Below are 144179 nucleotides of genomic sequence, written 5' to 3'. Positions count from 1 at the left end.
AACTAACACAACATTGTAGAGCAATTATACTCCAATTTAAAAAATACATAAAGAAAAAAAATAGTGTTGGTCGATCCTAAAACCTTGACTTTTCCAGTGTTCTTCACCATAACTCATATTTTAAAAAATTATACCATAATCCAGATGGAGACACAATGAAACAATACATTTATATACCTATTGTACCCAAAGCATTCTGATATTTCTCTTCTTTTCTATGTCATTTTTTTAAAAAGTATCAGTTACAAAAAAAAATTGCTGAGGATGGAGGGAGCAGTGGACAGGAGTGAGGGGCCATGGGTTGGAGGAATGGCTCTCCCACAGTGACCCCAGAAACCCGGATCAGGCGCTCTGCAGAAGTCTGTATTAGGGCAACAGTGACGCCTGCAAGGGTGGGGTGCAGGCTGCAGGGAACAGCACTAACCAGGTCAGGACCAGCATCTCTGTTGCCTTGGTTCAACTACACTCTGACACGTTGTAGCTGCGTGACTGCAGACAAGTCGCTTCATCTTTCTGTGCCTCTGTCACCTCTTCTGCAACCTCGTGGGTGGTCGTGTCCAACCTGGGAAGAAGGGATTTTAGGAAACTATCCAAACAGCTTACCCTGTATCCTGTGGAGGGTGTGGGGTCTGGGACTGGCCTGAGCGGTCCTGTCTGCGTGTTGGGCAGGGGGAGGGGGCAGGGGAAGTAACTGCACCCCCACTGCTGGGGAGGCAGGATGTGTACTTTGCTGAGAGCCTCGGGGCCCCCCAGAGGACCCGGAACCCTCTGGAAGGATGCTCAGTAATGGCATAGGCTTCCCGGCAAGGAGACATGGCCGGAAGAGGCCATGGGTCATCCCTAGAGTGGGAACACGACGAAGGGGGCACCAGCAACGAGCCTGCATGGACTTCCTGCGTCTGGGGACTCTGCGGGGTCCCTGAAGAGCCAGAGAACCCTCAGATGTACCCTCGAAGAAAGAGTTCTGGATGGAAGCAAACGCCAGAGAACTGAGTCTTATTCATATTAGTTTCCCGTTGCTGCTGTAATGAATTACCACAAATTCAGAGGCTTACAATCCTTTCCAGTTCTGCAGGTCGGAAGCCAAAATGGGTCTCACTGGGCTAAGATCAAGCTGAGTTCCCTTCCAGAGATTCCCAGAGAGAACCTGTCTCCTTGCCACTCCAGCTCATTGGTAAAGAACCCTTATGCCAACGCAACAGACGCAGCAGACTTGGGTTCGATCCCTGGGTTGGAAAGATCCCCTGGAGGAGGAAATGGCAACCCACTCCAGTATCCTTGCCTGGGAAATTCCATGGACAGAGGACCCTGGTGAGCTCCGGGAGTTGTGGATGGACAGGGAGGCCTGGTGTGCTGCAGTCCATGGGGTCACAAAGAGTCCAGCATGACTCAATGACCAAGCAAATAGCTGATTAACAGCGTTGTGATAGTTTCAGGTGGACAGGTAAGGGACTCAGCCATATGTATACATATATGCAATATATACATGTATTCATTGTCCCCCAAACTCCTCTCCTATCCAGGTTGCCACATATCATTGAGAAGAGTTCCCTGTGCTCTACAGTGTGTCTTTCCTTCTTCAGTTCATTTCAGTTCAATCTCTCAGTCATGTCTGACTCTTTGTGACCCCATAGACTGCAGCACGCCAGGCCTCCCTGTCCATCCACAACTCCCTGAGTTTGCTCAAACTCATGTCCATTGAGTTGGTGATGCCATCCAGCCATCTCACCCTCTGTCATCAAGATGCCTAAAACAGCACCTATGGAAGGTGTTCCAGTGTCATCTGAATGCCCCTTGCTTCACCAGCCCAGGCATATACAGTCATGGTGAAATCTGTGATACAAGTGTCTCTGGGGAGCTGCCCCATGTCTTCATTTGGAACCTTCAGTTTCCCCAACAAAATCCACCAACACCAGCCCTCAATCTGGGAGTCCCCAAAGGCTCTGATGTACCATTCCTGGGTCTTCGACAGCCTCTGACTTAAGGAATGTCACTGTCCTCTGTGAAGCACTTTTATTTTTCTTTTTTAAAATGAACTGTGGTTTTTAACTTTTGTGCATGTTCAGTCGCTCAGTTGTGTCCGACTCTTTGCAACTCCATGGACTGTAGCCCACCAGGCTCCTCTGTCCATGGGATTTCCCAGGCAAGAATACTGGAGGGGGTTGCCATTTCCTCCTTCAGATGATCTTCCTGACCCAGGGATCAAACCCGGGTCTCTTGCATCTCCTGCTTTGCAGGCAGATTCTTTACCACCAGAGCCTCCTGGTAAGTCTCTTTTAACTTTTATTGGAGTATAATGGATTTACAATGTTGTGTTAATTTCAGGTGTATGACACAGTGAATCAGTTATACACACACATACAGCCACTTTTATTTCAGATTCTTTTCTCATTTAGGTCATTAAAGAGCACCAAATGGAGTTCCCTGTGCTCTGCAGAGTTCTTAGCCATCACACCACACGTAGTGGTGTGTGTATGTCAACCCCAGTCTTCTAATCTATCTTCCACTCCTTGTCCCCTGGGAACCACAAGTTTGTTTTCTACATCTGTGACTGTTTCTGTTTTGTAAATACTTTCATCTGTACCATTTTTTTAGATGCCACATATAAGTGACCTCACACGATACTTTTGTGCAGCACTTCACCACAGAGCCAGTGTCCTCTAGGGAAAGGCCAGTGTCCTTGCGACTGGACTGTCAACACTGCCTGCTCTGATGGACCAGGGGGGCCCTGCAGGAAGGAGAGGGACGCTGTCCCCTTCTGCTCAGTGCTTCCCTGGATCAATGAAGCCCAGAGAAGCTCTGCTGAGCCCCCGTCACACAAAAGTGCAAGAAAACAGCTCACTCGACTTCTGACTGTGCCCTTAAACTCCTGAGCCATAAATTATTCCAAGCAACAGGCCAGGAGACAACTGGACCGGGTCTCCCCATCTCTCATCCTCCTTGTGTTTCTCCTGTCTTTAGGAAGGCTCTAGATCACTTTTCTCTTCTTCTGAAGCCAAAACGTAAAGTAAGCTAACAGAAATCCTGCATGACTATCAACTATTTCCCATTTAGACTGAGCAGGAGGGTCCCTGCTCTCAGCTTTTGCAGGCCCTGCATATCACGCACATAAGCAAGATGTCAGTAAACAGTCAGTGTCACCCAGGTGAATCTTGTCCTCAGGATCTGGTGCTCAGACCAACACCTCACCCCTCACCCTGGACATCCGCTCTCACAAGTGACACTGTTCCGGCCCTGGCAAGTGCTTCCCTGCCTTGCTAGCCCTGGTCCTTAATTCAAAAGTCAGCTGCCACAGACGCAAAGAGCAAACATATGGACACCAAGCCAGGAAACAACCAGTGGGATGAATTTGGAGACTGGCATTGACATATACATGCACTGTGTGTGTGCATGATAAGTTATTTCAGTCGTGTCTGACTTTTTGCAACCTTATGGACTGTAGTCTGCCAAGCTTCTCTGTCCATGAGATTCTCCAGGCAAGAATACTGGAGTGGGTTGACATACCCTCCTCCAGGGTATCTTCCTGACCCAGAGACTGGCTTGTGCCCTTATACACCTGAACCCAGAGATTGAACCCACGTCTCTTGTTTTCTGCATTGGCAGGTGGGTTCTTACCACTACCACAACGTGGGAAGCCTCTATATACACTCTGCTGTGCTGTGCTAAGTTGCTTCAATCATGTCCAACTCTTTGCAACCCATGAACTGTAGCCCACCAGGTTCCTCTGTCGATGGAATTCTCCAGGCAAGAATACTGGAGATGGTTGCCATTTCCTTCTCCAGGGGATCTTCCTGACACAGGGATTGAACCCTGGGTTAAATGCAGGGTCAAAGCAGGTTCTCCAGCATTGCTGGAGATTCTTTACCACCTGAACCACCTGGGAAGCCCGATATACGTATATGTAAAGCTGATTCAGTTTGCTGTACAGCAGAAACTAACACAACATTGTGAAGCAACTGTAGCCAATAAAATTTTTAATTTATATATATATATCTATGAGTTATGTCTATCTTTATTACTCAATCCTCAAACACTGCTAGCTCATGGAGAGAACTTCTAAACAACCACAATAATAATATTTCATCATCTTTAATCATTTTCCAACTCGGTCATCTGTAACCTGAATTTTTGCTTTTTTATTACTGAATATTAATTTAATATTTGCTTGTAGTTATTGCTCTTACAGTATATAAGTCAAGGTGGCAGGATTAGTTTTAGTTATTAGCTTGATTTCTATGCATTCAATATTGAGACATCTAGTGGGTGGATCTCCATTTGAACTCTTCGCCTGAATCCACAAGTGTTAGCAAGTCTGAACATAACCACACAGTGGAAGTGTGGGCCAAGCTTGCCATCTGAAGAATTCTGCTTCACTGGGACCTGAGTAAATCTCTGGGAGACAGTGAGGGACAGGGAAGCCTGGTATGCTGCAGTCCACGGGGTTTCAAAGAGTTGGACATGACTGAACAACAACAAAACCTCCAAAGACTGCATACAATTTTTTAGCCCTTACTGCCTCATTGGCACCTTTGTCTTGTAGCTGACCAGGGACACTGGGTCTTTTAACTCCTGAATAGGAGGCACCATGAACTTCAGGGCAACCAGACAGTGAAGAACACAAGGGTTGAGCTGGGAAATCTAGTGATCCAGAGGGCAGGTGGAAGCCCCCAGGCAGAGCTGAGAAGTCACAGCAAAGGCCGTGTGCCCCCAAATCCAAAATATTAACTATCTGACCCTTTCAGAAAATATTTGCCAGATCCTGGCATAGATCTTGGAGGATTTCACAAGCCAAGTTAAAAGATTAAGCTTTATCACAAAGACATTTGTGATATTGAGCTCTGGGATGATTTAAACAGAACTGACATAGCTTTACAACTTTAAAACCATCCCTCTGACTACAAGGTAAAGGATGGAATAAGGAGGGAGAGGATGAAGCAATGTTGTTGCTCAGTCACTCAATCTTGTCCTATTCATTGCCACCCCATGGACTACATACAGCACACCCGGCTTCCCTGTCTTTCTCCTTCTCCCAGAGCTTGCTCAAACTCTTGTCCATTGATTCAGTGATGCCATCTAACCATCTCATTCTCTGTCTCCTTCTCCTCCTGCCTTCAATCTTTCCCAGCATCAGTGTCGTATCCAGTAAATTGGCTCTTTACATCAGGTACCAAAGTATTGGACCTGTAGCTTTAGCATCAGTCCTTTCGACGAATATTCAGGACTGATTTGCTTAATGATGGACTAGTTGAATCTCCTTGCAGTCCAAGGGACTCTCAAGAGTCTTCTCCAACACCACAGTTCAAAAACATCAGTTCTTCAGTGCTCAGCATTAGTTATAGTCCAGCTCTCACATCCATACTTGATTACTGGAAAAACCATAGCTTTGACTATACAGACCTTTTTCAGCAAAGTAATCCCTCTGCTTTTAAATATGCCATCTAGGTTTGTCACAGGTTTTCTTTCAAGGAGCGTCTTTTAATTTCACAGCTGCAGTCACATCTACAGTGATTTTGAAGCCCAAGAAAATAAAGTTTGTCACTGTTCCCATTGTTTCCCATATATCTGTGGACTCTTTGATGACTTTGTATAGTTTCAATGCTGCCCAGCCCAGAACTGGAGTGAAAGTATGAAAGTATTGAAGGTTATTGATTATAATGGGGACAACTATGGAGAAATAGAAGCAGCTGTGATGTAACAGAAAGAACCGTTTACATGGAGTCAGAATTCCTGAGCTCTGTGAGTTCTGTTTGCTGTGAAGACTTTGAGTGAGTCATTAACCCTCTCCTCTATGAAGACCTCCAAGACCTTTTAGAACTAACACCCAAAAAAGATGTCCTTTTCATTATAGGGGACTGGAATGCAAAAGTAGGAAGTCAAGAAACACCTGGAGTAACAGGCAAATTTGGCCTTGGAGCACGGAATGAAGCAGGGCAAAGGCTAATAGAGTTTTGCCAAGAGAACGCACTGGTCATAGCAAACACCCTCTTCCAACAACACAAGAGAAGACTCTACACATGGACATCACCAGATGGTCAACACCGAAATCAGATTGATTATATTCTTTGCAACCAAAGATGGAGAAGCTGTATACAGTTAGCGAAAACAAGACTAGGAGCTGACTGTGGCTCAGATCATGAACTCCTTATTGCCAAATTCAGACTTAAATTGAAGAAAGTAGGGAAAACCACTAGACCATTCAGATATGACCTCAATCAAATCCCTTATGATTATACAGTGGAAGTGAGAAATAGATTTAAGGGACTAGATCTGATTGATAGAGTGCCTGATGTACTCTGGACGGAGGTTCGTGACATTGTACAGGAGACAGGGACCAAGACCATCCCCATGGAAAAGAAATGCAGAAGAGCAAAATGGCTGTCTGAGGAGGCCTTACAAATAGCTGTGAAAAGAAGAGGGGCGAAAAGCAAAGGAGAAAAGGAAAGATATAAGCATCTGAATGCAGAGTTCCAAAGAATAGCAAGGAGAGATAAGAAAGACTTCCTCAGTGATCAATGCAAAGAAATAGAGGAAAACAACAGAATAGGAAAAACAAGAGACCTCTTCAAGAAAATTAGAGATTCCAAGGGAACATTTCATGCAAAGATGGGTTCGATAAAGGACAGAAATGGTATGGACCTAACAGAAGCAGAAGATATTAAGAAGAGGTGGCAAGAATACACAGAAGAACTCTACAAAAAAGATCTTCAGGACCAAGATAATCACGATGGTGTGATCACTCACCTAGAGCCAGACATCTTGGAAGGTGAAGTCAAGTGGGCCTTAGAAAGCATCACTACAAACAAAGCTAGTGGAGGTGATGGAATTCCAATTGAGCTATTTCAAATCCTGAAAGATGATGCTGTGAAAGTGCTGCACTCAATATACCAGCAAATTTGGAAAATCAGCAGTGGCCACAGGACTGGAAAAGGTCAATCTTCATTCCAATCCCAAAGAAAGGCAATGCCAATGAATGCTCAAACTACCACACAATTGCACTCTCACACACTAGTAAAGTCATGCTCAAAATTCTCCAAGTCAGGCTTCAGCAATACGTGAACCGTGAACTTCCAGATGTTCAAGCATGTTTTAGAAAAGGCAGAGGAACCAGAGATCAAATTGCCAACATCCACTGGATCATGGAAAAAGCAAGAGAGTTACAGAAAAACATCTATTTCTGCTTTATTGACTATGCCAAAGCCTTTGACTGTGTGGATCACAAGAAACTGTGGAAAATTCTGAAAGAGATGGGAATCCCAGACCACCTGACCTGCCTCTTGAGAAACCTGTATGCAGGTCAGGAAGCAACAGTTAGAACTGGACATGGAACAACAGACTGGTTCTAAATAGGAAAAGGAGTACGTCAAGGCTGTATATTGTCACCCTGCTTATTTAACTTCTATGCAGAGTACATCATGAGGAACGCTGGGCTGGAAGAAGCACAAGCTGGAATCAAGATTGCTGGGAGAAATATCAATAACCTCAGATATGCAGATGACACCACCCTTACGGTAGAAAGTGAAGAGGAACTCAAAAGTCTCTTGATGAAAGTGAAAGAGGAGAAGGAAAAAGTTGGCTTGAAGCTCAACATTCAGAAAACGAAGATCAAGGCATCTGGTCCCATCACTTCATGGGAAATAGGTGGGGAAACAGTGGAAACAGTGTCAGACTTTATTTTTTGGGGCTCCAAAATCACTGCGGATGCTGATTGCAGCCATGAAATTAAAAGATGCTTTCTCTTTTGAAGGGAAGTTATGACCAACCTAGATAGCATATTAAAAAGCAGAGACATTACTTTGCCCACCAAGGTCCGTCTAGTCAAGGCTATGGTTTTTCCCGTGGTCATGTATGGATGTGAGAGTTGGACAGTGAAGAAAGCTGATCGCAGAAGAATTGATGCTTTTGAACTGTGGTGCTGGAGAAGACTCTTGAGAGTCCCTTGGACTGCAAGGAGATACAACCAGTCCATTCTAAAGGAGATCTGTCCTGGGAGTTCATTGGAAGGACTGATGCTAAAGCTGAAACTGCAATACTTTGGCCACCTCATGCGAAGAGTTGACTCACTGGTAAAGACTCTAATGCTGGGAGGGATTGGGGGCAGGAGGAGAAGGGGACGACAGAGAATGAGGTGGCTGGATGGCATCACCGACTGATGGACATGAGTTTGAGTGAACTCCGGGATTTGGTGATGGACAGGGAGGCCTGGTGTGCTGTGATTTATGGGGTCACAAATAGTCGGACACGACTGAGTGACTGAACTGAACTGAACTGACTGATGTCTTTAGTTTAAGTTTATTCCTAGATAGTTTTTTTTCTTAAATTGTGACTGGGATTGTTTTCTTATTCTTTTTGATAGTTTGTTATTCATGTATAGAAAGAAAATTGATTTGTGTGTATTCCATTTTTTTTGTGCCGAATTTATCTTTTCAGTTCATGTGTGCATGGGAGATACTTATATATATATATATATATATATATATATATATATATATATGAAGTGAAGTGTCCGACTCTTTGCGACCTCATGGACTGCGTGTGTGTATATATATAAACACACACACACCACAGCCCCCCACACACGTCTTTATCCATTCATCAATTGTTGGACAGGTAGCTTGATTTCACATCTTTGCTGTTGTGAATAGTGCTGCTGTGAACATAGTGGTGAATGTATCTTTTCAAATTATAGCTTTGCCTGGATATATTCCCAGGAGTGGGATTGCTAATTCCTATGGCAACTTTTTAGTTTTTTGAGGATCCTCCCTACTGTTTTCCACAGTGGCTGCATCAGTTCCCACCCACAGTGTGGGAGATTTCGTTTTCTCCACCCCCTCACCAGCATTTGTTATTTGTAGACATTTTATTGATGCCATTCTGACAACTATGAGACGATACCTCAATGTGGGTTTGATTGGCATTGCTTTAATGATTAGCAGTGTGAAGTGTCTTTTTATGTACCTGTTGATCATCTATATGTCTTCTTTGGAGAAATGCCTATTTAGACCTGCCCATTAAAAAAAATTTTTTTTGAGATGTATGTGTTGTCTGTGTATTTTGGAAATCAGACCTTTTTGGTGGCATCATTTGCAAATATTTTCCCCAACAATTAGTACAGGTGCTGGGACAACCAGATCCCACATGCAAAAGAACAAAGTTGGACCCCTACTTCCCTCGCTATACAAAATCAACTCAAAATGGCTCAAAGGCCTAGATGTAAGAACCAAAATTATACACCCCATGGAAGAAAACATGCGAGGAAAACTGCATGACTTTGGATTTGACCGTGATTTCTTAGATCTGCTACCAAAACCACAAAAAACAGAAGACAACAGAGATGAATCAGACTTCTTCACAACAAAAGTTGTTGTGCACAAAAGGAGTCAGGAAAAAGATCCGCCATCCAAAATGGCACAAGATGTTTGCAGATATCGTACCTGATAAAGGTCTGTAGCCTACAAGCCGAGACCTCGCTGGCTCAGTGGGGTGCCCGTGGGACCCCTCCCGTCCCAGGTGAAAAGGGGGTTTCAGGCCCCACAGCACCCTTGGGCTGGACACTGGTCATCCTCAGCACCCTCAAGGAGTGAGTGCTGGATGGTTTTGAGCCCCGCTCCTTCTCATCACTGCCCTCAAAGACTGGAGGCTTCAACATGTCTCCAGAAGAACACAGAATCTTTGCAAGTTTTTGAGAACCAAGGAATCATCCTTCACTTCCTTGAAAAGTGTAGCTTACTTCATAGCCGTGACCTTTTCCAGTGTGGCCCCCGTCGTGTTCTCCCACCTTCTTCCTCTCTCTGAAAGTGGCCAGGGCAGGTCGAGGGTCTCCAGTCCCCACACCAGGTGACGAGGCCAGTGGGGCCAGGTCCCGGTGGTCCTTGCTTTCACTGGATACTGACTCAGACTCACAGGTTGACTTTGAACGTGGACGCCCCTGCTTATCCATCAAGAAGTCTCATCTCCTCACCCTTCTTTTCCTCTTGCTTTTCAGTCTCAGAGTTACCTGACATCGCCACTCACAGTTCCTGAAGAGCCCAGAGATTTCTCCTGAAGGTCAGGTTCTGAAAGATTCATAGGGATAAATAGAGAATGCAGATGATTCCTACCTCGTGCTGATGCCTCGAGGGTGACAAGAGTGAGTGTTTTCTCATGAGAACTGTAAAACCCTCCAAGTAATAGATCACTGGGGGCATCCTATGTCATCCTGCTCATTCTAATAATGTTGTTCCTGAATTTTAATTCAATAAAATTTATCTTATATACTAACGCATATATATGGAATTTAGAAAGATGCAAATGAGAACCCTGTATACGAGACAGCAAGAGACACGGATGTATAGAACAGTCTTTGGGACTCTGTGGGAGAGGGTGAGGGTGGGATGGTTTGGGAGAATGGCACTGAAACATGCATATTATCATATGTGAAACGAATTGCCAGTTCAGGGTCGATGCATGTTACAGGATGCTCAGGGCTGCTATGCGGGGATGACCCAGAGGGAGGATAAGGGGAAGAGGGACGTGGGAGGGGGGTTCGGGAGGGGGAACTCATGTACACCCAGGGCGGATTCATGTCAATGTATGGCAAAACCAACCAATATAATATTGTAAAATAATTAGCCTCCAATAAAAAAAAGATATGAGAAAAGAGGAGAAAAAAAATATCTTATAAATATGCCAGGGGGGAGATCCATTAAAAAATGTTACTGAAGTAACTCCAAGTGTTTTACAACAAATAGGGACACAGAACCTGAGGTCAGACACTGTCTGAGAGATTCCCACCCTGAGCCACTGTCTCTTGGACGGTGGAATGGCCATGACCGTCCTCCGGTAGGTAAGCCTCCTCAGGAACTTCCTGTGTGGGACCACTGCATCACAGAATCTTAGATTGGACAATGGCAGGCAGCTGGTGAGAGATGAGGGAAACAGAAAGCTGTCCAGCAGCCTGGGAAAACTCCTGGGCAAGGACTTCGTAAGGGTCAGCGTCAGGCTATTAGTCAGAGCCAGCATCAGGGCCTTAGCACCAGAGATAGTGTCAGGATCTCAGAGATAACTTGATGGCCTTAGCAAGAGTCTGTTAAGGCTGTTCATTAGGGACACTTTGGAGACTTTTTTAGAGACATATTCAGGGCCTTGGTTATGGACAGAATCAGAGGGATATTTAGTGACAGCATGGACTATAAGGGACAAAGACCTAAGCTGGGGACAGCGTCAAGGCTTCAGATAAGGTTGTTCCTTAGGGATATCTCAGGGCTTTCAAAAGGACCAGTATCACGGCTGCAGTTAGAACCAGTGTCAGGGCATTCAGTTCAGTTCAGTCACTCAGTCGTGTCCCACTCTCCGCGACCCCATGAATCACAGCACACCAGGCCTCCTTGTCCATCACCAGCTCCCGGAGTTCACTCAAACTCATGTCCAGAGAGTCGGTGATGCCATCAAGCCATCTCATTCTCTGTCGTCCCCTTCTCTTCCCACCCCCAACCTTTCCCAGCATCAGAGTCTTTAGTGACAAAATGAGGGTATTACTTAGGGGAAAAGTCAGGCCATTATTATTGACAGTGTCAGGGCCTTTGTGAGGAGGAGGTTCTTGACCTTACGAAGGAATAGGATCAGAGAAATAGGACCATTCTCAGGTCATGAGTTAGGGCCACAATTAGGGTGTTATATAGGGAAAGAATTAGGTTGTTAATGACAGTGTCTGGGCCTTAGGTAGAGTCATCATCAAGACCTTAGTTAGGAAGAGCTTCAGTTCAGTTCAGTCGCTCAGTCGTGTCCACCACTTTGAGACCCCATGGACTGCAGCAGGCCAGGCTTCCCTGTCCATCACCCACTCCCAGAGCTTGCTCAAACTCATGTCCATCGAGTCAATGATGCCATCCAACCATCTCATCCTCTATCATCCCCTTCTCATCCTGCCTTCAATCTTTCCCAGCATCAGGGTCTTTTCAAATGAGTCAGTTCTTTGCAACAGGTGCCCAAAGTATTAGAGTTTCAGCTTCAGCATCAGTCCTTCCAGTGACTATTCAGGACTAATTTCCTTTAGGATGGACTGGTTGGATCTCCTTGCAATCCAAGGGACTCTCAAGAGTCTTCTCCAACACCACAGCTCAAAAGCATCAATTTTTCAGTGCTCAGTTTTCTTTATAGTCCAATTCTCACATCCATACATGACTACTGGAAAAGCCATAGCTTTGACTAGATGGTCCTTGGTCAGCAAAGTAATGTCTCTGCTTTTTAATATTCTGTCTAGTTTGGTCATAGCTTTTCTTCCAAGGAGCAAGTGTCCTTGAATTTCATGGCTGCAGTCACCATGTGCAGTGATTTTGGAGCCCAAGAAAATAAAGTCTCTCACTATTTCCATTGTTTCCCTATCTATTTGCCATGAAGTGATGGTACCAGATGCCATGATCTTATTTTTCTGAATGTTGAGTTTTAAGCCAACTTTTTCACACTCCTCTTTCACATTCATCAAGAGGCTCTTTAGTTCTTCTTTGCTTTCTGCCATAAGGCTTCTGTCGTTGTGTATCCAAGGTTGTTGTCATTTCTCCCAGCAATCTTGATTCCAGCTTATATTTCATTCAGCGTGGCATTTTGCATGATATACTCTGCATAGAAGTTAAATAAGCCGGGTGACGATATACAACCTTGACATACTCCTTTCCTGATTTGGAACCAGATGTTGTTCCATGTCCAGTTCTAACTGTTGATTCTTGACCTGCATACAGATTTCTCAGGAGGCAGGTCAGGTGGTCTGGTATTCCCATCTGTTAAGAATTTTCCACAGTTTGTTGTGATCCACACAGTCAAAGGCTTTGGTATAGTCAGTAAAGCAGAATTAGATATTTTTCTGGAACTCTCTTTTTTGATGATCCAACAGATGTTGGCAATTTGATCTCTGGTTCCTCTGCTGCTACTGCTGCTGCTGCTGCTAAGTCACTTCAGTCGTGTCCGACTCTGTGTGACCCCATAGACGGAAGCCCACCAGGCTCCCCCATCCCTGGGATTCGCCAGGCAAGAACACTGGAGTGGGTTGCCATTTCCTTCTCCAATGTGTGAAAGTGAAAAGTGAAAGTGAAGTCGCTCAGTCGTGTCCGACCCTTAGCGACCCCACGGACTGCAGCCTACCAGGCTCCTCCATCCATGGGATTTTCTAGGCAAGAGTACTGGAGTGGCTTGCCATTGCCTTCTCCGCTGGTTCCTCTACCTTTTCCAAATTCAGCTTGAACATCTAGACATGCATGGTTCACGTACTGTTGAAGCCTGGTTTAGAGAATTTTGAGCATTACTTTGCTAGCATGTGAGATGAGTGCAATTGTGATGGAATTCCAGCTGAGCTATTTCAAATCCTAAAAGATGATACTGTGAAAGTGCTGCACTCAGTTTGTCAGCAAATTTGGAAAATTCAGCAGTGGCCGCAGACTGGAAAAGGTCAGTTTTCATTCCAGTCCCAAAGAAAGGCAATGCCAAAGAATGCTCCAACTACCACAAATAGTCGGACACGACTGACCAACTGAACTGAATTGAACTTGAACATTCTTTGGCATTTGCCACCTCTTCTTAATATCGTCTGCTTCTGATAGGTCCATACCATTTCTGCCCTTTATTGTGCCCATCTTTGCATGAAATATTCCTTTGGTATCTCTAATTTTCTTGAAGAGATCTCTAGTCTTTCCCATTCTTTTGTTTTCCTCTATTTCTTTGCATTCATCACCAAGGAAGTCTTTCTTATCACTTCTTGCTATTCTTTGCATTTAAATGGGTATATCTTTCCTTTTCTCCTTTGCCTTTAGTTTCTCTTCTTTTCTCAGCTTTTTGTAAGGCCTCCTCAGACAACCATTTTGCCTTTTTGCATTTCTTTTTCCTGGGAATGGTCTTGATCACTGCCTTCTGTGTAACGTCATGAACCCCCGGCCATAGTTCTTCAGGCACTCTATCAGATCTAATCCCTTGAATCTATTTCTCATTTCCACTGGATAATCATAAGGGATTTGATGTAGGTCATACCTGAATGGTCTAGAGGTTTCCCCTACTTTCTTAAATTTAAGTCTGAATTTGGCAATAAGGAGTTTGTGATCTGAGCCACAGTCAGCTCCCATTCTTGCTTTTGCTGTCTGTATAGAGCTTCTCCATCTTTGGCTGCAAAGGATATAATCAATCTGATTTCGGTGTTGACCATCTGGTCATGTCCCTATGTAGAGTCTTCTCTTGTGTTGTTGGAAGAGAATGTTTGCTATGACCAGTGTGTTCTCTTCGCAAAACTCTGTTGCAGGGCAAAGGATAACAGGAAGAGCATCAGGGACTCAGATTCAGCAGCAGGACACTGGTTAGGGCCAACAGCAGGGCCTTAATTAGGGACAGTGTTAGGACCTCAGAGATAACTTCATGGCCTGAGTAAGAGATTGTTCAGGCTGTTAGATGCACTTCAGTGACTTTCTGAGGGACATAATCAGGGCCTTAGTAATAGGATCAGGGTGTTATTTTGTGACAGCTTAGGCTATAAGGGGCAGTATCATGGCCTCAATTAGGGGCAGTGTCAGATTTAGGGACAGGCTTAGGGCCTTCCTGAACTATAGTTCAGGCCTTAGCTAGGGACAGTGTCTGGGGCTTAGCTAAAGACAGTTTCAAGGCTTCAGTTAGAGATAGCTTGAGGGCCTTAAAGAAGTTCAGGCTGTTACTTAGCAGCATCTCAGGACCTTAATAGGGCTAGCGTCGGGTTCATAGTTGTGACCAGTGTCAGGGTGTCAGTTAGGGACAGCATCAGAGACCTACTTCAGGACATATTCAGGGCCTTAGTTATGGATAGGATCATGGCAAAAGTAAGGCTATTGAGGGCTATTAGGGACACCATCAGGGCATTAGGATGAGTCTCAGGGTGTTGTTTAGAGGCATAATGAAGATGTTAGGGAAGAGTCAGAAAATTGGTTACAGACAGTATCAGCCCCTCAGGTAGAGACTTCTTCAAGGCCTTAGTGCCTTGAAGTGAGGGAGTGCATCAGGTCGTCACTTAAATACAGAGTTAAGGGCTTAATTAGGGAGAGTGTCAGGGCCTCAGAGAAAACTTGAAGACCTGAGTGAAAGACACTTTAGACCATTTGTCCCAGGGGTATTTTCAGGGTGTTCGTTACAACCAGCATCAGGGCCTTAGTTAGGGAGAGAGTTAAGAGGACAGTTTTGGAAAGCTCAGGCCATCATGGGCAGCTCAGGGCCATAGTTAGTGTAGGGTCAGGGCCTGGTAGTGAAATTGAACAGGACCCTGTGAGGCTCCTGGGCCCAGAAGCCTTTCCCATGTCCCTTGTTTCTTTTTTGGGAATAGACTCCCGGCTCCATGACCTACCCTGAGCTCCAAAGGGCAGATTGGAAGAGGTGCTAATCAGGGAAGGGAGGGGATGCAGAGAGAAGGAAAGAACACTCAAGAAAGAGTATTTTGTTTTGGGTCAGGGTCCTGTTTCTGTCCAAAGGGATACACATAAAAATATCTCTAAACTTTTTGCCCAACTAAACATCCGCTCCAGCAAAATGGAAAATTGTAGCATTCTTCATTCCAGAGAAGCTCACCAAGAGACCACCTGAGGTCAGGTGAAGGGAGGTCAGTCCCTGTACACACCCGAATCCTTACAACAACTCTGCCCTTTAACCACTGCTATAAAGTGAAAGTCGCTCAGTCTGACTCTTTGTGATCCCATGGAATTCTCCAGACCAGAATACTGGAGTGGGTGGCCATTCCCTTCTCCAGGGGATCTTCCTAACCCAGAGATCAAACCCAGATCTCCCGCATTGCAGGTGGATTCTGTACCAGCTGAGCCGCCATGGAAGCCCAAGAATACTAAAGTGGGTAGCCTATCCCTTCTCCCGGGAGTCTTCCCAACCCAAGAGTTGAACCAGGGTCTCCTGCATTACATGCAGATTATTTACCAGCTGAGCTACCAGGGAAGCCCATACAAATCCTCCTGCTTTGGGGCAGTTTTTGAGGGCACAGGTTTTCTGTGTCCGTCTTTGCTAGCAAAGCAGTAAAGCTATTCTTTTCTACTTCACCTGAAACTCTATCTCTGAAATTCGGTTTAGCACAGGTGTACAGAGGTGGTGTTTTGGGATCGGATTTTGTGCTCAGTGTGGGGCCGACTTGGGGATGGTCCCTGTGGGTCCTCTGACTTGATCAGATGCTCCCAGATTTTCTCCATGCCAGCCTTTTTCAAGAGAGTGGAGGGTTGGAGAATGCCATGAGAGGGCAGATCACCTGGCACTCTTGCCTGGAAAGGCTGAGACCGAGTCATACCCCATCTGGCAATTGGAACTCCAGGGCAGGAGCAGACAGCAAAGAGGGACTGGCCTAGCCGTTGCCAAGGCCAACTCTGCCTTGAGGAAGATCCTCTCTTTATCCTGCCTGGACTGTTCCAAATGTCCTACTCCAAGGAATTAATCTGGGAAACCAGGAAAGTAGCATGTGGGGTGTTGCAAGAACTCACTGTGTGATAACTCACTGGCATGCACTCTGTGGTTCTATTCAGTTGCTCAGTCGTGTCTGCTTCTTTGCGACACCATGAATCACAGCACGCCGGACCTCCCTGTCCACCAACAACTCCCGGAGTTCACTCAAACTCATGTCCATCGAGTCGGTGATGCCATCCAGCCATCTCATTCTCTGTCGTCCCCGTCTCCTCCCGCCCCAATCCCTCCCAGCATCAGACTCTTTTCCAGTGAATCAACTCTTCGCATGAGGTGGCCAAAGTATTGCAGTTTCAGCTTTAGCGTCAGTCCTTCCAATGAACACCCAGGATTGATCTCCTTTAGAACGGACTGGTTGGATCTCCTTGCAGTCCAAGGGACTCTCAAGAGTCTTCTCCAGCACCACAGTTCAAAAGCATCAATCCTTTGGCGCTCAGCTTTCTTCACAGTCCAACTCTCACATCCATACATGACCACGGGAAAATCCATAGCCTTGACTAGACAGACCTTTGTTGGCAAAGTAATGTCTCTGCTTTTTAATATGCTATCTAGGTTGGTCATAACTTTCCTTCCAAGGAGTAAGAGTCTTTTAATTTCATGGCTGCAATCAGCATCCGCAGTGATTTTGGAGCCCAAAAAACCAAAGTCTGACACTGTTTACACTGTTTCCCCATCTATTTCCCGTGAAGTGATGGGACCAGATTCCATGATATTCGTTTTCTGAATGTTGAGCTTCGAGTCAACCTTTTCCCTCTCCTCTTTCACTTTCATCAAGAGGCTTTTGAGTTCTTCTTCACTTTCTGCCATAAAGGTGGTGTCATCTGCATATCTGAGGTTATTGATATTTCTCCCAGCAATCTTGATTCCAGCTTGTACTTCCTCCAACCCAGCATTCCTCATGATGTACTCTGCATATAAGTATGTGCTTTGCTGGAGCAGCTGTGAAGAGATATCCCACGACCAAGGTAAGAGAAACCCAAATAAGACGGTAGGTATTGCGAGGGGGCATCAGAGGGCAGACACACTGTGGTTCTATAGACTTAGGGTAATCTTGGTTCCCATTTTGGTGGTTCTTCATTCCAGGAAATCTCATCTGGAAGGTGCTTCTGAATTGCTTTGAAGTGATCTGTATTTGTGTTTGAAATAACTTCACTCTGTCTGTGTAGGATTGTATTGCATATTTTAACAGTTGTTTTAGAGTCAGGCCCGAGTGAGGACCAGAGACAGGGTTGACTGAGGATCAGAGTCACGTCCAAGTGAGGCCGAGTCAGGGCCGCAGTTCAGTTCAGTTCAGTCACTCAGTCGTGTCCGACTCTCCACGACCCCATGAATCACAGCACACCAGGCCTCCCTGTCCATCACCAACTCCCGGAGTTCACTCAAACTCATGTCCACAGAGTCGGTGATGCCATCCAGCCATCTCATTCTCCGTCGTCCCCTTCTCCTCCCGCCCCCAACCTTTCCCAGCATCAGAATCTTTTCCAGTGAGTCAACTCGTCGCATGAGGTGGCTAAAGTATTGCAGCTTCAGCTTTAGCATCAGTCCTTCCAATGAACTCCCGGGCTCGATCTCCCTTAGAATGGACTGGTTGGATCTCCTTTCAGTACAAGGGACTCTCAAGAGTCTTCTCCAACACCACAGTTCAAAAGCATCAATTCTTCGGCGATCAGCTTTCTTCACAGTCCAACTCTCACATCCATACATGACCACGGGAAGAACCATAGCCTTGACTTGATGGACCTTTGTTGAAAAAGTAATGTCTCTGCTTTTTAATATATTATCAAGGTTGGTCATAACTTTCCTTCCAAGGAGTAAGCGTCTTTTAATTTCATGGCTGCAATCAGCATCTGCAGTGATTTTGGAGCCCAAAAAAAGAAAGTCAGGGGCGCATTGGGGCCCAAATCTAGATGGAGAGTAAAGTAAGTCAGGATATAGTGAGACCAGTGTCAGCACAAAGTGAGAAGCAGTGTCAGGAATTGCATGGAAAAGTGTCAGGACATAGAACCAGGATTGAAGTGTGGTCAGGTCCAGAGTAAGGGCACAGCGAGGACCAGAGTCAGGTGGTAGTGAGGTCCAGAGACGTGCCACAGTGAGGACCGACGTCAGGGAGTAGTGAACCAGGGTCAGGATGTAGTGAGGAGCAGCGGCGGGCCGATGAGAGGACCTGGGGACCCCATCTGGCCGATGAGAGGACAGGGAGGGGGGAACCACGGAGAGAACCTGGCGGGAGGGTGGGAGTCCGCGGAGAGGACCCCGAGGGGAGCGGTCAAGCGGACCTGGGGTGGGAAGTCACAAGTGGATGAGTGGCAGCGCACGGGGTCTGTGGAGAGGACCTGAAGGGGGCCGTCTCAGGGCACAGAGCGAGGAAAGAGGTCAGGACCGACCACAGGCAGCGTCAGGTCCTAGAGAGGAAAGAAGTCAGGGAGCGGTGAGAGGCTGCGTCACGTCCGAGAGTGAAAGACGTTAGGGAGCATCGAGAGGCGGCCTCAGGTTCTAGAGAGGAAGATCTCCGGGAGCAGCGAGAGGTGGCGTCAGGTCCTAGAGAGGACGATCTCAGGGAGCAGCGAGAGGCGGCGTCAGGTCCTAGAGAGGAAGGACGTCAGGGAGCGGCGAGAGGCGGCGTCACGTCCTAGAGAGGCTGGACGTCAGGGAGCGGCGAGAGGCGGCGTCACGTCCTAGAGAGGAAGGACGTCAGGGAGCGGCGAGAGGCGGCCTCAGGTCCTAGAGAGGAAGGACGTCAGGGAGCGGCGAGAGAGGAAGGACGTCAGGGAGCGGCGAGAGGCGGCCTCAGGTCCTAGAGAGGAAGGACGTCAGGGGGCGGCGAGAGGCGGCCTCAGGTCCTAGAGAGGAAGGACGTCAGGGAGCGGCGAGAGGCGGTGTCACGTCCTAGAATGGACGACCTCAGGGAGCAGTGAGAGGCGGTGTCACGTCCTAGAGAGGAAGACCTCAGGGAGCAGCGAGAGGCGGCGTCACGTCCTAGAATGGACGACCTCAGGGAGCAGCGAGAGCCGGTGTCACGTCCTAGAGAGGAAAGACGTCAGGGAGCAGCGAGAGGCGGTGTCACGTCCTAGAGAGGAAAGACAGCCGGGAGCCGTGTTAGGGTTAGGGGTTTAGGGTTAGTTAGGTTTGGGGTTAGGGTTACGGATAGGGTCAGATGGGTTAGAGTTCCCGACATGGCACCCGGCCCCCTCAGACACATTCCCGCAGCCGCCTCACCCATGGGCAGGACTGCGCTGACCTAAGAATGTGTTTGTAAGGCTCGCAGAGTGCAGGCCGACATCCAGCCCTGACTCGGGAAATGAGTTCCTTGGAACAGGCCTCGCCGGTCTGGTGCTTGAGGAGCCACACACTAGGACGATAGCGGCCCCAGCCTCCTGGGGGCTGAGAGTCACCTCAGGCTTTGAGCGCTGGCTGGGAAGTTATTTTGCAGTGGCAATGGCCCCTAGGGCCCCGTGCCCAGGCAGGGCCTCCGCACTCCCAGTGAATGTCCAGGCAACCTCCACACGGCTGATCCATCACGTTTGCTCTGCAGGAGAGAGCTCGCGAGCCTAGGCCTGTCTGCATGGTGCTCGGCTCCTGACTAACAGGCTCCAGTTTCATCCACCTCATTAGGAGTGACTCAAATGTATTCTTTTTAATGGCTGAGTAATATTCCATTGTGTATATGTACCACAACTCTCTTATCCATTTGTCTGCTGAAGGACATCTAGGTTGTCTCAATGTCCTAGCTACTCTGAACAGGGCTGCGATGACCACTGGGCTATGGGTGTCTCTTTCAGTTCTGGCTTCCTCGGTGTGTATGCCTAACAGTGGGATTGCTGGGTTCTATGGCAGTTCTATTTCCAGTTTTTTAAGGACTCTCCACAATATTCTCCATAGTGGCTTACTAATTTGCATGCTCACCAACAGTGTAAGAGGGTACCCCTTTCTCCACACCATCTCCAGCATTTATTTATTGTTTGTAGACTTTTTGATGGCAGCCATTCAGACTAGTGTGGGATGGTACCTGATTGTGGTTTTGATTTGCATTTCTCTGATAATGATTGATATTGAGCATCTTTTCATGTGTTTGTTAGCCATCTGTCTGTCTTCTTTGGAGAAATGTCTGTTTAGTTCTTTGGCCCAGTTTTTGATTGGGTCATTTATTTCTGGTATTGAGGTTCATGAGCTGCTTGTGTATTTTTGAGATTAATTCTTTGTCAGTTGTTTCATTTGATATTATTTTCACCCATTCTTAAGGCTGTCTTTTCACCTTGCTTATACTTTCCTTCCTTGTGCAAAAGATTTTAATTTTAATTAGGTCCCATTTGTTTGTTTTTGCTTTTATTTCCATTACTCTGGGAGATGGGTCATAGAGGATCTTTCTGTGATTTATGTCAGAGAGTGTTCTGCCTATGTTTTCCTCTAGGAGTTTTATAGTTTCTGGTGTTAAACTTAGATCTTTAATCCATTTTGAGTTTACTTTTGTGTATGGTGTTATAAAGTGTTCCAGTTTCATTCTTTTACAGGTAGTTGAACAGTTTTCCCAATACCACTTTTTAAAGAGATTGTCTTTTCTCCATTGTATATTTTTGCCTCCTTTATCAAAGATAAGGTGTCCATAGGTGTGTGGATTCATCTCTGGGCTTTCTGTTTTGTCCCATTGATCTATATTTCTGTCTTTGTGCCAGTACCATACTATCTTGATGACTGTAGCTTTATAGTATAGTCTGATTGACTTCCTACTTTTGCATTCCAGTACCCTATGATGACCACGGAAAAAACCATAGCCTTGACTAGACGGACCTTGGTTGGCAAAGTAATGTCTCTGCTTTTTAATATGCTATCTAGGTTGGTGATAACTTTAAGGAGTAAGCGTCTTTTAATTTCATGGCTTCAATCAGCATCTGCAGTAGCCCCAAAAAATAAAGTCTGACACTTTTTCCACTGTTTCTCCATCTATTTCCCATGAAGTGATGGGACCAGATGCCTTGATTTTCGTTTTCTGAATGTTGAGCTTCAAGCCAACCTTTTCACTCTCCTCTTTCACTTTCATCAAGAGACTTTTGAGTTCCTCTTCACTTTCTGCCGTAAGAGTGGTGTCATCTGCATATCTGAGGTTATTGATATTTCTCCCAGCAATCTTGATTCCAGCTTGTGCTTCTTCCAGCCCAGCGTTCCTCATGATGTACTCTGCATATAAGTTAAATAAGTAGGGGGAAAATATGGATGTGAGAGCTGGACTGTGAAGAAAGCTGATCACCGAAGAATTGATGCTTTTGAAGTGTGGTGCTGGAGAAGACTCTTGAGAGTCCCTTGGACTGCAAGGAGATCCAACCAGTCCATTCTAAAGGAGATCGATCCTGGGTGTTCATTGGAAGGACTGATGCTAAAGCTGAAACTCCAATACTTTGGCCACCTCATGCAACAAGTTGACTCACTGGAAAAGAGTCTGATGCTAGGAGGGATTGGGGGCGGGAGGAGAAGGGGACGACAGAGAATGAGATGGCTGGATGGCATCACCGACTCAATGGATATGAGTTTGAGTGAACTCCGGGAGTTGGTGATGGATAGGGAGGCCTGGCGTGCTGTGATTCATGGGGTCGCAAAGAGTCGAACACGACTGAGCGACTGAAGTGAAGTGAACTGAACTGAACCCTATGATGAAAAGGACAACTTTTTTTTTTTTTATTAGTTCTAGAATGTCTTGTAGGTCCTCATAGATTCAGTCAACATCAGGTACTTTGGAATTAATGGTTGGGGCATAGACTTGGATTACTGTGATATTGAATGGTTTGCCTTGGAGATGAACAGAGAACATTGTGTCATTTTTGAGATTGCAACCAAGTACTGCATTTTGGACTCTTGTTAACTGTGATGGGGTTCTCAAGGCAAGTATATTGAAGTGGTTTCCCATTCAAATGATAGGATACTGAATGAAGAATTCCCCAGGTCAGTAAGTACCCAGTATGCTACTGGAGGTCAGTGGAGAAATAACTCCAGAAAGAATGAAGGGATGGAGCCAAAGCAAAAACAATACCCAGTTGTGGATGTGACTGGTGATTAAGCAAGGTCTGATGCTATAAATAGCAATATTGCATAGGAACCTGGAATGTTAGGTCCATGAATCAAGGCAAATTGGAAGTGGTCAAACAGGAGATGGCAAGAGTGAACGTTGACATTCTAGGAATCAGTGAATTAAAATGGACTGGAATGGCTGAATTTAACTCAGATGACCATTATATCTACTACTGTGGGCAGGAATCCCTTAGAAGAAATGGAGTAGCCATCATGGTCAACAAAAGAGTCTGAAATGCAGTACTTGGATGCAATCTCAAAAACGACAGAATGATTTCTGTTCGTTTCCAAGGGAAACCATTCAATATTACAGTAATCCAAGTCTATGACCCAACCAGTAACGCTGAAAAAGCTGAAGTTGAATGGTTCTATGAAGACCTACAAGACCTTTTAGAACTAACACCCAAAAAAAGATGTCCTTTTCATTATAGGGGACTGGAATGCAAAAGTAGGAAGTCAAGAAACACCTGGAATAACAGGCAAATCCACACGGTCAAAGGCTTTGGCATAGTCAATGAAGCAGAAATAGATGTTTTTCTGAAACTCTCTTGCTTTCTCCATGATCCAGTGGATGTTGGCAATTTGATCTCTGGTGCCTCTGCCTTTTCTAAAACCTGCTTGAAACCTGGGAGTTCACGGTTTACATACTGCTGAAGCCTGGCTTGGAGAATTTTGAGCATGACTTTACTAGCGTGTGAGATGAGTGCAATTGTGCGGTAGTTTGAGCATTCTTTGGCATTGCCTTTCTTTGGAATTGGAATGAAGACAGACCTCTTCCAGTCCTGTGGCCACTGCTGAGTTTTCCAAATCTGCTGGCATATTGAGTGCAGCACTTTCACAGCATCATCTTTCAAGACTTGAAATAGCTCAACTGGAATTCCATCACCACCACTAGCTTTGTTTGTAGTGATGCTTTCTAAGGCCCACTTGACTTCACATTCCAAGATGTCTGGCTCTAGGTCAGTGATCACGTTATCGTGATTATCTTCGTCGTGAAGATCTTTTTTGTACAGTTCTTCTGTGTATTCCTGCCACCTCTTCTTAATATCTTCTGCTTCTGTTAGGTCCATACCATTTCTGTCCTTTATCGAGCCCATCTTTGCATAAAATGTTCCCTTGGAATCTCTAATCTTCTTGAAGAGGTCTCTTGTTTTTCCTACTCTGTTGTTTTCCTCTATTTCTTTGCAGTGATCACTGAGGAAGTCTTTCTTATCTCTCCTTGCTATTCTTTGGAACTCTGCATTCAGATGCTTATATCTTTCCTTTTCTCCTTTGCTTTTCGCCCCTCTTCTTTTCACAGCTATTTGTAAGGCCTCCTCAGACAGCCATTTCGCTCTTTTGCATTTCTTTTCCATGGGGATGGTCTTGGTCCCTGTCTCCTGTACAATGTCACGAACCTCTGTCCAGAGTTCACCAGGAACTCTATCAATCAGATCTAGTCCCTTAAATCTATTTCTCACTTCCACTGTATAATCATAAGGGATTTGATTGAGGTCATATCTGAATGGTCTAGTGGTTTTCCCTACTTTCTTCAATTTCAGTCTGAATTTGGCAATAAGGAGTTCATGATCTGAACCACAGTCAGCTCCTAGTCTTGTTTTCACTAACTGTATACAGCTTCTCCATCTTTGGTTGCAAAGAATATAATCAATCTGATTTCGGTGTTGACCATCTGGTGATGTCCATGTGTAGAGTCTTCTCTTGTGTTGTTGAAAGTGGGTGTTTGCTATGACCAGTGCATTCTCTTGACAGAACTCTATTAGCCTTTGCCCTGCTTCATTCCGTGCTCCAAGGCCAAATTTGCCTGTTACTCCAGGTGTTTCTTGACTTCCTACTTTTGCATTCCAGTCTCCTAAAATGAAAAGGACATCTTGTTTGGGTGTTAGTTCTAAAAGGTCTTGGAGGTCTTCATAGAACCGATTAACTTCGGCTTCTTCAGCATTACTGGTTGGGGCATAGACTTGCATTACTGTGATATTGAATGGTTTGCCTTGGAAACGAACAGAAATCATTCTGTCATTTTTAAGATTGCATCCAAGTACTGCATTTTGGACTCTTTTGTTGACCATGATGGCTACTCCATTTCTTCTAAGGGATTCCTGCCCACAGTAGTAGATATAATGGTCATCCCAGTTAAATTCACCCATTCCAGTCCATTTTAATTCACTGATTCCTAGAATGTCTATGTTCACTCTTGCCATCTCCTGTTTGACCACTTCCAATTTGCCTTGATTCATGGACCTAGCATTCCAGGTTCCTATGCAATATTGCTCTTTACAGCACCAGACCTTGCTTCTATCACTGGTCACATCCACAACTGAGTATTCGTTTTGCTTTTGCTCCATCCCTTTATTCCTTCTATAGTAATTTCTTCACTGAGCTCCAGTAGCATACTGGGCACCTACCGACATGGGGAATTCCTCATTCAGTATCCTATCATTTTGCCCTTTGTTACTGTTCATGGGGTTCTCAAGGCAAGTATACTGAAGTGATTTGCCATTCCCTTCTCCAGTGGACCACATTCGGCTGTGGTCCATGTGATCAGATCGGCTAGTTTCCTGTGATTATGATTTCAGTGTGTCTGCCCTCTGATGCCCCCTCACAATAAATACCGTCTTATTTGGGTTTCTCTTACCTTGGTCGTGGAAAATCTCTTCACAGCCACTCCAGCAAAGTGCAGCCGCTGTACCTTACCCTGGACGAGGGGTATCTCCTCAAGGCCGCCCCTCCTGACCTTGAACGTGGAGTAGCTCCTCTTGGCCCTCCTGCGCCCATGCAGCCACCGCCTGTTGGACGTGGGGTAGCTCCTCTTGGCCGCCGGCCCTGGCCTCAGGCGTGGGGTAGCTCCTCACAGCGCCACCTCTTTGCGTGGTTCATTGCGCCGGGGCCGTCGTCTCTCGCGTCACGTCTGCGCCGCCGGGGCCGGCGTCTCTCGTGTTGCAACAGTTAGAACTGGACATGGAACAACAGACTGGTTCCAAATAGGAAAACGTGTACGTCAAGGTTGTATATTGTCACCTTGCTTATTTAACTTATATGCAGAGTACATCATGAGGAACGCTGGGCTGGAAGAAGCACAAGCTGGAATCAAGATTGTCGGGAGAAATATCAATAACCTCAGATATGCAGATGACACTACCCTTATGGCAGAAAGTGAAGAGGAACTCAAAAGCCTCTTGATGAAAGTGAAAGAGGAGAGTGAAAAGGTTGGCTTGAAGCTCAACATTCAGAAAACGAAGATCATGGCATCTGGTCCCATCACTTCATGGGAAATAGATGGAAAAACAGTGGAAACAGTGTCAGACTTTATTTTTTTGGGCTCCAAAATCACTGCAGATGGTGATTGCAGCCATGAAATTAAAAGACGCTTGCTCCTTGAAAGGAAAGTTATGACCAATCTTGATAGTATATTAAAAAGCAGAGACATTACTTTGCCAACCAAGGTCCGTCTAGTCAAGGCAATGGTATTTCCCGTGGTCATGTATGGATGTGAGAGTTGGACTGTGAAGAAAGCTGATCGCTGAAGAATCGATGCTTTTGAACTGTGGTGTTGGAGAAGACTCTTGAGAGTCCCTTATACTGCAAGGAGATCCAACCAGTCCATTCTAAAGGAGATCAATCCTGGATGTTCATTGGAAGGACTGATGCTAAAGCTGAAGCTGCAATACTTTGGCCACCTCATGCGATGAGTTGACTCACTGGAAAAGACTCAGATGCTGGAAAAGGTTGGGGGCGGGAGGAGAAGGGGACGACGGAGAATGAGATGGCTGGATGGCATCACCGACTCTGTGGACATGAGTTTGAGTGTACTCCAGTTGGTGATGGACAGGGAGGCCTGGCGTGCAGTGATTCATGGGGTCGCGGAGAGTCGGACACGACTGAGCGACTGAACTGAACTGAACTGAACAGGCAAATTTGGCCTTGGAGCACGGAATGAAGCAGGGCAAAGGCTAATAGAGTTTTGCCAAGAAAATGCACTGATGATAACAAACACCCACTTTTAACAACACAAGAAAAGACTCTACACATGGACATCACCAGATGGTAAACACCGAAATCAGATTGACTATATTCTTTGCAGCCAAAATAGAGAAACTCTATACAGTTAGCAAAAACAAGACCAGGAGCTGACTGTGGCTCAGATCATGAACTCCTTATTACCAAATTCAGACATAAATTTAAGAAAGTAGGGAAAACCACCAGACCATTCAGGTATGACCTATATCAAATCCCTTATGATTATACAGTGGAAGAAATAGACTTAAGGGACTAGATCTGGTAGAATGTCTGATGAACTCTGGACAGAGGTTCATGACATTGTACAGGAGACAGGAACCAAGACCATCCCCATGGAAAAGAAATGCAAGAAAACAACATGGGTGTCTGAGGAAGCCTTACAAATAGCTGTGAAAAGAAGAGAAGCGAAAAGCAAAGGAGAAAAGGAAAGATATAAGTATCTGAGCGCAGAGCTCCAAAGAATAGCAAAGAGAGATAAGAAAACCTTTCTCAGCGATCAATGCAAAGAAATAGAGGAAAACAACAGAATAGGAAAAACAAGAGATCTCTTCAAGAAAATTAGAGATACCAAGGGAATATTTCATGCAAAGATGGGCTCGATAAAGGACAGAAATGGTATGGACTTAACAGAAGCAGAAGATATTAAGAAGAGGTGGCAAGAATACACAGAAGAACTCTACAAAAAAGATCTTCAGGACCAAGATAATCACGATGGTGTGATCACTCACCTAGAGCCAGACATCTTGGAAGGTGAAGTCAAGTGGGCCTTAGAAAGCATCACTACAAACAAAGCTAGTGGAGGTGATGGAATTCCAATTGAGCTATTTCAAATCCTGAAAGATGATGCTGTGAAAGTGCTGCACTCAATATACCAGCAAATTTGGAAAATCAGCAGTGGCCACAGGACTGGAAAAGGTCAATCTTCATTCCAATCCCAAAGAAAGGCAATGCCAATGAATGCTCAAACTACCACACAATTGCACTCTCACACACTAGTAAAGTCATGCTCAAAATTCTCCAAGTCAGGCTTCAGCAATACGTGAACCGTGAACTTCCAGATGTTCAAGCATGTTTTAGAAAAGGCAGAGGAACCAGAGATCAAATTGCCAACATCCACTGGATCATGGAAAAAGCAAGAGAGTTACAGAAAAACATCTATTTCTGCTTTATTGACTATGCCAAAGCCTTTGACTGTGTGGATCACAAGAAACTGTGGAAAATTCTGAAAGAGATGGGAATCCCAGACCACCTGACCTGCCTCTTGAGAAACCTGTATGCAGGTCAGGAAGCAACAGTTAGAACTGGACATGGAACAACAGACTGGTTCTAAATAGGAAAAGGAGTACGTCAAGGCTGTATATTGTCACCCTGCTTATTTAACTTCTATGCAGAGTACATCATGAGGAACGCTGGGCTGGAAGAAGCACAAGCTGGAATCAAGATTGCTGGGAGAAATATCAATAACCTCAGATATGCAGATGACACCACCCTTACGGTAGAAAGTGAAGAGGAACTCAAAAGTCTCTTGATGAAAGTGAAAGAGGAGAAGGAAAAAGTTGGCTTGAAGCTCAACATTCAGAAAACGAAGATCAAGGCATCTGGTCCCATCACTTCATGGGAAATAGATGGGGAAACAGTGGAAACAGTGTCAGACTTTATTTGTTTGGGCTCCAAAATCACTGCGGATGCTGATTGTAGCCATGAAATTAAAAGATGCTTGCTCCTTGGAAGGAAAGTTATGACCAAACTTGATAGCATATTAAAAAGCAGAGACATTACTTTGCCCACAAAAGTCCATCTAGTCAAGGCTATGGTTTTTCCAGTGATCATGTATGGATGTGAGAGTTGAACTGTGAAGAAAGCTGATCGCTGAAGAATTGATGCTTTTGAACTGTGGTGCTGGAGAAGACTCTTGAGAGTCCCTTGGACTGCAAGGAGATCCAGCCAGTCCATTCTAAAGGAGATCAATCCTGGGTGTTCATTGGAAGGACTGATGCTAAAGCTGAAACTCCAATACTTTGGCCACCTCATGCGAAGAGTTTACTCACTGGAAAAGATTCTGATGCTGGGGGCTATTGAGGGCAGAAGGAGAAACAGACTACTGTTGAGCTCAGCAGAGTTGCTTCTGAAAGAAGGGACACGGACTGCCTTCTGGAGACTGACAATTTGCTTTATTCTTCAGGCATTATTATATAGTTTTACAAGGAAGTAGGACTTCAAGAAAGACGCCGGCTCCGGCGGCACAGACGCGGGAGACGCCGGCTCCGGCTCAACCGACCACGTGCAGAATTGTGGCCCAGAGGAGCTACCCCACATCCAAGAGGCGGTGGCTGCTTGGGCACAGGAGGGCCGAGAGGAGCTACTCCACATTCAAGGTCAGGAGGGTCGGCCTTGAGGAGATACCCCTCGTCCAACGTAAGGTACAGCAGCTGCACTTTGCTGGAGCAGCTGTGAAGAGATACTCCACGACCAAGTAAGAGAAACCCAAATAAGAGGGTAGGTATTGGGAGGGGGCATTAGAGGGCAGATACATTGAAATCATAATCACAAAAAACTAGTTGATCTGATCATATGGACCACGGCCCTGTCTAACTCAATGAAGCTAAGCCATGCCGTGTGGGGCCACCCAAGATGGACGGGTCAAGGTGGAGAGGTCTGAGAGAATGTGGTCCACTGGAGAAGGGAATGGCAAACCACTTCAGTATACTTGCCTTGAGAACCCCATGAACAGTATCAAAAGGCAAAATGATAGGATAGTGAATGAGGAATTCCCTAGGTTGGTAGGTGCCCAGTATGCTACTGGAGATCAGTAGAAAAATAACTCCAGAAAGAATGAAGGGATGGAGCCAAAGCAAAACAAATACCCAGTTGTGGATGTGACTGATGATAGAAGCAAGGTCCGATGCTGTAAAGAGCAATATTGCCTAGGAACCTGAAATGTTAGGTCCATGAATCAAGGCAAATTGGAAGTGGTCAAACAGGAGATGTCAAGAGTGAAAGTCAACATTCTAGGAATCAGTGAACTAAAATGGACTGGAATGGGTGAATTTAACTCAGATGACCATTATATCTACTACTGTGGGCAGGAATCCCTTAGAAGAAATGGAGTAGCCATCATGGTTAAAAAGAGTCCGAAATGCAGTACTTGGATGCAATCTTAAAAATGACAGAATGATTTCTGTTCGTTTCCAAGGCAAACCATTCAATATCACAGTAATGCAAGTCTATGCCCCAACCAGTAATGCTGAAGAAGCCAAAGTTGAACAGTTCTATGAAGACCTACATGACCTTTTAGAACTAACACCCAAAAAAGATGTCCTTGTCATTATAGGGGACTGGAATGCAAAAGTAGGAAGTCAAGAAACACCTGGAGTAACAGGCAAATTTGGCCTTGGAGCACGGAATGAATCAGGGCAAAGGCTAATAGAGTTTTGCCAAGAGAACGCACTGGTCATAGCAAACACCCTCTTTCAACAACACAAGAGAAGACTCTACACATGGACATCACCAGATGGTCAACACCGAAATCAGATTGATTATTCTTTGCAACCAAAGATGGAGAAGCTGTATACAATTAGCAAAAACAAGACCAGGAGCTGACTGTGGCTCAGATCATGAACTCCTTATTGCCAAATTCAGACTGAAATTGAAGAAAATAGGGAAAACCACTAGACCATTCAGATATGACCTCAATCAAATCCCTTATGATTATACAGTGGAAGTAAGAAATAGACTTAAGGGTCTAGATCTGATAGATAGAGTTCCTGATGAACTCTGGACGGAGGTTCGTGACATTGTACAGGAGACAGGGACCAAGACCATCCCCATGGAATAGAAATGCAAAAAAGCAACATGGCTGTCTGAGGAGGCCTTACAAATAGCTGTGAAAAGAAGAGAAGCGAAAAGTAAAGGAGGAAAGGAAAGATATAAGCATCTGAATGCAGAGTTCCAAAGAATAGCAAGGAGAGATAAGAAAGCTTTCCTCAGCGATCAATGCAAAGAAATAGATGAAAACAACAGAATAGGAAAAACAGATCTTTTCAAGAAAATTAAAGATACCAAGGGAACATTTCATGCAAAGATGGGCTCGATAAAGGACAGAAATGGTATGGACCTAACAGAAGGAGACGATATTAAGAAGAGGTGGCAAGAATACATAGAAGAACTGTACAAAAAAGATCTTCACGACGAAGATAATCACGATGGCGTGATCACTTACCTGGAACCAGACATCTTGTAATGTGACGTCAAGTGGGCCTTAGAGAGCATCACGACGAACAAAGCTAGTGGAGGTGATGGAATTCCAATTGAGCTATTTCAAATCCTGAAAGATGATGCTGTGAAAGTGCTGCACACAATATGCCAGCAAATTTGGAAAACTCAGCAGTGGCCACAGGACTGGAAAAGGTCAGTCTTCATCCCAATCCCAAAGAAAGGCAATGCCAATGAATGCTCAAACTACTGCACAATTTCACTCATTTCACACGCTAGTAAAGTCATGCTCAAAATTATCCAAGCTAGGCTTTAGCAATATGTGAATCGTGAACTTCCAGATGTCCAAGCAGATTTTAGAAAAGGCAGAGGAACCAGAGATCAAATCGCCAACATCTGCTGGATTATGGAGAAAGCAAGAGAGTTCCAGAAAAACATCTATTTCTGCTTCATTGACTATGCCAAGGCCTTTGACTGTGTGGATCACAAGAAACTGTGGAAAATTCTGAAAGAGATGGGAATCCCAGACCACCTGACCTGCCTCTTGAGAAACCTGTATGCAGGTCAGGAAGCAACAGTCAGAACTGGACATGGAACAACAGACTGGTTCCAAATAGGAAAAGGAGTACGTCAAGGTTGTATATTGTCACCTTGCTTATTTAACTTCTATGCAGAGTACATCATGAGGAACGCTGGGCTGGAAGAAGCACAAGCTGGAATCAAGATTGCTGGGAGAAATATCAATAACCTCAGATATGCAGATGACACCACCCTTATGACAGAAAGTGAAGAGGAACTCAAAGGCCTCTTAATGAAAGTGAAAGAGGAGAGTGAAAAGGTTGGCTTGAAGCTCAACATTCAGAAAACGAAGATCAAGGCATCTGGTCCCATCACTTCATGGGAAATAGATGGGGAAACAGTGGAAACAGTGTCAGACTTTATTTGTTTGGGCTCCAAAATCACTGCAGATGCTGATTGAAGCCATGAAATTAAAAGCGCTTACTCCTTGGAAGGAAAGTTATGACCGGCCTAGATAGCATATAAAAAAGCAGAGACATTACTTTGCCAACAAAGGTCCATCTAGTCAAGGCTATGGTGTTTCCCCTGGTCAGGTATGGATGTGAGAGTTGGACTGTGAAGAAAGCTGATCGCCGAAGAATTGATGCTTTTGAACTGTGGTGTTGGAGAAGACTCTTGAGAGTCCCTTATACTGCAAGGAGATTCAACCAGTCCATTCTAAAGGAGATCAATCCTGGATGTTCATTGGAAGGACTTATGCTGAAGCTGAAACTCCAATACTTTGGCCACCTCATGTGACGAGTTGACTCACTGGAAAAGACTCTGATGCTGGGAGCGATTGGGGGTAGGAGGAGACAGGGACGACAGAGAATGAGGTGGCTGGATGTCCACCGACTCGATGGACATGAGTTTGAGTGAACTCCGGGAGTTGGTGATGGACAGGGAGGTCTGGCGTGCTGTAGTTCATGGTGTTGCTAAGAGTCGGACACGACTGAGTGGCTGAACTGAACTGAACTGAGGACTTCAAAAACCATAGCAACATGACATCTCCGGAATGTTGATAACATCAGGTTTACTAAACATGCTGTCTCCACCTCTAAGCTAATCAGTTTCCCAAGCGCCCCAGTTAGCTATTAATCATGGCTCATGGCATAGTGTTTTGATTATCTCAAGGACTACAGGCACAGGGAATGTTCCTTAGGCTAAATGGAAAGAGCAGGGCGTCTTCCTTAGGCTAAATGGAAAGAGCAAGGAGTTTTCCTTAAGCTAAATGCCAAGAACTGTTAAGGGCTGAGTGAAACAGCTTCAAAGAACAAGATGTTTATGAGAACGTTGGAGTTGTGCTGAGTGAGGCCGGCCCTTCTCCATTGCCTGTGGTGAGGACCTTCTCCTCTGGCAACCTCTTCCTCAGTTTCTCAACAGACGACAGAGAATGAGATGGCTGGATGGCATCACCGACTCGATGGACATGAGGCTGAGTGAACTCTGGGAGTTGGTGATGGACAAGGAGGCCTGGCGTGCTGTGATTCATGGGGTCACGGAGAGTCGGACACGACTGAGCAACTGAACTGAGCTGAACTGAACTGTTGACTATGATGGCTACTTCATTTCTTCTAAGGGATTCTTGCCCACACTAGTAGATGTAATAATCATATGAATTAAATTTACCCATTCCAGGCCATTTTAGTTCACTGATTCCCAAAATGTCAGTGTTCACTCTTGCCATCTCCTATTTGACCACATCCAATTTACCGTGATCACGGACCTAACATTCCAGGTTCCTATGCAGTATTGTTCTTTATGGCGTTGGACTTTACTTCCGTCACCAGTCACATCCACAACTGGGCACTGTTTTCACTTTTGCTCCGTCTCTTCATTCTTTCTGGAGTTCTTACTCTACTCTTCTCCAGTAGCATGTTGGGCACCATCCTGGGGAGTTCATCTCTCAGTGTCATATCTTTTTGCCTTTTCATGCTGTTCATGGGGTTCTCAAGATAAGAACACTGAAGTGGCTTGCCATTCCCTTCTCCAGTGTACCATGTTTTGTCCGAACTCTCCACCATGACCTGTTTATCTTGGGTGGCCCTACACAGCCTGACTCATAGTTTCATTGAGTTAGACAAGGCTGTGGTCCATGTGATCAGTTTGGTTAGTTTTCTGTGATTGTAGTTTTCGTTCTGTCTGCCCTCTTATGAAGAAGGATAAGAGAGCTATGGAAGCTTCCTGATGGGAGACAATGACTTGGGGAAACTGGTTCTTGTTCTGGAGGGCGGGGCCACATTCAGTAATCTTTAGTGTAATTTTCTGTTGATGGGAAGGCTGCGCTCCCTCCCTGTTGTTTGGTCTAAGGCCAGAGTGTTGACCCAGCGTCCACCAGAGACTCCTGGACTCTCACAGGGAAGTCCAGTTCAGTCACCGTGGGGACACCGCTCCTTTCTCCTGGCACCTGGTGCACACAGGTTCTGTTTGTGCCCTCCGAGAGGCTGTTTCCCCAGTCCTGTGGAAGTTCTGTAATCAAATCCCACTGGCCTCCAATGTCTAATTCCCTGGGGGTTCTCCGTCCCTTTGCTAGATCCCCAGGTTGGGAAATCTGTTGTGGGTCCTAGAACTTTCTTAACAGTGTGAGAATTTCTTTGGTGTAATTGTCGTGCAGTTTGTGGGTCATCTGCTCGGTGGCTCTGTGGTGGGCTAATGGCAACCTCCTTCAGGAAGGCTTATGCCACATGCTGCATAACCCAGGTCTGCTGCAGCCAGAGCCCCTGTCCGCGCGGCAGGCCGCTGCTGGCCGGTGCACCGCAGGAGACCCACGCGCGCTCAGAGGCAGGTCTGCGCGGTCTCTGTGGGCCCTGGGTGCTGGTGCGCGGTTTGGTTTGAGCCGCTGCGCGTCTCCGCCAGGCACGGGGTTTGATTCTAAGCGCGATTTCGCCCTCCTGCCATCTTGTTTGGGCTTCTCCGTTGCCCGTGGACGTGGGGCGTCTTTTCTCGGTGGATCCAGCATGCTCCTGTCATTGCTGTTGTTTCGCAGTGAGTTTCGTTTTGGAGTTCTCGCAGGAGAAGGTGACCACACATCCTTCCACTCCACCATCTTTCCCCTTTTAAGTTATTACAAAATGCTGAGTGCAGTTGCCTGTGCTATACAGTAGGTCCTTGTTGATTATCTATTTTGCTTTAGTTTTTTAAATGTTGATTTCACTTGTTTATTTCATCTATTTTTGGCTGCACTGTCTTTGTTGCTGCGCATGGGTTTTCTCTAGTGTCAGTGAGTCAGGGCTACTCTTCCTTGCGATGTGAGGGCTCCTCATTGCAGTGTCTTCTCTTGTTGTGGAGCACAGGCTCCAGGGTGTGCGGGCTGCTGTGCCTGCAGAATGTGGCTCAGCAGCTGTGGCTCCCAGGCTCTCGCGCACAGGCTCAGTACTGACTGAGAAGCCCTCACACTGCAACCAGGAGAAGCCCACACGCTTCTCAACTGGAGGAGAGTCCACGCAGCTCAGAGACCTGGCGCAGCCAAAATAGACAATAAATGAATAAATAAAATTATAACAGCAGCAATAACCCCCACAAAATTCAGAGCTGGCATCAGGTAGCCCGGTCATTAGGTCCATTTGTCTCTAGTTCATGCTCCTCAACTGGAGGAGAGTCCGCGCAGTGCAAAGACCCGGCGCAGCCAAAATAGACAATAAATGAATGAATAAAATTATAAAATAACAGCAGCAATAACCCCCACAAAAATCAGAGCCGGTATCAGGTAGCGCGGTCATTAGGTCCATTTGTCTCTAGTTCACTTTTCTCAAATGGAGGAGAGTCCACGCAGCGCAAAGACCCAGCGCAGCCAAAAATAGACAATAAATGAATAAAATTATAAAATGACAGCAGCAATAACCCCCACAAAAATCAGAGCTGGCATCAGGTAGCCCGATCATTGGCTCCATTTGTCTCTAGTTCATGCTTCTCAACTGGAGGAGACTCCACACAGCGCAAAGACACGCCACAGCCAAAAATAGACAATAAATGAATAAATAAAATTATAAAATAACAGCAGCAATAACCCCCCACAAAAATCAGAGCTGGCATCAGGCAGCCTGGTCATTAGGTCCATTTGTCTCTAGTTCATTGCACTGCCGCTTTCTTTCTGAAATGCAAAAGGAAGGAACACTACAAGGGGTGGTCTGTGGGAAAGGCAAGCACCGGGGTGTAAGTAGCATGAGGTTAGAGAAGACTAGGTGCAGGATGTAGCTCAAGCAGACTTAGGGAGCAGAAAAGCAGACTTAGCCACAGAGTGCAGATTAGGAGCAGTGAAGGAAAATCTAGGAGGGATCCGGCCTGCTCGCTGTTCTCTTTATCTTCTTTGTTCTCAGGAAAGAAAAGAAAATCATTTCTCTCTTTTCACTGTGAGAGGGTAACAGGGAGGAAGGCCAGGGGTCTCCAAAAGGAGGAAATAGCCTGCAAGTCTCAGACATTTTTATCTCTCTTAAGCTGCAGAAGGAAACAAACTAGCGACATTGTTTTCTTTTCTTTACAAATTTAAATGGAGGTTTCTCTTAAAATACTGTGTTGTCATAATGACACCTGGTTTCACCTGAAGTTCAGTTCAGTCGCTCAGTCGTGTCCAACTCTCCGCGACCCCATGAATCACAGCACGCCAGGCCTCCCTGTCCATCACCAACTCCCGGAGTTCACCCAAACTCATGTCCACAGTGTTGGTGATGCCATCCAGCCATCTCATGCTCTGTCGTCCCCTTGTCCTCCCACCCCCAACCTTTCCCAACATCAGAGTCTTTTCCAGTGAGTCAACTGGTCGCATGAGGTGAAGTTAACTATTCTCAAACCTGAGTTAACCAAGGCATTTTTCTTATGGAAATGTTGGTCTTAAGCTATGTTAATGTACTATGCATGAGGTGGCCAAAGTATTGGAGTTTCAGCTTTAGCTTCAGTTGACTCACTGGAAAAGACTGATGCTGGGAGGCATTGGGGGCAGGAGGAGAAGGGGACGACAGAGAATGACATGGCTGGATGGCATCACAGACTCAATGGACATGAGTTTGAGTGAACTCCGGGAGTTGGTGATGGACAGGGAGGCCTGGTGTGCTGTGATTCATGGGGTCGCAAAGAGTCGGACACGACTGAGCGACTGAACTGAACTTGCTAGCATGTGAAATCAGTGCAGCTGTGTGGTAGTTTGAACATTCTTTGGAATTGCCCTTCTTTGGGATTGAAATGAAAACTGACCTTTTCCAGTCCTGTGGACAGTGCTGAGTTTTCCAAATTTGCTGGCATATTGAGTGCAGCACTTTCACAGCATCATCTTTCAGGATTTCAAATAGCTCAGCTGGAATTCCATCACCTTCACTAGCTTTGTTCATAATGATGCTTCCTAAGGCCCAGTTGACTTCACACTCTAGGATGTCTGGCTCTAGGTGAGTGATCAAATCATCTGGGTCATTAAGATTTTTTTTGTACAGTTCTGTCTATTCTTGCTGCCTCTTCTTAATATCTTCTGCTTCCGTTAGGTCTATACCATTTCTGTCCTTTATTGAGCCCATCTTTGCATGAAATGTTCCCTGGGTATCTCTAATTTTTTTTGCACATATTCGAGTATTTTAACTGGGATAGGTGTAGAATGTTCAGGAGCAGCTAGCCTAGGGATCAGGCAGCATTTACTTCAAGATGCCACTGCATGGTCCCCCAGCTTCCCACTGAGGAGCCTCCTTGTGGGAGTGGAGGTGGGGTGTTGGGAGGGTGGAAGGGCTGCTGTCTGCACATAAGTCCCCACCCCCGACCATCTTCAGAATTGCTCATTGGTGTAGCAAGCATCCTAATTGCGTTTTCACCTGTGTAACTGGTGGATTCTTAATGAGCAATGTGAACAGTGACATTGAATGTCCTCAGTCAGGACTAGATACTTACTATGCCACATACAGGTGTAAGAACCTGGGGAGGTGTATGCAGCCAGTACCCCTAGGGACAGGGTTCAGACTTAACCCCTCAACAGTTTGTGTTCCAGCCACTGCTTTAGCATTTCTGAGGGCCCAGTGCTGACTCTAGGGTTCTGTAATCCAGCTTCCATCTTCCTGTAGTGAGACCCACACTTCTAGGATCCTACAGACCAGGGCCTGTGTGAGTTCTCTGTGGCTTCTCTAACAAACGACCACATGTTGGGTGATTTAAAGCAACAGGAGTTCATCCTCCCCCAGTCCTGGAGACCAGACACCTGAGATCAAGGTGGCGCAGGGCTGAGGTCCCTCCAGAGGCTCCAGGATAGGGTCCTTCCTGCCTTCTCCAGCTTTGGGGTTCCAGGGGTCCCGGGGCTTGTGGCCCCCTCCCTCCCATCTCTGCCTCCATCTTCATGAGGCTTCTCATCTGTGTCCTCTTTCATCTCTTATAAGGACTCTGTCAGTTGGATTGAAGGTCAGTCTAACCCTAGATGACCTTACCTTGAGATCCTTAACTACATCTACAAAGACCCTTTTCCCAGATACAGCCCTGTTCCCGTGTTCTGGGGGGACACATCTTTTGGGGCCACCATTCACCCCGTTATCTGTATATAAAATAACCCGTTTTTAGGAGATCACCACAGACCCATATAGACGGGCACAGACAGAGGCCACACACGTGGAGTCTGGAGAGAATGAGGATCCTGGAGTCACCTGGAACAGATCAAAGCCTCACTTCATCAGGTGAGGGGAATCACAGGGAGGAGCGGGGCATGGTCTTGTTCAGGTTTCAAAAAGACCACGTTGGGTGGGATGTGAGACGCACCGTGAGGGCAGGGAGCTTTGTAGGGCCTGATGGAGGGATTAGGCTTGGGCCAGGACCGTGGGTGTAGAGGGGAATTAGTGTGGGGGTTGGCCATATGCCCTGGAGAAGGAGCTGAGAGTCCCTGGGGCACAAGGAACTGGGAACCTGGGAGGCCTCCGTATTACTGAACCAGACTTGAGTCCACACACCTGAGTGCAGTGAAGCCAATCGCCTGACACCAGTTGCAGTAAAGGAAAGTGCAGCATTACTTGTAAGGCACCGATACGTGGAGACAGGTAACTCGTGCTCTAAACCCTGAAATCCCTGAAGGGTTTCAAGAAAGCAGATTTTCAGGCCACATGAGGGAGGGGGTCACAGAGTATGTGATTCGCTGGTGCACGGTTCTGTGGTTGGTGAGGTAACAGGCGGCTAACCTCACAAATCCTCAGGCACTGGACACCCTGGGGGTGACTTGTTCATGCTCATCAAGTAGTTAACTTCTGCCACTCAGTGGGGCTTTTAGCAGCTGTAAAACAACTCCCTGAGTGTGCCTCAGATACTGTTATCTCCATACTTCAGAAAGGAGCTACAGTAGAGGATACTGGAAGGGGTCTGTCCTGGGAGGGCCGCATAGGCTCCTGCTCGGTTACACCAGATGTCTGGGCTCAGCAGCTGGAGAAGTTGGGGCTGCCTCCTGGGCGTGGGGAGCAGCAGGATCGCAGTCCTTGAGGGGCCTGTTAGTTCCCAGGATGAGATGGGGAGGCCATGGATGGACAGATGCACCTCACCTGGGAGAGGGATGCAGGCTGGAAATGTCACTGGACTCATCGCAGGAAGGAAGGGGAAAGACCAGGAGGGGCCAGGAGGGTTGTAGCACCTACATGCAGGTGGTGGTGGTCCTGTTTGACACAACTCAGAGCCACAAGGAGTCGTGGTCAGGGGCTCAGCTTCATCCTCTTGTTCTTTGCGTATCTGTAACTTCCCACTCCTGCAGCGAGGAGCCTGGCCCCCACCAATTTGTCAACTCTTTTCTCCTCTTCAGATTACATGTACAGTGGCCTCAGAATTGCTAGCTGCTTCACTCTGGAAAGATCTCTATAAAATGAAGCCCAGTGTTTATTTGCAAGCCATTTTGCCTTTTGTGTATCAGTTCATTCATTTCCAAAGTCAACACATTTTCCCCAATCTCCTACAGTGAGATATCTTTGTAGTGCATTTCTAGTGTGGTTAGGTTTTGTTGCATTGTGTATTCTGCCCTGCGACTCTCCTACACTCTATATAACTATACTTGAATAGATTGTTTGATCCCTTGGGCTATACAAATCCATGAGCATAGACAAATGCATAGTGACAGGTGTCCATCCTAAAGCATCACAGGGAATACTAGAACCCCCTTCAGCAGATGATCTGCTTATCATCTGTGCAGCTCTGCTTTTCCTAGAAGGTCATGACTGAGGTCACACTGTGTGCAGCTCTGCTTTGCCTGGAAGGTCATAAATGAGGTCACACTGTGTGCCTTCTCTCCAGACTGTATCCTTTCGCAGAGTGATATGCACATGAGAGTTAACCCTGCTTTTCAAGGTTTGGTGGTTCATTCCTCACTGCTGATGAGTAATACTCCATTGCATGTATATGGGAGGAAGAGTAATTTTCATCTGCCCTACATAATTAAAGACAAGTTACCAGGAGAAAAAACAGAAGCATACATCCTCTATGCTTCCCTGGTGTCTTTGTGGTAAAGAATCTGCCTGTAATACAGGAGACCTGGGCTCAATCCCTGGGCTGGGAAGATCTCCTGGAGAAGGAAATGGCAACCCACTCCAGTATTCTTGCCTGGGGAATCCCATGGAGGGCTACAGTCGGTGGGGTCTCAAAGAGGCAATCATGACTTAGTGACTAGAACAACAAATAGCTTCTGTATACAGGGGAGCTAACAAAGAAACCTGAGTCACTCCCTGAAATGCCCAAAGTCGTCACCTTAAATGCCACCTTCATCTAAAGCTTGACCCTGAAGAATGGGAGAAGCCCGTTATGGAAGGTAATTACACAAAACACAGTAAAGAAGGGTATAATTGTTTATGATTTAAATCGGGACCTCTCCATTGTTAAGTTACTTGAGTTTTAATTATCCTTTCATTTCTGGTGCAAACAGGGACAACCCTTAAATGCAGAGATTTCTCTGTTGTAAATGTCCATCACAAAACCGCAATTGCTACTTAGTTTACTGAGAATCCTCTTTTTTTTTTTTTTCGTGGAAGTGGACTTAAGCAATCCTCATAGCAGAGAGGCATATTTTGGGGTGGCATGTTTTACTTGCTTTGACATGGATATACCCCAACTTGATTATGCATTCATCTATTGAAGGATACCCTGATTACTTCAAGCTTTTAACTTTTATGGATAGTGCTGCTGTGCCTAAGTTCATCTTTGTTTGCATTTGGGCATGGATTTTTCAAAGCAGTTTCCTAAATACTGGAAGTACTGTTGTTGGACCCAAGGTGAGGTTTGTTTGGCTTTGGAGAAAACTGCCCAACTGTGTTACAAGGTGGCTGTGCATGCATCCCACCAGCAGTGAGGGAGCGTTCCTGCTATTCCTCAGCCTCCAGCAATTGGTATTGTCATGTATTTAGAGATTAGCAGCCTAATATGTGTAGTGTGATAGCTCGTGACTTTAATTTGTTATTCCCTAATGTTGTATGACAAATTAAAGTCACGAGCTATCACACTACACATATTAGGCTGCTAATCTCTAAATACATGACAATACCAATTGCTGGAGGCTGAGGAATAGCAGGAACGCTCCCTCACTGCTGGTGGGATGCATGCACAGCCACCTTGTAACACAGTTGGGCAGTTTTCTCCAAAGCCAAACAAACCTCACCTTGGGTCCAACAACAGTACTTCCAGTATTTAGGAAACTGCTTTGAAATGACGGAGAAGGCAATGGCAAGCCACTTCAGTACTCTTGCCTGGAGAATCCTATGGATGGAGGAGCCTGGTGGGCTGCAGTCTGTGGGGTCGCTCAGGGTCGGACACGACTGAGTGACTTCATTTTCACTTTTAACTTTCACACATTGGGGAAGGAAATGGCAACCCACTCCGGTATTCTTGCCTGGAGAATCCCAGGGACAGGGGAGCCTGGTGGGCTTCCATCTGTGGGGTCACACAGAGTCGGACATGACTGAAGTGACTTAGCAGCAATGGTGTATGATGTTGAGCGTGTTTCCGTCTTGTACTATCTATATAACTTTTTTTTGGCTGGGTGTCTGTTCAGATCTTTACTTATTGTTTATAGGGTTGTTAAAGAGGTCTTTGCCTATTTTGTGTCCAAATCCTGTATCAGATATGAATTTTGCAAATATTTTTCTCCAAGTTTGTTGCTTGTATTTTGATTTTCTGAATCAGGTCTTTCAGAATAGACATCTTAATTTCTATAAACTCCACGGTATTTTTCTTTTGTGGACTGACAGGTTGTGTGTTAAAACTCAAAACTCATGATATACAGGCCAAACCCAGAATCATGTAGATTTTCTATGTTTATGTCCACAATTTTGATAGTTTCAAAATTTAAATGTCTGTTAATAAATTTGAGTAAATTTGGTGAGTACGTTTCATTCTATACAGTTTCAGGTTAATTATTCCTTAACTATTTTGGAGAAGTTTTGGATATTGGCAATATTTCAGTTCAAATTTCCATAGTTTAAGGGACCTAGCAGAACTGCCCTTAGGCGCGGAGTCTCCGCTTGGCTTCGCCTGCGCGAGTGAGGGAGGCTAGGTCTGCAGTTCTCATTGGCTGGCAGGAGCGCGGAGCCCGCCTCCCCGCCCAGCCCCCACCCCAAGCGGAGTTCCAGCTCTGACTGAGCGCCTGGCTGCTTGTGGCTGCCGACGGGAGTCTGGTCGCCTCAGGACCCATTGGGGCTTCAGCTGCGGGACGTTGTGGGGTTCAGTTCAGGGAGACAGGGTGTCTGGTCTCCTCAGGACTTGCTCAGGTTTTGTCTTTGGGACATTTGTGGGGTTCACTTCAGGCTGACAGGAGGTTCTCCTCAGGACCGATTGGTGTTTCGGCTTTGGGATTTTGTGGGGTTCAGTTCAAGCTGACGGGAGTCTGGTCTCCTCAGGACTCACTGGGGTTTCAACTTTGATACATTTAGGGTTCAATCCAGGGTGATGGGAGTCTGGCCCCTCAGGACCCATTATGCCTTTGGCTTTGGGACATTGTGGGGTTGGTTCAGGGAGACGGGAGTCTGGTCACTGAGGACCCACTGGGGCTTTGGCTTTGGGACATTGTGGGGTTCGCTTAAACTGACGGGAGTCTGGTCTTCTCGAGACCCACTGGATTTTCAGCTTTAATACGTTTTGGGGTTCAATCCAGGGTGATGGGACTCTGGCCCTCAGGACCCATTAATGCTTTGGCTTTGAGACATTGCGGGGTTCAGTTCAGGTTGACAGGAGCCTAATTTCCTCAGGACCTGCTGGGGCTTCATCTTTGGTGCATTGTGGTGTTCAGTCGAGTCTGACAGGAGTCTGGTTTCTTCAGGACCTGCAGGGAGGTGGTGCCGCTGAAGGAAAAGGTGAGGAAAATTGGGAAGAAACTCTGTGTGTGGCTGTTGCTGTGTTTGTCTTCAGAGGAGCCAGGACAGTTAGGGCTTGATGTGGAAAGTTGTGGGTTTTTAGTCAGTTTTTGTCTGTGGTATAGAATGGTGTCCAGTGTTGTTCCTTGGTGTGTGGTGTCCATTTTTCCCAGCATGGCTTATTGAGGGGACTGTCCTTTCCTGGATATATGTTCTTAGCTCCTTTCTTATGAATTGATTACCATGAACCTGCAGATTTATTTCTGGGCTCTCTGGTATCTGTGCCTGTTTCTGATACAGTTCCACACGTCTTGTGGTGCCTTTAGGTGCGTAATGTAGATTGAAGTCAGGGATGGAGATGCTGCCCGCCTGTTCTCTTTCTCAGGGTCACTTTGGCTCTTCTGGGTCCTTTGTGGTTCCACATGGATTTTAACATTGTTTTTGTTTCTGTGAAAAATGTCAATGAGATGTTGGTAGTGATTGCATGAATGTGTATGTTACTTTGGTTAGAATGGAGGTTTTAACGGTAATGTCACCCATGAGCATGGGATGTCTTTTCATATCTGTTCAGTTTAATTGAGCACTGTGTCTTGCAGTTTTAGCTTGCAGCTGTTTCAAGTCCTTGGTTAAATTTCTAGTTTTGGGGGGATGCAATTGTACAGGGGATTATTTTCTTAATTTCTCTTTCTGATAGTTCATTATTAGTGTAGAAAATCACACATGATCTTGCAGTTCTACTGATTTATTTTTTGGCCATGCAACTCAGCATGTTGGATCTTAGTTCCCTGACCAAGGATCAAACCCGGACCCCCTGTAGTGGATGTGCGGAATCTTCACCGCTGGACTTCCAGGGAAGTCCCTGAATTCACTTTACAGTGCTGACAGTTGCTTTGGTGTAGTGTTACAGGGAAAACTAGAATTCAGACATCTCATTGTTTCAGTTCCATCAGGGCCATCCACAGCACTCAAGGCACGGTGGCTATTCTTCCTACGGTGATTTTTAATACCATGTGGACTACTACAAGGCAATTAGCATCACTACTTTAGTTGACTTTGGTCTGGTTAAGTCTTGGACTCTAATGCAATGTTTGATGCCGTCTCTGATTTTCTGGCATGTGACTTATATGGTTGTACTGAAAAGTAATTTACTTTCTAGTAAAATTTCAAAAGTTTCAAGTTTAAATAGTGGTACAAAGTTTTTCTATATTCACACCGAAAAATGCAATGTATTTTACCTAAAACAGGGTCACTTTCTCAGGGAAATAGCCCATAACTCCCAAATAAGGGAAAGTTATGGTGTCCACCCAGGATTGATCTCCTTTAGAATGGACTGGTTGGATCTCCTTGCTGTCCAAGGGACTCTCAAGAGTCTTCTCCAGCACCACAGTTGAAAAACATCAATTCTTCGGCGATCAGCTTTCCTCACAGTCCAACTTTCACATCCATAAATGACCACGGGAAAAACCATAGCCTTGACTAGATGGACCTTTGTTGGCAAAGTAATGTCTCTGCTTTTTAATATGCTATCTAGGTTGGTCATAACTTTCCTTCCAAGGAGTAAGCGTCTTTTAATTTCATGGCTGCAATCAGCATCCGCAGTGATTTTGGAGCCCAAAAAATAAAGTCTGACACTGTTTCCACTGTTTCCCCATCTATTTCCCATGAAGTGATGGGACCAGATGCATGATCTTTGTTTTCTGAATGTTGAGCTTCAAGCCAAACTTTTCACTCTCCTCTTATCAATCCTGGGTGTTCATTGGAAGGACTGATGCTAAAGCTGAAACTCCAATACTTTGGCCACCTCATGCGTCGAGTTGACTCACTAGAAAAGAGTCTGATGCTAGGAAGAATTGGGGGTGGCAGGAGACGGGGACGACAGAGAATGAGGCTGGATGGCATCACCGACTCGATGAGTTTGAGTGAACTCCGGGAGTTGGTGATGGACAGGGAGTCCTGGCGTTCTGTGATTCATGGGGTCGCAAAGAGTCGCACACGACACAGCGACTGAACTGAACTGATGGTGTCCACATTACAATCCTATCATAGGACCACTTCAACTTGCATCAGCTGCCCAAACTTTGTGCAAATGTTTTTCTCCATTCTAATGCACTTTTCTTTTTCTGGGACCACCACTGGGGCTTTTCCTCATGTCAAAAACTTTCGTGGGTTTAAAGTGACAAGATGACTATGATCTGCATGGCTTTTTCTGTGTGGCTTCTTTCACTGAGGATGTTTTCAGTGCTTTTCCATGTTGTAACCTGTATCATTTTTTAATAATGATTACAAACATTTAATATTTAACATTGAATCATTTTAAGTATGCACTTCTATAGCATTAACTGCACTCACGTTGTAAAAATATCCTCACCATTTATCTCCAGAATCTTTTCCTTTTCCTGAAGTGACACTGTAACCATTAAACACTCACCACCCTCAATCCCTGACTACCTTATTCTAATTGGGTTTTGTCTTGTATGGATATCTCGTACTAGTGGAATCATGGAACATTTTTCCTTTTGTGTCGGCCCTGTTTCACTTCACATAATGACTTTAAGGTTCATTCACATTAGAGCATGTGTGAGTTATCTTGTTTTTAAAGGTTGAATCATTTTCCATTGTGTATATACTACTCTGTGCATATCCATTCATCTGTTGAATGCTGTGTTGCTTCCACCTTTTGGCTGCTGTGAATAATGCTGCTATGAATACGGGATATGAATATCTGTTCCTGTTCTTGGTTTTAAATATTTTGGGTGTATTTCCTAGACCGAAATTGATGGATTCCATGACTGAGCGACTTCACTTTTGCTTTTCACTTTCACACATTGGAGAAGGAAATGGCAACCCACTCCAGTGTTCTTGCCTGGAGAATCCCAGGGAAGGGGGAGCCTGGTGGGCTTCCGTCTATGGGGTCGCACAGAGTCGGACACGACTGAAGTGACTTAGCAGCAGCAGCAGCAGCATGTTAACTCTGTGTTTGTTTTTGAGGAGCCCCCTACTGTTTTCTGCAGCTGTGGCTCTATTTTACTATGTGGCATATATTACTATATGCCTTTATATGGAAGAGTAATGCATCTTATGGATGGATCTACCTTATTTTGCTTATTCATTCACCTATTGGTGGACATTTTCTTTGTATTTACCTTGGACTGTTGAGAACAGTGCTGCTATGAATCTTGGTGTACAACTTTATATTTGAACACCTGTTTTAAATTCTTTGCATGTATGTCTAGGAGTGGAGCTTCCAAAACATATGATAAATACATTTCTATATTTTTGAGAAAATGCTGAAGTTTTACACCCATTGATTGCACCATTTTACATCTCCACAAGTAAAGTTTGAGTTCCAATTTCTGTACATTTTTGCCAACATTTATTATTTCTCTTTATTGTTGATTTTCCCCATGTCCATCCTGTGTGCCTTATTAAGGAGGAAGTCACAATGTAGGACCCACACTTGAAGAGAGGTACCACATATTTGATGTCCAGCTGAGTGTCTGTACCAATTGTTTAGACTCTTTCTGCATAGAGATTTTTATTCAACACTACTCATAAAACCTATGTGACTTTTTTTTAAAACCAGTTTGGACACATGAAAATTATTTTAAACTTTTGGTTATAATCCAGCACTACGTTATTAGACTGTTTAGTTTATTCTTGCTTTGGCTATTGAGAGCTTTTCCCATGCTCTCCTGTTTTTATTTTACATAATTCAGGTTTTGTGGGGGGGAGTTGGTACTTCTTTCTCATATTTTAAGATTATCTTGCTTTACTTATTTACTGTCTCAGTCCTAGTATCAGCCACATATTTAAAGAGCCCTTGTTCCTTTTTATTAGAGAATGGTAATAAAAACTTGCATTTGGGAACTTACTATTCTCAGTAGACAATGCATAAAAATATATATGCATGTATGCCAGACTATGCATACACACAGTTATGAAGATTTTCACAGGGAGCTATGTATTTCTGTATTAGGCTAAAGATAGTTTATAATTATGTCTCCAACCTGATCTGTTATGACACAGCTATTGTAACCTTCTTCCTTTGTCTGCCTGTAACTTCCCACTCCAGTGGTAAGCAACCTGGCTTCTGCTACTTGTCATTTATCAAATTCAGTGCTTGTTCCATTCAATGACTGATACAGTAGTTTCAGTCCTGTTAGCTACAACCTCCCATAGGAAAGAACTTACAGAGCCCATTGTTTACACATGGTACATTTTGCCTTTGGCCTGCAGATTCCATTCCTTGCCACAGTGAACTTAGGTCAGCTCATTTTGTCCTACCATCACTAAGAGTGGGTTTTTTCTTTTTCTTCTTTTTAAAAAAATCTCTTGGCTGTGCTATATGGCATGTGGGATTTTAGGTCCCCGACCAGGAATTGAACCCACCTTTCCTGCATTGGCAACGTGGAGTCTTAATCACTGGACCACCAGGGAAGTCCTGAAGTTTTTCATATATTTCTCAATCAGTTAGATTCTTTGTTAAATTCTGCCTTCCAGTCTTTGACACTCCCATACCATAAATAAATAAATTTGAATAGGTAATAATTTACTTGTTGGGTTCTACAAACAAAAATGTATGTGCTTAGACAAATGCATAGTGTCAGGTATTCATCACTACAATACCATATGAAATATTTTAACCACATATTCCATAAACTGTTTATCATGTCTGGTTTGCCTTTTCTAGAATGTCTTATAAGTTTGTACAGTGTGTAGCACTTGAGGCTGGATTCCTTCACTTAGTAATGTGTTAGATTCATGCTTTTTTTAATAAATAGGTTGGTGGTTCATTCCTTTGTATCTCTGAATACTATTGTGTTGCATTATATGAGAGGAAAGATAGTTTTCTCTCTACCCTTCGATGTTCTTCATTGAGATCCTCATAATGAAAAGGAGATGTCTGGAGAAAAACAATCGAAGGTTTAATATATGCCACGCATTCGTGTGTACTTGAAAGATACCAGGGAAAACTGAGTCACTTCCTGAAATGGTGCAAGTTCAGTTCAGTCCAGTCACTCAGTGGAGACCAACTGTTTACAACCCCAGGGACTACAGCACACCAGGCTTCACTGTCCATCACCAACTCCCAGAGCTGGCTCAAACTAATGTCCATCAAGTCAGTGATGCCATCCAACCATCTGATCCTCTGTTGTCACCTTCTCCTGCCTTCAGTCTTTCCCAGCATCAGGGTTTTTTCAGATGAGTCAATTCTTTGCCGGAGAAGGCAATGGCAAGCCACTCCAGTACTCTTGCCTAGAAAATCGCATGGACAGAGGAGCCTGGTGGACTGCAGTCCATGCAGTCGCTATTAGTCAGACATGACTGAGCGACTTCACTTTCACTTTTCACTTTCACACATTGGAGAAGGAAATGGCAACCCACTCCAGTGTTCTTGCCTGGAGAATCCCAGGGATGGCGGAGCCTGGTCGGCTGCTGTCTATGGGGTCGCACAGAGTTGGACACAACTGGAGCGACTTAGCAGCAGCAGCAGCGGCAGCAATTATTTGCATCAGGTGGCCAATGTGTTGGAGTTTCAGCTTCAGCATCAGTCCTTCCAATGAATACTCAGGACTGATTTCCTTTAGGATGGACTGGTTGGATCTCCTTACAGTCCAAGGGACTCTCAAGAGTCTTCTCCAACACCACAGTTCAAAAGCATCCATTCTTCAGTGCTCAGTTTTCTTTATAGTCCAACTCTCACATCCATACATGACTACTGAAAAGCCATAGCTTTGACTAGAGAGACCTTTGTTGAGAAAATAATGTCTCTGCTTTTTAATATGCTGTCTAGGTTGGTCATAACTTTTCAACCAAGGAGCAAGCCTCTTTGAATTTCATGGCTGCGGTCACCATGTGCAGTAATTTTGGAGCCCAAGAAAATAAAGTCTCTCACTGTTTCCATTGTTTCCCCATCTATTTGCCATGAAGTGATGGGACCAGATGACATGATCTTAGTTTTCTGAATGTTGAGTTTTAAGCCTACTTTTTCACTCTCCTCTTTCACTTTCATCAAGAGGCTCTTCAGTTCCTCTTCACTTTCTGCCATAAGGGTTGTGTCATCTCTGTATCTGAGGTTATTGATATTTCTCCCAGCAATCTTGATTCTGGCTTGTCTTTCATCCAGCCCAGCATTTCACATAATATACTCTGCATATAAGTTAAATAAACAGGGTAGCAATATACAGTCTTGATATACTCCTTTCCCAATTTGGAACCAGTCCCTTGTTCCTTGTCTAATTCTAACTGTTGCTTCTTGAACTCCATACATATTTCTCAGGAGGCAGGTCAGTTGGTCTGGTATTTACATCTGTTTAAGAATTTTCCACAGTTTGTTGTGATCTATACAGTCAAAGACTTGGCATAATCAATAAAGCAGAAGTAGATGTTTTTCTGGAATTCTGTTATTTTTTCTATGATCCAGCAGATGTTGGCAATTAGATCTCTGGTTCCTCTGCCTTTTCTAAATCCAGCTTGAACATCTGGATGTTCATAATTCACATACTGTTTAAGCCTGGCTTAGAGAGTTTTGAGCATTACTTTGCTAGTGTGTGAGATGAGTGCAATTGTGCGGTAGTTTGAGCATTCTTTGGCATTGCCCTTCTTTGGGATGGGAATGAAACCTGAAATTTTCTAGTCCCATGGCCACTTCTGAGTTTTCCAAATTTGCTGGCATATAGAGTGCAGCACTTTCACAGCATCATCTTTCAGGATTTGAAATAGCTCAATCGGAATTGCATCACCTCCAGTAGCTTTGTTTGTACTTATGCTTCCTAAGGCCTCCTTGACTTCGTATTCCAGGATGTCTGGCTCTAGGTGAGTGATCACACCATTGTGGTTATCTGGGTCATGAAGATCATTTTTTGTATAGTTCTGTGTATTCTTAATATCTTCTGCTTCTGTTAGGTCCATACCATTTCTGTCCTTTATCGTGCCCATCATTGCACGAAATGTTCCCTTGGTATTTCTTATTTTCTTGAAGAGGTCTCTAGTCTTTCCCATTCTATTGTTTTCCTCTATTTCTTTGCATTGATCACTGAGGAAGGCTTTCTTATCTTTCCTTGCTATTCTTTGGAACTCTGCATTCCAATGGGTATATCTTTCTTTTCTCCTTTGCCTTTAGCTTCTCTGCTTTCCTCAGCTATTTGTAAGACCTCCTCAGACAACCACTTTGTCTTTTTCCACTTCTTCTTGGGGGTGGTCTTGATCACTGCCTCCTGTACAATGTCACAAACCTCCATTCATAGTTCTTCAGGCACTCTGTCTATCAGATCTAATGCCTTAAATCTATTTGTTACTTCCACTGGATAGTCATAAGGGATTTGATGTAGGTCATACATGAATGGTCTAGTGATTTCCCCTACGTTCTTCAATTAAAGTCTGAATTTTGCAGTGAGGAGTTCATGATTTGGGCTCTAGTCAGCTTCCATTCTTGTTTTTGCTGACTCTATAGAGCTTCTCCATCGTTGGCTGCAAAGAATATAATTGATCTAAGTGTTGACCATCTGTAGATGTCATTATCCAATTCCTGTCCCAAAGAGGGACACACCCTTATCGATGGAGATATCCTTAATAAATGGAAATCTGCTTCATAAAATGGCGTTTCTCCTTGGTTTTCCAGGATTCATCTGGTGCTGCTGTTTTTAAACGAATCCGTCCAGAATCACCCTTTTGTCAGAGGCACGTGTTTTGGGTACCATGCTCCCCTTGACATGTCTGTGTCCTGATTTACTTATGAATGCATCTGCGGATGGACATCCTGATATCTTTAAGTGTTTAGCTATCATGAATCGAGCTCTCGTTCATTACTTGACGCTAGTTTTTATTTCACAGTTTTGCTAAGCACTTGTCCAAATTTGGAAAACTCAGCAGTGGCCACAGGACTGGAAAAGGTCAGTCTTCATCCCAATCCCAAAGAAAGGCAATGCCAAAGAATGCTCAAACTACCGCACAATTGCACTCATCTCACACGCTAGTAAAATCATGCTCAAAATTCTCCAAGCCAGGCTTCAGCAATATGTGAACCGTGAACTCCCAGATGTTCAAGCAGGTTTTAGAAAAGGCAGAGGCACCAGAGATCAAATTGTCAACATCCGCTGGATGATGGAGAAAGCAAGAGAATTCCAGAAAAACATCTATTTCTGCTTCATTGACTATGCCAAAGCCTTTGACTGTGTGGATCACAAGAAACTGTGGAAAATTCTGAAAGGGATGGGAATACCAGACCACCTGACCTGCCTCTTGAGAAACCTGTATGCAGGTCAGGAAGCAACAGTTAGAACTGGACATGGAACAACAGACTGGTTCCAAATAGGAAAAGGAGTACGTCAAGGCTGTATATTGTCACCCTGCTTATTTAACTTCTATGCAGAGTACATCATGAAGAACGCTGGGCTGGAAGAAGCACAAGCTGGAATCAAGATTGCCGGGAGAAATATCAATAACCTCAGATATGCAGATGACACCACTCTTATGGCAGAAAGTGAAGAGGAACTCAAAGGCCTCTTGAAAGTGAAAGAGGAGAGTGAAAAGGTTGGCTTGAAGCTCAACCTTCAGAAAACAAAGATCATGGCATCTGGTCCCATCACTTCATGGAAATAGATGGAAAAACAGTGGAAACAGTGTCAGACTTTATTTTTTTGGGCTCCAAAATCCGCGGATGCTGATTGCAGCCATGAAATTAAAAGACACTTACTCCTTGGAAGGAAAGTTATGACCAACATTGATAGTATATTAAAAAGCAGAGACATTACTTTGCCAACAAAGGTCCGTCTAGTCAAGGCTACGGTTTTTCCCACGGTCATGTATGGATGTGAGAGTTGGGCTGTGAAGAAAGCTGATCGCCGAAGAATTGATGCTTTTGAACTGTGGTGCTGGAGAAGACTCTTGAGAGTCCCTTGGACTGCAAGGAGATCCAACCAGTCCATTCTAAAGATCAGTCCTGGGTATTCATTGGAAGGACTGATGCTAAAGCTGAAACTGCAATACTTTGGCCACCTCATGCGAAGAGTTGACTCACTGGAAAAGACTCTGATGCTGGGAAAGGTTGGGGGCGGGAGAAGAAGGGGATGACCGAGAATGAGATGGCTGGATGGCATCACCGACTCTGTGGACATGAGGCTGAGTGAACTCCGGGGGTTGGTGATGGACAGGGAGGCCTGGCGTGCTGTGATTCATGGGGTCGCGGAGAGTCAGACACGACTGAGCGACTGAACTGAACTGAACTGTCTAAATACAAGAGATACACTTCTTGGATCCTGAGGTGAGACTGTTTAGATTTGGAGAAAAGTGCCAAACTGTCTTCCAAAGTTGACTGGACACGCATTCCACCAGCATCTGAGTGTACTCTTGTATGCTTACTTATTATCTATCTTCTTTGGCCAGGTGTGTATTTCAATCTTTACCAAATTTTAAAGAGGTCATTTGGTATAATTTGAGTCAGATCCTTTTTCAGATGTGTTTTGGAAATGGCACTAGTGGTAAAGAACCCACTTGCAAATACAGGAGACTTAAGAGATGCAGGTCTGACCCCTTGGCTGGGAGGATCCCCTGGAGGAGGGTGCGGCAACCCACTCCAGTATTCTTGCCTGGAGAATCCCACGGACAGAGGAGCCTGGCAGGTTACAGTTCATAGGGTCACAAAGAGTCAGACGTGAGTGAAATAACTGAGCATACATACAGTATGTGCTTTGTCTTTTGGTTTTCTGAATAAGGTCTTCCATAGAGTAGAAATTTTTATTGTTTATAAAGTCTACATTATTTTTTCTTTTGTTGATAGGCTTTTTAAAAAAATTTTTTTTCGTTTTACTTTTATTTTTTAGCTGCACTGGGTCTTTGTTGGGCATGGGCTTTTTCTAGTTGTGGTCATGGGGCTACTCCTAGTTACAGTATGTGGGCTTCCCTTGGAAGTGGCCTTTCTTGCTGTGGAGCATGGGCTTCTAGGCTCTTGGGCTCAGTAAAAAATATTTTAAAAATATTTTTCCTGGTGCATGAGTATAGGATATACTCAATGCCCTATAGTTTTCTGATTATAGGTCTTTTATGTCTTTAGTTAAATTTATTCCTAGAGAGGTTTTTTTCCTTGAATTGTGAATGGGATTGTTTTCTTATTCTTTTCGATAGTTTGTTATTCATGTATAGAAACAAAATTGATTTGTGTGTATTCCATTTTTTGTGTGTATGCTGAATTTATCTTTTAACGTATTTTTTTAAATAATCTAGTCAAGGCAATGGTTTTTCCCGTGGTCATGTATGGATGTGAGAGTTGGACTGTGAAGAAAGCTGATCGCCGAAGAATCGATGCTTTTGAACTGTGGTGTTGGAGAAGACTCTTGAGAGTCCCTTATACTGCAAGGAGATCCAACCAGTCCATTCTAAAGGAGATCAATCCTGGATGTTCATTGGAGGGACTGATGCTAAAGCTGAAACTCCAATACTTTGGCCACCTCATGCGACGAGTTGACTCACTGGAAAAGACTCTGATGCTGGGAAAGGTTGGGGGCGGGAGGAGAAGGGGACGACGGAGAATGAGATGGCTGGATGGCATCACCGCCTCTGTGGACATGAGTTTGAGTGAACTCCGGGAGTTGGTGATGGACAGGGAGGCCTGGCGTGCTGTGATTCATGGGGTCGCGGAGAGTCGGACACGACTGAGCGACTGAACTGAACTGAACTGAACTGAAAAGATTATGAAACTAAAATCTCACTGTTTCTCCTGAAATCCAGATCATCCACAGGATTCACGACTTAGTGGCTACTAACACCCTCTTTCCACGATGCCTCTTAATACTAATATCATATGAACTCCTACAAGGGAAATAAGTGTCACAACTTTGGTTGAACTTGGTCTAGTAAGTCTTGGCCTCTATAACAAAGTCTGATTCCTGTCTTACCTGATTTCTTGAATGGTATTGTCATGGTTGTTTTGAAAATTAACTCACTTTCCACTAATTTTAAAATGTACAGAAAGCTTTTAATAATCGCAAAAATTACTCATATTTGCAAATTCACACAAAATGTTCAGTGTGTTTTACCCAAAACAGTGACAATCTCCTGAGGAACCAACATCTAGCCCCTGACGAGGAAATCATGACTCTGTGTCATAGTTTAATACACAGGCCCGCTTCCACTTTTACCTGCTGCCCCAACTGTGTGAAGAAACCCTTTTCCATCCTGATCCAGGTGACGAGGCTGGTGGGGCAAGGTCCTGGTGGTCCTTGCTTTCACTGGATACTGACTCAGACTCGCAGGTTAACTTTGAACGTGGATGCCCCTGCTTATCCATCAAGAAGTCTCATCTCCTCACCTTCTCTTTTCCTCTTGCTTTTCAGTCTCAGAGTTACCTGAGATCACCACTCACAGTTCCTGAAGAGCCCAGAGATTTCTCCTGAAGGACAGGTTTCTGAAAGATTCATAGGGATAAATAAAGAATGCAGATGATTCCTACCTTGTGCTGATGCCTCGAGGGTGATGAGAGTGAGTGTTTTCTCATGAGAACTGTAAAATCTTCCAAGTAATAGATCACTGGGGGCATCCTTTGTTTTCCTGCTCATTCTAATAATGTTGTTCCTGAATTTTAATTCAGTAAAAATTCATCTTATAAATATGCCAAGGGGTAGATGCATTAAAAAATGTTACTGAAGTAACTCCAAGGGTTTTACAACAAATAAGGACACAGAACCTGAGGTCAGACACTGGCTGAGAGATTCCCACCCTGAGCCACTGTCTCCTGGACGGTGGAATGGCCATGACCATCCTCCGTTAGGTAAACCTCCTCAGGCACATTCTATGTGGGACCACTGCATCACAAAATCTTAGATTGGACAATGGAAGGCAGCTGACAAGAGATGAGGAAAACAGAAAGCTGTCCAGTAGCCTGGGAAAACTCCTGGGCAAGGACTTAGTAAGGGTCCGCATCAGGCCATTAGTCAGAGCCAGCATCAGGGCCTTAGAGACAGTGTCAGTATCTCAGAGATAACTTGATGGCCTTAGCAAGAGTCTGTTAAGGCTGTTCATTAGGGACACTTCGGAGACTTTATTAGGGACATATTCAGGGCCGTGGTTATGGACAGAATCAGAGGGATATTTAGTGACAGCATAGACTATAAGGGACCAAGACCTAAGCTAGGGAAAATGTCAAGGATTCAGGTAAGTTTGTTCCTTAGGGATATCTCAGGGCTTTCAATAGGACCAGTGTCAGGGCTGTAGTTAGAACCAGTGTCAGGGCGTTAGTTAGTGACAAAATCAGGGTGTTACTTAGGGGAAAAGTCAGGTCATTGTTATTGACAGTGTCAGGGCCTTTGTGAGGAGGAGGTTCTTGACCTTACGAAGCAATAGGATCAGAGAAATAGGACCACTTTCAGGTTATGAATTAGGGCCACAATTAGGGTGTTATATAAGGAAAGAATTAGGTTCTGAATGACAGTGTCTAGGTCTTAGGTAGAGTCATCATCAAGACCTTAGTTAGGAAGAGCTTCAGATCAGTTCAGTCTCTCAGTTATGTCCACCACTTTGTGACCCCATGGACTGCAGCAAACCAGGCTTCACTGTCCATCACCAACTCCCAGAGCTTGCTCAAACTCATGTCCATTGAGTCAATGATGCCATCCAGCCATCTCATCCTCTATCATCCCCTTCTCATCCTGCCTTCAATCTTTCCCAGCATCAGGGTCTTTTCAAATGAGTTAGTGTTTTGCAACAGGTGGCCGAAGTATTGGAGCTTCAGCTTCAGCATCTGTCCTTCCAATGACTATTCAGGACTGATTTCCTTTAGGATGGACTGGTTGGATCTCCTTGCAGTCCAATGGACTCTCAAGAGTCTTCTCCAACACCACAGTTCAAAAGCATCAGTTTTTCAGCGCTCAGTTTTCTTTATAGTCCAACTCTCACATCCATACATGACTACTGGAAAAACCATAGCTTTGACTAGATGGACCTTGGTCAGCAAAGTAACGTCCCTGCTTTTTAATATGCTGTCTAGTTTGGTCATAGCTTTTCTTCCAAGGAGCAAGCATCTTTGAATTTCATGGCTGCAGTCACCATGTGCAGTAATTTTGGAATCCCCAAAATAAAGTCTCTCACTGTTTCCATTGTTTCCCTATCTATTTGCCATGAAGTGATGGTACCGGATGCCATGATTTTATTTTTCTGAATGTTGAGTGTTAAGCCAACTTTTTCACTCTTCTCTTTCACATTCATCAAGAGGCTCTTTAGCTCTTCTTCACTTCCTGCCACAAGGCTGGTGTCGTTGTCTATCTGTTATTTCTCCCAGCAATCTTGATTCCAGCTTGAGTTTCATCCAGCCTGGTATTTCGCATGATGTACTCTGCATATATGTTAAATAAGCCGGGTGATGATATACAGCCTTGACATACTCCTTTCCTGAGTTGGAACCAGTCTGTTGTTCCATGTCCAGTTCTAACTGTTGATTCTTGACCTGCATACAGATTTCTCAGGAGGCACGTCAGGTGGTCTGGTATTCCCATCTGTTTAAGAATTTTCCACAGTTTGTTGTGATCCACAGTCAAAGGCTTTGGTGTAGTCAATAGAGCAAAAGTAAATATTTTTCTGGAACTCTCTTTTTTGATGATCCAACAGATGTTGGCAATTTGATCTCTGGTTCCTCTCTTTTGCAAATTCAGCTTGAACATCTAGACATTCATGGTTCACGTACTGTTGAAGCCTGGCTTAGAGAATTTTGAGCATTACTTTGCTATCATGTGAGATGAGTGCAATTGTGATGAATTACAGTTGAGCTATTTCAAATCCTAAAAGATGATACTGTGAAAGTGCTGCACTAAGTTTGTCAGCAAATTGGAAAACTCAGCAGTGGCCACAGGACTGGAAAAGGTCAGTTTTCATTCCAGTCCCAAAGAATGCTCAAACTGCCACAAAGAATTGGACATGACTGAGAGACTGAACTGAACTGAACTTCACATTCTTTGGCATTTGCCACCTCTTCTTAATGTCTTCTGCTTCTGTTGGGTCCATACCAATTCTGCCCTTTATTGTGCCCATTTTTGCATGAAATATTGGTATCTCTAATTTTCTTGAGATCTCTAGTCTTTCCCATTCTTTTGTTTTCCTCTATTTCTTTGCATTCGTCACCAAGGAAGTCTTTCTTATCACTTCTTGCTATTCTTTGTATTTAAATGGGTATATCTTTCCTTTCTCCTTTGCCTTTAGTTTCTCTTCTTTTCTCAGCTACTTGTAAGGCCTCCTCAGACAACCATTTTGCATTTCTTTTTCTTGGGAATGGTCTTGATCACTGCCTTCTGTATAAAGTCACGAGTCCCTGCCCATAGTTCTTCAGGCACTCTGTCTATCAGATCTAATCCCTTGAATCCCTCACTTCCACTGGATAATCATAAGGGATTTGATATAGGTCATACCTGAATGGTCTAGTGGTTTTTCCCTACTTTCTTCAATTTAAGTCTGAATTTGGCAATAGGGAGTTTATGATCTGAGCATAAATCAGCTCTCATTCTTGTTTTTGCTGACTGTATAGAACTTCTCCATCTTTGGCTGCAAAGGATATAATCAATCTGATTTCGGTGTTGACTGTCTGGTCATGTCCCTATGTAGAGTCTTCTCTTGTGTTGTTGGAAGAGAGTGTTTGCTATGACCAGTGTGTTCTCTTTGCAAAACTCTGTTGGCAAGGCAAAGGATAACAGGAAGAGCATCAGGGACTCAGATTCAGCAGCAGGACATTAGTTAGGGCCAGCAACAGGGCCTTAATTAGGGACAGTGTTATAAACTCAGAGATAACTTCATGGCCTGAGTAAGAGATAGTTCAGGCTGTTAGTTAGATGCACTTCAGTAACTTTCTTAGGGACATAGTCAGGGCCTTAGTAATAGGATCAGGGTGTTGTTTTGTGACAGCTTAGGCTATAAGGGGCAGTATCATGACCTCAATCAGGGGCAGTGTCAGAGTCAGGGACAGGCTTAGGGCCTTCCTGAACTATAGTTCAGGCCTTAGCTAGGGATAGTGTCTGGGGCTTAGCTAAAGACAGTTTCAAGGCTTCAGTTAGAGATAACTTGAGGGCCTTAAAGAAGTTCAAGCTGTTACTTAGCAGCATCTCAGGATCTTAATAGGCTATCATCGGGTTCATAGTGGTGACCAGTTTCAGGGTGTTTGTTAGGGAGAGCATCAGAGACCTACTTCAGTACATATTCAGGGCCTTAGTTATAGATAGGATCATGGCAAAAGTAAGGCTATTGAGGGCGATTAGGGACACCATCAGGGCATTAGGATGGGTCTCAGGGTGTTATTTAGAGGCAAAACGAGGATGTTAGTTAGGGAAAGAGTCAGAAAATTGGGTACAGACAGTATCAGCCCCTCAGGTAGAGACTTCTTCAAGGCCTTAGTGCTTTGAAATGAGGGAGTGCATCAGGAGTGCATCAGGAGTGCATCAGGCCGTCACTTAAATACAGAGTTAAGGGCTTAATTAGGGAGAGTGTCAGGGCCTCAGAGAAAACTTGCAGACCTTAGTAAAAGACACTTTAGATTTAGACCATTTGTCCCAGGGGTATTTTCAGGGTGTTCGTTACAACCAGCATCAGGGCCTTAGGGAGAGAGTTAAGAGGACAGATTGGGAAAGCTCAGGTCGTCATGCACAGCTCAGGGTCCTAGTTAGTGTAGGGTCAGGGCCTGGTAGTGAAATCGAGCAGGATCCTGTGAGGCTCCTGGGTCCAGAAGCCTTTCCCATGTCCCCTGTTTCTTTGTTGGGAATAGACTCCCGGCTCCATGACCTACCCTGAGCTCCAAAGGGCAGACTGGAAGAGCTGGTAATCAGGAAAGGGAGGGGATGCAGAGAGAAGGAAAGAGCACTCAAGAAAGAGTATTTTGTCTTGGGTCAGGGTCCTGTCTCTGTCCAAAGGGATACACATAAAAATGTCTCTAAATTTTTTATCCAACTAAACATCCTTTCCAGCAAAATGGAAAATTGTAGCATTCTTCACTTCAGAGAAGCTCACGAAGAGACCATCTGAGGTCCGATGAAGGGAGTTCAGGCCCTGTACACACCCTAATCCTTACAACAACTCTGCCCTTTAACCACTGCTATAAAGTGAAAGTCGCTCAGTCTGACTCTTTTTGATCCCATGGATTATAGAGTCCATGGAATTCTCCAGACCAGAATACTGGAGTGGGTAGCCATTCCCTTCTCCAGGGGATCTTCCTAACCCAGAGATCAAACCCAGGTCTCCCTCATTGCAGCTGGATTCTGTACCAGCTGAGCCACCAGGGAAGCCCAAGAATACTAAAGTGGGTAGCCATTCGCTTCTCCAGGGAGTCTTCCCAACCCAAGAATTGAACCAGGGTCTCCTGCATTACAGGCAGATTATTTACCAGCTGAGCTACCAGGGAAGGCCATAGGTATAAAACTCCTAAGCAAATCCTCCTGCTTTGGGGCAGTTTTTGAGGGTACGAGTTTTCTGTGTCCGTCTTTGCCAGCAAAGCAGTAAAGCTATGCTTTCCTACTTCACCTGAAAAATAATCTCTGAGATTCAGGTTAGCACAGGTGTACAGAGGTGATGTTTTGGTATCAGATGGTGCTCAGTGTGGGGCTGACTTGGGGATGGCCCCTGTGGGTCCTCTGACTTGATCAGATGCTCCAAGATTTTCTCCATGCCAGCCTCTTTCAAGAGAGTGGAGGGTTGGAGAATGCCATGAGAGGGCAGATCACCTGGCATTCTTGCGGAAAGGCCGAGACCTAGTCATACCTCATCTGGCAATTGGAACTCCAGGGCAGGAGCAGACAGCGAAGAGGGACTGCCCTAGCTGCTGCCAAGGCCAGCTCTGCCTTGAGGATGATCCTCTCTTCATCCTGCCTGGACTGTTCCAAATGTCCTACTCCAAGGAATTAATCTGGGAAACCAGGAAAGTAGCACGTGGGGTGTTGCAAGAACTCAGACAGTGTGTGATAACTCGCTGGCATGCACTCTGTGGTTCTGCAGATTTAGGGTAATCTTGGTTCCCATTTTGGTGGTTCTTCATTCCAGGAAATCTCATCTGGAAGGTGCTTCTGAATTGTTTTGAAGTGATAGTGATCTGTATTTGTGTTTGAAATAACTTCACTCTGTCTGTGTAGGATTGTATGGCATGTTTTAACAGTTCTTTTAGAGTCAGGCCCAAGTGAGGACCAGAGACAAGGTTGACTGAGGATCAGAGTCACGTCGAAGTGAGGCCGAGTCAGGGCCGCAGTGGGGCCCAAATCTGGATGGAGAGTAAAATAAGTCGGGATATAGTGAGACCAGTGTCAGCACAAAGTGAGAAGCAGTGTCAGGAATTGCATGGAAAAGTGTCAGGACATAGAACCAGGATTGAAGTGTAATCAGGTCTAGAGTAAGGGCACAGCGAGGACCAGAGTCAGGTGGTAGTGAGGTCCAGAGACGCGCCTTAGTGAGGACCGACGTCAGGGAGTAGTGAGCCAGGGTCAGGATGTAGTGAGGTGCAGCGGCAGGCCGATGAGGGGACCTGGGGACCCGATCTGGCCGATGAGAGGACCTGGGTGGGGGTACCACGGAGAGAACCTGGCGGGGGTGGTGGTCCGCGGAGAGGACCCTGAGGGGAGCGGTCAAGCGGACCTGGGGTGGGGAGTCGTAAGTGGACGAGTGGCAGCGCACGGGGTCTGTGGAGAGGACCTGAAGGGGGCCGTCTCAGGGCACAGAGAGAGGAAAGAAGTCAGGACCGGCCACAGGCAGCGTCAGATCCTAGAGAGGAAGAGCTCAGGGAGTAGCAAGAGGCGGCCTCAGGTCCTAGAGAGGAAAGACATCAGGGAACCGTGTTATGGTTAGGGTTTTAGGGTTAGGGTTAGGGGTTAGGGTTACGGACAGGGTTAGATGAGTTAGGGTTATGGTTAGCGTTAGATGAGTTAGGGTTAGGGTTCCCAACATGGCACCCGCCCCCCTTAGAAGCACTCCCGCAGCCTCCTCACCCATGGGCAGGACTGCGCTGACCTAGGAATTTGTTTGCAAAGCTCGCAGAGTGGAGGCCAACACCCAACCCTGATTCGGGTAATTAGTTCCTTGGAGCAGGTCTCGCAGGTCTGATGCCTGAGCAGCCACACACTAGGACGATAGCGGCCCCAGCCGCCTGGGTGCTGAGAGTCACCCCAGGCTGGGAGTGCTGGCTGGTGGGTTATTTTGCAGTTTCAATGGCCCCTAGGGCCCCGTGCCCAGGCAGAGCTCCCACACTCCCAGGGAACGTAAAGGCAACCTCCGCACGGCTGTTCCATTATGTTTGCTCTTCCGGAGAGCGCTCGCGAGCCTAGTCCTGTCTGCTTGGTGCTTGGCTCCTGCGGGATTTTCGCCCGGGGAGCCCTAATGTGGGGCAGCCCAGCAACTGCTTGCAAAGGCTTCCCATGGCTGTTTGCTTCCTTCTGCCAGAGCTAGCTTTGCTCCCCACTCTGGCATTGGGCATGCCAGGTTCTGGTCTGCCACACCTCATCGTGGTTCCATGGGAGGTGCAAGGTGCCCTCAGCCAGGTGACCCCGGCATGGCGTCCGGCTCCCTCAGACGCACTCCTGCAGCCTCCTCACCCATGATCAGGACCTCGCTGACCTAGGAATGTGTTTGCAAGGCTCGCAGAGTGCAGGCCGACTCCCGGCCCTGACTCTGGAATTGAGGCCCTGGGGCCAGGCCCGGAGGTCTGGCCTCTGAGGAGCTAAACACTGGCTGTGCGCTCAGTTCAGTTCAGTCACTCAGTCATGTGCGACTCTTTGCAACCCCATGAATCATAGCACGCCAGGCCTCCCTGTCCATCACCAACTCCCGGAGTTCACTCAAACTCATGTCCATCGAGTCAGTGATGTCATCCAGCCTCATTCTCTGTCGTCCCCTTCTCCTTCCGCCCCCAATGCCTCCCAGCATCAGAGTCTTTTCCAGCGAGTCAACTCGTCGCATGAGATGGCCAAAGTATTGGAGTTTCAGCTTTAGCATAAGTCCTTCCAATGAACACTATCGGGGACCTGCCTCGATATGGACCCAGGGTATCCTTGGGATGAACGGCATCGGCGTCAGCGAGAGAGAGAGAGAGAGAGAGAGACAGACAGGGGCTGATGATTCCTTGGTTTACGCAGGAAACCAATAAAACTCCAGCATGGGGTTTGCTCTGTTTATGTAGGCCACAGGCGCCCTCTCGAATCACTGGAGGCAACCCACCAGGGCACCCCCTCGAGTGGGTCTTAGAAGCCCAGGCAGATAAGTAAACGCAGAGGGCCCAGCGCTCCAAGGATCTCAACCAGAAAAAGGAGAATAGAGAAAAGGATGGAAAAACGACACGGAGAGACCAAGCTTCAGTGAGCAAGGCCCAAAACTTTATTTTCCAGTGCTGCTTTTATACCCTAAGTTGTGCACATAAAAAATAGAGAAAGGGAGGTATAGAGTCGCGCCAGAATCGCGCAGGGTCAGCAATCTTGACCCTTATCAGGATCAGGGCTTATTTTGGTATGTCTCATGATATACAAAAGTTTTAGGTGGTTTACATCATCTTCTGGCCAGGAGGCCTACTAACAGTTTATGGCCCTCTCTCCTAACAAAGGTTAGTTAGCTAGAAAAAGGCTTATATTCTTTCAAGGTGATTTTCCTAAAGTCAGGCGCTATTCTCCAAAGACACATGACAAGGTTACATTCCTATAAGGCAAGGGTGTAGTGAGCTACAAGAAAGGAATTTATTAACTTAAGATCTGATGTGGTTAAATCAAAGGCTACTACTTATTTTCTCTATATGTGATTAATATATTTCCAAGGATACAATAGAAAACATGGAAACTTTGCAGCAAGCATTGATTCAACAATGAAATCTTTTTTAGTACTATTCTAATGATTTTAACTTCTTCAACAAATTCCTGTATTTTAGAATATTAGGCTTTCTGTCCTTGCATGGCTGGGAGGCTGTAAACAGTCACATTCGTAGTTGTAAGAGCCCGGACAAACTTGTCAGGCAAGTTAGAAAGCTATCAGAGGGGCTTGGATTGGAACACTGCCATTAAGCCGAGGAGAACTTTTTAACTACAGCTCTGGATTAATGTTTTCAGAGAAAGGCAGTTGGGGGGAAGCCCCCGTAAGTATTAGAGGACTTGGTAAGAGGGGTAAGATAGTAAGGCAGTCAGACTCCGGTTTTCTTTGGGGTAGATGCTCGGGTAAGTCCAGGGGGTTACTCGAGTCCTGATTAGCCTTTGCCCGTCAGGCCTCATCCCCAATTGACCTTTGCCACGGGTATGATTTCCCTTGCTGGCTCCCGGCAGAACACCCAGGACTGATCTCCTTTACAATGGACTGGTTGGATCTTGCAGTCCAAGGGACTCTCAAGAGTCTTCTCCAAAACCACAGTTCAAAAGCATCAATTCTTCTGCACTCAGCTTTCTTTACAGTCCAACTCACATTCGTATATGACCACTGGAAAACTATAGCCTTGACTAGATGGACCTTTGTTGGCAAAGTAATGTCTCTGCTTTTTAATATGCTATCTAGGCTGGTCAAAACTTTCCTTCCAAGGAGTAAGCGTCTTTTAATTTCATGGCTGCAATCAGCATCCGCAGTGATTTTGGAGCCCAAAAATAAAGTCTGACACTATTTCCACTGTTTCTCCATCTATTTCCCATGAAGTGATGGGACTAGATGCCATGATCTTGGTTTTCTGAATGTTGAACTTTAAGTCAACTTTTCACTCTCCTTATTCACTTTCATCAAGAGGCTTTTGAGTTCCTCTTCACTTTCTGCCATAAGGGTAGTGTCATCTGCATATCTGAGGTTATTGATATTTCTCCCAGCAATCTTGATTTCAGCTTGCGCTTCTTCCAGCCCAGGGTTCCTCATGATGTACTCTGCATATGAGGTAAATAAGCAGGGTGAAAATACACAGCCTTGATGTACTCCTTTTCCTATTTGGAACCAGTCTGTTGTTCCGTGTCCAGTTCTAACTGTTACTTCCTGACCTGCATAAAGGTTTCTCAAGAGGCAGGTCAGGTGGTCTGGGATTCCCATCCCTTTCAGAATTTTCACAGTTTCTTGTGATCCACACAATCAAAGGCTTTGGCATAGTCAATAAAGCAGAAATAGATGTTTTTCTGGAACTCTCTTGCTTTTTCCATGATCCAGCGGATGTTGACAATTTGATCTCTGATTCCCCTGCCTTTTCTAAAACCAGCTTGAACATCTGGAAGTTCACAGTTCACATATTGCTGAAGCCTGGCTTAGAGAGTTTTGAGCATTACTTTACTTGCATGTGAGATGAGTGCAATTGTGCGGTAGTTTGAGCATTCTTTGGCATTGCCTTTCTTTAGGATTGGAATGAAAACTGACCTTTTCCAGTGCTGTGGCCACTGCTGAGTTTTCCAAATTTGCTGGCATATTGAGTGCAGCACTTTCACAGCATCATCTTTCAGGATTTGAAATAGATCAACTGGAATTCTATCACCTCCACTAGCTTTGTTCGTAGTGATGCTTTTTGAGGCCCACTTGACTTCATATTCCAGGATATCTGGCTCTAGGTGAGTGATCACACCATCGTGATTATCTTGGTCCTGAAGATCTTTTTTGTAGAGTTCTTCTGTGTATTCTTGCCACCTCTTCTTAATATCTTCTGCTTCTGTTAGGTCCATACCATTTCTGTCCTTTATCGAGCCCATCTTTGCATGAAATGTTCCCTTGGTATCTCTAATTTTCTTGAAGAGATCTCTAGTCTTTCGCATTCTATTGTTTTCCTCTATTTCTTTGCATTGATCACTGAGGAAGGCTTTCTTATGTCTCCTTGCTATTCTTTGGAACTCTGCATTCAGATGCTTATATCTTTCCTTTTCTCCTTTGCTTTTCACTTCTCTTCTTTTCATAGCTATTTGTAAGGCCTCCCAGACAGCCATTCTGCTTTTTTGCATTTCTTTTCCATGGGGATGGTCTTGATCCCTGCCTCCTGTACAATGTCACGAACCTCCGTCCATAGTTCATCAGGCACTCTATCTATCAGATCTAGCCCCTTAAATCTATTTCTCACTTCCACTGTATAATCATAAGGGATTTGATTGAGGTCATATCTGAATGGTCTAGTGATTTTCCCTACTTTCTTCAATTTAAATCTGAATTTGGCAATAAGGAATTCATGATATGAGCCACAGTCAGCTTCTGGCCTTGTTTTTGCTAACTGTATAGAGCTTCTCCATCTTTGGCTGCAAAGAATATAATCAATCTGATTTCGGTGTTGACCATCTGGTGATGTCCATGTGTAGAGTCTTCTCTTGTGTTGTGGTGTTTGCTATGACCAGTGCGTTCTCTTGGCAAAACTTTATTAGCCTTTGCCCTGCTTCATTCCGTGCTCCAAGGTCAAATTTGCCTGTTACTCCAGGTGTTTCTTGACTTCCTACTTTTGCATTCCAGTCCCCTATAATGACAAGGACATCTTTTTTGGGTGTTAGTTCTAAAAGGTCTTGTAGGTCTTCATAGAACCCTTCAACTTTGGCTTCTTCAGTATTACTGGTTGGGGCATAGACTTGGATTACTGTAATATTGAATGGTTTGCTTTGGAAACGAACAGAGATCGTTCTGTCGTTTTTGAGATTGTATCCAAGTACTGCATTTCAGACTCTTTCGTTGACCATGATGGCTACTCCATTTCTTCTAAGGGATTCCTGCCCACAGTAGTAGTTATAATGGTCATCTGAGTTAAATTCACCCATTCCAGTCCATTTTAGTTCACTGATTCCTAGAATGTCGACGTTCAGTCTTGCCATCTCCTGTTTGACCACTCCCAATTTACTTGATTCATGGACCTAACATTCCAGGTTCCTATGCAATAATGCTCTTTACAGCATTGGACCTTGCTTCTATCCCCAGTCACATCCACAACTGGGCATTATTTTTGCTTTGGTTCCATCCCATCATTCTTTATGGATTTATTTCTCCACTGAACTCCAGTAGCATATTGGGAACCCACCAACCTGGGGAATTCCTCATTCAGTACCCTATCATTTTGCCTTTTCCTACTGTTCATGGGGTCAGGGTCAGCGCGCCCCTTCGTGTCCCAACCTCCCCACCCCCCCACTCCGTCCGCCGCCGGTTCCTGCTCCCCTCCCACCCCGCCTCGGCATCTCCCTCTCCGCCTGCCTTCCGCTGCTGCCGCCCCCGCCACCACCACCACCGAACCCTTGAAGGGACGATGGTTAGGCGGCGGGGTCGGCAGTAGGGTTGCTCTCTGTGCATGGGGAAGGGGGCCCGGGGAGGTCACCCGTCACTCCGTCCCCTTCTCGGGACCCCTCCTTGCGGGTGCCCTCGCCCCGCGTGCGTGTTCCCGCACCCTCAGAGATGCGACCTCAGATCAGAGGTGGCAACCCACTGAATTGAAGGATATTAGTCAGCAGAGGAAAAGAAACTAACCAGGATTCCCTCAGTAATGGTGAGTGAACAGGGAAGAGCCCAGCGCCCAATCCCCGCCCCGCGGTGGGACGCGGGACATGTGGCTTACTAAAGACCCACTCCCCGGCACCGCTCGTGGGGGGCCCAAGTCCTTCTGATTGAGGCCCAGCCCGTGGACGGTGTGAGGCCTGTAGCGGCCCCTGGTGCACTGGGCCCGGGTCTTCCCGGAGTCGGGTTTCTTGGGAATGCAGCCCAAAGCGGGTGGTAAACTCCATCTAAGGCTGAATACCGGCAGAAGACCGATAGTCAACAAGTACCTTAAGGGAAAGTTGAAAAGAACTTTGAAGAGAGAGTTCAAGAGGGCGTGAAACCATTAAGAGGTAAACGGGTGGGGTCCGTGCAGTCCGCCGGGAGGATTCAACCTGGTGGCGGGTCCGGTGCCGGCGGCCTGGCGGATCTTTCCCACTCCCCATTCCTCCCGACCCCTCCACCCGCCCTCCCTCAGCCGCTCGCTGCTCTCCCCTCCGTCTCTGGGCGGATGTGGGCGGTGGAGGGGACGCGGGGGTGGGCGAGCAGGGCCGGGGGTGGGGTCGGCAGGGGACCATACCCCGCCGGTGATCGGGCGCCACCCGGCGCATTTCCACCGCGGCAGTCCTGGCTCCAGGACGGCTTGGAAGGCCAGTGGTGAAGGTGGCTGGGGGGCTCCGCCGTCGCAGCGGCGGGTCCACCCGCCCCCCCGAGTGTTACAACACCCCCCCCCCCCCCGGCAGCAGCGCTCACCAAATCCCGGGGCCAAGGGAGCCCAGAACTGTCGCCGCGCTCTCACCCCTCCTGGCGCTTCCCCCCGCGGGGGCGCACCGGTGTCCACCCCACGCACCGGCTGGCGCATGGGGGTCTGGGGGGGAGCTGGCCGCCCCTCCCACAGCGCGACTGCTCTCCCACCCCAGCCCGCCTCCAATGGGGTGGGTCGGGCTGGTCGGACTGTCCCCAGTGCGCCCTGGGCAGGTCGTGCTGTCCGGCCCGGGGGCGTTTTCTCGGTCACGCTGGTCGGCGAAGAGAGCGCACGGGGTCAGCGGTGATGTCGGCCACCCACCCGACCTGTCTTGAAACACGGACCAAGGAGTCTAACACATGCGCGAGTCAGGGGCTCGCACGAAAGCCTCCGTGGCACAATGAAGGTGAAGGCCATCTTAGCTGGCGGCTGAGGTGGGATCCTGAGCCCTCTCCAGTCTGCCGAGGGTGCACCACCGGCCCGTCTCGCCCACCGCGCCGGGGAGGTGGAGCATGAGCGCACGTGTTAGGACACGAAAGATGGTGAACTATGCCTGGGCAGGGCGAAACCAGAGGAAACTCTGGTGGGGATCTGTAGCGGTCCTGACGTGCAAATCAGTCGTCCGACCTGGGTATAGGGGCAAAAGACTAATCGAACCATCTAGTAGCTTGTTCCCTCTGAAGTTTCCCTCAGGATAGCTGGCGCTCTCGCAATGAAAACCCACGCAGTTTTATCTGGTAAAGCGAATGATTAGAGGTCTTGGGGCCAAAACGATCTCAACCTATTCTCAAACTTTAAATGGCTAAGAAGCTCAGCTCGCTGGCATGGAGCCGGGCGTGGAATGCGAGTGTCTAGTGGACCATTTTTGGTAAGCAGAACTGGCGCTGCGGGATGAACCGAACACCGGGTTAAGGCGCCAGATGCCGATGCTCATCAGACCCCAGAAAAGGTGTTGGTTGATATAGACAGCAGGACTGTGGCCATGGAAGTTGGAATCCGCTAAGGAGTGTCCTCCTCTTTAATGAAAGGGCTTAATGGCTGGGCTTCCCTGGTGGCTCAGAGGTTAAAGCGTCTGCCTCCAATGCGGGAGACTCGGGTTCGATCCCTGGGTCAGGAAAATCCCCTGGAGAAGGAAACGGTAACCCACTCCAGTATTCTTGCCTGGAGAATCCCATGGACGGAGAAGCCTGGTAGGCTACAGTCCACGGGGTCGCAAAGAGTCGGACACGACTGAGCGACGGAACGGAACGGAAGGAGTGTGTAACAACTCACATGCTGAATCAACTAGCCCTGAAAATGGATGGCGCTGGAGCATCGGGCCCATACCCGGCCATGCAGTCGGAGAGGCGAGAGAGGGACGGGAGCCCAGGGGGCGGGGGGAGACGAGGGGGGAGGACCCCTCCCCCCGGCCCCCCCACCCCCCCTCCCTGGGACGCTAGGCTGCAACGAGTAGAAGGGCCGCTGCGGTGAGCCTTGAAGCCTAGGGCGCGGGCCGGGGTGGAGCCGCCGCAGGTGCAGATCTTGGTGGTAGTAGCAAGTATTCAAACGAGAACTTTGAAGGCCGAAATGGAGAAGGGTTCCATGTGAACAGCAGTTGAACACGGATCAGTCGGTCCTGAGAGATGGGCGAGCACCGTTCCGAAGGTATGGGCAATGGCCTCCATTGCCCTCAGCCGATTGAAAGGGAGTCGGGTTCAGATCCCTGAATCCAGAGTAATGGAGATGGGCGCCGCGAGGCGTCCAGTGCGGTAATGCATCCGATCCCGAAGAAGCCAGCGGGAGCCCCAGGGAGAGTTCTCTTTTCTTTGTGAAGGGCAGGGCGCCCTGGAATGGGTTCACCTAGAGAGAGGAGCCCGTGCCATGGAAAGAGTCGTGGTTCCGGCGGCGTCCGGTGAGCTCTCACTGGCCCTTGAAAATCCAAGGGAGAGGGTGTAAATCTCACGCCGGGTTGTACCCATATCCGCAGCGGGTCTCCAAGGTGAACAGCCTCTGGCATGTTTGAACAATGTAGGTAAGGGAAGTCAGCAAGCTGGATCCATAACTTTGGGATAAGGATTGGCTCTAAGGGCTGGGTCGGTCGGGCTGGGGCGTGAAGCCGGGCTGGGCGCGCGCCGTGGCTGGACAAGGCGCCGCCGCCACCCCCACGCCCGCGGCCGCACCCGCGGCCCTGCCCCGGCCCACCCGGCACAGCTCCCTCCCACCTGGCCTCCTGCTCTCCTCCCGCGCCCCCTCCTCCCCACTCCAAGGTTGGCGGGTAGGGGGGTGGTGGGACTGGGATAGGGGTTGGGGCCCCAGTGGCAGGGGAGGTCCCCCCGCGGGGGTCAAGGCACCCGGGGGGCCGGCTGCGGCAGCCATTCTGGACACGAGCTGGGCCCTTCCTGTGGATAACCTCAGCTGCGACGGGCATCGCGGCTGTCCCCGGGGACCCCGGCGGGCGCCGGGCACATGCGGTGCGCGTCCAATGGCCTTCGGCGGCGGAGCGGGGGGCTCCCACCCTCCCCACCGCCCTGGCGGCCGTGCAGCGCCACCCGCCCCCGCCGCCCCATTGCCCCTCACCGCCCTCGGTGGCGGGTGCGCCGGTACCCCTGCCAGGTGCGCCCCAGGGGCCGCAGTTTCGTGCGGTGCCTTGCCTCGGCTGGCGCCTAGCAGCCGACTTAGAACTGGTGCGGACCAGGGGAATCCGACTGTTTAATTAAAACAAAGCATCGCGAAGGCCTGTGGTGTGATTTCTGCCCAGTCTCTGAATGTCAAAGTGAAGAAATTCAATGAAGCGCGGGTAAACGGCGGGAGTAACTATGACTATCTTCAGTTCAGTTCAGTAGCTCAGTCGTGTCTGACTCTTTGCGACCCCATGAAGCACAGCACGCCTCCCTGTCCATCACCAACTCCCAGAGTTCACTCAAACTCATGTCCATCGAGTCGGTCATGCCATCCAGCCATCTCATTCTCTGTCGTCCCCTTCTCCTCCCGCCCTCAATCCCTCCCAGCATCAGACTCTTTTCCAGTGAGTCAACTCGTCGCATGAGGTGGCCAAAGTATTGCAGTTTCAGCTTTAGCATCAGTCCTTCCAATGAACACCCAGGATTGATCTCCTTGAGAATGGACTGGCTGGATCTCCTTGCAGTCCAAGGGACTCTCAAGAGTCTTCTCCAACACCACAGTTCAAAAGCATCAATTCTTCGGCGATCAGCTTTCTTCACAGTCCAACTCTCACATCCATACATGACCACGGGAAAAACCATAGCCTTGACTAGACAGACCTTGGTTGGCAAAGTAATGTCTCTGCTCTTTAATATACTACCTAGGTTGGTCATAACTTTCCTTCCAAGGAGTAAGTGTCTTTTAATTTCATGGCTGCAATCAGCATCCGCAGTGATTTTGGAGCCCAAACAAATAAAGTCTGACACTGTTTCCACTGTTTCCCCATCTATTTCCCATGAAGTGATGGGACTAGATGCCATGATCTTGGTTTTCTGAATGTTGAGCTTCAAGCCAACCTTTTCCCTCTCCTCTTTCACTTTCATTAAGCGGCTTTTGAGTTCCTCTTCACTTTCTGCCATAAGGGTGGTGTCATCTGCATATCTGAGGTTATTGATATTTCTCCCAGCAATCTTGATTCCAGCTTGTGCTTCCTCCAGCCCAGCGTTCCTCATGATGTACTCTGCATAGAAGTTAAATAAGAAGGGTGACAATACACAGCCTTGACGTACTCTTTTTCCTATTTAGAACCAGTCTGTTGTTCCATGTCCAGTTCTAACTGTTGCTTCCTGACCTGCATACAGGTTTCTCAAGAGGCAGGTCAGGTGGTCTGGGATTCCCATCTCTTTCGGAATTTTCCAGTTTCTTGTGATCCCCACAGTCAAAGGCTTTGGCATAGTCAATGAAACAGAAACAGATGTTATTCTGGAACTCTCTTGCTTTCTCCATGATCCAGCAGATGTTTGCAGTTTGATCTCTGGTTCCTCTGACTTTTCTAAAACCTGCTGGAACATCTGGAAATTCACGATTCACGTATTACTGAAGTCTAGTTTGGAGAATTTTGAGCATGACTTTACTAGCGTGTGAGATGAGTGCAATTGTGCAGTAGTCTGAGCATTCTTTGGCATTGCCTCTGTTTGGGATTGGAATGAAAACTGACCTTTTCCAGTCCTGTGGCCACTACTGATTTTCCAAATTTGCTGGTATATTGAGTGCAGCACTTTCACAGCATCATCTTTCAGGATTTGAAATAGCTCAACTGGAATTCCATCACCTCCACTAGCTTCGTTTACCTTAGGAAGCATCACTATGAACAAAGCTAGTGGAGGTGATGGAATTCCAATTGAGCTATTTCAAAGCCTGAAAGATGATGCTGTGAAAGTGCTTCACACCTGTTCAGTTCAGTTCAGTCGCTCAGTCGTGTCCGACTCTCCGCGACCCCATGAATCACAGCACGCCAGGCCTCCCTGTCCATCACCAACTGGAGTACACTCAAACTCATGTCCACAGAGTCGGTGATGCCATCCAGCCATCTCATTCTCCGTCGTCCCCTTCTCCTCCCGCCCCCAACCTTTCCTAGCATCAGAGTCTTTTCCAGTGAGTCAACTCGTCGCATGAGGTGGCCAAAGTATTGCAGTTTCAGCTTTAGCATCAGTCCCTCCAATGAACACCCAGGATTGATCTCCTTTAGAATGGACTGGTTGGATCTCCTTGCAGTATAAGGGACTCTCAAGAGTCTTCTCCAACACCACAGTTCAAAAGCATCGATTCTTCGGCGATCAGCTTTCTTCACAGTCCAACTCTCACATCCACATGACCACGGGAAAAACCATTGCCTTGACTAGACGGACCACTTTACTCACCTGTAAAACACTGGAAGCTGATCACAAGCTGGAAGAGTCTCTGCATTAAAAATATGAAATTATGTTGAATTTGCTGTATTTTGTCTAGGCCCTTGAGCCTAAAAAATGTCAGGTAATCCTTCCTAATTGTAATTTTGGGACAGCAACAGCATTAATTTATTGAGGAATTCCGAATTAACATTTTTAGTACCGAATTTGGCACACAGTGAGCACTCGGAAAACACTGCCTCCTAGTGTCTCCGCCGACGCCTGGCGTGAAGGCGCTCACCTTTCCCCGTCCGCGCACCGCCGGGGGCGCGGGGCGCTGTCCGCCGCAGGGGCGCCCTCAGAGGGCCTCCCCCGGCCCTGGGGCGCTCGCCGCCGCTCCCGCATCTAACACACGAGGTGCCTGCCGGGCCCGAGCGCCGGGGAGCGGGCGGAGCGGGCGCAGACCCCGGTCCCTCCAGGGCGGCCCCCCGGACGCAGCCCGCCTTCCCGAGGCCCCTCCCGGGGCAGCCCCGGGAGGACGCCCCGCCGCCCTTCAGCCCCCGCCCCGCCGCCGCTACTCTCAGCTCCTCCGGGAGCTCGGAGGACCAAGACGCGAGCACGCGCCCGGAGCCGACGCGCCTCGCTCCCTGCGGCCCCGCCCGCCGAAGCCCCCGCGGCCAATGGGCGCCCTGCGCGGCCGGCAGCCACCTATTGGAAGGCCGTACGTCTCCCGGAGGGCGGGCCGAGCCCATCCCCGCCCCGCCCCGCTCGCCCCGCCGCTTCCGGGGCAGAAGCCGGCAGGCCGAGCGCGTCAGCTGGCGCTGGCGGGCGGCGGCGCGCCGCCTGCGGGTTCGGGGCCGCGGGTGGGCCGACTCCGCGCGCGGTGTGAGCCGGCGCCCGCCGAGCGCCTGAGGGCGGGTTGCGCGTGGCCGCGAGTCCGGCGGGGCCGGAGAGCGCGGAGGCCTTAGAGGGCTCTGAGGGCCGCTCGGGCCGACTCAGAGACGGATGGAGTGTGCGCGGGCGGGAAGCGCGGGGGCGCTCGGCCCCCGGGAATCGTCACTCGCCGTGGGAGCGGGTCCTCCTCAGCGAGGACTTCGGGGCAGCCCGGAGGTAGGGGCTGCGGGCGAGCGGGCGGCTGTGGCGGCCGCACAGAGCGCACCGGGTTTTTTGTGTTCGGAGGCGGGTCACCCATCTGACGGGGCGTTTGCAGATACATTTACTGGGATATGTGGTTTGAGAACCCAGAGAAGGAAGGAATGCAGTGCTACGCTATTAGTTGTTTTAGACTCAAACTAGAAAAACAGTATTTCAAAAAATTTTTATTTAGCGTCCTGAAAAAGTTCACCTAGCACCACCTGATAGTTATTATGGGCAGATTTTTTAAATCTTACCTGATTGTTCATATATAACAGGAATAATGGCTTGGTGATTCCTTGTCCCTTAGTGTCTTACATGTATTCATCTGTAAAACAAACCTACCTTGGGGGGCTATGTGGATTCAATGAACTATAAAGTATGTAAAACTTAACCAAAGCACTTTTAAAGGAGTGTCTCAAGGCATTATCCTATATACATACAAACAAAAACCACAATAATTGACCAATAATAATTAGCAAGTGAGTGAGCCCCATGCCTAGCTCCTTAAGGCATATTACTTAATTTCTGAGTAGCTGAACTGGAATTTGGTCCAGGCATACTGAACTCTAAAATTGGGGCACTTGACCTGCAGGAAACGCAAAATGTGTTTCACAGGCTCTCTCTTGGGCATCTACGTGTGCATAGCATGGGGGACTAGAAATCAAAGACCCAATACATGCCCGAAAAGTTTACACAGGTAAACAGTGTGTGGGGAGGAACAACTCCACATTAACCATTCCCAAAAAGTAGAAAATTACTATATTAGAATTGAACTGTGGGTACATTGCTCAGTCGTTTGCCTATTCTCTCACAGAATCTGGTAGAATTTGTTTACAAAATTAACATGGATTTTTTTTTTTAAAAGGAGTTGCATAAAGTTACACATCACTTATGCCTCACTTCAGTTCAGTCACTCAGTCGTGTCCGACTCTTTGCCACCCCATGGATGGCAGCACACCAGGCTTCCCTGTCCATCATGAACTCCCCGAGTTCACTCAAACTCATGTCCATTGAGTCGGTGATGCCATCCAACCATCTCATCCTCTGTCATCCCGTTCTATTGCCTTCAGTCTTTCCCAACATCAGGGTCTTTTCCAATGAGTCAGTTCTTCACATCAGGTGGCCAAAATATTGGAGTTTCAGCTTCAGCATCAGTCCTTCCAATGAATATTCAGGACTGATTTCCTTTAGGATTGACTGGATTGTTTTTCTTGCAGTCCAAGCGACTCTCAAGTCTTTTTGAACACACTGGTTATAGCAAATACCCTCTTCTAACAACACAAGAGAAGACTCTACACATGGACATCACCAGATGGTCAATATGGAAATCAGATGGATTATATTCTTTGCAGCCAAAGATGGAGAAGCATTGCCTTTCTTTGGGACTGGAATGAAAAGTGACCTTTCCTGGGCCTGTGACCACTGCTGAGTTTTCCAAATTTGCTGGCATATTGAGTGCAGCACTTTGACAGCATTATCTTTTAGGATTTGAAATAGCTCAACTGGAATTCCATCACCTCCAGTAGCTTTGTTCGTTGTGATGCCTCCTAAGGTCCACTTGACTTTGCATTCCAGGATGTCTGTCACTAGTGAGTGATCACACCATCATGGTTATCTGAGTGTTGAAGATCTTTTTTGTATAGTTCTTCTGTGTATTCTTGCCACCTCTTCTTAATATCTTCAGCTTCTGTTAGGTTCATACCACTTCTGTCCTTTATTATGCCCATCTTTGCATGAAATGTTCCCTTGGTATCTCTAATTTTCTTGACGATATCTTTAGTCTTTCCCATTCTATTGTTTTCCTCTATTTCTTTGCATTGATCGCTGAGGAAGGCTTTCTTATCTCTCCTTGCTACTGTTTGGAACTCTGCATTCAGATCGGTGTATCTTTCCTTTTCTTCTTTGCCTTTCGCGTCTCTTCTTTTCTTAGTTGTTTGTAAAGCATCCTCAGACAACCTTTTTGCATTTCTTTTTCTTGAGGATGGTCTTGATCACTGCCTCCTGTACAATGTCACGAACCTCCATCCCAGTTCTTCAGACACTCTGTTTATCAGATCTAATCCCTTGAACTTGTCACTTCCACTATAATCATAAGGGATTTGATTTAAGTCATACATGAATGGTCTAGTGGTTTCCCCCACTTTCTTCAATTTGACTGCATTTTGCAATAAGGAGATCATGATCTGAGCCACAGTCAGCTCCTGGTCTTTTTTTTCCCTTCTGACTGTGTAGAGCTTTTCCATCTTTGGCTGCAAAGAATATAATCAATCTGATTTCGGTATTGACCATCTGGTGACATCCATGTGTAGAACTTGTGTTGTTGTAAGAGGGTGTTTGCTATGACCAATGCGTTCTCTTGGCAAAACTCTGTTAGCCTTTGCCCTGCTTCATTCTGTACTCCAAGGCCAAATTTACCTGTTACTCCAGGTATCTCTTGACTTCCTAATGTCCTATAATGAGAAGGACATCTGTTTTTTTTTTTTTTTTTTGATGTTAGTTCTAGAAGGTCTTGTAGGTCTTCATAGAACCGTTCAACTTCAGCTTCTTTGGCATTACTGGTCAGGGCATAGACTTGGATTACTGTGATACTGAATGGTTTGCCTTGGAAATGAACAGAGATGATTCTGTCGTGTATGAGATTGCACCCAAGTACTGCATTTCAGACTCTCTTGTTGACTATGATGGCTAGTCCATTTCTTCTAAGGGATTCTTGCCCACAGTAGTAGATGTAATGGTCATCTGAGTTAAATTCATCCATTCCAGTCCATTTTAGTTTGCTGATTCCTAAAATGTCGATGTTCACTCTTGTCATCTCCAGTTTGACCACTTCTAATTTACTTTGATTCATGGACCTAACAATCTGGTTCCTATAACATTGCTCCTTACAGCATTGGACTTTACGTCCATCACCAGTCACATCCTCAACAGGGCATTGTTTTTCCCTTGTCTCTTCACTCTTTCTGGAGTTATTTCTCTACTCTTCTCCAGTAACATATTGGGCACCTACCTACCTGGGAGTTCATCATTCACTCTCCTTATCTTTTTGCCTTTTCATACTGTTCATGGGGTTCTCAAGGCAATAATACTGAAGTGGTTTGCCATTCCCTTCTCCAGTGGACGACGCTTTGTCAGAACTCTCCACCATGACCCGTCCGTCTTGGGTGGCACTACACAGCATGGCTCAGTTTCATTGAGTTAGACAAGACTGTGGTCCATGTGATCAGTTTGATTAGTTTTCTGTGTTTGTGGATTCTACCTGAACAAACACAAAAGGGCTTGAGTCTCACTACTATTTCCCCATAAAGCGTCACACAAACACCCAATCCAGACTAATCTTTTTGGTGTCCACAGTACACTGCTGAGGGTGCTTATATGCCAGGAGGCAGCATTGTCAGGAAGGAGGCTTGAGCTAACATCCCCAGGACTAGCAGAGGTGAAGACTGGCTTAATTTTGCCTTGAAATTCCTAGCGGCCTTCATCCCACAATGCAATCTTGTCCCAGCCCAACATAGCACACAGTAAACCTTTAAAAATTATTCAGTGAAGGGCACCCTGCCAGACTGTTTCCACCCCACCCCAGTTCAGCAGTGGGACTCAAGCCTGCTCAGCCTCCAGGGATGCGATAGGGTCCCAAGCCAGGGAGGTCGGACATCATACAGTAGGCACTGCTTTCCTTCCCTTTTCTTTAACATCTTGCCAATACTACCCGCAGCATAGTCCAGTTGATCTGCTGTGACGATTGTCACTGTACTGATTCGATACGAAGTCATCTATGGGTTTTCTCTATGGTGTTCAGGGGACTATTTGCCTTAGGAGTTCGAGCAGAGTGATGAGCATCAGGTCTTCATGCCTTTTCTACCTCAGATACCCTTTTTGTTGCCAATGGAAAGCAGGAAGGTAACAGATAACTGGTCTGGATCGTCTCTTAGAGCTACATAGTTGTACATCTGTGTGGGTGGAAGGGAGGAGGAAAGGGTACAGTCCACGTGGGTGATTCATTACAGGAACAGATCTGCTTTCGTTTTGGGTACTTACCTGCTAATTTGTTCCAGGCCGTGCTCTTTCTTTCCAAAACCCTTTCTTTGACTTTGAACTCTCAGCATCTCTTTCTGGGATGTTAGTTTGTTGCCTTCTGTGTCTGTCCTCACTTGGCCTAGACTAGACCTCATATACCTGGATCTTCCTCTGCCTGCCTGACTACTCTTGGCCTCCGATCCTTCATGGGCCATCCAGCTGTGTGTCTCTGTGTTAGAGTTCCCTACTTTCCATATCTTTCTTTTTCAGTGAGTGAGAAACCGTCCACCAGATCTATGTACAACATTTTCTTTAAGCTTCAGTCTCTCGTTGGGGATTTTGCTGGGTGCACGTCTAGGCTCCTGAAGGAAGCAGTGCTCGAGGTTTGTTGGGGTGCAAGTGCCTTTTGATCGATGGAGCTCTCAGGAGGCCAAAGTTGTGGGAATGGCGTAAGGCCTGACTTGAGAGTGTTTCTTTCAGGCATTCAGAGACTGTCCGTCTTCATTCCAGTGTCTGCTGTCAATGGGTGTTCCCACCCACAGCCTAGGGCGATTCTTCTTCCTCCAGACTCTCTTCCACGTTGATTGCCTGTAGCCTTGCCGTGTCAGCATTTGTGAATATCGCAATGTGATTTCCCATTGTCCTTTCAATTGGCATCCCTGCAGTAATTAGCGGAGAAGGCAATGGCAAGCCACTCCAGTACTCTTGCCTAGAAAATCCCATGGATGGAGGAGCCTGGTGGACTGCAGTCCGTGGAGTCGCCAAGAGTCGGACACTACTGAGCGACTTCACTTTCACTTTTCACTTTCACACATTGGAGAACGAAATGGCAACCCACTCCAGTGTTCTTGCCTGGAGAATCCCAGGGATGGGGGAGCCTGGTGGGCTTCCGTCTGTGGAGTCACACAGAGTCGGACACGACTGAAGTGACTTAGCAGCAGCAGCAGTAATTAGGGATGCTGAGCACCTTGTTTGGTGGGGGAGGTTGGGTGCGTCTTTGCTTTTCTGTTTTCTTCTTTCTTTCTTCTCCTTTAAGGGTGGGAGGATGATTTATATTTGGCAGTTGGATTCCTGAATATCCACTGCCATTCCCTGGGGGCAGCTGGCTGGAAGGGAAGTCCAGGCCTTGCGTATTGAACTGAGGTGCCTGTGGTCAGGTTGTAGTTACAGAAAATGTCCACAAGGCAGCAGCACTTTCCCATGCCCACCTTTGGATCCTGGGGAAGCGGAGCTGTAGAGCCAGCTGGCTTCCTGGGCTGTGCAAGAAATGAGTGGGATGTGCCTGAGCAGAGAGGACAGGGCCTGAGTCTCACTCTTTTCCCCCTACAGCATCACACAAACAGCCCATCCAGACGAGTCCCTTCAGGGCCCACAGTGCACTGCTGGGAGTTCTTAGGTGTTAGAAGGCTGCATTCTCAGGCAGGAGGCTGGAACTGGGATCCCCAGCACCAGGAGAGGGAGAGGTTGCCGAATAACCTCAGGTATGCAGATGAGACCACACTTATGCCAGAAAGTGAAGAACTACATAGCATCTTGATGAAAGTGAAAGAGGAGAGTGAAAAAGTTGGCTTAAAACTCAACAGTAGAAAAACTAAGGTCATGGCATCTGGTCCCATCACTTCATGGCAAATAGATGAGGAAGCAATGGAAACAGTGCTTTATTTATTTATTTTTTAATTTTCCTGGGTTCCAAAATCACTGCAGACGGTGATGGCAGCCATGAAATTAAAAGACGCTTGCTCCTTGGAAGAAAAGCTATGACCAACCTGGACAGCATATTGAAAAGCAGAGACGTTACTTTGCTGACAAAGTCCATCTAGTCAAGGCTATGGTTTTTCCAGTGGTCATGTATTGATGTGAGAGTTAGGCCATAAAGAAGGCTGAGCACTGAAGAATTGATGCTTTTGAACTGCAGTGTTGGAGAAGACTCTTGAGAGTCCCTTGGACTGCAAGGAGATCAAACAAGTCCATCCTAAAGGAAATCAGTCCTGAATTTTCATTGGAAGGACTGATGTTGAAACTGAAACTCCAATCCTTTGGCCACTTGATGCTAAGAGCTGACTCATTGGAAAAGACCCTGATTCTGGGAAAGATTGAAGGAGGGAGGAGAAGGGGATGACAGAGGATGAGACGGTTGGATGGCGTCACTGACTCAATGGACATGGGTTTGGGTGAACTCCAGGAGTTGGTGATGAACAGGGAGGCCTGGCGCACAAAGAGGTGGACATGGCTGAGCGACTGAACTGACCTGAGATATGAGGAGATGCAAGGATTGGGATAATAAAATCTGCCCCTAAACACGTCCAGCGATCTAAAGGCCTGTCCCACCAGGTTCCCTGGAGCATGGAGCGCCTCACTCCGCCTTGCACGCCTCAGCGGGCGTGGAGGGCCAGCAGCTATGGCAGCGTGGGCTTTAACCTCTGCAGAGGCAGATGGCAGGTGCCTTTGCTGTTCAGTCGTTGGCAATGCTCTTGTTAAGTGCCAACTTGTAACCGACAGTGGGTTATTGTTTGTGGAAATCCAGCTTAGAGCCATCTCTTGATGTGTGAGAATTTCCCAGCCTGGGTCCCCAGACAAATCCTTCAGGGCCAGGGGTTCCTTCCTTCATTATATCTGTTCATTTGACTGGAAACCAGCAATGACATAGTTTTCTTTAAATCTGATCTATCATCCAGGCCTCAAAGTAGGCCTGGGTGTTATATCCCCTCCCCCTCTGTAGACTTGGGTTCCAAGGATGAACTATAGTCAGACATCCATGTTTTTACAGATGAGGAAACGGAGAGCCAGAGAGGGTGGAGGACTGTCCAAGGGGGAGCAGGACATCCTTCCAGGAACCCTGGCTGCTGGCTTTTTAACGGGCTTCCTACCCAGCATGGTCTTCAATCAGCAAGTGTTGACGTTGAGGATAAACTATGGGTGAAAATGTAAAAGGCTTTTTTGAAGAACGTGCCTACCAGCTGTGCCTCTTATGGAGTATTTTCACCGTATTCACTACCCTGGGAAAGTTCTGGGCACAGAGCAGATGCATAGTTTTTATTGAATAAGTTCAGTTTCACATAATTATATCCATAGTGTCAGCAACACTATGAGGTATATTAGAACAGTGGTCTTCACAGTTGGTCCTTCACGGATCAGTAAAGAAAGAGAACTGTTTTTATTAGGAAGACTGTAAGAGAATTGCTAAGTTTTAAGTTTCTCTCACAAGGATATTTTAAGAAAATGAAACAAATCTTTCCCATCATCTCCAAGGCTATTGGAGGTCTGTTGAGGACCCCATGCAAGGGAGGGTCTACCTCTTGGGACACTCCTGCTTCAGCATCTAGCTAAGCCAGCAACCTGGAACAGCTGAGTACACTTGAAGTTCCTGCCTTGCCTTCAGGACTTTTGTGGAGACAGTTTTTGACGGACAGGAGTGGGGAAGGTTTCAGGGTGTTTCAGGCGCAGTCCCCTTACTGTGCGCTCTATTTTGATGGACAGGAATGGGGGAGGTTTCAGGGTGTCTCAGGCGTGTCCCCTTACTGTGCACTCCATTTTTGACGGACAGGAGTGGGGAAGGTTTCAAGGTATCTCAGGCGCGTCCCCTTACTCTGCGCTCTATTTTTGATGGACAGGAGTGGGGGAGGTTTCAGGGTGTCTCAGGCGCAGTCCCCTTACTGTGCGCTCTATTTTTGATGGAGAGGTGTGGGGGAGGTTTCAGGGTGTCTCAGGTGTAGTCCTCTTACTGTGCACTCTATTTCTATCTCCATGGGCTTCCCTGCTGGCACAGTCAGTGAAGCGCCTGCCTGAGATGCGGGAGACCCGGGTTCAACCCCTGAGTCGGGAGGATCCCCTGGAGAAGGACATGGCAACCTACTCCAGTATTCTTGCCTGGAGAATCCCATGGACAGAGGACAGAGCTGGGTTCTAGTCCATAGGGTCACAGAGAGTTGGACACGGCTGAATGACCAAACACTTATTTCTAATACATTACATCAGCTCCACCTCAGATCATCAGACATTTGATCCTAGAGGTTGGGAGCCCCTGCTTTAGTTCCCTCTTTACACAGCTCTGGCCTGCTTCCTCCTCCTCTTCTACCTGCAGAACTACCTGCTGGGCTTTTCTGAGTGTGACCATGAGCCTCCTTTCCTCACTACCTTTCCTGATCCTAAGTCCCTTCTCTTAACTGGGTTTCCCTGATCTCCATTGAGACACCTTTGCCCCAGGTGGCCCTAGTGGTAAAGAACAAACCTGACAATGCAGGAGTTCGATCCCTGGGTCGGGAAGATCCCCTGGAGTAGGGCACGGTGACTCACTCTAGTATTCTTGCCTGGAGAATCCCATGGACAGAGGAACCTGGCGGGCTATGGTCCACAGGGTTGCAAACAGTCGGACATGACTGAAGCGATTTAGCACAGCGTACCAAAGGACATTTGCACTGCAGACTCAAGTGATTGTTTTGGCTCTTTGGAGTCCCTTGTCATTCCATGTGTATGTTAGGGTCAGCTTGAGTATTTCTTCCTAAAGGACTTTTGTAATTCATATTGAATCTTCATTTCAGATTGAAGATACATTGCATAGCATTGCCATCTTAAGTCTTTTCATCAGTATTGAATATCTTTACATTTATTTAGGGTTTTTTCCAGCAATGGTGTATAATTTCCAGTGTGACATCTTTTCCTCCTCATTAAATCAATCCCAAAGTATTTTATTAATGTTGACATTATTGAAAGCACATTAAATTCCTTTTCAGATTACTAATTTCTTGTGTGTACAGATAAAACTATGTAATTATTTATTTTTATCAGTTTGGACAACTTGATAGTTCATTTAAACTTTTGGTTATAAGCCAGCACTACATTATTAGGTTGCTTAGTTTGTTCTTGCTTTGGCTATTGAGAGCTACTTCCATTGGCTCTTGTTTTCATTTAACATTTCTCTTTGTGGGTTTTTTGCTTTATCTTTCTTTACTTTCTCATACTTGAAGATTATCCTGGCTCATATATTTACTGTCTCAATTCTAGTCTCAGTCATTTCTTCAAAGAGCTTCTGTCATTTATTTATTTTTTACATTAAATTATTTTTGGCTATACTGGGTCTTTGTTGCTGCACGCGGGGTTTCTCTAGTTGCAGCGAGCAGAGGCTACTCTCTAGGTTCTGTGCCTGGGCTTCTCTTTGCAACAGCTTCTCTTATTGCAGAACTTGTCCTCTGGAGTGTGCAGGCTTCCCTAGCTGTTCGGGGGCTTAGTTGCCCCTGTGCATGTGGAATCTTCTAGGACCAGGGATTCAACCAATATCCCCTGCATTGGTAGGCAGATTCTTTACCACTGGACCACCAGAGAAGTGTCCTGTTCCCCTTTTATTAGAGAGTGATATTAAAAGCATACATTTAGGAGCTAATATGCTCAGCTGAAAACGCATGGAAATATATACATGTATTCCAGCTTATCTTTGAACATATTCAGCTAAAGATAATTTATGGTGATGTCTCCAATCTGATCATTGTGACATGGGTAGTCACAGGGCCCACGTGAGTTCTCATTGATAAGATGGCTCCATATGTTGACCTTGCAAACAAAGAATAGAATCACAGTGATCCGTGAGACGACCAAATTGCCCAAATAGCAAGCTGTTTTCTCACTGGCGCCTGTCTTCTCAATGCTGCAAGACACCAGATTCCAGACCTCCGGATACATGACCATCCCATGAGAGGATTTCTCACTGGTGGGGTATAAGAAGGACTCCGTCAGAAAGGGATTGCTGGTTCTCCTTAAGGGCCGGTCACCCTCTGGTTTCCCTCTAATACGTTTCCTTTTCTTGCCTGACTGCCCGGCTCGCTCTCTTTTTCTCTGCACTCGCCTTACTTTCTGGCGCCCAAACCCGGGAGGGAAGATCCACCGCAACTGGGTGGGCTCCTCGGATGAGTCCACCTCTGGTGGTCCCCTCCCTTGGACCTTGCCGAGAAACTGAGACGAGTTCTGGGATGGGACCCTCCACTCACCTTGCTGGCCTGACATGCACACCACACACTGGCCCACTGCATCCGTGGTAATATAGATGTTTCAATGCTATTCTGTCACATCATCCCACCTTCGCCTTCTCCCACAGAATCCAAAAGTCTGTTCCTTACACCTGTGTCTCTTTTGCTCTTGTGTATAGGGCCGTTGTTACCATCTTTCTAAATTCCATATATATGTGTTAATATACTGTATTGGTGTTTTTCTTTCTGACTTACTTCACTCTGAATAACAGGCTCCAGTTTCACCCACCTCATTAAAACTGACTCAAATGTGTTCTTTTTAATGGCTGAGTAGTACTCCATTGTGTGAATGTACTACAGCTTTCTTATCCATTCGTCTGCCTATGGACATCTAGGTTGCCGCCATGTCTTGGCTATTCTAAGCAGGGCTGCGATGAACACTGGGGTGTGGGTGTCTCTTTCAGTTCTCGTTTCCTCAGTGTGTATGCTTACGAGTGGGATTGCTGGGTCATATGGCAGTTCTGTTTCCAGTTTTTTAAGGAATCGCCACAATATTCTCCAGAGTGGCTGTACTAATTTGCATTCCCACCAACAGTATAAGAGGGTACCCTTTCTCCACACCGTCTCCAACATTTACTGTTTGTAGACTTTTTGATGGCAGCCATTCTGACTGGTGTGAGATGGTACCTCATTGTGGTTTTGATTTGCATTTCTCTGATAATGATTGATATTGAGCATCTTTTCATGCCATCTGTATGTCTTCTTTGGAGAAATGTTTGTTTAGTTCTTTGGCCCAGTTTTTGATTGGGTCATTTATTTTTCTGGTATTGAGGTGCATGAGCTGCTTGTATATTTTTGAGATTAATTTCTTGTCAGTTGTTTCATTTGCTATTATTTTCTCCCATTCTAAAGGCTGTCTTTTCACCTGGCTTAAGTTTCCTTCGTTGTGCAAAAGGTTTTAAGTTTAATTAGGTCCTGTTTGTTTGTTTTTGCTTTTATTTCCATAACTCTGGGAGGTGGGTCATAGAGGATCTTGATGTGATTTATGTCAGAGAGTGTTCTGCCTATGTTTTCCTCTAGGAGTTTTATAGTTTCTGGTGTTAAATTTAGATCTTTAATCCATTTTGAGTTTACTTCTGTGTATGGTGTTATAAAGTGTTCCAGTTTCATTCTTTTAGAGGTAGTTGACCAGTTTTCCCAATACCACTTGTTAGAGATTGTCTTTTCTCCATTGTATATTTTTGCCTCCTTTGTCAAAGATAAGGTATCCATAGATGTGTGGATTCATCTCTGGGCTTTCTGTTTTGTCCCATTGATCTATATTTCTGTCTTTGTGCCAGTACCATACTGGTCTTGATGACTGTAGCTTTGTAGTATAGTCCAATTGACTTCCTACTTTTGCATTCCAGTCCCCTAAGATGAAAAGGACATCTTTTTTTTTTTTTTTTGGTATTAGTTCTAGAAAGTCTTGTAGGTCCTCATAGAACCATTCAACTTCAGCTTCTTTGGAATTAGTGGTTGGGACATAGACTTGGATTACTGTGATATTGAATGGTTTGCCTTGGAGATGAACAGAGATCATTCTGTCATTTTTGAGATTGCCCCCAAGTACTGAATTTTGGGCTCTTTTGTTGACTATGATGGCTACTCCATTTCTTCTAAGGGATTCTTGCCCACACTAGTAGATGTGATGATCATCTGAATTAAATTCACCCATTCCAGGCCATTTTAGTTCACTGATTCCTAAAATGTCAGTGTTCACTCTTGCCATCTCCTATTTAACCACATCCAATTTACCGTGATCACGGACCTAACATTCCAGGTTCCTATGCAGTATTGTTCTTTATGGCGTTGGACGTTACTTCCGTCACCAGTCACATCCACAACTGGGCACTGTTTTCACTTTTTCTTCATCTCTTCATTCTTTCTGGAGTTCTTTCTCCACTCTTCTCCAGTAACATATTGGGCACCTACCAACCTGGGGAGTTCATCTCTCAGTGTCATATCTTTTTGCCTTTTCATACTGTTCATGGGGTTCTCAAGATAAGAACACTGAAGTGGTTTGCCATTCTCTTCTCCAGTGACCATGTTTTGTCAGAACTCTCCACCATGACCTGTTCGTCTTGGGTGGCCCTACACAGCCCGGCTCATAGTTTCATTGAGTTAGACAAGGCTGTGGTCCATGTGATCAGTTTGGTTAGTTTTCTGTGATTGTGGTTTTCGTTCTGTCTGCCCTCTTATGAAGAAGGATAAGAGAGCTATGGAAGCTTCCTGATGGGAGACAATGACTTGGGGAAACTGGTTCTTGTTCTGGAGGGCGGGGCCATGCTCAGTAATCTTTAATGTAATTTTCTGTTGATGGGAAGGCTGCGCTCCCTCCCTGTTGCTTTGCCTGAGGTCAGTGTTGACCCAGCTTCCACCAGAGACTCCTGGACTCTCACAGGGAAGTCCAGTTCAGTCACTTGTGGGGACACTGCTCTTTTCTCCTGGCTCCTGGTGCACACAAGGTTCTGTTTGTGCCCTCCGAGAGGCTGTTTCCCCAGTCCTGTGGGAGTTCTGTAATCAAATCCCACTGGCCTCCAATGTCTAATTCCCTGGGGGTTCTCAGTCCCTTTGCCAGATCCCCAGGATGGGAAATCTGTTGTGGGTCCTGGAACTTTCTTAACAGTGCGAGAATTTCTTTGGTGTAATTGTTGTGCAGTCTGTGGGTCATCTGCTCGGTGGCTCTGTGGTGGGGCTAATGGCGACCTCCTCCAGGAGGGCTTGTGCCACGTGCTGCATGACCCAGGTCTGCTGCAGCCAGAGCCCCTGTCCCGGCAGCAGGCCGCTGCTGGCCTGTACCCCCGCAGGAGATCCTCACACGCTCAGAGGCAGGTCTGCTCAGTCTCTGCGGGCCTCTGGGTCCTTATGCCACATGCTGCCTGACCCAGGTCTGCTGCAGCCAGAGCCCCTGTCCCCGCGGCAGGCCGCTGATGGCCCCCGCCCCGCAGGAGACCCTCACGCGCTCAGTGGCGGGTCTGCGCTGTCTCTGTGGGCCCCTGGATCCTGGTGCGGAGGTTGTGTTTGAACCTCCGCGCGTCTCTGCCGGGCACGGGGTTTGATTCTAAGCGCGATTTCGCCCCCCTGCCGTCTTGTTTGGGCTTCTCCGTTGCCCGTGGACGTGGGGCGTCTTTTCTCGGTGGATCCAGCATGCTCCTGTCATTGCTGTTGTTTCGCAGTGAGTTTCGTTTTGGAGTTCTCGCAGGAGAAGGTGACCACACGTCCTTCCACTCTGCCATCTTTCCCCTTTCAAGTTATTACAAAATGCTGAGTGCAGCTGCCTGTGCTATACAATAGGTCCTTGTTGATTATCTATTTTGCTTTAGTTTTTTAAATGTTGATTTCATTTGATTATTTCATCTATTTTTGGCTGCACTGTCTTTGTTGCTGCGCATGGGTTTTCTCTAGTGTCAGTGAGTGGGGGCTACTTTTCCTTGCGATGTGAGGGCTCCTCATTGCAGGGTCTTCTCTTGTTGTGGAGCACAGGCTCCAGGGTGTGCGGGCTGCTGTGGCTGCAGCACGTGGGCTCAGCAGCTGTGGCTCCCAGGCTCTCGATGTGAGGGCTCCTCATTGCAGGGTCTTCTCTTGTTGTGGAGCCCAGGCTCCAGGGTGTGCGGGCTGCTGTGGCTGCAGCACATGGGCTCAGCAGCTGTGGCTCCCAGGCTCTCTCGCACAGGCTTAGTAGCTGACTGAGAAACCCTCACACTGCAACCAGGAGAAGTCTCAACTGGAGGAGAGTCCACGCAGCTCAGAGACCTGGCGCAGCCAAAATAGACAATAAATGAATAAATAAAATTACAACAGCAGCAATAACCCCCACAAAAATCAGAGCTGATATCAGGTAGCCCGGTCATTAGGTCCATTTGTCTCTAGTTCATCCCTGCTGCTTTCTTTCTGAAATGGAAGGAAAACTACAAGGGGTGGTCTGTGGGAAAGGCAAGCACCACGGTGTAAGTAGCATGGGGTGAGAGGAGAATAGGTGCAGGATGTAGCTCAAGCAGACTTAGGGAGCAGAAAAGCAGACTTAGCTACAGAGTGCAGATTAGGAGCAGTGAAGGAAAATCTAAGCGGGATCAGGCCTGCTCGCTGTTCTCTTTATCTTCTTTGTTCTCAGAAAAGAAAATCATTTCTCTCTTTTCTTTTCACTGTGAGAGGGTAACAGGGAGGAAGGCCATGGGTCTCCAGAAGGAGGAAATAGCCTGCAAGTGTCGGACATTTTTATCTCTCTTAAGCGGCAGAAGGAAACAAACTAGCAATATTATTTTCTTCTATTTACAAATTTAAAAGGAGGTTTCTCTTAAAATACTGTGTTGCCATAATGACACCTGGTTTCACCTGAAGTTAACTTTTCTCAAACCTTGAGTTAACCAATGCATTTTTCTTATGGAAATGTTGGTCTTAAGCTATGTTAATGTACTATGTATGAGGTGGCCAAAGTATTGGCGTTTCAGCTTTAGCATCAGTTGACTCACTGGAAAAGACTCTGATGCTGGGAGGCATTGGAGGCAGGAGGAGAAGGGGATGACGGAGGATGAGATGGCTGGATGACATCACTGACTCGATGGACGTGAGTTTGAGTGAACTCTGGGAGTTGGTGATGGACACTGGCATGCGGTGATTCATGGGGTCGCAAAGAGTCGGACACGACTGAGCGACTGAACTGAACTGAACTGAACTGAATGTACTATGCATTTACCCCAGACTCTGTCTTCAAGTCGGTTCCACCTAATGGCTCAGAACCTACTTGACAAACCAGTATGTTATACTCAGATATTGTTCCCCTAGTCTATGTAAACGAAACTATTTGTATGGTAATCTGCCCTTCTACAAGATTCAGGTCAATCTTTAATGGCCCGGGATGAATCATCTGGTGCCAAGAGTATCCCAAAATGCATTTTATGGATTGTTGAGAAACTGAGGAAGACGTTGCCAGTGGAGAAGGTCCTCACCAGAGGCAACGGGGAAGGACAGGCCTCGCTCAGCACGGCTCTAACGTTCTCATAAACATCTTGCTCTTTGAAGTTGTTTCACTCAACCCTTAACAATTTTTAGCATTTAGCCTAAGGAACACTCCCTGCTGTAAGAATGGGTTAGCATAAGAACGGCCATCTTAGAGGCCGGAAAAACCGTTTTTACTGAGTATGTGACTTGAGGGAAGAAGAACTAGATAAAACCTGGGAGACAAGTTAATCTTAAGTACCAGGAAGGCAAGTTAATCTTAAACACCAAGAATGTGGGCAGCTTCGACACTGAAAATTAGGTAAACAGGTCTGATAAACTTATCTCCTTAAGACCCCAGGAGAGAGATAGGCACAGCTGTGTGTGTGTGTGTAAAGAAAATTCCTGTGAGTTAGGTAATTTAGAAATATCATGATTTGAAAATGCTATATAACCCCTTGGCTCTGAGTGCTCAGGGTCCTTGTTGAAACCCGCTGCGTCGGGCGGACACTTGGACCCCAGCTAGCTGGAAATAAACCTCGCTGTGTGTCTTGCATTATCGTGAGTGTCCTCTGTTCCTTTGAGGGAAGGGCGACTCCGGACTCTAACATTTGGGGGCTCGTCCGGGATCCCAAGACCCCTCCTCAAAGAGACAGACAACCTCCGATACCGAGGTTTGCACAAAAGCTGCGGCAGGAGGTTTGGCCACCTCCCAGAGGGGAGGACTGAAACAGGTCCTCGATGGGAGGGACTGAAACAGGTCTCTGCCCGGTCCCAATTGAGAATTCTCGTGGAAGGGAAGAAGCCGGTTACGACCCTGGAGGCTCCATTACTGGAAGTCGTGGGAGACGTCCCCGACGAAGGGGTGCCTGAGCGACGTCCACAGTGGACGCCGTTTGGAACCCTAGGTGAGGGTCCTGAGTGTTGTGTGAATGAGACGGCGCCTGTGAATGTGGTGTGGCGGACTGGCCAGTGGATGTTGAAAAGCTCGGTTCGAATTTGTGTGTTCGCTGGAATTGTATCCTTTGTCTTTTTCTGGCTCTGCAAGGTCTGTTCAGGGGCGAATTGATCACCATAGCCGGCATAAGGCCGAGGCCCAGCATTCGCGCTGGAAGACAGCTGGCTCTGCGGGAGAGAGGAGGTCTCTCCCGATCCGGAATCTGGTGGGCAGTGGACGCCCTTCGGTAAGGTTACTTTAAACTGCAGGAAGCCTCAGAGGTCTCAGAGACCTAGTAGTGTGTTTTCGGCCAACGCTTGTCTGTCCTCCGTTTGTCGTGTTATCGTGTGTGCCGGCATTGTCTCTGTCTCTCTCCTGTGTCTTTTCTCTCCCGTAATCTATTCTGTGGTCATAGGTCAAGGAAGCTCTACCCCGCTCTCCCTCATGATGGATCATTTCTCTGACTTTAAATCTAGGGTGCGAGACTTGTCTCTGCTAGTGAAGAGGAATAAGCTGGTGACGCTCTGCTCCTTGGAGTGGCCCACTTTTAATGTCAGGTGGCCGAGAGAGGGAACCTTCAGCCTACCCACCATCCGGGGGAAGGTTCTCACGCCCGGCCCTTCCGGCCACCCGGACCAGATGCCCTGTATCCTGGTCTGGCAAGATCTGGTGGAAAACCCACCAGCATGGATAAAACCTTTCGTTTCTATCCTTTTCATCCATAATCCCACCTGGGATGACTGTCAGTAGCTGTTACAGGTGCTCTTCACCACGGAAGAATGGGAGCGGATTCTATCGGAAGCTCGGAAACATGTCCCGGGTGTGGACGGGAGGCCCACCATGCAGCCGAACCTAATTGATGAGGGATTTCCATTGACCCGGCCCCAGTTGGACTTTGAGCGCGCAGAAGGTAGGGAGCATCTCCGAGTGTACCGCCAGACTCTTATGGCAGGCCTCCGAGCAGCTGCCTGGAGACCAAGGAATTTGGCTAAGATAAAGTTGTTCAGGGATTGGTTTTGGCTATGGAGATTAAATGAAAATTACACTGCGAATACAATCCCCAGAGCTCGGGTCAAGTAAAAAGGATGAATCGGACCCTAAAAGAAACATTGGCAAAATTGGCAATACAGACTGGCGGGAACTGGGTGACTCTCCTTCCTTATGCCCTTTTATTGTTTATGGGGTCCCTCCGCCGAACCCCTATAGAATCGTTCCAACTGTTTTTATAAACTAGTACATTTTATATTGTAATATCTAATTCATGACTGAAGACTCGCACTGTGTCTGTCTTAATATGTCTTGGTATGTCTTATATGTCTTTGTCTCTGAGTAATATTTTTGAAGTTAATTTGTAAATGAGCACTATTTAATTGGCTTAAAAAAGGGTAAGTGCTTACAAATCAAACAATTCTAAATTAAATAATAAATTCCAGGTTCATGTAAACTGGAAAATATTCAGTATTAAATACCTGATATTAATGTTTGTTGATCTATCTAATATAGACATGTCTAAGAGTCATCAACATTAAGCATATTCTCATTGTACCTCAGTTCAGTGCAGTCGCTCAGTCGTGTCCGACTCTCCGCGACCCCATGAATCACAGCACGCCAGGCCTCCCTGTCCATCACCAACTCCCGGAGTACACTCAAACTCATGTCCACAGAGTCGGTGATGCCATCCAGCCATCTCATTCTCTGTCGTCCCCTTCTCCTCCCGCCCCCAACCTTTCCCAGCATCACAGTCTTTTCCAGTGAGTCAACTCGTCGCATGAGGTGGCCAAAGTATTGCAGCTTCAGCTTTAGCATCAGTCCCTCCAATGAACATCCAGGATTGATCTCCTTTAGAATGGACTGGTTGGATCTCCTTGCAGTATAAGGGACTCTCAAGAGTCTTCTCCAACACCACAGTTCAAAAGCATCGATTCTTCGGCGATCAGCTTTCTTCACAGTCCAACTCTCACATCCATACATGACCACGGGAAAAACCATTGCCTTGACTAGATGGACCTTGGTTGGCAAAGTAATGTCTCTGCTTTTTAATATACTATCAAGGTTGGTCATAACTTTCCTTCCAAGGAGCAAGCGTCTTCTAATTTCATGGCTGCAATCAGCATCTGCAGTGATTTTGGAGCCCCAAAAAACAAAGTCTGACACTGTTTCCACTGTTTTTCCATCTATTTCCCATGAAGTGATGGGACCAGATGCCATGATCTTTGTTTTCTGAAGGTTGAGCTTCAAGCCAACCTTTTCACTCTCCTCTTTCACTTTCATCAAGAGGCTTTTGAGTTCCTCTTCACTTTCTACCGTAAGGGTGGTGTCATCTGCATATCTGAGGTTATTGATATTTCTCCCGGCAATCTTGATTCCAGCTTGTGCTTCTTCCAGCCCAGCGTTCCTCATGATGAACTCTGCATATAAGTTAAATAAGCAAGGTGACAATATACAACCTTGACGTACACCTTTTCCTATTTGGAACCAGTCTGTTGTTCCATGTCCAGTTCTAACTGTTGCTTCCTGACCTGCATACAGGTTTCCCAAGAGGCAGGTCAGGTGGCCTGGGATTTTTACAAAACTTAATATTCCGTGATTTTTCATTATGGAGGCCCACAAACTTTAAGCTTAGTTACTGGTCCTTCTAACAACAATGACTGATATTTAAGAAGCCTACTGTCTGTCATCCAAATATTAACTTTAGAATTTAAGATTCCACTCACATCATGAGAAGTCAATACAGTAAGGTTTCGTCCATTAATTATTTTTAAAGCTTCAGGTGCTAATAAAGCTGCTGCCACAATTACTCTTAGGCAGTGGGGCCACCCAGGTGAAGTTATATCTAATTCTCTACTTAGATAAGCAATAGGTTGCTGGTGAGGCCCTCGGGGTTGTGTCAAAACTCCCAAGGCCACACCTTTTCTTTCAGTGACAGTCTGACCCTGTGGGCAAGCTCAGAGCGGGAGCTTGCAGGAGAGCAGTCTGAAGAACCTTAAAAGCCTTTTGAGTATCTGGAGACCAAACCAGTTTGTTGGTTTGGGCCTGCTGAGTTTCAGCTATAAGTTTATATAAAGGCCGGGCACGTTCCCCATAACCTGGAATCCAAATGATTCCCAAAAATCCTCTCAATTGTCTTAAAGTCATGGGTAGGGGATGATTTGGTATAGGTTTAATTCTCTCAGGGCCTATGGTCCTAGTTCCTTCTGATATGATTAGACCCAGATATCTGATTGTTGACAAAGCTGAGCCTTTTCTCTTGATGCCTTGTAACCGCAGCCTGCCAGAAAGTTTAAGAAATCTTCTGAGGCTCGTGAACAAGCTTCCTCTGTCTCAGCACAGAGCAAAATATCATCTACATATTGTAACACCACCGCTTCAGAGCTATTAAAGTTTTGTAGATCCCATGGACTGTCAGGAAATCCCTGGGGCAAAACTGTCCAGGTTAACTGAGAAGCTGGCTGCGTAGGGTCTTCAAAGGCAAATAGAAATTGACTTTCCTCTGCCAAAGGCACTGAATAGAAGGCATCTTTCAAATCAATTACTGAGAAATATTTGGCTCGTTCAGGAATTTCAGACAATAAAGTATAAGGATTAGGCACCAAGGGGTGTAAAAGAACTACAGCCTCATTTTTTTATTCGTAAATCTTGAACTAGTCTCCATTTACCATTTGATTTCTTTATACCCAGAATAGGAGTGTTGCATAGACTGTTACAGGGAATTAATAGTCCCTACTCCTTTAAAGTTTCAATGATGGGTTTTAACCCTTCCTTAACCTCAGGTTTCAGTGGGTACTGTTTTTAATGTGTAAATAAGTGCGGGTCTTTGAGCTTGACAACTACAGGAATAGCATTTTGTGCTCGACCCACAGATTTTCCATCAGCCCATACCCTAGGATTTACATTTTGTTCAATTAAAGGGAGAGAAAGGGAAGGCTCCATATTCATGAAAACAGAGGCATGGACCTTGCTCAGTATATCCCTCCCCAAAAGGGGTGAGGGAGACTCTGGCACAATCAGAGACTCGTGTGAAAATAGCACCGAATCCCAGTCACAACCGACAGGAACACTGAAGCGATATGTTTTGGCTCGTCCAGACAGTCCCATTGCGGAAGTGGATTGGGAAGAATGTGGGCCAGGGGCTTCAGTAAGCACGGAGCAAGTTGCCCCAGTGTCTAAAAGGAAATCGACAGATTGGCCTCCCACAGTTATTAATACCCGGGGTTCCTCAGGTGTAATTAGGACGGGAGCTTGTGTGGGGACCGCCGGGCATCTTCAGTCCTGATTATCTTGAGAGTCTGACCCCGGAGACCTACGCCTCTGGGGGCAGTCTCTCTTCCGGTGTGGTCCTTTGCAGACGGGACAGGGTGCCGGGGGCGGCTTAGATGCCTGAGGGCAATCCCGCTTGAGGTGCCCCTCCTTTCCACAGTAATAGCAGGTCCACCCCTTCTCACCTGAGTCCCTCTGGGCGTTTTTCCCAGGCTGTTTAAGAACGTTTTTCATAGCCAATGCGATGGCTTCCGCCTTTTCCTTTGTTTTTTTCTGCCTTTCTTTCTTTTCCTTACATTCCCTACCGTTGTAAGGTCGAAACAGCCCAATGATGTTAAACAAAAGAACCCAAACACAAATAGATAATGTAACAGGCTTTAATGGCTGCGCACCCCCGGGCGGAACCCCAAGACCTAACAGAGCGAGGTCAGGAAGTCCGCGCTGAACAAAGGCAGAGAGCGACTTATATAGCCTCTCAGTAAGGAGCAGCGCAATTCTTCCCAAAAAAGGCGAGGCCTGAAGTGGTGGTCTCTCATAGGTCAGTTAGCCAGGGGGCAAGACTCGGTTGTGTAAGGTCACGGAAACGGGCGTCTCAAGCTGTAAGGAAATAACCCAGACACCAAGGGAAAGTAACAGGCTTTATTGGCAGTGCGCTCCCGGGCAGAACCCACTGACCGCAAGAATGGCCACGAGGAGTTCTGCCCCGAACAAAGGCAGGGTGCGATTTTTATGCCTTCGGGGCAGGAAGTGGCATCATATAACCTGGACAGGCCTAAAATAAGGTAAAGCTTGGGAATGAGAGATTTTGAATGGTCAGCTAGTCGAGGTGGTGAGACCGGGTTGGTCACTCTGGAGGTCAGGAAAGGTGGGTAGATCTCGGCAGAGGGTTATCACGTCAGAGATTCCTCAGCGGTTTGGCGGGACTTTTTCCCTCCGACGGGGGGATGGAGAGGGGAAAAAGGAGCTGAGATAGCCACCGGGAAGGGGAAGCCAAGAAGGCCACCAGGGTCCGACCTTACAGGTTGGTTGCCTGATCTGCTCAAGGTTGTGCTGACACAGCTGAATAGTTCTTGCTGTTTCTGGGCAGAATGCTGTTTCTGGACAGGAGGTTAGGAGGGGGAGGTTCAGTTCAGTTAAGTTCAGTCGCTTAGTCGTGTCCGACTCTTTGTGACTCCATGAACCACAGCATGCCAGGCCTCCCTGTCCATCACCAATTCCCAGAGTTCACTCAAACTCACGTCCATTGAGTCGGTGATGCCATCCAGCCATCTCATTCTCTGCCGTCCCCGTCTCCTGTTACCCCCAATCCCTCCTAGCATCAGACTTTTCCAGTGAGTCAACTCGTCACATGAGGTGGCCAAAGTATTGGAGCTTCAGCTTTAGCATCAGTCCTTCCAATGAACACCCAGGATTGATCTCCTTTAGAATGGACCAGTTGGATTTCCTTGCAGTCCAAGGGACTCTCAAGAGTCTTCTCCAACACCACAGTTCAAAAGCATCAATTCTTCAGCGATCAGCTTTCTTCACAGTCCAACTCTCACATCCATACATGACCACGGGAAAAACCATAGCCTTGACTAGATGGACCTTGGTTGGCAAAGTAATGTCTCTACTTTTTAATATTCTATCTAGGCTGGTCATAACTTTCCTTCCAAAGAGTAAGCGTCTTTTAATTTTCTGGCTGCAAACAGCATCCGAAGTGATTTTGGAGCCCCAAAGAATAAAGTCTGACACTGTTTCCACTGTTTCCCTATCTATTTCCCATGAAGTGATGGGACCAGATGCCATGATCTTCGTTTTCTGAATGTTGAGCTTCAGAAAGGTGCCTTTCTCTTGTGGCACCTGGGCCATGGGAGTTTCTGGAGGGCAGGAGTGCCCAGGGACTTGGGGCAGGGAGGCGTCGCGCCTGTGCTGTCCGAGCCCACCTCCCGTGTCTCGGTTTCCTCGGTTACCGAGAAGCAGCAGCGTCTCCCGAGTCTTGTGGGGACCGCTCCAGAGCTGACCCAGGGAGGCCTGGGGTGGGGTGAGCTCCCGCCATCCTGGACATGCGGGCATGGGGGAGATGCTGGGATGAACCCAGACGAAGGAAGGGTGTATGGACAAGCGCCATGGCGGCGAGAAAGGCACCTCGAAGAGGGACCAGGAGCCTGCAGAGCGGGCTAGGCTCAGGGCTCAGGGCCGGGGGGCCGTGGGGGCTGCTGCAGACAGGCTCTGCGTGGAGGAGGAGGGCCTGGCCGCGCGTCTGGGGACGTGTGAGGCACCGATTTGGCTGAGCTCCAGGCTCCTATAGGGCCCCTGGGGGATGTGTGGTGAGTTGTGGAGCGTTGGGGGAATCCAGTGCTGATGCGGGGTCATCTCCACAGACCCAGTGACCGGCGGGTGACGGCAGCCACCCACCTGCTCTCGCTTTGTTGCCTGCCTGCCTCAGGAGGCGCCGTGGTGTCAGCTGACAGGGGAAAGGCAGGGAAGGAGTCTCCGCGTCTTCCACTGCAGCCCCCGGAGGCCTGAGGAGGCTCCTAGCAGAAGGGTTGGCTGGGCGGTTGTCAGAGGCTCAGCGCCTGTGGCCTCTGTGAAAAAGCATCCTGCTCTGTCCATAGGAGCAAAGGGGAGGGTTGCCCAGCGGGAGTCACAAGCTGCCGTCATGGGTCAGGCACGTGTGCTGGAACTTTTGTGGCCCATTTTTTGTTCAGTCCTCAAAACTTCCTGGCAAAGTCAGTATAATCATCGCAGGTGTGGGAGCTAAGGGTCATCTGGCAGGTGAGACCCCAGGGCTGGAGCCTCTGAAGTCTCCCTGGCCTGATGCCATGTGCACACAAGCTGCTGAGTCTTTTGCTGTGGCTGTCACTTTTGTGTCTCCCCAGAGCATGGCCCAGAATCCATGGACAATAGTTCTTCAGTCACTGAAGAAAAGAAGCAGCATGCAAAAAAAGGCAAAGGTAATTCTGGACCTGGGAGTGCACGTCCCATCAGTGGGAGGCAAGCGCTCACCCTCAGGCCCCAGATGTCCTCAGATGTAGCTTCTGGTGGGAAGGACAATGAGAAAAGGTTCTGTTTTCATTAGAAATTGGATTACTGAAACCTGAAATAACAGGAACGTAAGCAACAAAATAGGATTTAGTTTTCTTCCAGTAATGAGGAGTGAGGGAGGCAGACCAGGGCTCTGTGGAGCTCTACCAGAAGCAGTCCTACAAAATCTTCCAGGTGACCAGGTTCTAAGTCTTTCTGCTCCACTATCTTTACTTTCGGGTCTTTCAACCACAAGGTTGTTGCCTGGTCAAAAAATGGCTGTGGCAGCTCCAGCCATCACATCTGCTTCCAGACAGGGAGAAGGAGGAAACGGAAGGGCTAACTCAGCCATCCTTGGGAAAAGATCTTCCCCAGAAGCCCCACCTAACAGTTTCTTGCCACATTCCATCTGTTATGGGGCCATCAGTATCTGCAAGGGAAGCTGAGAAATGTAGCTTTTTAGTGAGTCGCAAGGTCACCACCTGTTAGGAGATAGAAAGGGATGCATCTAGCAGCACATGCCTTGTCCTCTGGGCCCTGCTGTGTCCTCCATGCCTTGGCTTCCTGGACTCCCTCCTGGTTCCTTGGCTGTCCCCACCCCCAGCCCGGCCCCGCAAGCCAGTCTGCTCCTCCTGAAGAGGTGTGCAGCTCTGAGCATGTTGCCTGAGCCTGTCCTTCTCTGGCCAAGCTCCCGCCCTGGGGCTGGACTTCCCCGTCTACCCTGCCCATGCCCACTTCCTCCTCCTGTTAGTTATCAAAACCCAAACCTGCCTAGAAGTAGAGACTGGAGGTCAGTGAACTCGTGTGCTCATCACCAGATCAGAAGCAGACGAGATTTATCCATGTTTGCTTCACCGGTCCTTCTTCTCTTTTTTCTTTTTTTGTCTTTGTCAGAATATTTTACTGTTTCAAAATTTGTTGTTTCTTTTGAAGTGTAGTTGTTTTACACTGTATAGCAAAGTGACTCAGCTATACACATATATACATTCTTTTTTATATTCTTTTCCATTATGGTTTATCCCAGGATATTGACTATCTGTGCTGTACAGTGAAAGTGTTACTCAGTCATATCTGACTCTTTGCGACCCCATGGACTGTAGCCCTGCCAGGCTCCTCTGTCCATGGGATTCTCCAGGCAAGAATACTGGAGTAGGTTGCCACTGCCTCCTCCAGGGGATTTTCCTGACCCAAGGATCGAACCTGCGTCGCTTATATCTCCTGCATTGTAAGGTGGGTTCTTTACCACTCATGCTGCCTGGGAAGCCCTGTTTTGGCTGCACTGGGTTTTAGCTGGGCACACGAGAGCTTTGTCTTCATTGTGGCATGCGGGGTCTCTAGTTGGCAGCGTGTGAACCCTCAGTTGCAGCATGTGGGATCTGGTTCCCTGACCAGGGGTCAGACCTGGGCCCCCTCCATTGGCAGCACAGAGACTTAGCCGCTGGACCCCCAGGGAGGCCCCTGTGGTGCATGTGAGGCGCCACATCTGAGGGACGAGGTGAGGTGTCTGTCTTTTTCTCTCTGACTTCACTTTCTGTTCGCTGGTTGCATCCACGTTGCTACAGATTCTGCCAGGATAAACTCCAGACGTTATTTCACTCCTCCAGTGTGCATTTTTCAAATATCAGGATCTTTCTCACACGCCCAGCAGCAGATAACCAGGCCAACATCAGACTTTCCCGGTTATCTCAGGAACGTCTTCCCACAGAAGACTTGTTCTCGTCCAAAGTCAGTTGAGATCTGAGCACCTTCAGTCTTGTCTAACCGAGCAGAGCAGCCTCCGTGCCCTTTCGCCCTCTGTGCTTGCCTGGTGGGGACGTGGTCTTACTAACCCTACAGCATGACCCTGTGGTGAGCACGTCTGCTCCCTTCCTGGTGGGGTCACTGAGGCTCTGTCTGTGGGCTCTGCATTTCCTCTGGCTCAGCGTTAACCAGGGTGCTTGAGAGAACCTCTGTCTGCCTGTGTGTGCACACACCTCTTCCCGGTGGGCTGTGTGCCTTCAGCTGCCTCCCTGGGAGCCACCTGTGAGCCCTGGGTTCAGCCTGATCCCGCATTGCCAATCCCAGCTGTTCACCCACCAGTTTCTTCTACCCATGATGCTTGCACTGAGCTGAGCATGACATTATGGGCCAGGGGCCTGCATTGTGGCTTGTCTGTCTGTCTTCACTGAGGTACCATTCCTATGCAGTGCAATGACAAACCTCCAGGTTACAGTTTGATCCATTTTGATAAATGTGTACAACTCTGTGTACAGCCTCCACCCCTTTTGCCATCTAGAATGTTTCCCTCCTTTCTCCCGAGGATGGATGATGGTCTGCTGTCCCCATCAGTTCAATTCAGTTCAGTCACTCAGTCGTGTCCAACTCTTCGCAACCCCATGGACTGCAGCATACCAGGCCTCCCAGTCCATCACCAACTCCTGGAGTTTACTTAAACTCATGTCCATCGAATTGGTGATGCCATCCAACCATCTCATCCTCTGTTGTTGCCTTCTCCTCCCACCTTCAATCTTTCCCAGCATCAGGGTCTTTTCAAATGAGTCAGTTCTTCGCAGCAGGTGGCCGAAGTATTAGAGTTTCAGCTTCAGCATCAGTCCTTCCAATAAATATTCAAGACTAATTTCCTTAAGGATGGACTGGTTGGATCTCCTTGCAGTCCAAGGGACTCTCAAGAGTCTTCTCCAGCACCACAGTTCAGAACCATCCATTCTTCCATGCTCAGATTCCTTTATAGTCCAGCTCTCACATCCACACATTACCACTGGAAACATCACATCCTGCCTGCCACCGGCCGGCTGCCGGGCACCTTTATAGTCCAGCTCTCACACCCACACATGACCACTGGAAAAACCACAGCCTGCCTGCCACCGGCCAGCTGCCAGGCGCCCTCGGAGCCCCTGACGCTCCCCGTCTGTCCTTGTTCATCTCCCCACCGGAGACGGGGCTTCGCCGGCGGCAGGAGCTCCCCTCCCTTCAGCCCCCCAAGCACAGGTCCTGTCGCCCATCCTCTCCCTTCCTTCTTTCATCCTGCTGGCCGCGTGGGACCCTTTGAGGTGTCTGAGGGCCTGGCTGGTCCAGCGGGTGCTCTGTGACAACCCTTCTGTGCGCACGTGCATCGCCGATGCGTTTGTGGGGAGAAATGGGCTCCGCGTCCTCCTGCTCGTCCACCATCTGCTGTTCTGAGGCTGTTTTCCCCACGCGTACCAGGAGGACTGGAACTGCTGCTGGGATGTTAAACTTTAGAAGTTGTCACTGAACATCTACCAGAGTGACTGTACCAGCTCACAGCCCACCACCAGGTGTGAGGGCTTCGGTCACTTTGCGCCACTCCAGCCCTGGGCACCGGCCCTTCCTTTCTGGGTTACCTTTCTGGCATGCCGCTGGGCATGCGTTAGCATCCCGTGTTCCCCGTGACCAGCGAGGGGGACGAGCTGTGTTTACGGGCATTGATGATTCTTTGCTATGAAGCACCTGCCTTCGGCCCACTTTTCTACTCGGTTGTCTGTCTCCTTAGTTTAATGATTCCTGGGCTTCCCTGGCCGCTCAGTGGTAAAGCATCTGCCTGCTAATGCAAGAGAGGCAAATTCGATTCCTAGGTCAGGAAGGTCTCCTGAAGAAGGAAACAACCAATCTATTCCTGTAATCTTGCCTGGGAAATCCCACGGACAGAGTCCATGGGGTCGCAAAGAGTCAGACATGACTGAGCACGTACAAATTTCCTTTTAATTTGAAGATTTTTTTAAATGATGAACCCTGTTTCTTCTAAATCGAGGGTAGTAGGAAAGCAACCACATTTTTAAGCCGTTAGGTTGGAGCCCTCTGGGTTCCATTTTCTCTGACACCTGGTGAGCTGGGCTGTGGGAACATCTCCCTTATGCCTGGGTGAGGGCAACAGGACTGGGGTCCTTGGCAGCCCCAGCCTCCCCAGCACCCAGGCGCTCTGCCCTCCCTGCTCCCGCGGCTCCTGAGGACACAACCGCTGTGCCGGCCTCCGCGCCCCTGCAGGCAGGTGCGCACACGCCAGGGTCAGTCGGTTGCATCGCTTACAAAGGGCAGGCGGAACTTCTCTTCCTTATGGCCTCGGGGTTCCTGAGACTAAACGCGAGGACAGAGGGCCAGGAGTGTAGCAATATCTGAGACACAGGAAGGTCTGTGTTCACACGGTCTCTCAGATGCAGGAGACAGAAGCTAAACAGGCTAAACGAGGCAGGGAAGTTTAGAGAGCTGGGAGGTCCAGGCTCGGACTTCAGGCACAGCTGGATCCGAGCGAGCGTCTGCCATTCGCGTCTGCTTTCGCGGGCCTCCCTCGCTGGGCGGCGGGGACACCGGGACCCTGGAGGCACAGATCGCCCCTGGTTCTCCAACGGGACCTCTCCCTCCCCAGCGTCCAAGAATGTTCCTGACCAGCCAGCGAATCCTTTCCACATGTCTGGGGACGTGGACTTCTTCTTGCTCAGAGAACAGGAGCGGAACAAGTCTCTCTTGGTGAGTATCTGGGGGGAGCCTGCCCACCTCGGCCAGAGCGCTGGTCCCCCGGCACTCTTGCTCTAGGACAGTCGATGGCTCACACCGCCTGTGAAGCCTCCTCGACTCCGCCTGGCCCCAGGTCTCTCATCCTACTCTCGTACCAGTTTCACCACCGCCATTCCTGGGCTTTTGTCACGGGGGCCCCCAGCAAGTGTCTGTCCCAGAGACTTAGCCAGCGTGTCTTATCTTCTGTGGAACCTGGAATAGACGCCATCCCCTCCCAACACCCTCTCTGACCCCCAGGCCCTAGGAGACCCCCCGAAAGCTCTAACCTTGCACAGTCCTCTCTCACTGGTCTTGGAGGCCAGACACATGCACACACACGTGCACACACTGCGTGTGCACACACACAGTTGTGTCTCTACAGTGCTTAGGAGGTCCAGGATCAGCCCTGTCCCCCAGCTCACGCTGTGTCTGCATGCTAGCAGAGTCTCTTGCACCACCATGTGCCCAGTTAGTCCACCCCTCCACTGCCCTGCAGAATGACGGACCTTACCCCTCCAGGCTGAGGGGACTCACTGAGTGGGCCATGTTTCTGGGACACGTGGTCAGAGGCACAGGCGTGGCCAGTGTCCCGGGCTCCCTCAGGGGCTGCCTGTGTACCCCCAGCTCAGGGCTCAGCCTCTGAGATTCCTCAGGCAGAGGCTCCCTCTGCCACCCTGACCAGGACCAAGGACACTCGGGAACAGGTAGGTCCTCCGGCTCTACTCCAGACCTGATCAGGATTCCACGGGTGCCAGTCATGCTCCCACCTCCCGCCTGGATGGAGGGGTGACAGACCCTGAGCCAGTCTGAGAGGTACTTGAGGCAGTGCATCCGCACACATATGCACACACACGTGCACACACGCACTGTCATGCTCACACACTCTTAAACACACGGATACGTGTGCACACCCCCACACATGAGCACACACACTCACAGACATGCATGCTCACCCACACACATGCACACCCACACACATGCACACACGTGTACACTCACATTCATGCAGACACACTCATACATGCTCACCCACACACATGCACACACACGTGTACACTCACACATTCACGCACAGACACATGCTCATACACGCACACCCACACACATGCACACACTCACACACGTACGCACATTCACGCACACATACATGCACACCCACACACATGCACACCCACACACATGCACACACGTGTACACTCACATTCATGCAGACACACTCATACATGCTCACCCACACACATGCACACACACGTGTACACTCACATTCACGCACAGACACATGCTCATACACGCACACCCACACACATGCACACACTCACACGTATGCACATTCACGCACACACTCATACATGCACACCCACACACATGCACACATGTGTACACTCACACACATGCACACACGTGTACACATGCACATTAACGCACATGCACATACCCACACACGCACACCCATGCACATCCACACACACGTGTACACTCATGCACACACACTCATATATGCTCACCCACACACATGCACACACACGTGTAGACTCACACACATTCATGCACAGATACACACCCATACACGCACACCCACGCACATGCACACACACGTGTACACATGCACATTCATGCACAGACACACTCACACTCATACATGCACACACTCACCCCACACACACACTGACACACACTTCCCCTTCATCCAGAAGCGGCGCAGCCTGGACTTCCTTCTCCCAGCCTGGACCGGCCTCAGGGACCCTCTGCCTTCCTTCAGGGCCCCCTGCCCGCCCTTCCCACCCCCCCCCCAGCACAGCTCCAGCCTGCTCACACTGAGGAGCCTCTGAGTGCCTTCAAACTGCAGACCTTTTCCCACTGGAATGCTCACAGGTGACACTTTCCCAGTTTTATTGTACCAGGACACACAAATCAGGGCCCACCACACATTACAGGGCAACAGGCGTTGTTACTGGCAGGACCAGTGGGATGTTGGATTTGACCAGGGGAAGCCGCATGCAGGCTCGAGCCAGCAACATCCTCAGGGCCTGGGTGGCAGGAGGGGTGGGCACTAGACCACCAGGAAGAAAGCCCTTCCCCAACCTGAGACCCCCCCCCCAAGTGAAGGGCTGGGGCGCTGCAGATCCCCAGTGACCCCCAGCCCCAGGTCACCCCTAGTAAGTAGCAAGCTTCCTTATCAAACTTGGAAACTCTGAAGATCCAGCTTCTTTGAGCCTTGGTTTGTCAGATTTAGAAATCACAGCCCAAGACACACGGTTTTAGTGTGACCTTCGGACAGATGAGGCAGTGAGCGTGTCCCTGCACCCCTGGACTGGAATCGCATCTGACCAGGGTTCCCCAGTTCCTCTGGTGCCCTGCCTTCCTGCACCCCATTCTCCACAGGGAGATGCCCGTCACCCTGGGCGCTTCCCCCTGCACAGGGCACACGCGCAGGCCCCTACATCCCTCCAGGGGTGCACCTTTGCCTGTCGCCTGATGGGACAGGCAGCGGGGAGGGGCCGGGCCCGGTCTGTCCGTCCCCACCCGACCCTGCCCTCCCGCCCGCCTCCCACAGGACCGGGAGCAGAAGAAGAAGCTGCCGGTGCATGAGAAGATGACCTACTCGTCCAAGGTGTCTGCCAAGAACACCAGCCTGCGCCGCGAGCTGCAGCTGGAGGATGAGACGGAGGACCAGGAGGAGCGGGCTGAGCAGCTGCGCAGCTTCCACGAGCAGGTGGCCTGGAAGCTCGCCATGACCCGAGGTGCACCCCGCCCCCCCGCCCCGTGGTCCCCAGCCCTGGTCCCCAGGCCCGCCTTTGCCCTTCCTGTATGAGCAGCACTTTTAGAGGGCTTGAGCCATGCGGGGTTGTGGTGCGGTGTGTGTGTGTGTGGTGGGGGGCAACGGGTCCTCTTCATGCCCGACCTCTGCCTCCCAGGCCGCAAAGATCAGTTCCAGATGCACTGCCGACCAGCAGCCTTTGAACCCTGGTGTTGCGTGCAGTCAGAGTGCTGACCTGCACCGTGAGCGCAGGCTTGACTGTTGTCAGATGAGGCGTCTCACTCGGCTCGTCTGTCCTGGGCAAGTCAGCTTATCCTGATGCTGCCCCTTCTGCTGATCACTAGCCTCGTGGGTCCTGGGATTCAGGTCTTCACTCACCATGAGCGCAGGCTTGACTGTTGTCAGGCGGGGCGTCTCACTCGGCTCGTCTGTCCTGGGCAAGTCAGCGTGTCCCACTGATCACTAGCCTCGTGGGTCCTGGGATTCAGGTCTTCACTCACTGCATGTAGTGAGAGGGAGCTGTGTGTGTGAGCTGTTGTTATTCTCATCACCTGGTTAGAAGTCTGAAGGTCTTCCCTGGTGGCTCAGATGGTATAGAATTTGCCTGCAACACAGGAGACCCGGGTTTGATTCCTGGGTTGGAAAGATCCCCTGGAGGAAGGCATGCAACCCACTCCAGTAGTCTTGCCTGGAGCATACGTGGACAGATGAGCCTGGTGGGTGGGCTACAGTCCATGGGGTCACAAACAGTCGGACACGACTGAGGGACAAAACAAGGAAGTCTAGAGTACTAAACATATGCATTAGTGTTCTACTGATGAACTATAAACCAATAAGCTTAAAGAACCAGTTGAGGTCAGGGTCCTGGACCCCTTGGACTACCGAGGCCCTGAATGTGAACATGGAGAGACCCCAGCCTCCGCCCCTGACACCGAGGCTTGTTATGTCAAGTGTGGAGCTCTGCCTGTGTCTTATCTCTGCCTCCACCGCCTGTTATTGCTAAGACCCGGTAGCCACAGGGGGCATCTAAGTGGGCAAGACTGGACCCAGCAGGTCTGACTTCCTTGAGGAGCTCAGGACGGCCAGGCCAGGCGTCTCGACTTAAATCAGGCCTCCTGGACCACAGCACGTCCTTCTGGAAAGGAGCGGGTTTGAAGGTCAAGGCCAAGAGCCCACAGTTGCATCCACAGTGGGGGCGCCCCAGCCTGTGCTCTCAGAAAGGCCGGGAAAGAGACCCCATGGGCCTTGACCCCAACTGCGATGCCTCGCTGCTTCTGCTCCAGAAGGCGGCCCTGATGCCCACCCCAGCTTCCTCCCACCCGGCTGAACCCTGCCAGGATGGACTTAGCCTCTGGAGGCTTGTGCGTGTGCTCAGATGCTCGGCTGTGTCCGACTCTTTGTGACCCCATGGACTGTGGCCCACCAGGGTCCTCTCTTCATGGGATTTCCCAGCAAGAACACTGGAGTGGGGTGCCATTTCCTTCTTCAGAGGATCTTCCCGACCCAGGGATCGAACCTGCGTATCTCCTGCCTTGGCACGTGGATTCTTTACCACTAGTGCCACCTGGGAAGCCTTGCTGGAGGCTTAGGGTGCCCCAATTAGAGATCTTGCTGCCTTGTTTTCTCTCTCACCACCCCCTCCTGTTACTGTCCTGGCCAATAGACCTTTCATCATGACATCCAGCCAGGTGAAACTTCCAGGATGGGCTGTCCAGAGCCTCATTCTAGGGAGAAGGGTGCTACAAGCAAGAGCAACTCAAGTCAGACGCAAGGAAGGACTTCCCACCTGGCCAGACTCCAGCCATGGAGATGCTCTGTATCTGCACAGCCTGGAGGCAGAGCTCGCTCCGTCGCGGTCCCTGTTGTGACCCAGGCCTCAGGACCGCCTGGCTCGCGGGTCCCCGGCCACTGCCTGGGGGGGTTGCTCCCACTGCCTGTGCACCCCCAGATGCCTCACGCCTTTCACTGCAGAAAAGAAGCTGGAGCCCAACGACATCAACAGCTACGTGGGCCGGAACCAGCAGATGCTTCTCATCCAGGTAGGCTGGCTGCCCCGTGGGCCCCGTACCCTGTCCCCGTACGGCCTGTATCGTGCCACTCCTGCCCTCAGTACGCCCTGGATATGAAGCGGAGCGAGATCCAGCGACTGGAGAGGCTGGCGGCCCAGGAGGGAAGCTGAGCTGCCGCGGGTAGAGACATTGCTGGAGAAGAACGCAGCCCCGTTCGACGAGTTTCTCAGGGAGAACGACCGCAGCTCTGTGCAGGCGCTGAGAACGTGAGCCCCCAGCTCGGGCCTGGCCCAGGCCTGCATGCCCACCACTCCCCCAGCCCGCCTGCAGCAGCCGTGGACGGACCCTTGCCCTCAGTTCAGGCCCCTGCTTGGCAGCTCCCCCACCTGCAGCCCTGACCGAAGGCGGTGTGGACACTCCCCTGAGCCCCTTCCCCTCCACCCCCCTCCCCCAAGGCTGACAAGGAGTCCAAAGCCAACATGGACAAGATCCGGGAGATTCGTGAGCCGACCACCCAGATCATGAACATCAAGAGATGAGTTCAGGGGGAGCACTGGCCCCGCCGTGTCTCCCAGAGCCCAGGGAGCTCCGCGCGGCACACCGCTCTGCACCCCGATCATGTCCGGGAGCCCAGGCCCTGCGGGTGACCGAGGCCAGGACACGAGGCAGGGCCCACCCCGAGGCCTTTCTGCCCCGGGAGTGGCGGTGACCTGGGGACTGAGCGGTGCTGCCCCGCAGGCCGGCCTTCTCTCCTGCGTGCAGGGTCCGGGTTGCCTCCCCTCCGAGGGGCCCAGGGATGGAGCCTGACCTCGCCTGTCCCCTCCCGGGTGCAGCGAAATCTCCGAATCTGAGGAGGCGCTGCAGCAGCACAAGGTCCACAGGGACTTCCTGTACGAGCCGGAAGTGCCGCCCAGGAGCGGCTGGAGGAGCGGGAGGAGGAGCGCTCGGCTCTGAAACAGGCCACGGAGGTGGTGGAGGCCTTTGAGAGCCTGCTGCTGTCCTCAGTGGGGGACCAAGGGAGCAGGGAGGGGCGGGTGCACCCGTGTCCACTGGCCAGGCCTCTCCATCTCCCAGAGCCCCACACCCCTCCAGGCCTCTCCACCCCCCAGAGCCCCACCCCCTCCAGGCCTCTCCATCCCCCAGAGCCCCACCCCCTCCAGGCTTCCCCATCCCCCCAGAACACCCCCCCGCCCCGGCCTTTCCATCTCCCAGAGCCTCCCCCCAGGCCTCTCCATCCCCCCAGAGCCCCACCCACCTCCAGGCCTCCCCATCCTCCAGATCCTCCCCAGGCCTCTCCATCCCCCAGAGCCCCCCACCTCCAGGCCTCTCCATCCCTCAGAGCCCCCCACCCCCCCAGATCTCCCCATCCCCCAGAGCCCCCCAACCCCCACTGCTCAGCCCACACACTCTGGGAGGTCGTCAGCCAGCTCTCCGAGCAGCCCTGCCACTTGGGGAGACCACGGGCAAGTGCCTGGGACCCTGAGCCTCTCCTGGCTTCCCACAGGACTGGAGATCAAGGGGAAGTTGAGCTCCAGAGGTATGTGGTGGCCCCCGGCTGGAGGGGACCCACTCTGGGCTGTGGGGATGGGCAGGTGGACAGCCCCCCTCTGCTTCCACCAGAGGGGCAGAGCTCCAAGAAGCCTGCCAAGCTCCTGCAAGTGATGCGGGTGCACTAGGCACTGTCCATGACCGTCAGCCAGCAGCAGGGCACCCTACCCAGCATGCCCAGCGGGGTGGAGTCCAAAAGGTGAGTGGGCATGGGGAGTGGGTGATGGAGGAGACTGGCCTGCTGGGGAGCGGCCCCCAGTGGTGCCAGCTCAGAGTGCCTGGAACAGGGAAGAGGCTGAGGAAGGGCCATGTCCAGCCTGGAGGGTCTAGAGTTAAACGTAAGCCTGAAAATCGAGGTGTTTCCTGAGAAGACACTTACGTTCATGTGGTTTGGTGAACTTGAGCTTGGGGTGGCCCACGTGGGTGCTGCTGGGACAGTCAAAGGTGCATGGCGGAGGCAGCCAGGGGGGTACTTGGGAGAGGACCCGCCTGCCCGGACCCTCAGAGTCCAGAGTGCTGGCCGGGGAGCTGGCAGAGCCCGTGAACCTTGAAAGGGAAGCAGGAAGTGTCTGGATTTTCATATAAAATATCCCAAACTTTAATTATGACAGTTATTTTCAAGTCTTATGCAAAACACGGTAAGGGACAAACCAACCGACCAGATCCAGCTCTGGTGACTCACCCCGTAGCCCCTGCAAAACCCCCTTGGGGACCACCGAGGTGCCCTGGGACCTGTCCTGAATGTCTTCCTGCGATTCCCTGACACCCCCCCACACACACGCCGTGATGACTGACCGCAGGACCCGCCTGCCCCACCGCCGCCTCCGGGGCCCCCTGCCCCTCCAGCACAGTCACTGTGCACCCCAGCCTCTCTGGGCACGCTCCCCACAAGGTGCGGAGGAGCGGGGGTGCCTGGCAGCCAGGCAGGGCTGCACCCTGGCCTTGCCTCAAGTCCCCGCCCTGGGGTCTGGGGCTGCAGAGGCCAGGAAGTTTCAGCAGGGTTCCGACACAATCAGACCTGGGTCTTGTACCTTTCTCTCTGATTTTGTGGTGCACGTGGCGGGTCACCAAGCACACAGGCCAGGCACGTGCAGAGGTTAGCTCTGGTCCCCATAACCCCTCCGTGCCGGGCTGTGGTCTCCAGCTCCAGGATCGGATGTGTGTGCCTCCTCTGGTGAGGTGCCCTCAGCCTTGGAGCTCCTGGCAGCAGGGAAATTACCTGGAAGCAGAGGTCTGGGACCTCCTCCTGCCAGCCCCGTGACCACGGCCATTGTGCACATCTGGGCAAGTTGTGGACCACACAAGGCACTTGGCTGGGAGGGCGAGTCAGAGCTAGAGTCCAGCCTGGCCCCAGGCTGTGTCCTCTTGGAAGGAAGAGCCTCAGAAGGGCGCCTTCCAGGCCAAGAGTGACCTTGGGCAGGTGACTGGCTTTCTGACGGCAGGGCTCGCGTGTGCCGATTCGGTGGCATCTGTGTGCGTGGGGCCCCCTGGTGGCTCAGACGGTAAATCCGCCCGCCAGTGCAGGAGATGCAGGTTCAGTGCCTGTTCTGGGAAGATACCTGGAGGAGGAAACGGCAACCCACCGCAGTATTCTTGCCTGAGAAATCCCACGGACAGAGGAGCCTGGTAGGCTCTAGTCCACGGGGTCGCAGAGTAAAGTCAGCGTGCACACAGGCTGAGGCACAGGCCTGGCGGTGTCCTCGCCGTCGGCGGGGCCCTGTGACGCCAGCTCTGCGCTCCAGGAAGGCTGAGCTGGGGCCTCGGAGGTCTCGGCCCAGCCTCCTGCAGCTGCAACCCGGCCTCACCAGCTCCGGGGGCAGCAGAGCCTGCGTGTCCATACAGGGTGCAGGCTGGGAGGGGTGATGGCAGCAGGACTGAGGTTGGCCAGGTCCCCCCAGTGCTTGCAGCCCTCACAGCCTTCCCTGTGGCCACTGGGCCGTGCATGTCCAGCAAGGTCCCTGACGTGTGGTGTGTCACAGCAGCTGTGAAAGGGGCCAACGATGACACGTGCTAAGGAGGGAACGGGGCACGGAAGGCCCAGGTGGGAGGGAAAGAGCGGGGACCAGGGTGGGGTGGGAGCCATGGGTCTGAGATCGGGTTGGCTCCTGGATCTCAGGAAGGAGCTGCTGGGGCTGGCAGCCTCGAGGCGGGAGCCGTGCTTTATTCTAACCAGAGTGAGGGACTGACCGGGCATGGTGTGACCAGGGCCACAGGAGGGGCCGAGAGGAGGCTGGGGCCACGGCCTCGGCTGCCGGGGGGACAGAGGACGGAACGAGGGCTGGTTGGGGAGGTGCCCCAGGCCCCGACCCCGTGTCCCCGCAGGTCCAGCTCCACCCTCCCTGTGGAGGACGACCTCGATGGGGAGGTGAGTGCCTGCTCACGCGGGGCTGCGGGGCGGGGCCCGCTGACCCGGGGCCTCACCCGGCTCTGCTCGCAGGAGCTGGAGCTATACTTCACAGACCCGCAGCAGCTCCTCGACGTCTTCACAAAGCTGGAGGAGCAGAACCTGTCCCTGGTCCAGAACACCCAGGAGATGGAGGAGGCCCTGGAGGAGCTGAGCTTCACCCTAAAGAACACCCAAACCCGCATGTAGGTCTCAGGCAGGGCTCCGTGGCCGGGTGGCCCACCCTGCCCTGTCCATGGTGCTGGCCCTGCCGGCTCTGGGGAGAGGCCGTGTCCTCTTGGGCCGGGAGCTGAGGTTCAGAGTGGGCCAGGCGGGTGGAGCCCTGAGGGGCTGACCTCTCCCCACCCTGGAGCAGCCTGCAGTCAGGAGGGGGCATGTCCACAGACACCCCCCCAAGGTGGTTCTGTAATGATTATTTTACTGGCTCAGCAGTAAAGAATCTGCCTGCAATGCAGGAGCTGCGGGTTCCATCCCTGGGTCAGGAAGATACCCTGGAGGAGGAAATGGCAACCCACTCCAGTATTCTTACCTGGAGAATCCCACGGACAGAGGAGCCTGGTGGGCTACAGTCCTTGGGGTTGTAGAGTCCAACATGACTGAAGCGACTGAGCACACGCGCATTTATTTTACTAATGATTATAATGATTAACACTGTTATTTGTTATTTAATAGTAGTAATATGATCCAAGCTACTTGACTCTCCAGCCTTCATCATGTAGTGTTTCCTGCCCAGCGTTGGCTCAGAGTAAGTTTTCTGGAACAGAAAGAGGCGTCAGTTTTATTAGCCTGTTTGGGCAGGGTCTGGCTCCAGGTGAGGCCAGCTGGGAGCAGGGGATCACCTCTTTACTCCCAAACCTTGAGTAAGCACCCATTCTGGATCAGGCCAGGGTCTGGGCCCTTCGTAAATAAGGTAAACCCTGCCCCATGAGCTGGCAGCCCAGGGGAGAAGACTTCGAGGCACACAGATTTGCCTTGTGGGTAGTAACACATGCTAGGGGTAAAGGGTCCTATGAGGAGGAGGTTGAAGTGGAGGTTGGTGGCAGATGGGAGAGGGCAGGGGAGGCTCCCAGGGAGGGTGTCCTTTCAGCCATGGACTTCCTGAGTGATGGGACACCACAGGGAATCTTGGGGGAAGAGGGAACCGCGTGCAAAGGTCCTGAGGTGGAGCCAGCCCACAGCTCTGACCGCTTGTGTGCTCACATCCTGTTGACCAACATCCTGCCTTGGATAATTTCCTACCAAGAGTCTCCAGAATAATGCTGAAACACGAGCTCTCAGGAAAGACTGTGTTTCCTGCCAGTGCAGGAGGTACAACAGACTCGGGTTCAATCTCTGAGTCGGGAAGAGCCCCTGGAGAAGGGAACAGGTACCCACTCCAGTATTCTTGCCTGGAGAATCCCATGGACAGAGCAGCCTTGCAGGCTCCAGTCCAAAAGACTGGACTGGGGTCGAAAAGTGTTGGATGTGACTGAGCACACACACAGTGGGGAAAAGGCATCTTTTTATCCCAAACACCTGGGAAAGAAATAGAAGAACACAATTACCCGCCCCCCACACATCTGGTCCTTGTTAAAGGGGCGCTGGCTGCAGGGTCACTCGTATCCAGGCACTGGATGCAGAGGAAGCTCTAAGGAGCAGGCTGGACTCTTGGCAGTCATGCACCACTGGGAGATGCGCCGCTGACTCTGCAGGGGACACTCAGGGTTGAGGGGAGGTCCAGCCTCTGTTCTTATCCTGGGTGCCCTGCTTGCCTCCCATAAGGGCCCAGGCCTTGAGGGAGGGTGTGTGTGAGCTGCAGGTGGTCCACCTGGCCACCCGCCTCTGAAAGCCTGGGAGGGCTGGCTGGACCATCTCCGCCCCCCTCACACTCAGGCTCCTGGCCTCAGCCCCACAGCCATGGGGCTGCATTCTGGAGGGCTGCCAGGGGGCGGAGGCCTGTACCCCGTCACCCGTGCTCATGACAGAGGGCAAAGGAGCCGCTCCCATGGCACTTTGTCTAAACACAGGAAAATGTCGGTGGTTCTGTTCACCTGGGCGGAGCCTCAGAACCACCGTAGGGAAAGGGGCACCTCTAGACCCCACAGGCACAGCTGGCTGAGTGACTACTGTCCTGCTCACTCTGGTCAGGACTGGCATGCCGCTGCCCACACTGGCCAGACCCATGCCAACTATAAGAGCCAGGGTTTCTGCTCCAGAAACCCCAGCAGACAATGCATGTCTGCCATGACAGACCTAAGAAAAATTTAATATGTTTCATATAAAAGGTGATTGTTGCAATCCTATTCCTAGTGAAAGTCACTCAGTCATGTCCGACTCTTTGCAACCCCATAGACTATACAGTCCATGAAATTCTCTAGCCCAGAATACTGGAGTGGGTAGCCTTTCCCTTCTCCAGGGGATCTTCCCAACCCAGGGATCGAACCCAGGTCTCCCACACTGCAGGTGGACTCTTTACCAGCTTAGCCACCAGGGAAGCCCCTAAGAGGATTAAAAACTTGGGCTCGGAAAACCCTGTCCAGTGAACGTCCACAGCAGCATTGTTCCCAAGAGATTAAAGGTAGAAACTGCCTAATGTCCACTGAAGAATGACTCTGGCAAAGCCTGGTCTCCCACGTGGTGGACTACAGTGGTCGTAAGAAGAAACGAGGCTCTGACCAGGCACGTTACAGGAGAGACAGACCTGAAAACACAGTGCCGGGTGAAAGAGGCAGACACAAAGGGACAGATGCCACAGGGCTCCGTGTTTATGTCCAGGAGAGACGGAGTGGAGGGGGTGGGCGAGGGTGACTGGGGGCTTCTCTCCAGTTAATGACACTGTCCTGAAACTAGATTATGATGGTCACGAAAAAAATTGGACATTTCGAAAGAATTTTATGGTGAATTCTATACCTCAATAAGGCAGGTTTGGGTTTTCCCTTTTTTTTTTTAGCGTGGATTGTTAAAGATGTTAGATTTCCCCTGCGTCTCACCAGGGCCTCTGAGGCTGGGGCTCTTGGCCCTCAGCATGCGGCAGGGCCAGCAGGCTCAGCGGTGCTGCTGCCCTTCAGGGACCGGGAGGTGAACCAGCTGAAGCAGTGGATCGCCACGCTGATGACGTCCATTGCCAAGGAGGAGGAGATGGCCGCGGAGCTGGAGCTCAAAGCCCGCATCTTCCATTTTGGTGAGTTCAAGGGTGTTCAGGAGGTAAGGACCCCGGATGGGCAGATGGCAGCGGTGGGCACGTGGCCATAGCCCCAGTGGAGGGTGGGGTCATCCCCACCAGAGGGGCCTAGACCGCTGGAGAGCCAGCCCGGAGGCATGTGGTTCTCCCGGGCTGCCGTAGTCCTTGCCACTCGCCAGGCTCTGGGCTTGACCCACGGGCACCACTGGACATGGCCCTTGGCCCTAAATCCGAACCAGCCGTGTGCTCACGCCCCATGAATGGGCAGCTCCTCAACACCCCTCCTCCATCCCTCCTTCCTTCCGTGAACTCATCTGCTTCCTAAACACTCAGTGAGTCTGGAAGTGACCCTGCAGGGAGGCAGGCAGGCACGTCCCCAGCCAGGCCGGGAGGGTGAGAGGACTCAGAGCACAGAGCCCAGGGGCCCAGGGCCTGCACCCAGCTTCCTAGTTCATTCGATTGCTGTTGAGAGCCTCCTGCCTTCCGGGCCAAGTACCCGGAGCCCCAAGAGCGGGCCGGGCATCTACCCCCAGACTACCAGGCACCAGCTGTACCCTGTGCCCCCTGCCCCCCGCCCCTCCCTCTTGGCCACCCCAGGGGACAGGGGTGTTGTATCTTCTGAACATCAGAACAGGCTGAGAGAGGGGGGTCGTCTAGCCGAGCACTACAGAAAGCAGGCCACAGAACGTGGTCCCGGGGGGAGCTGAGGGCAAGGCAGGGGCAGAGTAGGTCACGGGGCCTCAGTGGGCACCCCCTGTCCAGGCAGGAGCCCCAGTAGGCACTGGGACCCGGGATCTGGCTGACCGCAGAGGCCCAGGGTGCGGCCCTCTGCCCAAGAGAAGCCCGATTGTCTAGCTCTGTGCCCCCTGACTTCCTGAGCACCCCCTGCCGGCTCGGCAGAGCCCCGGAAGGTCAGCTGGCTGAGGCATGGGGGCAGCCCGGGCCCGCGCAGCCCCACTGGAGGGAGGCCTGCCCACCTCACAGGACAAGCTGCTGGAGAGTCTTAACTGCAAGGTGCTGGACGTCTACCGGCACCACATGGGTGGCCAGCAGGAGTCCAGCCTGGACACCGTGCAGATGCTGGCCACCATCGAGCACCAGCTGGACGAACTGCTTGAGAACCTGGAGTGCATGCCCCCAGCCCGCATCGAGCAGGCCGAGAAAGCCAAGGAGAAGGAGAGGCGCCTCCGGTGCGTGGGGGGGCCCTGCACATCCCCACCAGCTCTGGACTGGCCCTGAGGACAGGAGCACACCCTGGGGCTCCCCGCTGGGAGGGGGTGTCTGGCTCACACCCCACAGGCTCAGCCCAGTGGGAAAGGTCCCTCCATTGGGAGAGGCATGTGGTGGCCTTAGGGACCCCGGGAGCAAAGTGATGGGCAAACCCCCACCTCCCGCACCCAGCTGCGGAGGAGAAGGGACAGTGAGAGGCACTTTGCGGGCAAAGAGCTATACTGCCTGAGCCCGGGGAGGGAAAGGGCCGGCCTGAGAGCCGCCGAAGGGGAGTCAACGAAGGGTGTGCCCCGTGGGCCCGATGGGGTGCAGGCTAGTTCCCGGCCACCTGGGTCATTCGGTCCCAGCAGAGTCCTGAGGCACGGCCATCTGCGATCAGCCATGTCTTTCCCACACACAAGGGCTCTCCCCCTGGGTCCCCAGACCCTGCTCAGGCAGGCACTGGACAAAGGTTTGGTGGCCTTAAGTACAGACAGAAGGACTCGGGACTGCTGACCTTGCTGGGGCCTGGGCTTTCAAGGTGGCGATGCATCAGTGACCAGGGAGGGGAAGCCAGGAACCTGGGCCTTCCGGGGGGAGATGAGCCTCGAGCCAGGCCCTCCCAAGCAACCAGGGCCAGAGCGGCGCTGAGGCCTGAGGCTGCGTGGGGAGGAGCTGGTGGCCTTCTCCGGGCCTCTGGTCGTTAACCTCGCCCTTTCTGCACCGACTCTGGGAAGAGAAGGCGAAGCTGCAGAAACAGCTGCAGGAGGAGTGACTGCTGCGGGCACAGACGTGAGCCCAGGCCAACGTCAAGAAGAAGGTAAGCGAGGCCCCGAGGAGGCGTGGCCCGGGGCGTGGCGGTGTCGAGGGGGCGTGGCCAGGAGGGCTCATGGCTGCAGACCCGCCACGTCTCTCCCACTTTTGTAGACACACTTGCTGGGGTCCTGTGGGGAGACGGGTCACCAGAGGAATCACAGGGTGGAGCCAGGGTTCCCATCTCAGGCCTGCTCCCCGCCACCTGCCCCTGAGGACCTACTTCCTCCGGGCAACCTCCCAACCCTCCCTAGGAGCACTGGTGCCCACAGCTCAGTGCCTCCCTGGGGTCCCACCTACATTCCAGCCAGACCCCAGGCCAAGGCCATCACCCCTCACTCACTGAGGGTCCCCCAGCCACTGCGTCCCCCACCCACAGCGTACGGGCCAGAGTAGCCACTGGCCTGCTGCACTTGTGGTCCCGAAAGAGTCCCGATCCTGACCCTGACCCGAGGACCAGTGTGGACCCCACGGAGTCTCTCCTGATCCTCGTGGCGAGAGAGATGACCCTTTAGCCTGGCCTCTCCCGAGTTTCCGGGTGCCTCCTTCCTGCCCCGCCCCCACTCACCCAGGGCCAGCACCCTGGCGTGCAGGCCACATAGATTTCCCTACCCCGGCCCTCTCGGAGGCCCTGGCCTGTCCGCAGACCACACATGACCTCAGCCACTGGAAAGGCTGGGCTGGGCCTGGGCCCCAGGCTCCCGTGCGCTCAGGGCAGGTGTCCAGCCTCAGCCCGGGTACAGTGAGGCCGGGGTGCAGGCTCACGGCGTCCCCTCCCTGCAGCGGGGCAGGAGGCTAGCGTGCAGATCCCGGCCACCCGCCCTGAAGACCACGGAGCAGTCCAAGCACGAGCTGATGGACAGGAACAGGGAGGAGCCGCTGTTCTTCACCTAGCGCGCGGGCCTCCCGCTGGCTGCGCAGAAGCAGACGGAGGCGTGGGGAGCAGGGGCGGAGCCTGCACGCCAGCACCGGCCCCTCACCGCCCACGCTGTGCCTTCGGACTCACCTGAAATAAAAGCTGTGTCGCTCGGGCGCCTCCAGGCCTGTCTCGGGAGGCGGACACAGTAACAAACTCAGTCTCCGCTCATTGTCACTCAAACCAGGAAGTGATAAGGGTTAGAGGAAGAGATGGTTAGATGGCATCACCGGCCGAATGGACTTGAGTGTAAGCAAACTCCGAGAGATAGTGGAGGACAGGCAAGCCTGATGGGCTGCAATCCATGGGGTCCCAAAGAGTCAGACGTGACTTCGTGGCTGAACAGCAATGCTAAGGGGTGAGCCTGTTTGGACTTCCTGTCAGTCAGCTGCTGAGACAGACGTGACTGGGGTGGGATCAGTTGCAGCTCTGCACAGGGTGAGATGGGAGATCCGCTGCACGTTAACTTGAGGTGACGGGGTAAAAATAAAAACGCCAATGTAAACTGAGGTGATGTGTGGGGTCCCCCCTAGATCCACCCTGGGATCTTCTTCAGCTCCACCCAGTGCTGATGGGCTGCACGATGACTCTCAGCGGCCAAAGAACAAGTGTGGGAACAAGCACGGTTACTCTTAAAGTGAGACGTGGGCTCAGAGCCGGGCTCTCCGAGACTCGTCGTGAAGTCCATCCATTTTCCACCTGAGGAATGCAGAGGGTCATCTCTAGGTGGAAACAGTGGAGGTGTGGGGTCAGCTCGTCTCCACCACAGGGTGAGGTGTGGGGTAGCCCCAGCGCTGCAGTGAGCTGAGGCCTGGGGTACACCCAGCTCCACCGTGGGGTGAGATGTGGGCTCAGAGCCGGGCTCTCTGAGACTCGTCGTGAAGTCTATCCATTTTCTACCCGAGGGATGTGGAGGATCATCTCTAGGTGGAAACTGAGTGGAGGTGCGGGGTCAGTTCATCTCCACCACGGGGTGAGGTGTGGGGTCAACTTCAAATCCCCATGGGGTGAAGTGTGGTGTCCTCCCCAGCTCCACCGTGGGGTGAGTTCTGGGATCATACTCCAGCTCCACTGTGGTTTGAGGTGTGAAGTCCACCCCAAACTCTTCCATGTTGTGAGGTGTGGGTTCCTCCCCAAACTCTACCGTGGGGTGAGGTGTGGAGTCAGTCCCAACCCCACTCTGGGGTGCAGTGTGGTGTCAACCCAAGCTCTACCGTGGACTTAGGTGCCAGGTCTGAACCAAATTCACAGAGGGGTGAGGTGCGGGTTCAGCCCCAGCTCCACTGTGGTCTGAGGTTGGGGTCAGCCCTAGCAGCTCCATGGGGTGAGGTGTCATGTCATTTCCACCATGAAGTGAAGTGTGGGGTTCAGCCCCAGATCCACTGTAGTGTGAGGTATGGGGTCAATCCGCACCTCTTCCATGGGTTGAGCTGTGGTGTCAGCCCCAGCTGCACCAAGGGCTGAGCTACGGGGTGAGCCCCACCATGGGATGAGGTGCGGGTTCAGCCCCAGCTCTACTGTGGGATGAGGTGTAGGGCCTGCTCCAGCTCCTCCATGTGATGAGGTGCGGGTTCAGCCCCAGCTCCACTGTGGGATGAGGTGTGGGGCCTGCTCCAGCTCCTCCATGTGACGAGGTGTGGGGTCAGCCCCAGCTCCACCATGGGATTAGGTGTGAGTTTAGTCCCAACCCCACTGTGGGGTGAGGTTTTCGGTCAGCCCCAAATCTACCATGGGGTGAGGTGTCGGATCAGGGCCAGGTCCACCATGGGTTGTGGTCTAGGGTCAGACCCAGCTCCCCCGTGGGATGAGGTGTAGGGTCTGCTCCAGCTCCTCCATGTGATGAGGTTTGGGGTCAGCCCCAGCTCCACTGTGGGATTAGGTGTGAGGTCAGTCCCAACCCCACTGTGGGGTGAGGTGGGGGGTCCAACCTCAGTTCCTCCATGGGGTGAGGTGCGGGTTCAGCCCCACCGTGGGGTGTGGTGTCAGGTCAGCCACACCTTGGGGTGAGGTGTGGGATCCACCCCCAACACCTCCGTGGGGTGAATTGTGATGTCAGCTCCAGCTCCACTGTGGGGTGAGGTTTTCGGTTAGCCCCAAATCCACCGTGGGGTGAGGTGTCGGGTCAGGGCCAGGTCCACCATGGGTTGTGGTCTAGGGTCAGACCCAGCTCCCCCGTGTGATGAGGTGTGGGGTCAGCCCCCAACTCCTCTGTGGAATGAGGTGTTGTGTTAGACACCAACTCCTTCGTGGGGTGAAGTGTTGGTCAGCCCCAGCCCCACCGTGGGGTGAGGTGTGCGGTCAGCCTCCGCTCCACTGAGGGATGATGTTTTGGGTCAGTTGCAGCTCCACCGTGGGGTGAGGTGTTGGTTCAACCCCACTGTGGGGTAAGGTGTGGGGTCAAGCCCAGCCCCACCATGGGTTGAGGTGTCGGGTCAGCCCCGCTGTAAGGAGAGGTTTGGGGTCAGCCCCAGGACCGCCGTGGGGTGAGTTGTCGGGTCAGCCCCACCGTGGGGTTAGTAGTGGGATCGGCTCCAGCTCCACCATGGGGTGAGGCCAGGGTCAACCTCATCGCGGGGTCAGCCTCAGCCCCACTGTGGACTGAGGTGTAGTAAGCGAAGAGTGGGACACGGCTGAGCGACTGAACCGAGCTGAACCGAAGGGAAGAGAAGGGGACGACAGAGGATGAGCTGGTTGGATGGCGTCACCGACTCAATGGGAGACGGTGATGGACAGGGAGGCCTGGCGCGCTGCAGTCCGTGGAGTCGCAGAGTGTGGGACACGACCTGGGGACTGAACGAACAAGAGGTATTCATAAGCAAAACTCTTAAGGTTGCTATTGCAGGGTGTGGCCACAAGGCGGCAGGCTTTTTTCATGCCCAGTTGTGATTACCTTGGAAATGAAAGCTTTTGAGTTTTAACTCAGGACTGTAATTTAATACGGAATGTACTTGAAGAAACACCCAAAAGCTTGTGTGTTCTTCCTGAACATTCTTATATTTATTTTAATAATTTTATTTATTTATTGGCCGTGCCATGCAGCTTGTGGGATCTTAATTCCCTGACCAAGGATCGAACCCTCACCCCCTGCTTGGAAACACAGAATCTTAATCACTGGACTGCAGGGAAGTCCCCCTGAGCATTATTTTTTTAAATTAATCTTTATTTTTTATTGTAGTAACATTGATACACTATGTGTTGTTGGTGGCAGGTGAACCGAATGTATTTTCTATTTTGTCGTTGTTGTTCAATCTCCAAGTCATGTCTGATTCTTTTTGTAGGAGCGTTCCCTTTTTGCCAGGCCCTGTTACACTGGTAAAACATCTATTTGTGTGTACATAAGTGTACATAATTACAAATGTCTAGGTATATAGATATATAAATGTCTGTATGCACAGATATATAAATACTTCGATATATAGAGACATAAATATGTATATACATAGACATATAAATATCTATATACGTGGAAGATGGCTACACAGTGGAAAATGCAAGAGACAACCTTATAGACAAATTAAGTGATACAGATAGTGGCATTTATCAGTTCATACCAGGAGAGAGAAACATAAACAATTTCAAAATAAAGAGAACAAATCTAACCACGATTCATGTAACTAGTTTTAATCTGGTGGTGATAAACCAAGTCTACAAGGGGAGTCAGTTCAGTTCAGTTCAGTTCAGTCGCTCAGTCGTGTCCGACCCTCCGCGACCCCATGAATCACAGCACGCCAGGCCTCCCTGTCCATCACCAACTCCCGGAGTTCACTCAAACTCATGTCCACAGAGTCGGTGATGCCATCCAGCCATCTCATTCTCTGTCGTCCCCTTCTCCTCCCGCCCCCAACCTTTCCCAGCATCAGAGTCTTTTCCAGTGAGTCAACTCATGGCATGAGGTGGCCAAAGTATTGCAGTCTCAGCCCCAGCATCAGTCCCTCCAATGAACACCCAGGATTGATCTCCTTTAGAATGGACTGGTTGGATCTCCTTGCAGTATAAGGGACTCTCAAGAGTCTTCTCCAACACCACAGTTCAAAAGCATCGATTCTTCGGCGATCAGCTTTCTTCACAGTCCAACTCTCACATCCATACATGACCACGGGAAAAACCATAGCCTTGACTAGACGGACCTTTGTGGGAAAAGTAATGTCTCTGCTTTTTAATATACTATCTAGGTTGGTCATAACTTTCCTTCCAAGGAGCAAGCGTCTTTTAATTTCATGGCTGCAATCAGCATCTGCAGTGATTTTGGAGCCCAGAAAAACAAAGTCTGACACTGTTTCCACTGTTTTTCCTTTTCCCATGAAGTGATGGGACCAGATGCCATGATCTTTGTTTTCTGAATGTTGAGCTTCAAGCCAACCTTTTCACTCTCCTCTTTCACTTTCCTCAAGAGGCTTTTGAGTTCCTCTTCACTTTCTGCCATAAGGGTAGTGTCATCTGCATATCTGAGGTTATTGATATTTCTCCCAGCAATCTTGATTCCAGCTTGTGCTTCTTCCAGCCCAGCATTCCTCAGTAGATGATGGCAAATTCTGGAAGGGTCAGAGAGTGAAAACAAGTTAAATGTTTCATCTTTGTTTACAAAGTATACCTTTGCAATTTACGGACTCATACTTGTTGCTCCTCCTTAAGTATGTATCGTCCTATCTATCCTCATATGCCCACATCCAAACTGTTTCAACTCAAATCATTCCAAGCATAACTCCAACTTGTTGCAACTCTAACTAGAGTTGCAACTGTTGCAATTTCATGAAAAAGGCACCTTGTGGTTCTTTTTTATAGACTAGTAAAGCCAAGGATTTCTGTCTAATGTTTTTTTTTTTTTTCAGAGGCCTTAAAAATCATTTAAAATTTCAACTCTTCTCCCTGCTTCACTTTGTTCAGATTCAATTGACATGGGGAAAGCTATCGAAAGAGTGTTCAATATAATCTGAACTCACCAAGTGTGTCTATTATTTGGTGTACATGAAGATCTGAGAAGTAGATTTTGATGGATATAAAAAGAAATATTATGGATATAGAACATTGTTAGAAATTGCGAGAGTCATTTGGCCAGAGAGCAGTCACAGTGGGTCAGCTTCATCTCCCACATCCGTGAGGGCAAGTTTATCTTGGAAATAACATCAGCAACTGAGGAGTTAAAAGTGTTTTCTCTGTGAAAAATGATTATGAAAAGAAATCTATGAAACGTTTTCACAGATAGAGCACAGCTTTCCAAGAGGCTTTAAATCTCAGGTAAAGGTTTTATTATTTGAATCTAGAGTGGATTACAGACTTTTAAGTTTTACAGACTGTTTAAAGTAACATTCTATTCCATCCTAGAATGAATACATTACCTTTTGGTTCATGCACTTGTGACACACTTAATCAGACTTACAGACAATCTGTGTTGGAGAGTGTTCTAAACCAACTTGTGCGTGCCAGCTGCAGATCTGACGAGAAACGCTCACTCTCCCTTCGCTGCTGTTCGGTTTGCTAAGCTGTGTCTGACTCTCTGTGACCCGTGGAGTGCAGCACACCAGGAATCCCCGTCCTTCACCTGTTCAGTTGCTGAGCTGTGTCTGACTCTGTGTGACCTGTGGACTGCAGCACGCAGGGAGTCCCCGTCCTTCACCGTCTCCTGGAGACGCTCAGACCGCTGTCCGCTAAGCCGGTGATGCCGCCCAACCGCCTCTTCCTCTGCTGCCCCCTGCTTCACTTGCCTTCAGTCTCTCCCAGCGTCAGGGTCTTTACCGGTGAGCTGGCTCTTCACATCAGGCGGCCAAGGGATTGGAGCTTTGGTTTAAGCATCAGTCCTTCCTGTGACTACTCAGGACTGATTTCCTTTAAGATGGACTGGTTGGATCTCCTTTCAGACCAAGGGACTCTCAGGAGTCTTCTCCAGCACCACAGCTTGCAAGCATCGGTTCTTTGGTGCTCCGCCTCCTTCCTGGCCCTACTGTCGCATCCGCACACGACCGCCGCAGAGCCGGTAGCTTTTATCCTCACGTGTGGGATCTCAGACTTGCTTTCACACGTCGCCTGCTGTATTCAGACTCTTAGTTCATGCTTCACGTAACCATGTAGTGTTGTATTTAAATCCAGTTTGAAACAAAGCTTTATTTTAAGAATGTTTTGCCTACCAGTAGTGTTCTATTTTCACCAGAACCTCTTACCTTGTTGTGACATCTCAAAACTCAGAAACTCTTACGTGTTGATATGAATATCAATTTCATTTTAGCAGAGTTTGAACAGAGACGTGAAAAAATCAGGGTGCCCATTTTATCAGGTTCCTCCAGGCAGAAAATTGAACCTTGATGTTGTTCAGTCATTCAGTCGTGTCCAACTCTTTGTGACCCCATCGATTGCAGCACTCTGGGTTTCTCTGTCCTTCACCGTCTCCCGGAACTTGTTCAAACTCATGTCCATTGAGTCGGTGATGCCGTCCAACCAGCTCATCTCTGTTGTAGCCTTCTCCTTCTGCCCTCAGTCTTTGAAATAGAAACTGTTAGAAGGCAGAGTTCATGCAGCTTATGGGCTCCTTGACTCAATTTTTTTGCAAGAATTTTCTTATGTATTTTTTCAAGTGTGACCTTTCCTTCATATAATAGCAAATAACAGAATTAGAAGAAACTAATTTGAAATGATGGATTGTTTCTACCCTGACAATCTGAACACAAAGAAACTAGTGGGAACTGCAAAGATCGGGGGGGCCAGGCTTTTAAGAATATTTTAGGTTGGCAAATAATAACTAGCATGCTTTAAATTTTAACAATTTTTATTCTGATAAAGAATATCCTTTTCTAGAAGGCTTCCAGTATGGCTGCCTCCTGCTGGAAGCCTTGGATGATGGAATCAGGGCACTTCCTGTCTGTCTGTACAGGACCCTGGGCTCAACTCTAAGGAATCCCTGGATCTCCCCTGGATCCTGGCCACCGCTTGCCAAAAGATACTGGTAACAGTTTTGTTTTGGCGATTGAACTGTTTAATGACAGAGATTCTTTCAGTTTCCTGATATGGGCGACATGTGGAGTCCAGTGATGATGATTTCTTTAAGAGACTTACGTGCCAGCTCCTACATGAGGCTGAGCCCCCTCTCCAACGATGAGAGACCCTGCCTGGGTGTGACCTGTGCCTCCAGGGAGAGCAACTTTATGCTAGTTTTAAACCTGACTGATACTGAAGCTGAAACTCCAAAACTTTGTCCACCTCATACGAAGAGTTGACTCATTGGAAAAGAGTCTGATGCTGGGAGGGATTAAGGGTGGGAGGAGAAGGGGACGACAGAGAATGAGATGGCTGGATGGCATCACCGACTCGATGGACATGAGTTTGAGTGAACTCCGGGAGTTGGTGATGGACAGGGAGGCCTGGCGTGCTGTGATTCATGGGGTCGCGGAGGGTCGGACACGACTGAGCGACTGAACTGAACTGAAACCTGACCAAGTTCTGTCTACATAGTAGATTTAGACCTCTCTGTCTTGTCTAGGGGCTTCCCTGGTGGCTCAGATAGTAAAGAATCCGCATGCAGTGCAGGAGACCTGGGTTCAATCTCTGGATCGGGAAGATCCCCTGGAGAAGGGAATGGCAACTGAGAGAATCCCATGGACAGAGGAGCCTGGAGGGTTAAGTCCATGGGGTCACAAACAGTCAGACGTGTCTGAACGATGAACACTTTGACTTTTCAATCCTGTCTGCACTGATTATGTTTAGACAAGATTGTGTGCTTTCTACGATGAGAATATTTCCACCTGACCACGTCCTGTGTGCACCAGGATGTGGAGACCTGGGTGCAGCCTGGGCCTGTCCTCTGTCCTGGAAAACTCTGTGCCTATGTCTGAATGTCAGTGCTCAGATGTCTGGGGTCAGGAGCTGAGGGGGGCTTCTCTGGGTAACGTGCCCTCCTCTGAGTGGGGTTCCATGGCCCTCCCAGTGGTCAGTGCTGCAGTAGGGCTCCTAGTCTTTCCTCCTGCCAGGCTCACCTGCCCTGGGGCTCATGGAGACGCCTCAGGTGGGCTGCTGCTGCTGCTGCTAAGTCACTTCAGTCGTGTCCGACTCTGTGTGACCCCACAGACGTAAGCCCACCAGGCTCCCCCGACCCTGGGATTCTCCAGGCAAGAACACTGGAGTGGGTTGCCATTTCCTTCTCCAATGTGTGAAAGTGAAAGTGAAGTCGCTCAATCATGTCCGACCCTTAGCGACCCCATGGACTACAGCCTACCAGGCTCCTCCATCCGTGGGATTTTCTAGGCAATAGTACTGGAGTGGCTTGCCATTGTCTTCTCCGTCAGGTGGGCTACCTGGTAATTATTCCAGTTTTCAGCTCATTCAATTTGAGTAGGGAGGCAGCTTCACCTGGTAAATTGATTCCAGGGTGCAGGGATCAGGCAGAAAACCAACGGGCAGCAGGTGAGGTTGCTGTGTGATTGCCTTCCGGTCGGCCGTCGCTGCTCAGCAGAGACCAGACCTGCCCCTCAGCTTCCAGCCCCATACCTGGTATGTTTTCTCAACACCTCAGTGGGAAAACAAAGGGTGGAGCCTGCTGGAACCAAGGTAGTGTGTTCAACATTATTGTGACAGCTGTAAAAACAGTATCAGACAGAACCAAAGGGCAGGAGAGGAGGACTTCTCTGGGACAAGTGTGGGGAGAGGAGACCCACCCTACGCTTCTTTCTACCATCCCAGGAGATTCCAGGAACCCACTAGTTTCCGCCTTAGGAGCCCAGCCATCAGGGACCTGGTGTCCTAACCAAGAGTCCTGCGACCCTGGATGCAGGGTCTGGGGTTGTGTGGGTCTCACCGCACCCACGTGGGTCCGGATCCTGTACCCGGACACCCTGTGTCTGCTCTTCACCACAGTGTGTCTTGCCCCTCGAAGATTCCCAGCATCTGAGTTGAGGGCGTTGCCCTAATTAACCTGTGGTCCTTTTTCTTCTTTTCATCTTGGGACATTCACACGAGGTGAGGCACCTTTGAATGGGTTGCTGCTCTGTGTTCTGCTGAGTGAAAACCGTTGGTGGTGTCATATTAATGTCATAGCGTATCACATATCTAATCCATAGGGTCGCCACTGTCTGGGGTTCCCTAGATGGATTTCAGGTAATTTAATTTTTATTTTCTATTGGAGTCAAGTTGATATCTATCGTTTTGTTAGTTTCAGCGGTATCAGAACTCAATTTGATTTTACATAGAAGCGTATCTATTCTTTCTCCATTTTTTTCCTCATATAGATTATTACAGTCTGTTCAGTAGATTTCCCTGTGATATTCACTAGGTCCTATTTGATTATTAATTTGTTAAATATTAGTGTGTATAGTTAATCCTAAACTATTATCCCTTCTTTGCCTGTTACTCCAGGTGTTTCTTGACTTCCTACTTTTGCATTCCAGCCCCTATAATGAAAAGGACATCTTTTTGGGGGTGTTAGTTCTAGAACATCTTATAGGTCTTCATAGAATCTTTCAGCATCTTCAGTATTATTGGTCAAGGCATAGACTTGGATCACTGTGATATTGAATGGCTCGCCTTGGTAATGAACAGAAATCATTCTGTCATTTTTGAGATTGCACCCAAGCACTGCATTTTGGACTCTTATTGACTATGATGGCTACTCCATTTCTTCTAAGGGATTCTTGCCCACAGTAGTAGATATAATGGTCATCTGAGTTAAATTCACCCATTCCAGTCCATTTTAGTTCACTGATTGCTAAAATGTCAATGTTCACCCTTGCCATCCCCTGTTTGACCACTTCTAATTTACCTTGATTCATGGACCTAACATTCCAGGTTCCTATGCAATATTGCTCTTTACAGCATTGGACCTTGCTTCCATCACCAATCACATCCACAACTGGGTGTTGTTTTCACTTTGGCTCTGTCTCTTCATTCTTCCTGGAGTTATTTCTCCACTGATCTCCAGTAGCATATGGGGCACCTACCGACCTGGGGAGTTTATCTTTCAGTGTCATATATTTTTGCCTTTTCATACTGTTCATGGGATTATCAAGGCAAGAATACTAAAGTGGTTTGCCATTCCCTTCTCCAGTGGACCACGTTTTGTCAGAACTCTCCACCATGACCCGTCCGCCTTAGGTGGCCCTACACAGCATGGCTCAGTTTCATTGAGTTAGACAAGGCTGTGGTCCATGTGACCAGTTTGATTAGTTTTCTGTGTTTGTGGATTCTACCTGAACTACCTGTCTGGATTCTACCTGAACAAACACAAAAGGGCTTGAGTCTCATTACTATTTCTCCATAAAACATCACACAAACACCCAATCCAGACTAATCTTTTCAGGGTCCACAGTACACTGCTGAGGGTGCTTATACACCAGGAGGCAGCATTGACAGTAAGGAGGCTTGAACTGAGATCCCCAGGACCAGCAGAGGTGAAGACTGGCTTAATTTTGCCTTGAAATTCCTAGCGACCTTGATCCCACAATGCAATCTTGTCCCAGCCCAACATAGCACACACTAAACCTTTAAAAATTGTTCAGTGAAGGGCACCCTGCCAGACTGTTTCCACCTCACCCCAGTTCAGCAGTGGGACTCAAGCCTGCTCGGCCTCCAGGAATGGAATAGCGTCCCAAGCCAGGGAGGGCAGACATCATACAGTAGGCACTGCTTTCCTTCCCTTTTCTTTAACATCTTGCCAATACTACCCACAGCATAATCCAGTTGACCTGCTGTGATGATTGTCACTGTACTGAGTCGATATGAAGTCATCTTGTCTTCCCTGGTGGCTCAGCTGGTAAAGAATCCGCCTGCAATGCGGGAGACCTGGGTTCGATCCCTGGGTTGGGAAGATACCCTGGAGAAGGGAAAGGCTGCCCACTCCAGTATTCTGGCCTGGAGAATTCCGTGGACTATACAGTCTAAGGGGTTGCAAAGAGTTGGGCACGACTGAGCGACTTTCACTTCACTTCACTTCATGGGTTTTCTCTATGGTGTTCAGGGGACTATTTGCCTTAGGAGTTCGAGCGGAGTGATGAGCATCAGGTCTTCATGCCTTTTCTACCTCAGATACCCTTTTTTTTTTTCTTTTTTGCCAATGGAAAGCAGGAAGATAACAGATAACTGGTCTGAATCGTCTCTTAGAGCTACAGAGTTGTACGTCTGTGTGGGTGGAAGGGAGGAGGAAAGGGTACAGTCCAGGTGGGTGATTCATTACAGGGACAGATCTGCTTTCGTTTTGGGTACTTACCCGCTAATTTGTTCCAGGCCGTGCTCTTTCTTTCTTTCTGAAACCCTTTCTTTGACTTTGAACTCTCAGCATCTCTTTCTGGGATGTCAATTTATTGCCTTCTATGTCTGTCCTCACTTGGCCTAGACTAGACCTCATATACTCGGATCTTTCTCTGCCTGACTGACTACTCTTGGCCTCCTACCCTTCATGGGCCATCCATCCGTGTCTCCAAGGTTTTCAGTTCCCTACTTCTGAGAAACCATTTACTGGATCTATGTACAACATTTTGTTTAAGCTTCAGTCTCTCACTGGGGATTTTGTGGGGTGCGCGTCTAGGCTCCTGAGGAAGAAGTGCTCGAAGTTTGTTGGGGTGCAAGTGCCTTTTGATCGATGGAGCTCTCAGGAAACAGGCCAAGGTGTGGGAATGGCTTAAGGCCTGACATAAGAGTGTTTCTTTCAGGCATTCAGAGACTGTCCATCTCCATTCTAGTGGCTGCTGTCAATGGGTGTTCCCACCCACAGCCTAGGGCGATTCTTCTTCCTCTAGACTCTCTTCCAGGTTGATTGCCTATAGCCTTGCCATGTTGGCATTTGTGAGTTATCGCAATGTGACTTCCCATTGTCTTTTCGATTGGCATTCCTGCAATAATCAGGGATGCTGAGCTCCTTGTTTGGTGGGGAGGTTGGGTGAGTCTGTGCTTTTCTGGTTTTTTCTTTCTTTCTTCTCCTTTAAGGGTGGAGGACAATTTTCCTTAGGCAGTTGGCTTCCTGAACAGCCACTGCCATTCCCTGGGGGCAACTGGTTCAGATAGTCACGATAACGTGATCACTGACCTAGAGCCAGACATCTTGGAATGTGAAGTCAAGTGGGCCTTAGAGAGCATCACTAGGAACAAAGCTAGTGGAGGTGATGGAATTCCAGTTGAGCTATTTCAAATCTTGAAAGATGATGCTGTGAAAGTGCTGCACTCAATATGCCAGCAAATTTGGAAAACTCAGCAGTGGCCACAGGACTGGAAAAGGTCAGTCTTCATTCCAATCCCAAAGAAAGGGAATGCCAAAGAATGCTCAAACTACTGCACAATTGCACTCATCTCACACGCTAGTAAAGTCATGCTCAAAATTCTCCAAGCCAGGCTTCAGCAATATATGAACCGTGAACTCCCAGATGTTCAAGCAGGTTTTAGAAAAGGCAGAGGCACCAGAGATCAAATAGCCAACATCCTCTGGATCATGGAGAAAGCAAGAGAGTTCCAGAAAAACATCTATTTCTGCTTCATTGACTATGCCAAAACCTTTGACTGTGTGGATCACAATAAACTGTGGAAAATTCTGAAAGAGATGGGAATACCAAACCACCTGACCTGCCTCTTGAGAAACCTGTATGCAGGTCAGGAAGCAACAGTCAGAACTGTACATGGAACAACAGACTGGTTCCAAATAGGAAAAGGTGTACGTCAAGGCTGTATATTGTCACCTTGCTTATTTAACTTGTATGCAGAGTACATCATGAGGAATGCTGGGCTGGAAGAAGCACAGGCTGGAATCAAGATTGCTGGGAGAAATATCAATAATCTCAGATATTCAGATGACACTACCCTTATGGCAGAAAGTGAAGAGGAACTCAAAAGCCTCTTGATGAAAGTAAAAGAGGAGAGTGAAAAGGTTGGCTTGAAACTCAACATTCAGAAAACAAAGATCATGGCATCTGGTCCCATCACTTCATAGGAAATAGATGGAAAAACAGTGGAAACAGTGTCAGACTTTGTTTTTTTGGACTCCAAAATCACTGCAGATGGTGACTGCAGCCATGAAATTAAAAGACGCTTACTCCTTGGAAGGAAAGTTATGATCAACCTTGATAGTATATTAAAAAGCAGAGACATTACTTTGCCAACCAAGATCCGTCTAGTCAAGGCTATTGTTTTTCCTGTGGTCATGTATGGATGTGAGAGTTGGACTGTGAAGAAAGCTGATCGCCGAAGAATTGATGCTTTTGAACTGTGGTGTTGGAGAAGACTCTTGAGAGTCCCTTATACTGCAAGGAGATCCAACCAGTCCATTCTAAAGGAGATCAATCCTGGGTGTTCATTGGAAGGACTGATGCTTAAGCTGAAACTGCAATACTTTGGCCACCTCATGCGACGAGTTGACTCACTGGAAAACACTCTGCTGGGAAGGGTTGGGGGCGGGAGGAGAAGGGGACGACGGAGAATGAGATGGCTGGATGGCATCACCGACTCTGTGGACATGAGTTTGATTGAACTCCGGGAGTTGGTGATGGACAGGGAGGCCTGGCATGCTATGATTCATGGGGTCGCAGAGAGTCGGACTGTTGGGCCAGCCTTTGCTCAAACCAACGTCTGGGTGGGCGACCCTGGGACCCAAGCACCACACCGACAGATGCAATCAGCAAGAGGATTTTATTGAACGTTTGCGCAAATGGGCCCTCCGCATCAAAAGCGAGCCGAGGACCCCTAGCAACAGTTACAGACCGGTTTTAAAGCCCCAAATTTACATAATTAGCATATCACACGGGTATACAGCTCAGGGACTTTCTTTGCGAAACGTAAGCCTCCAGGGTGGGGCTGTTTTTCTTTTTTCCTTCCGCAAGGCGCTTTTGGTTGCTCAAGTCCCAGGAACTTGTGAAAGTGTGAGCAAATGTTGGATTGACGTTTACACGGGGTGGGGGGGGTGTTTCATTCCCTCCTCTTGGTGTGGACAGATTTTAACCCTAAAATCTCAGAGAACTTCTGATTCTGTGGCTTTTAAGGCTTGGTTTCGCTGGGTTAGCCCTGAGTCCGGTCCCCCCACACTGGTAGAACACCCGCAGCAATGCAAAAGCAAGAATGGGGCCCATTTCTAGCTTGAGCTAGGGCTTTCAACATTTCCCCCCTTTTCTGTTGTTCAAACGGAGGAATCCTTTTTCGTGGGTAGAGTTTGATCCAGGGATCTCCACACAGCCTTATTCAAAACAACCCTAGGAATCTTTACTCAAAAACAACCCTATCCAAAATGGAGCAACTGGTTTTACGAGCAGCAAGCAAAGCACAGAAGCAAAAATGCACTACAGAAGCATTAAGTTTTACATTAGGTTACAGCGTCCAATCTGAAATTACACCCATAATATCATTTTCCAGGATATCTGGGAAATAGTTACTTTCCAGGATGTCTGAACCATAGCTACTCTGTTTTGACTTTTAATAGTAAATTTTTTTTTTTTAATATCCAAAGCAGATGTCACCACTAATGACGTCAGTGTTTTTCTAGGTATGAGAAGATGCAAGAATTGGAACTCATAAAACCTTTTTTTGAAAAGATCTGACTATCTGAAGGCCTATTCTACCAGTTTTTTTCAGAGCACAGAGTGCCTTATTCCTGATTTTTACCCTGAACTTCTTTCAGGGGGTGTTGCAGCAGCTTGCAATGGTCATGACGTAATCTTTGTAGAGGCAGCTGGCAAGTACCAACTTAAAGTCAGCAGGGTCCCTTCATAGCCACATATCTGACCATGTGACACCATTTTATGGCCATTGTGTCCCGCGTTGCTGGGAAGGCTCATTCCCAGGTCTAGGGAAGCAATGGGCCACTCAGTGTGCTAAAATTGGACCAGGCCTTGCAAGTAGCAAAAGTCTCTGGACCACTGTCTTACTAGCCTCCTGGTCCAGGAAAACATTTCCTCTTGTTGCTTTTTCTCATACCCAGAGTCACATTATTACAATTATTGATCTCATATGGGACTTCATATCAGCTTTATATCACAGGCTCAGTGAAACAAGTGGCATAGAAAATAATATAGCCATAGCTAGCAGTTATTAGTAAAATAAGAATTATAAGTCAAGAACTTTTCTTAGATAAAGCCTGGTATACCCCAAGTCACCTGACTTCATTTGTTAAATGACTATAGCCTGGTGTTAATCTCCCGGTTGTATATTATGGAGCATCTGACCTTTATCTGAAGATTGGTTACTGAGATAAGCCTTAGAAACTAACCTAGAGTGTCCTTTTTAATAACTTAATTAAATTTTTTAGCAGTATCACGTAACAAGGAACTGTTTCAGCAGTGAGTCTTAGTAGACACTAGATCTTAATTAACAAAACTAGAAACTTAACAATTTACAAAACTTAATATTTTATGATTTTTCATTATGGAGGCATTAACCCTGTAGCTGCTGCTGCTACTGCTGCTGCTAAGTCACTTCAGTCGTGTCCGACTCTGTGTGACCCCATAGATGGAAGCCCACCAGGCTCCCCCGTCCCTGGGATTCTCCAGGCAAGAACACTGGAGTGGGTTGCCATTTCCTTCTCCAATGTGTGAAAGTGGAAAGTGAAAAGTGAAAGTGAAGTCGCTCAGTCGTGTCCGACCCTTAGCGACCCCACGGACTGCAGCCTACCAGGCTCCTCCATCCATGGGATTTTCTAGGCAATAGTACTGGAGTGGCTTGCCATTGCCTTCTCCGAACCCTGTAGCCAGGAAGGCTTTAACCCATCAAATAAAAAGTGAGGTTTGTCAGGGGGCTGAGAAAAGCCAAGCAGCCATCTTGGATTTTCCATAGCCCTGACTCTGATTTCCAGCTATTTTTTTTTTTTAATTTCCCAATTTAGAAGCAGACTGTTGCCATGGTTTAAGGACATTAGGATGGCACAAGTCTAACAGAGTTTTTGTATAAGCAGAATGAGCTTTTACATGTCTACAAACCCGACAATTGGATTAATTTCTAAAACTAGCGTAGGATCAGGCCTATGGTAGAAAAGCATTTGATTTATATGCAGAGGTCTAAGAAGTCAAGAAAACATTATAAATAATCATACGAATCAGGTCCAGCATCTTGGGCAAGCTGTCTACCTCTGATGTCGTCGTCTTCTCATCCTGGTGTAGTGTAGTTTCTTCTGAAAAAAAAAAGTCCTTCCATCCAGGTTGGAGACAGTCCCTTAAATTATGTCTTTTTCTAGTCCTGGTTGCAGGTCATGAGGCATCTGATCTTCATCCAAAGATAGATCATTGAGACAAGCTTCAGAAACAAACCTAGGGTGCTCTTCAAGAACTCAACCATATCTTATATTAATATCACATAACAGCAAAGATCCATTCAAGAAATGAGTCTTAGTAGATACAGACTTCTATTAACAAACTGGGATTTAACACTCATTGAAACATCTTTTTTTTTTTTTTGCTGAAACTTTTATGGAGTCTCAAACTTAACTTTAAGACCTTTCAGGGTTAGAGAAAGTCATCTCAAAGGCTTATCACAGATTTTGCCTAACAGATGTGAGTGAATTCCTCCCTTTCTTAAGGTCTCCCAAACTGAGATTTCTGTACCTGTTAGTGAGATAACCTTCTTAGTTTATCTGATAAAGTTACTGGAAGCCTAAAAGTTTCCAGTCTCTGAAGGGGTCAGACAGAGAAAAATGTTAAATGCTTCAGTTTGTCTATTAAATGCCATTTTACCAAATTACTGTTAAGTCATAATTAATTTGAGGAGAAGGTTTTTTAAAATCTGGAAAACACAGATTTAAACCAGTAATTTTTCATAAACCATAAAAGTTATAAGCATATTTGCCAGTTCATTCGGTCCTTTTGTTAACCTTTGTACAGTCATCAGGTTTTTCACTAGAATCTTTAAATTTTTTTACCCAGTTCAGAAACTTGTATTTATCCAAAAGTCTTTTTTATAAATCTTCTGGAAGAGGAAGCATTTTCACAAGAAACTTGGTTAGTGCTGTGACAACACTTTAAGATAGTAATCAGAATTATGGCAACATTTTACCTGAATATATCAGAATTTATATATAAATTGTTTCTGGGATATCTGTATTAGTAACATTTACCATACAATATACCCGAGACTTATTATTCACTTGACAGTACTTCCCATGTAATTTAACATGGAAGTTGAACCCAATTAGTGTAATATCTCCCTTTGGGATGTTTCAGGGGCCCTCTGAAGCATCCCAAAGTCAGCTAGAAGCCAAAGTGCTTCATCAGATTGATTTAGGAAGTTTTGTCAACAAATATCAGAAAGGTTTAGAGCACTCAGTCAGACGGGATTATAGGTCACTGTGAAAAAAAATAGCTATTCACTCAGCCATAGTAACAATATAGGATTTCAGAGGCAAATATAGAACAGACCACTTAAGAGACAAATAAACTTAAATCTATTTTCAAATGCAGTTTAACATCTCAAAAAAACCTTTGTTTATACACAAAACTCTTTCCTTGGGGTCTACTTTCCACAAAACCATTTTATCACTTTCTGTACCCATTTGTTCTCCCATCCTGGAACAGCCAACTGTAAGTCCTACAGACCTACTACCTTTTTCCTTCATAAAATGTAACTTTATTCTTTTTACCTTCTTTACTGAACACACACATCTTACTTTTCTTAAGCAACCAAGAATTGACCTTTATATTAGCATTTTATAGATTGGTGAACATAAATACCAGTGATAACTTAAAAAATTTTAGCAAACATCTCAGGATGGCATCAAACATTATTTGTTAATAGTCTAAAATCTTTAGTTTTTCTGTAAGTTAGTATTCAGTAGTGAATGTTTCAGAACCTTATTTTATTTGGAAATGACCTAGCTATTCAATAAACTTTTGTTACTTAATTTAGCACAACCTTAGAAATTCAGGTTACCAAAATCTAGAGAAACTGTTTTAGACAGATATTTTTAATCTTAATAGAGTTTATCTAAAAGCTCGTGTCTCATTTACATTTCTTAGAAGTTTTTGTGTCTTTTTTTCACTCAAGGTAATTTCTTTGTCGACAAACTTGTAACAGATATATTTAATTTATACTGAACCTAGGTATAATGAAAATATTTTACTTAATGTTAATTACTCTAAGACATGTCTATATTAGATAGATCAACAAACATTAATATCAGGTATTTAATACTGAATATTTTCCACTTTACTTGAACCTGGAATTTATTAATTTAGAATTATCTGATTCGTAAGCGCTTACCCTTTAAGCCAATTAAATAGAGCTCATTTACAAATTAACTTCAAAAATATTACTCAGAGACAAAGACATACCAAGACATATTAAGACAAAGGTTGTGAGCTCGGCTGACGACTCCTTTCCAGTGTCCTAAAGTGAGGCTGAGAGGGGTAGTTATAGTTTGTCCCATGGGGGCAGGGGGTTGGTGCACCGAAAAAGGAGAACGAAGAAGACAATACAGGTCACACAAATAAACACAAACGACAATACCGGGCGCGCATCGGAAAATTGGTACCAAAACGAGAACGCAATATCAGATGGGAGCGGCCGCGGGCCGTCCCTGGAGAGGAGGGTGACCTGGTCTCCCTTCCTCTCCCAGATCACTCGAGAGTTAGGCTCCAGAGTGGGACTAGGGGTCTCAGGGCACGTCTGCCTCCCCCACCGGCCCGAACAGATACAGATTCAGGTCCTGCAGGCGCAATACAGATTCAGGTCCTGCAGGCGCAATACAGATTCAGGTCCTGCAGGCGCAATTCAGATTCAGTTAAACACACAACTTACGACACAGACAAAAAAAACGTAAAGGAGGCAAGGCTTACCTCCTGCCGGTCTTGTGATTGAGCCCGTGGGTCGTCCGATCCCGGACGAGCCCCCAAAATGTTGGGCCAGCCTTTGCCCAAACCAACGTCTGGGTGGGCGACCCTGGGACCCAAGCACCACGCCGACAGATGCAATCAGCAAGAGGATTTTATTGAACGTTTGGGCAAACGGACCCTCCGCATCAAAAGCGAGCCGAGGACCCCTAGCAACAGTTACAGACCGGTTTTAAAGCCCAAAATTTACATAATTAGCATATCACACGGGTATACAGCTCAGGGACTTTCTTTGCAAAACGTGAGCCTTTGGGGTGGGGCTGTTTTTCTTTTTTCCTTCCGCAAGGCGCTTTTGGTTGCTCAAGTCCCAGGAACTTGTGAAAGTGTGAGCAAATGTTGGATTGACGTTTACACGGGGGGGGGGGGTTGGGGGGTGTTTCAGGACACGACTGAGCGACTGAACTGAACTGGTTCAGAAGCCCAGGCCTTGAGGATTGAACTGAGGTGCCTGTGGTCATGTTGTAGTTACAAGAAATGTCCAAAAGGAGGCAGCACATTCCCATGCCCTCCTTTGGATCCTGGGGGCAAGCGGACACTTAGGGCCAGCTGGCCTCCTGGACTGTGCAATAAATGAGTGGGATGTGCCTGAGCAAAGAAGACAGGGCCTGAGTCTCACTCCTTTCCCCTACAGCATCTCACAAACAGCCCGTCCAGACAAGTCCCTTCAGGGCCCACAGTGCACTGCTGGGAGTTCTTAGGTGTCTGAAGGCTGCATTCTCAGGCAGGAGGCTGGAACTGGGATCCCCAGCACCAGGAGAGGGAGAGGCTGCCTGAATAACCTCACATATGCAGATGACAGCACCCTTATAGCAGAAAGCGAAGAAGAATTAAATAGTGTCTTGATGAGAGTGAAAGAGGAACCTGAAAAAGTTAGCTTAAAACTCAACATTCAAAAAGCGAAGATCACGGCGTCCGGTCTCATCATTTCATGGCAAATAGATGAGGAATCAGTGGAAGCAGCGAGAGTGATTGTTTTTTTCCCAAAATCACTGCAGGTGGCGACGCAGCCGTGAAATTAAAAGACGCTTCCTCCTCGGAAGAAAAGCTGTGACCAATCCAGACAGCACATTAAAAAGAAGAGATATACTGTGCTGACAAAGGTCCGTCTGGTTGTAGAGCTTGGCGGAGATGCCTCTGAAAAAGGGACACGTCAGCCTTCTCGGAGACTGACAATTTGCTTTATTTTACCAGCGCTCTTACATAGTTTAACAAGGAAGTAAGACTTTAACAGCTATATCAGCATGACAAACCAGGACACCTGTGGAGTGTTGATAAACTTAGATTTACATCGCTTTACCAGACCTGCTGGCTCCACTTCTAATCGTAATCAGTTTCCTAAGCTTCAGGTCAGCTATCAATCAAGGTTACCAGCGTGGCTTTCAATTAACTCAAGGACTACGTGCGTAGGGAGTATTCCTAAAGCTAAATAAAGAAGAGCAAAGAAAGTGTTTCTTAGGCTAGGGAGTGTTTCTTGCGTTGCATGCCAAGGGTTGTTAAGGGCCGAATGAAACAGCTTCAAAGGGCAAGATGTTTGTGAGAATGTTGGAGACGTGCCAAGCGAGGCCGGTCCTCCACCAAGGCCTCTGGTGAGGACCTTCTCCTCAGGCACCTCTTCCTCAGTTTCTCAACATCTCCTCCCTTTCTTTTTTAATGCCAAGACGGCTGCGATTGTTTTTACTCCTGTGGTGTGGGCGTAGGAGGGTCTGGTCCAGAGGCATCGGAATCCTAGAAGCCCAAAAATAATAACAACAGCAATCAATACATAGGGTGGCCAATGCAGCGAAGAAAAGCACTCATGAGGATCAAAAGAAGAGAAGGCGTTAGACAAAGTGTCGTAGAAGGCCGAACTATACATCTCGGGGGGCAATTGAGCATAATAACGGCTAATTTGTTGCTTAAGCCTGTCTATGGCTAAAGCTATGTTAGAGCTATTATGAATCATTTGTAAATGGGCCTGAATAACTTCCCAAGGATATTTAGTGTGATTATAAGGTAAATTAGTAACACAAAAGTTAGTAAAGTTCCAATAACATTTTAACTTCAATTGTGATTGTATTCTCGTTATCTGATCCCCTACATACAATAATGTGTCCTGGAACTCATCTAGGTGTGCCTGAATCTGTTGATCTATTTTAGCCTGTTGGGACCATAGCTCCTGAGAATCTTTGTGTCAGGTAGTAATGGATTCATGATTTTGTATGGAGTTATACAAAGCCATGCCAGAGATAGTCCCTAGGAGATTACACCAATTAGACTAATAATCCCTGCTATAATCCACCCTACAAATCTTTTGTAATGCTTAGACAATCGTTTTACCAAAAAGGACTGAAACATGGAATCAGTCCAGGGCTCATCCAGAGAAACAGGTATCCATAAGTCCGGTCGCTGTTTCATGAGGAAAAGCCCGTCAGTACTCTGGTTGAAAACAATAGTATGATTCAAACAAGTATAAAGCTGACAATTAGTACAATTGATTAGTTTTCCATCATGAATAAATTTTCCCATAGCAAACAAAAAGGGAGGGCGCACACAAGCTTGTACACAGCCCGTAGAATTATATTCTATAGTATAATTTTGTTCCCCCAAAACGCGAGCATGGCCTATGGAGGTGGCAAAGGGACGTAGAGAAGCAGGTATTTTCCAGATGTGCCAATGTTTTGGTCCTAAATGAGAGGTTACTACACGAGGCCGAGGGGGAGAGAGGCCACCATTATACCAGATTAAAACATCGTCTCATTGATGCCAGAAACCCGTTACAGAACGATTGAATTGAACGCTCTCAGTAAGATCACATTCCATATTTTCCCAGTCTGGACAATTAACAAACATACCATGAGGCCCCCAGTCAACAAAGGTAATGTTCGATTGAATTGATATTTTCCCAAAAATTCCCCTGCACTCTGTCCATAGCAATGGTGGTCCTTGATGCTTCTTTCTCCAGGATACCACTTCACATGGTGGCTCATCAGGAAGAAATAAGGACCTGGTTTTGTTGCCAATTTGTCCATGATGGTATTTCTCGGTGTTGTTTAGCAGAAAATATGCAGTGGCAAAAAATCCCAAACGAAAACCAGTTTCATTGGAGTAAGAATACCCCCACCACTGAGGGTATATAGTCATGCACAGTGGCCCCTTCGCAAAGCACGTAGGCAGAACTCGATACCCCAAGGATATCTTTATCCTCTTTGCCTCTTCTTGTGGGTGGCTTGGCCCGCGCTTAGACCAAGGCAGGGGGAAGTGTTCACTGTCGTCGGTAAAGACAAGGAGATTTGCCTCATCCCATTCGGCGAACTGCAGCAGTGGAGGGGTCGGGACGTGTGCCCAGTGTGTGTAATTGGCACTTACCATGGAGGCACAGGACAACACGACCAACATACTCAGGAGGAGCTTATCTGGTGTCTTGGGGGTTCCCGTTTCTTTGAGGACATCCTCGGCTTTCCGCGTCAGATTCTTTATCTGAGCCCAGGTCGGGTAACTGGGCTTCCCCGGTGTCGTTTGGCCCCATGCTGGCGATTTTCCTCCAGCGAGACCGTAGCCATCCGCTTGGTGATGCTTGTCACCCACTTTGGTGTTCCCGAGGGCTTGGTCGGATCCGGGACATATATTCCGCTGCGGAACCCAAGTTTCTTCTCCTCCATCTGTAATGACAAGGCCAAATCCTTTGCCTAGGAGTTTTAAAACCCCTGGCTGCCAGTTATCTAAACGCTTCACCCGTACAGTAATATTCAGTGAGGATGAAGGGAGAGTTTTAGATTGTTCAAAATGACGTTGTCCTCTTGTTACATGATCGTCCTTTTTATTTAAAAAATTAATAGTAAATAAGATCAAAGGTAAATAATTCTTGCTACCGTACTTCATGCCTAATGTCCCCCCTTTTAATTTTGTTGTTGCAAGCTTGAGAGTGCGATGCGCTCGTTTTATGATAGCTTGTCTCTGTGAATTGTAAGGAATGCCATGGATATGGCGAATGTCCCAATCATTGAAGAATGAGGAGAATGTGGCCGAAGTAAAAGCCGGGCCATTGTCTGTTTTGAGCGCAAGAGGGAGTCCCATTACCGACAATGCAGCAAGGAGGCCATGAATGGCTGCTTTGGCAGATTTTGAAGTGGCAGTAGTTGCCCATATGAATCCAGAATAAGTATCTATAACCACAAAAAGAAGAGTAGTGTGAGGGAGAGAGAAATGTGTGAAGGCAGCTTGTCAGAGTTTATTTGGGATTAGTCTTCTAGGATTAGCTCTAGCAGGAACTGAACGTTGATGTAAAGGGGCACATATTGAACACGTACGGACAAGCTGTCTTGTTTTCTTTAAAGGAATGTGATAATGAGCATGTAACCTATTTGTGTTTGTATGAAAAAGGTCGTGCTCTTTTTGTGCTGAGGAGAAAATCATTTTTAGTAATTTATCAACTTTTACATTCCCTTTGGTTAGTGGGCCAGGGAGGCCCGTGTGTGCCCGAATATGAGCATTGAAAAAAGGTTTAGTTTGGGCTTGAATAAGGGTTTGTGTAGAAGAGAATAACTGTAGTAATTTATCATTAGAAGAGGAGAATCCAGCAGTAACAAATTGTGGAAACATATTAGCAATGTATAAAGAGTCAGTGAGCACATTAAAGGCATTTGGTTCCATTTGCAAGAGAAGAAAAATAACATATAATTTAGAATGTTGCACTGAGGAGAAAGGACTTTTGAGTCGTTTTATGCATTTTGGGCCTATTACCCCAGAATAGCCTGCTTTATTGCCATCAATGAAATAAGTAGGCACTGCAGAAAGTGGTTGGGAAGATACTATGTTGTTAATAATGAACGGGGTGGTTTGTAAAAAAATCCCATAGTTTGTCTTTTGGGGGGTTAGGAATAAGTTGTCCCTGGTAATCAGAAAAAGCTATCTGGAACATGAGATTAACTTGTAAAGCAGCAGTAAATTTTTTTTTGGAAATTGGGAGATAAATTTTCGCAGGGTCATAACCCGTAAGGGCTTGAATGAGTTGCCTTTTCGAATGAACAAGTTTGCCAATTAATTTAATATAAGTAACAATCTTTTTTGTCTGCTTGGTATGCAAATAAACCCATTCTAAAGGCTTTTTTTCTTGTGCTATTATGGTGTTAGGGGAATCTATTGTAGCAAAAACATAAAGAGAAATCGGAACACCGAATTGTAGCCGCGAGGCAAAGTCTTTAGAAATTTTTTCTTCTATTAGCTTTAGTTCTTGTTTGGCTGAGGGGGTTAAAGTTTGGGAACTATTTAGATCAGAGGGTCCCTCTAACGTTTTGAAAGGTTTTGTTATGCATAATTGGGTATACCTAGAGAAGGCCGGAGCCAATTAATGTTACCAAGAAGTTTTTGAAAATCATTTAAGGTTTGAGTTTTGTCCAATCTCACAGACATTTTTTGAGGTTTTACAGTTTGTTTAGTCATTGCATATCCCAAATAATTAAAAGTTTCCTGGAATTGTATTTTTTTTTCAGATACTATTAGATTTCTCATTTGCAATTGTGTGGTAGCCGCTAACAAGGCTTCCACAGTTGCTGTTGTTGACGCAGCAAGTAAGATATCATCCATGTAATGAATTATATATGCATCTGGGAATCTCTCCCTTATGGGTAGTAAGATCTGTCTCACTAAAAATTGGCAAATAGTGGGGGAATTTTTCATTCCCTGAGGAAGCCCTTTTTAATGATACCTTTGAACGGGTTGCTTGTTATTTGTTGTGGGAATAGAAAAAGCAAACCGTTGTCTGTCATCTGGATGAAGAGGAAGGGTAAAAAAGCAATCTTAAAGGTCTATAATAATTACTGGCCATCTTTTGGGTATTATATTCGGATTTGGAAGTCCTGGCTGTAAGGCTCCCATGGTGACCATAGTCTCATTAACATTTTTAAAATCTATTAACATTTGCCATTTTCTTGATTTTTTTAAAAATTGCAAACACAGGAGAATTCTGTGGCGAGAAAGAGGGCTCGATTCGCCCTTGATCAAGTTGCTGTTTTGTCAGTTTTGTTAAGGCCACTAATTTTTTAAAAGGCAGGGGCCACTGAGCCGTCTATACTGGATCATTAGACTTCCATTGTAATTTTAGCGGCTGTATCTCAATGGCCCCTAACGAAAAGGTTTATTTGATACCAAACGGGCTTGAGTCTGTTGCAAAAAATCTTGGCCCCACAGATTTATAGGGACCTCTGTAATATAAGGTTTAATGTAGGCTACAATCTGCTCGGGCCCTCGAGTCTGCAGGTAAGAGACACTTTCAAAAGTCTTATTAAGGCTGGCCTCTCTCAAACCGATAATACGGTTTGCGGGTGTTTGGAGAGGCCATTTAGGGGGCCACTCTGACAAGCGGATAATGGAAATATCAGCCCCAGTATCTAACATTAAAAAAAATTTTTCCCCCTAATGTTCAAAGTCAAAATGGGCTTTTCTAACTCCTGTAAGAGAGCAGTTAATCCTGCAGATAAGTTAGTGTTGCCAAAGCCCCCAGCACGAACAGCTTGGGACGATTTTTGTGGTTTCTCATAGGGTAACAGGAGCATCTGGGCAAAGCGATCCCCTTTTTGCAGATATATATTTTGAGGGACTTGTACCATTACTGAAATCTCTCTGTCATAATCTTTATCAATAACCCCAGTCATAACACGCAACCCTTTTATAGTACAACTACTTTTGCCCAATATAAGTCCCACAGTGTTAGCAGGAATAGGCCCATAATAACCAGTATCTATTTTATATGGAGAATTAATTACTAACAGTTTTATGTCCCTTGGGCTAGGAATATCTACATAGGAACTGCGCTGCGTAGCTGAGGAGTCATAATACTCGGTTTTGTATTATCCCCTTCTTTTGGTGCGGGCCTGAAGGGAAGCCCCATTTTTAGTTTCTCGAACCTCCCTGATTGTGTTTTAGCTTTAAGGGCAATGGATTGTCATCTTTGTCAAATTTAGATTTGTATTCATTTAACCCTGAGTGAGGGCTTCCCTGGTGGCTCAGAGGTTAAAGCGTCTGCCTCCAATGCGGGAGACCCAGGTTCGATCCCTGGGTCGGGAAGATCCCCTGGAGAAGGAAACGGTAACCCACTCCAGTATTCTTGCCTGGAGAATCCCATGGACGGAGAAGCCTGGTAGGCTACAGTCCACGGGATCGCATAGAGTCGGACACGACTGAGCGACGGAACAGAACGGAACCTTGAGTGAACTCCGGGAGTTGGTGATAGACATGGAGGCCTGGTGTGCTGTGATTCATGGGGTCACGGAGAGTTGGACAGGACTGAGCGACTGAACTGAACTGAACCAATGATTGTCCTTTTTGCATCGCGGGAAAGGACCGGGAGGTTTCCATTTTTTATTTGTAGGAGCAGTCAAAGACGGATTTGCAGGCAGACGGCATTGTTTTTTTATGTGACCTGGCTTGCCACAGTTAAAACATTTTACATTCATACTTTTTTGTATGGCATATGTTTTCATAGCAGCGACCTTCGCCCTATGACATATGGAGCCAATGTTTCTACATACTTTTATGTAATCCATAATAGAGCCTGTTTCTTTGATGGGTCTGATAACATTTTGACAGTCCTCGTTTGCATTTTCAAATGCTAATTGCTTCAAAATCATTTGTTGCACATTTGCATCCCTAATAGATTTTTTTCATTGCATCTTTTAACTTTCCGAGGAATTGAGCATATTTCTCATTTGGTCCTTGAAATATTTTTACAAAGGACCCATCAGACAGAGAACTATTCACTTTAGACCATCATTTAGGGCTACTTGTTTAATTCCATGCATCATGGGCGGAGTCACGCCCTGTATTTGAGCGGCCATCTCTGCCATTGTCCCTGTGTCTGTTAAAGTATCAAAAGTAAGCTGTGCGGGATTTCCCCGACTTTGCTGTTCTTGAAGCAGCCCTTTCGCTTCATCATTCACCCACATCTGCCACTGGAGCAATTGTTGGGGGGGGGGGTGTTCATTGGAAGGACTGATGCTAAAGCTGAAACTGCAATACTTTGGCCACCTCATGCGACGAGTTGACTCACTGGAAGAGTCTGATGTTGGGAGGGATTGGGGGTGGGAGGAGAAGGGGACGACAGAGAATGAGATGGCTGGATGGCATCACCGACTCGATGGACATGAGTTTGAGTGAACTCTGGGAGTTGGTGATGAACAGGGAGGCCTGGCGTGCTGTGATTCATGGGGTCGCAAAGAGTCGGACACGACTGAGCGACCGAACTGAACTGAACTGAAGAACCATTTTCGCAATGGCAGTAAAATCCGCTGTTATCCAGTTTTTTGCCCAGTTCCGAAGGAATTCAAGACAGTAAGGAGCAGTGGGCCCATAGAGCGTACATGCTTTTTTAAAGGTTGAAATGATGTTGAAATCAGGAGTGTTCCAGGTCACTTGCCCCTGTTGGGGATGATCAAAGATTATAGGAAAAGCCTGCTTGACCAAGTCCCGAGGAGTCAAGGAGCCGGTAGCGGGGGTCAGAAAAGGAGCAGGGGGAACGTTAGTTGTCAGTGATGGAAGAGTTAAAGTTGGAGCAGTAGGGAAAGATAGGAATTCTTTCGGAGAAGGGGGAAACTGGCTCTCCAACGGTTCAGCCGTTCTTGCGTCCGTTTTTGCTGGCTGAGGCGGCGGCAGCAAATGAGATACACCCCTTTGTCCAAAAAGGACATTTTTGTGATGAAGAGTCCCTTGCATATCTTTTTCTTCCAATTCATATTCATGCAGTGATTGCACTGTTTCTACCTCAACATCCACCTCTTTCCCATCCAATTGTTCAATGACGGCAGAATCAGAGCCCAGGTTACCCACCAATGGGGAGGAATCTGGGCTCCTCGTTTGTATGCCGTCAAGACATTAGTTCACACTCTCTGCCAAACCTGCTCATCTAAAGTCCCTTCCTCGGGAAACCATGGGTTGGAATCAACAACAATCATTCTATTAGTTGTTCTGTAGAAACATTCGCTCCAAACTGTTTTAAAAAATGATGCACTAGAGGAACAAAAGGAATCTTACTCGCTTGGTGTCCCATGTTCTGCTTACCTCTTTCTGCGGGAAGCACGTCTCCATTTTTGAAATGCGTGTGCTTCGAGCCCCACGTTGGGCGCCATTTGTAGAGCTCGGCGGAGATGCCTCTGAAAAAGTGACTTGGAGAGCCTTCTCAGAGACTGACAATTTGCTTTATTTTACAAGCGCTATTATATAGTTTAACAAGGAAGTAAGACTTTAACAGCTATATCAGCATGACAAAAACCAGGACACCTGTGGAGTGCTGATAAACTTAGATTTACATAGCTTTACCAGACATGCTGACTCCACTTCTAAGTGTAATCAGTTTCCTAAGCTTCAAGATTTTAATTTCATGGCTGCAATCAACATCCGCAGTGATTTTGGAGCCCCCCAAAATAAAGTCTGACACTGTTTCCACTGTTTCCCCATCTATTTCCCATGAAGTGATGGGACCAGATGCCATGATCTTTGTTTTCTGAATGTTGAGCTTCAAGCCAACCTTTTCACTCTCCTCTTTCACTTTCCTCAAGAGGCTTTTGAGTTCCTCTTCACTTTCTGCCATAAGGGTGGTGTCATCTGCATATCTGAAGTTATTGATATTTCTCCTGGCAATCTTGATTCCAGCTTGTGCTTCTTCCAGCCCAGCGTTCCTCATGATGTACTCTGCATGTAAGTTAAATAAGCTGGGTGACAATATACAACCTTGATGTACTCCTTTTCCTATTTGGAACCAGTCTGTTGTTCCATGTACAGTTCTGACTGTTGCTTCCTGACCTGCATACAGGTTCCTCAAGAGGCAGGTCAGGTATTCTGGTATTCCCATCTCTTTCAGAATTTCCCACAGTTTCTTGTGATCCACACAGTCAAAGGCTTTGGCATAGTTGATGAAGAAGAAATAGATGTTTTTCTGGAACTCTCTTGCTTTCTCCATGATCTAGTGGATGTTGGCAATTTGATCTCTAGTTCCTCTGCCTTTTCTAAAACCAGCTTGAACATCTGGGAATTCACGGTTCACATATTGTTGAAGCCTGACTTGGAGAATTTTGAGCATGACTTTACTAGTGTGTGAGATGAGTGCAATTGTGCGGTAGTTTGAGCATTCTTTGGCATTGTCTTTCTTTGGGATTGGAAGGAAAGTTATGACCAACCTAGATAGTATATTAAAAAGCAGAGACGTTACTTTGCCAACAAAGTTCCGTCTAGTCAAGGCTATGGTTTTTACAGTGGTCATGTATGGATGTGAGAGTTGGACTGTGAAGAAAGCTGATCGCTGAAGAATTGATGCTTTTGAACTGTGGTGCTAGAGAAGATTCTTGAGAGTCCCTTGGACTGCAAGGAG

The 144179-nt window shown here is 48.1% G+C and overlaps 2 pseudogenes across 1 annotated transcript; both read left to right on the top strand.

The window, feature by feature from the left end:
- The first annotated feature begins 65863 nt into the window (after positions 1–65863).
- Positions 65864–68655, top strand: LOC148775313 (28S ribosomal RNA; annotated as a pseudogene).
- Positions 68656–72267: 3612 nt separating this feature from the next.
- Positions 72268–115938, top strand: LOC129535271 (cilia- and flagella-associated protein 100-like; annotated as a pseudogene). Its single transcript, XR_016039067.1, has 16 exons — positions 72268–72578; positions 89250–89400; positions 95609–95683; positions 100135–100235; positions 102817–103003; positions 104992–105059; positions 105131–105299; positions 105485–105562; positions 105861–106044; positions 106426–106566; positions 108900–108942; positions 109015–109166; positions 111954–112141; positions 112904–113331; positions 114093–114170; positions 114947–115938. The product of XR_016039067.1 is annotated as a cilia- and flagella-associated protein 100-like (transcript).
- The last annotated feature ends 28241 nt before the right edge of the window (positions 115939–144179 follow it).

The sequence above is a fragment of the Moschus berezovskii genome, chromosome 15 (assembly GCF_049115385.1).
Source record: "Moschus berezovskii isolate FMDL1 chromosome 15, NW_MosBer_1.0, whole genome shotgun sequence".
NCBI lineage: Eukaryota > Metazoa > Chordata > Mammalia > Artiodactyla > Moschidae > Moschus > Moschus berezovskii.
This window is presented reverse-complemented; position numbering and strand designations above follow the sequence as displayed.